The sequence below is a fragment of the Haemorhous mexicanus genome, chromosome 5 (genome assembly GCF_027477595.1).
Source record: "Haemorhous mexicanus isolate bHaeMex1 chromosome 5, bHaeMex1.pri, whole genome shotgun sequence".
NCBI classification, from domain to species: domain Eukaryota; kingdom Metazoa; phylum Chordata; class Aves; order Passeriformes; family Fringillidae; genus Haemorhous; species Haemorhous mexicanus.
The window spans coordinates 16,175,484-16,287,476 of record NC_082345.1 but is presented as its reverse complement, the minus strand read 5'-3'; the positions used below and the strand labels follow the sequence as shown (position 1 = coordinate 16,287,476).

Here is a 111,993-nt window from a genome sequence, read left to right as displayed (position 1 = left end):
GAGAGAGGAGAGAGGAGTATACAGGGATGAGGAATAAGGAAGTGCATTTGGAAGTCTCATGCTGCAAGCTCTCTGCAGAGCTGTGCTGTCAGTGTTCAGCCCACTGTCCTGCCTATTTTTAAAACCAGCCTCTCTAAAACCTCCTTTCTAACTATAGCACAGACCAATAAGGTGGAGCACTTATGAGTCACACTTTTATACCCTTGCCTTTTTTCCTAACTAATTGTTTAGTATGAATTTTTCCTTTTTAACAGGATTTCTTCTCGTGGCAACCACATTTACACAGCAGCAGAACTGCAGCCAGATAAATCACCCTGGAGAATGCTCAGGCTTGGTATATGACACTATCATAATAAATCACTTCAAGACAGTATAAAAAGAAGGGTTGGTTTTAAGGAAGATAGGGATATGGAGTGCTTCCAGTAGGGTTATAGAACAAGTGGTATCTGAGCATGCAAGTCAGGGTAAAACATTCCAGCAGGACTTTTTATTTTCAATCTTGATCATCAGCTCCTGGTGTTTCAGGTCATTAAGCAGTCCAAAGCTCTAGAAATAGTGCAATTTTATTAAGACTGTTTTCAGTAGTTGCCTTTAGTTTGACAATTGATCAAATTTATCTGGGCATATATCAGTTTTGATTCCTTTCCCTTGAAGAAGGAGGGAGGGACTCTGAGGCTAGAAACTGCCTCTTCAAAATAAAGCTGCCTTATGTAGTTGAATAATTTAGAAAAAAAAAAGGAGGCAGGGGGAGGTTTTGTTAAAAATCCTTAACTGGATTGGGAATGGTTTCATCTGGAGCAGATTTCCCTTTTCTCTTCTGTGGATGCCATGGGACAGGGAGGGAGAAACGGCAAGCATTTCTCACAGCGGCTTGTGAGAGATTTTAGGGAGTTGGAAAGATGTGATAACCTGTTGACTATAAACAACTTGCAGGTGCTGTTTTTCTACCTTGTTTTTCCACCTTGTTTTTCCGTTCCTCTCAAGGACAGTGTGTGAGAAAGATGTTTCTGTTTATTAGCCAATAGAATAGAATCTATCGTACCACTCTATAAAAACCACGCTATTCTTTTGAATAAAGCGCTTTTTTGCCTTTGCTACGATCCTGCCTCTCGTCTGTTCCAGCCCTGACCCCGGCACGCGAGCGACACTCTTCCTTCTCTGTCATTTTATAACTCCAGGACAGCAAACTGACTTTCAGGTCAGGCTTTTACTGTGAGGGTGGGGAGGCCCTGGCACAGGTTGCCCAGAGAAGCTGTGGCTGCCCCATCCCTGGTCCAAGGCCGTGTTGGATGGGGCTCAGAGCAACCTGGGCTAGTGGAAGGTGTCCCTGCCCATGACAGGGAGTGAAATGAGATTATTTTAAAGGTCCTTTCCAACGCAAACATTCTGGGAGTCTGTGATTCTGTGTGGGTTTCTATTCCTGCTTTGTCCTCTCAGGTTATTGGAGTTCTAATTCTATGATTATGTATTTTCTACCTCTCTTGAGTATCTTTTGCAGATATTCCATATCAATTGTACAGTGATAAACAGAAGATACATAAGGAATCAGGACCATTGCTGCTAACTACAATAGATCCATCAAGTTGAAAGGTACAGCTTTTATTTTCCCCCAAAACTATTTGACTCTTGCAGTGCTTTATCTCAATGATAATGATACATTTGCCTGCTGCAGCTAATTACAGAGCAATTAATCAGAATCTTTTCTCCTTAACTCTGTCAGCTAACCAACTTTGTAAGCATTTATATGCTGATATTACCATATCAATGGTATACATTTCAGAATTTTTATGTTTTCACAGTATTTGCGCTTTTCTATTTATGCTGGGCCATCAGCCATGTGGATAAGAATTTTTTCTTTCTGCACATGGAAAACTGAATTGTTATAAAATATGTGCACTCCTTGGGCCTGAGCAGCTAAATTTTCTGTGTATTCCCCACTCCATTTGTGGTTATGCCATTCCCACCAAGCAGAACCAGGCCCCATGTTCACAGGAAACAGTATCAGGTTGTGTGAAGACTGATGGACTGAGCAGAGGCCAATTGAAAGCAGTTTAGAAATATTATGTTGTCTTCTGTGGCATTGTTTTGCTTTGCTTTGCTTTTGCCACCAAAAAAGAAAAAGAAAAGAAAAGAAAAAAAAAATAACAAGCAGCAAGAAAATAAATCTGCAGGTTCTCTCTTTTCTTAGTAGGTTTATCTTGCCATCTGGGGATGGCTAGATTGTAAAAGGGAGGAAAATGACACTTTGCCAGATTCTCATCTGAATATTGTCTTGCAGAGCCTTATGCCACCTTCCAAAACTCCCTCCTCTGAAGTCAGAGTCAGTAGCAGGCAGTGTCCACTGCTGGCTCTAGATAAGATTTTCCTCACGTTCCCTACAAAGGAGATGGCGTTGCCAACAGCTGGAGCTGTGCTAATCCAATACAGCTCTCCACACTCCAGTGTCCCACCGGGAAAGGAGGATGCTGAAAGGACAGGAGCCTCTGGCATGGCCACAGGTGAGGTTCCCTTTCCTGGGAAAGTTGCCCTGCTCCATCCCAGCCCACAAAATCTGCTCTAAACAAGGCTCACCCAGATACCAACCCAAACATGAAATGGCATCAAGGTAAAATTACCTTCCTGGAATCCAGGCCAATGGAAACATCAGATCCTGCTCTAAGTATGAGAGGAAGGTTGTCCAGCTTTAGTTTATCCATAATTTTTCATGCAACTATAGAAATATCTGGTGTTCACTCAGTCCATTGTCCATTCCAAATTTCCAGATGAGTTTTCAGCCTTTGTCATCTGAGCCCTTCTTTATCTATTGCTGTCACCTGAAACATTAACAAAAGAAATCCTGTAAAATAATGTAAATTATATGCATCTTACTCTCTTTTGACAGTCATCTTAAAAGCTTTACAAAGAAATGGTTTTGTTTTGTTTGGTTTTTTTTCCCCTTTTTCTTGTTTGCTGAAAATTGCCCAAGCTTTGTTGCCACAAAAATAAATTGTAACAGATGTCTCAGCACCCACATGGAGCTATGTGAACATAATATCCAGGCCCACTCCAGAGGCATGGTGGAGGCTGGGAGCTGAGCAAGGATTTGGGGCTTTTTTTTTGGCAGGTATTTGACTTCAGGTAGCGAGGCAAGAACCCCAGTTCTTGCAGATACAGCTGCTCATTTGTGGTGCCTCTGTCTGGGGACACAGCAGATGTCCAACCCAAACAAATGCAGCACAGCACTGAAAACCAGGCTTCTCCTACTCTGTGTTGGGAAGCTAATTCTGCTGACAGCAACAGCTATTTATTTTCCTTCCTGTTTGTGGCACTGCTTATCTTGTAATAGGTTATATGAAGTGGCTCAGGAGGTGCTGTGATGCACAAATAATGTGTGTTTGTAAAGTACTCCAAGGCACTTGTACTGAAAGCAGGTAGGAAAGTGTCACACCTGGCTACCAGCAGGGTTAGGATCTCCTCAGCAGCCTGGCTCTGGTAGCAGTAGTTTCTGCATGATGATATGCCAGGAGTCATTTATTACATCTCAGGGCTTCTATCTCTGCCAGGCATGTGTCATATCTTTATGTCTTGCTGAGCACAACCCCTGAGAGCAGCAGCATCTTTTGAAAAGTACCACATACCTTGCACCAGAACAACTCTTTGGAAGGAACTCTTCTGTTTATCCCAGCCCTTTGTGCCCCCTCCTCCTGATTTTTTCCCCTCCACAAAGGAGATATCTGAGCAGGCACAAAGCCCACCCAAACTGACATCAAGACTCCTTCAAGAAATCAAACTCACTGCCCCTAGCCTTGCTGTATACAGATCAGAATCAGTCTTTCTTCATATGATAAAACACAGTGGGACTGAGATGAGTTTCTGCATTGGACTAAAAACAGCCTGGAGACAATGTGCTGCATTTCTGTGCATCCACTGTTTCTGTGCTCTTTAAACTTGTTGTATGTGTGTAAACGCTTCACACACACACAAAAATATATACATATATATACATATATGTCTTTTTTATATATATATATATATATATATGTATATGTATGTATATGTATATGTATGGGTGGATGGGTAACCAAACTTGCCATGTCCCAAAATAGTCTTTTTGAGTAAATTAATAAAACCACTCAGAGTTTAGTGGGTTGGTTTTGTAACAGACCAGTTCATCTGAGGTGGGTTAGAACATGCCAATTAAGAAGACAAAAAATTATAGTTCTGCTTCATAAATTGACTAATTACCATGAAAACTTTGTGACTTGGAAGGTCTGGACTGTTCTGCCACAGATAGTATGTAAGTAAATCAACATTCCAGTTTAAATTGAAGCTTCCCATGCCTCAGACAGGAAAATATCTAAGCTCTGCTTTGTGTTTGGTAAAAATGCCAGCTACATATTTACCAAAATATTTAAAGTAGTGAGCACATGTGTTACATTACATGACTTTAAATGAAATTTGTGTCCTGCTGTGTCCCCCAGAATTTCAGAGGAAAAGAGGGGGGAGAGAGGGAAAAGAACCAGGCAGAGCTGAATCCACTCCACAGACTGAAGATATTCATAATGCCTGGAGACACTGCTGGAAATCACCTCCTATGTACACTGAACTCCTTGAGGACCAAGGACAAAGTTCTGAAACATTTCTTCTGTCTTCTCTGCACATGAGAAGAATGCAGGTCCCAGCTCGACAAGTGGGAAAGAACCACTGCAAGGTGCAAGATGTCTCTGCCATCCTGGGATGTACCCAGGGCTACAGCAAATAGCAATAGCAAAATCCATGACTCCTTACAGGAACAGCAGCCATTCCCACCACTGTGACCCAGGATGAACATTTGGGTGGGTTTCTCCATTCTCTGACATGAAAAACAAATCAGTAAGTCTTTGTCTCTTCCTTTTAAGTGCTGAACCGCCTTCCACCTTGTCTTTTTTAGAGCACAGTAGGAACATTTGCTTTTCCAAAACTTTAAGTGAGATTATTTTCCCATACAGTCACACAATCTGAGATGCCATGGGCTTTAAGAAAAATTCTTTCTATCTATCTATCTATCTATCTATCTATCTATCTATCTATCTATCTATCTATCTATCTATCTCTGTGTATATCCCAAAAACTGTGTTGGCATCATTGCCATTTGGAGAACCCGGACTATTTTTCATGCGAGGACAAAACTTTATGGTTTGCTCCAAACACAATTCCTCCTTTGCTGGTCACAGAACTGAATAACTACAGCTCAATAGAGTTCAGCATGTCCTTTTTTTCATTTTCAGGGCAGAGTCAGTTCACAAATGAGATCTTGCCTCTTACAATCAGTTCACCAACATCTTAAATACAGTCTGTGCCATGGGAAAAAGAATTGGAAAGACTGGAGACCTCTGCTCTGGTTATATCTGGATACCAGCTGTCAGATCTCATCATCCTTGGGATAAAAGTGTGCATTTTCCATCACAAATGCCATTAGGAGCATCAGAACAGAGCCTTTGATAACAAGTGAAATAGCTATAGCCTACATGAATCACAAAACAGCTAAAGAGAAAAGCCTATGAGAGTTACCTTGAAAATCACTTGATTAAGAGCTAGAAGTGGCTACTGTTCCCTTAGGAGAATCAAAAAGTTCCTTGTTGGTAGCAGAGTATCAAGGCACATCAAAGATTAGAAGACAGGCAGTTGTTGAGGGCAAAAAGAGCTGTGCCCACACAACTAAGATGTGAATTAGGAGCACAGGCAAAGGAGAGAGAAGCTCTTCTGTGGAACAAATGACAACTCAGATGGGATGAACTCGGTTAAAGTCCTTGCAGTCACACCTGTATAGAGTCCCACCGGTATTCAGCCTTCCATGCACTTTACAGGCTCAGCTACTCAGCAACCTCAGCTCTCCATTTAGAGTTATTTGGAAGAATGTGTCTCCATAAGGAAATCCTGCCAGAGCAATGTCTGATGTATTAGATGGTGATAGAGGGAGACAAAAATTAGTATAAACTGACTGGTTAAAATAACTGTTCCTCTTTTCAAACTTTATAGTTCTTTCCACTTGTCCCATTTTACTTTTGCTGGTGTGGGTAACACCGTGCTGTTATTTTGATGATGACTCTTGATGCAAATCTCTTCTGGAGCTGATTTCATAGCAGGAGCTGATTTCATGTCTGGAGCCAAAGCACTTTATAGAAGGAAAAGTGCTTTGCTGAGTGCTGTTAAAACTCCTGCAGAACTGATTGTCACATCCAAAATTGTTCTCACTGAGCCAGAAAGGCCAAGCTTGCACCTCCCCTGCTCCAGCAGCTCTCAGGAAGAGAGGGAGGAATTCTCCCAGCAAGCAGGGGCAGCCCACAGCTAACACACTTCCTGAATCTGCTTGGAAAGCACTGACAAGGAGGCCTAGTTTTGTCTGGGATGGAGTTAATTTTCTTGTTAGCAGCTGGTACAGTGCTATGTTTTGGATTTAGGATGAGAATAGTGCTGATAACATTCTGATGTTTTAGTTGCTGCTGAGCAGTGCTTACTGTAAATCAAGGAATTTCAGTTTCCCAGGCTCTGTCAGCCATCAGGTGGACAAAAATCTGGGGGTGGAAACAGCCAGAACAGCTGACCAAAGCTGGCCAAAGGGGTATTCCATACCATAGAACATCATGCTCAGTATAAAATCTGGGGGGAGCTGCCTGGGAGCTGCCAGTTCCTGCTCAGGAGCAGGTTGAGCATTGGTCAGCAGGTGTGGAGCAACTGCATTGAGCATCCCTTGTTTTTCTTACCTTCAATTCCTCCGTCTCTTTTTACTACCTCTCTTTTCATTACTATTAATACTATTATTACATTTTAATTTATTTCCATTACTAAACTGCTCTTACATCAACACATTTTACTTCCTTTTTTCCCCAATTCTCCTCCTCATCCTAGTGTTTGGGAGGAATGAGGGAGCTGCTGCATGTTGCTGAACTGCCATCTGGGGTTAAAACACCACATAAGGAAATACACAACACCCTGGCAGGAAGCCTGGGCTGGGCTAACTGTGACAGGCCACTGGAATTACTTCCTTGCAATTTATCTTATCAAGACCAACACATCACAGAGGAGGAAATGCACAGAGAAGCTTCCAAGGACAAGGTCACCATATCTGCCAGTAGCAAAGGCAGAAACAGGAGCAACATCCCCTTCAGTCCCAACAGCATAATTATTCTGATCAATTGTATTTTATAAGTGCCATTAGGACAGTGCTGGGAAAAAAAATACGATGATTAAAAGACAGCAACTACTGGGATATAAAGTGGAGATTATATGGAACAAAGTTTTCAGAAAAATAGAGGGAAACTACAAGTTTAACCACAAGTGAAACAGGAGCCTGGGCAGAACTGATCACACCTCTGAGACCAGCATCAATGAAAAAGAAAAATCTGCAAGAAGGGAAATCTTAGATAAATGACTCCGGTGGTGCTCATTTCAGGCAGGGGAAGTGACAGGCTGCAGTGAGAACCAGTCACTTTTCTGGCTCCATAGCCATAAATACAGCTCAGTGGGAAATCCCAGACATCTGGAGAGACTTGAGGGGCTGTGAATGAAGGTTTTCTGCTTTACCCCATCCATGACAGAGCCCCAAACACTCTGAGCAGTGTGAAGTGAAAGTTGAGAGTGATTTGTGTGTGCACAGCTGTGAACACAACTGAAATAAACCACCCAGCAGCAGTAAATCTGCAGTAAATAAAAGCAGCTGAGCCAAGAGACTGCGAAGGGGTACCTCTGTCCTCCCTTGCCCTCAGGAGGAGGTCAAATGCTGGTGCAAATGCCTTTGAAGTTAAAGGGACCAGCTGTGTGTTGCTAGTGAGCCCCTCTGACTCCTTTGTTTCTAACTCAGCTCCCAGTGACATGGCAGCTGTGCAATTTAAGGCATATGAGGAAATCAGAAGACTTTTCATGGTTTCTCAGATTTTTTTTTCCTTAGGTCAGCTGGAATACTTCAGAGATTGTTCATATTAGTGCAGAAAATAGCAGAAAGGCACCCACTCATGGAGAATGGAAATGTTACAGTTTTAATGAATGCAAATCATTCAGGTGATTGGAAAGCCCTTCAATGTAAAGGGTTAGAAATTACCAGCCAATAGTAATTTGAGGGAAAATGTTCTCTGTGGTCTGGAGTGTTCAGTCCTCTACTTCTACCTCTCCTTCACATAATTAAAACTAAATTGATTGATTGATTGATTGATTGCTATGTCCTCTACTAAGAAACTGGAGGTAAAGGAAGAGGCAAGGTAAGGCACACCCCTACACGTAAATGGAAAATAAACCTGCTGAGGCAAGAGACAACTGTTCTTCACCCCATGCCATACTGCTAACCTGGGATCTGAAGTCTTACAACACATGCTGTCAAATGCAGTCACTTTGCTCTGCATGAACAGGCCCCTAAATGTCCCAGGTGACCCCTCCCCCAGTGTGTCCCAGCACACTTCCCACTTTGGAGCAGCTCCAGGTGACAAACCTCAAACCTCAGATGTGGTTTCCTCCCGTGACACTACTCAAAGTGATGGTGGGGTGGAATTGTCACCAGGATTTTCCTGGCTGCCTGGGGCAAAGGGAAGGCTCAAGGGAGACAAGAATTTGGATGAAAGATTGCTGCTCTAGCCAGTCACCCTCTCCTATCTGTAATTTAGATAATATTCAACAACTGCACAAACAAAGCCATGCGACTGGTAGAGGTTTTTATTTGCTGAGAGAATCATTAGCAAGTGTCTGTCCTTCCAAGGCCTCTCTTACCTGTAAAGCTGCTTTAGGATTAGGAAATGGGTGCATTTGTGCATCTTCCTTAACAAAATGCCTCCCACACCCACCACTTGGCTGGTCCAGGGCACTAAACAGCCCCCAGGTTAGTGGTGCCTTAATTATCAGTTTCTGAAGGGCAAAGCAATCTACCACAAGCAGGTAGGAGAGGCTTTGATAAACAGACTTTCCTCTAACCTTCACAGGAGAACATGCAGAGTGATGGTAGGACTGTGTTTGGGGCATTGCTAGGAAAACAGGCTGGTTTTGCCAAGGCTTCATTCCTTCATGCGCTCCCTGTTGCTTTGCTAATTCCCTTTTTAGTTCCAAAGGCAGGAAAGGGAGCTTCCCCATCAGTGCTTCACAAAAGAGCTGAGGTTACAGCCATTAATGCAAGCCATGACTAACATTGAACTCCTTTGTTTGTGTGGCATCAGACAGTTAATATGAGATAGAGCTCTATTTTCTTTAAAATCCACATTATTTCATATGTGCATAAGATACAATTTAAATTCCAGTTTATAAGTACAAAACCCTTCTTAAACTAGAAACAAAACATAAAGCATTGTCCAAGAGAGTAAAGGACTCCTGGAGTTCTTTATCCACACAGTTCTTAGAGACCAGGATGTCCCATGGATTTTCTCCCAACTCAGCGTTTCTTTTACTTCTAACCAACAAATGTCAAGTACTAAAGCCACCAGAACAATGACTTAGTCCACATTTCATTGCCTGCACTGGAACAAAGATTTCTGTGTAGTCTGTGATCAAAGCAAGCTGTAACCTCTGGCAAATAATTACAATCACAAGGAGAATCTTCAGGATGATTTTATGAGATGTATTAGAAACTATTTATTGATGATAGAAATTAGAGAGTTGCAGCAATAGGAACCAAAACAAAACCCTAGAAACATAAATGATCTCTAGGAAACCTCATCAAGAGGCAGCTCAGACATGTTTGTGCTGTAGGCAAGGACTGCCTTAACTGTTTACTTCCTTTTTGAACGTCTATGATTCCATCCTTTTTCATGCATGAATAGGCAATTGAAGTGCTAAACTAATTCTGCCCAGAGAGAAAAAAAAGAAGCATACTAGCTGAAACAAGACTCTTCTCCTATTAACCATATCTATCACAATTATTTGTAGAATAGGACTTTCACTCTGTTAATTACATGGGAAATAACAATGGTTATTGTTCAGGCACTGCTTTTGCCTCTCAAACAGCCTGTTTTGCTCCCAAATAACAGCACATCTTTTTAGCTCAGATACTTGATACCAGCAGCTGAGAAAATCAACCCTCAGATATCCTACCATAGTGCTGCTCTTTGCACAGCATCAGAGCACAAAAACAGGTGGTGGAATGAGGATCCATGGCTGTTTCAGTGGAACATTTTTTTCAAAGCCACGAATAGAACTTGTGGAGCTGCTGTCATCCCAGCTTCTACTGTGCCATTGCACATCCCTACAAAGAAGAATTATAATTTGAGGTTCATTTCCCAGGTTGGACCTGGGTTAGCTCTGTAATTTGAAATAACCACACCTCATGCAGCAATAAAGCTGAAGAGGAAGCTGCCAAAGGTTAATCTTTCCTCTGGTATTTCCACCCCAGCTTTGCTTGGCTGGAGTGGTCCTTGGGCTGAATTGGACAGAACAATGAGACTATTAAGTAGTTTGGCTTTGTTTTGCATGCTGTGGAAACCCTAATTCCCTCCTGGGAGAGGATCTCTGTAAGAGGAGAAGCTGCTATTGGCATCTGCAAGAGAAAGCAGCCACCTCTCCAGGGATAAGGAGCCTTGCATCCTGAGTTTCACACTGCTCAGCTCAGGCAGCTCCTCACCAGTGATGCTGGAGCAGCTGGAATCTTTAAGTTTGGTTGAGTTAAAATGAGTGAATATTAAATCCTTCATGCCTGACGTGAAATCAAAGGACATTACTTGCAGCGTGTCTAACAAATGTTTTGAAAATTCAGGCTTAGTGGCCAAATGCAAACAAGGTCTGGGCAATACACCCAGCATTGCTTCATCTGGCATTCCAACATCACGCTGTTCCCAGCCCAGCTGGGACTTTAGGCCAATCCACTGCCTGCCAGGGACTAGAAAAAAATATTCCTCTCCAAAATGTCTGGCCTCAGTAATACTGGGTGGTTTCTTTCCTGACTTTTTTTATCCCACTTTGTAATATCAAACATTTTCTGCTCTGGGAGGCTGGACAAGAGCCTGGCTGGAATAACACAATTTAAAGAGTCATATCCTTCTGCAGAAGAGAAGGAGGATTCCTGCACTTCTGCATGAGCACACAGAGCCCATGTGGAAACAGAGATGCTGTGAAGAAGGAGAGCCCTGACAGACAATGCAAAGGTACATTCAAGCCACAGCAACAGGATATCAATCACCTCCTGATCAGGAAACTTTTCATGCATCCCCAGGTACAGTTGCATCTCTGGGGCTTGTCTTGCATCATCTTGTTTAGGATCCCCTTCTTTGGACAAATGCTGGCTCCCAACCTGATACTCCTCCTGTGTTAAAGGTGGGTGTCACACAGATGATGCCAGGATTTTTCCTCTTGGGAAGTTTTCTGGCCCTGGCTCATGAACTGCTGTGCATGTGGGTCAGAGCAGGGGTGTGGCTGTGCCCAGGGCAGCTCAGGAGGTTTGCAGAGCCAGGGCACAAGGGCTTTGCTGAGTTCATCTCCATTCAGCCCAGACTCTGTCAGGTGCAGAGCCCTGCCTCACACAGCACCTGCTCCCAGAACAAGCCCAGTTATCACTGCAGGGCCAACCAGCTTCAGAGGCTGTGGAGAGGGAACTGAGGGAGGACATCAGCACGATCCATACCTCACATGTGTCCTCAGTCCACAGACCAAGGTAAATATGCCTCTGGCTGGCCACACCAGAATCCTACATGTGAAATCCCAGCTCCTCACTTGGCACTGCCCACATCTGAACCTGCAGCTTTGCCACTTATCTCAGCCCACATCTGCCTCTGAAACAGGCTCTCCCTTATTACCTCATTCCCCTGGCAGGGTGCTGCTTCCAGGTCAGTGTCTAAAATCACCTCCCCTCGTGGCAGGATGATTCGTGATGGTGTTAAATGGAAGGCACACCTGTGGCTGCTGTGATGCAAACCAGGTTGCTATGGTGCCAATCCTCCCAATTATTTTTGTACACTTGGCAAGCCTCACCATCCGCCTGCAACTGGCACAGCAACATCAAAATCTAATGGAGTAAAGATAAAGCCTCTAGAGGCAAATATAAATTACTAACAAGCTTTTCACAATGCCAGCGTGTGCCAGCCAGACATATTAAAGAAAAAGCTCAGGTTGCTTCTGCTCCTTCCTCCCCTGTGCCACTTAGGGATTTCCTCCACCACAGGCAATCATGGATATGATTTCACCTCACTAAACCTCACCATGCCCAAGGGCAGCTATTTTCTTTTCAATTTACTTCTGAAAGCCAATCTGTCTTAAAACTGCATGAGGGATAGAAAATCTGCTTATCCAGTGCACACAGACAGATGGCACAGTACAGTGAAAACCTGAGTCAAGGATGCAGGTCAGAATTCACCTTGCTAAATATATGTTCATGCTGGAGGCCCTCACACTCAGGCTCAGGTCCATCAGGCATTCCAGTTGTTCTGGCATCCTGACCTCCTAAACAGGATTGGGGATTTTAAACATTAGAGTGCTCCAAGTGTTTTCTTGTCCATGCAGAAACTCCAGGATACTGCAATCTTGAATTCTCCATACCTGTGCCCAGGGTAACAGCACTGTGTGATCACCTCTGCATCCATACCTGCACATACACGGCCTGCATGGAAAAAACAGCAGCCACAGGAGCCACAGGCTGGGAGAAAGGCTGACATTGCTGTTGTCACCATGCTTGTGCTGCAAGGGACTTGGTCCTGGCTCTATCAGACAGCTCCAGATGTGCACCCCAGCACATCTTTGGCACAGATCTCTCTCACACCCTGACAAAAAAGATGCCTCAGAGGTTCAGTGAAATGCAAATGCAGCTGGTTCAAAAAGAAAATGAAACTCTGAGGGTTTGCACAGGAAACAGCCTGGGGGTGGAGAAAGGGCTGAATGCCTTTCATTGAAATGCAGAGAGGAAATTTTCTTTCTCAGGAAGAGTAAAAGCCCCCCTTGGGGTGATAATTTTGTTAAGGTAGCAGGAGAGTAACTGGTAGCAAAACCTATTCTAAACTGGTCCCGAGAAACCGTGCGAGTTAAATCATCCCCAGTGTTTTCCACTGCAGGCACTTTCCACTTTTTTCATCACTGCTGTCTTGAAATACACGTGAGGAGAAAAATTTATATGCACAGGGGAAGAAAAAGTCTATCAAATCTTAATGAGAGCAGAAATGATGCAAACAGAAATCCCTCAACGTGATCCCAACATGTCCCAAGCACTTTGAGTAAGTTACCATCTGCCCATGCTCCCTCTTAACTGGCGTCATTCATCTCTTCAGTTGCCTGTGCTCTTTCTTGGTGGGTGAACCTCTTGCATACAAAACCATCAGACTGGGGAGCTGCTTCACAGACAACCATTTTGCAATCCTTAGAAGCTTTTTTAGCTTTGCCAGGCTGTGCTTGAGTGGAGTCATCACACCCAGTGCATGAGGGAAAAAATGGGAATGGGTTTGGTAGGCAGAAACTAAAGATTTGGCTTGGTCTGAAAAAGAGAGGCACTGATCCATCCCATGGGGAGCGTGTGCTGGTAGAGGGAGCAGCCCAGAGGAATATGCCTTGGAGGGGGGGCTGAATTCAGCAGGGACCAGTGCCAGGGAGCAATGGGCTGTCCGGGCACACGGGGTGTCCTGGCACGTGTGCCAGCAGTGGAGGCACAGCCCCTGTGCCTGGCTCTATGGCCGTCACTTGGCACAGGGCACTCGTGCTCCTCTCTCAGGCTCCCTCGGTCTCCATGCACCGCTGCTGGTGCGCTAATCGCGACAGATCCTCTCACATCAGCCACACCTCCTGCCCTCATCCTCCAGGTTTCACCCCTAGCCCACCCCCCTGACATTACACATCTGCCTGTTCCTGTGCCACCAGAGCCCTGCCCCGGCTGAAGAACAAGCTGTGTCTGGCTTTTTTACTAATCAACAGACTAGTAAACATTTTTCCCTATGTTTTTTTTCCTCCTTTGTACTTCCCAGACCAGTTTATACCACATGCTTCTGCCTGTGTATGTGTGTGCCAGCCCAAACTTTCCCTGTTCCATCCCTGCAATGTCTCCGTTGCTGTCCTGTGATGACAGGAGTGACAAATTCTGCCTATTCTTTTATTCCGGCTTGTTCTGAGGACCATGCATGCTGAGAAATGCTGCAGAAGGAATGGAGTCTGTTTTATGAAATATCTCTATGGACTATCTCTTTATGAAATATCTCTATATGGACTCTTTGATAGCTATGAAGAAAGCAAACTCATAACTTTAAACACAGGAGGAAAGCATGAAAAATTCCCATCTCTTTTCTGGTGCTTTTTCACTGAGTGTGTAAATAGCCAGTGGTTTTGAGAAACCAACTCTTCCCTCATCTGCTACTGAATGCCCAGGAGTTACTGGTAGTTTTCCAGAGGTAACAGAGTGACAGTCACCCACAGGCAGGGCCTGTAAAAATGGTCATATTTGGAGCTGTGACAAGTTTTAGGAGGCAGGGTAGAAAATAAAACAAGCAGCCTTGGAGAAGGAGATACAAGAACTGGAGCTTTTTCCCTCCCAGCTCTAGTCCAGAGTGCTGAAGGAGGAGATTGGTAGCCTGCTCTGTTTGCTGGAGGAGACAGGGCTTGGGACAAACAACTTCAGGCTGGTTTTCTGTTGACTCCAACAAGCAGAGCAATTACAGCCATCCTCTGAAGTGTGGGAGATAAAGGTTATCTCCAGTAAAAAGAATGCTGATATTTCTGGGTAGCCCTTGTTCACAGAGAGGAGTAGCTAAGCAAACTCCCTATGGACTTTTGGAAACACAAAGGCTCTTCAGAGTTTATGTGCTGAGATAAGGCTCCTGGGAAAATTTTAACCTAACCTTTCTCTAGATCTTTGCTTTCACAGAAAACTCTATGCGAAAAAATCTCAAGAAGAAAATTTAAATTACATAGATATAAAATTTATATATTTTATAAGTCATATAAAATACATATTATTTTTGTGACCCAAGTTTTACTTTCTTCATGGGAAGAAACAGATCCAACTCCACCAGGTCAACACCAGGAGATGATTTGAGTGACTGGAGAAATTAAAATATGATGACACGCCACTTTCTTTTTTTTTCTCTGCTGTATTTCATGTGTACTTTAGGCTCTCGTTCTGCCCTGTAGAAGATGCAGTTACAAAAGACTGAGTCTACTCACAGTTCCCATGTGGCTGTGTATGTGGAACCACCTATTGAAAAGAGAAGTCAGTTGGAAGCACTTAATAATTAGATTTACATATTTCTGGATTACTAATACTTTTGGTTACTCTATTTTACTAACAAAATACATGGATAGACAGTGATGTCTTCTAAGCACTATTGATAATTTCTGTTCCTTTTTGAGATGCTGTTTTGAAATCCTTTTCTGGATTCATCAAATCCTGGCTCTAAAGAGGAAGTGCACTGCTTTCTGCAGTTACTTTTTCCTCTTGAATTTCCTGGTTTAAATTCCTTGGAGCATATTTCTACCTGACTGGCAGAATATCTACATTAATAGCTCCTGGCAAAATGTAAACAGCTGACACATCAGGGGACAAGTTACTTTAACTGTGAAAACTAGCATATATTTGTCTAAACAAAATCTATAACTGTTTTAAGGAAGTAAATACAAGAGTGACTAGCTTTGAAATGCTTTTCATCTGCTCAAGGAATTTCTTGTACTCATTTCAGGCAAAGACTACAGTAAGGATTCCCACTGATGTAAATGACCTAAATAAGGGTAAAGACGTTTACAAGCCAAGGTAAAGAAGTTTACAAGCCCCTGAGAAAACAAGGTTGCAGAAATGGGATCTTTGTCTTTGTGAGGGGTCATGTGAGCCAAGGAACATGGATTTACTTTCCAGAAGGGCTGGAAGTTACGCAGGCACTGGAATTGCTTGTTTGTGTCAGTGAGCAGTTCCAAGTGCCTGGGGGGATCACATCCCTTCAGTTACTGTACTACAGCAGGGCTTTTGGGTTTGCCTAATGGTTACTTCCAAAGGTGTGTTGGTGGAGATGCCTTGCTAAAAAAATTTATAACAAGCTGTTTTATACACCTTTCTTTACCTGTAATACAAAATTACTACAAAGCAGACGTGGACATGAGATGAGATTTTTCCTTCTGAGGAGTAAGATTGAATTGAATGTTCCAGGCACTTTCCATGCTGGGATGCCAGAACTGAAGTGATCCAAATGTATCTGGTTTAGATCTGGAGCTCATTCTGAAACAATTGTGGTCAGATCTTCCCAAGGTTTAACCACTGTCCCATCCTACAGCTGGTGTTGCTTTGGGGACTCCTTGTCAGAGAATCTTTAGGAATTCAGCCCTGTGAATTCCAGCAAATGACAGATTTAGCAGGAAACTCCATCCCTAAGCTACTGACTGCTGGAGGCTTATCTGTGCTCTGATTCTATGATTACCACCCTTCCCTTACTTATCTCTCTTGCTAGACCATGAAATAAATAGTGCAGTGGAAATAAATAGTAACAGAGGCTGTCATGCACAATGCCAATTATGCATTAAATGCTTCAGAGTCCTGAGGGGTTTTTGCTTCATGAAAACAATCTTGTTTTCTTCCTCATTTGGCAGCAAATCCAATTACATATAAATGATCAACCTCTAAACCTTGACACAGCCTTTACAGCCCCTTTTATATTGATCCTTGGTCCTGCTGTCTCACAGATGGCCAAGCCTACCTGGAGCCATTTATTTGCTGTTGGTTTATATGCCTGCTGTAAAATGCTCTATTCCCTTTTTAAGAAACCTCAAGCTCCAACTCTAAGCTTGTGCTTTTGGACCATAGAATCTATAAAACATCCTGGGTGTATGTTCTTCTGCACCTAGTGGATAGAGACAATTAAAGATTAAAAAAAATACACTTTCAGATAAGAAAAATTGTTGGAGTATGAGGGAAAAGAAGAGCAAACAATGCTTAGGTAAGGTTTCTGAAGGTTCTTTCAGTCAGAGAAGTGATGACTTGGAGGGTGAACCAAAGGGAACTTAAATCTGGAGTCTGTAGGAATCATTAAATATAGCAGGCCTTTCATATACATTCCTGACACTGTGAGTGAAATAAAAATCTGCTCCATGGTCAAAAGAGTAACTGGATGACAGAAAAGAAATCATCAGTTGAGTTGTGATCATTACAAATACTTTGGAGCTGGGTATACACAGCACACAAATATTACCCTGACACAGAATTCAGGACAGGGTAGATTTCTCTGAGAACAGGGCAAAACATAGCTTAGGAGGAGGATAAGATAGGCAGGGTGCAGATGGATGTAACATGTGAGAGACCATGATGTAACATTGCTTGTGCCATGATTGTGCCTGGCAACCTGAGTCAGATCCTGTGATCCCACAGCACAAAATGCCATGTCAATTTCTCAGAGGCATTCCCCTTAAAAACTTTAAACCTTCATCAGCAGTAACACTTCCTGTTCCAGTCTGAGTTTCCACTGGCTTTTAGGTTGAAGCTACAAGTAGAGCAAAGAGTAAAAAATACCAGTTGGGAGAATAAACATTACCCTGGCACCCTCTGAGCTGGCCAGCTAAAGAATTTATCATACCAGAGCACAAATATGAGGATGAAAGTTCTCAAAAAACCAGATTCCAAGAAAGCCATCCAACTTTATGGCTCTGATCTTCATTTTCTACCTGAAGGAAACTATAGATAAGTGCAAGCTGGGCATCTCCACTGTTGTTTTCAATCTTCATACCAGCTGGAAAGGGTTAAGAATAATCAGGAGGTTCTGCATGCTCTGAGGAGGAGTGGCAGCAAAGAAGGGCTTCTATGAAACTCAGTTGGAAAGCACCCTTTATTTCCTGACCCAGATACTTGGAAGAGGTGTGGGTTATCCCAGAGCCAGTGAGGGCAGCACAATGTAAACATCAGAGACACACATAATTAGTTATATAACTGAACAGCCTCAGTGGTTCATGTACTTCACAATTACTTTTATAAGGGATGTTGCTGTTATTTCCTGCTTGAGATAGAAATATCTAGAACCTTTTGCAACCCCAAATCACACCTAATAAGACATTTCACCAGTGAAGAAGCACCCTGGCCTAAATAAAATTCCCAGAGCCACTGTCTGAGGCCCTGAAGAGCCAGAAGCACTTAGAATTTCTCTTTTCCTATTTCTGTGGTAGCACTAGTGCCATTTTGCATCCTGAGGTGCCATCAGTTCCTTAGGGACTGGCCAACCCCAGCATTACAGAGCAGTCTTTGCCAGGATCACTGAGTCCCATTCGTATGGTAACCTGACCCGATTCAATTTTTCACATCTGCTAAGGAGATCATGACAGAATTCACAGCTGCAGACCAGCCATGCAGCAGGCAGGCAGCAGAGGGAACCTGAGCTGGAGGTGGCACTCCTCGACTGGCTCCCTTTCCTTTGTTAGCCTGGGATTTGGTGCTGCTATAAATACACAGCAGTCACTTGACCTTGGCAGTTGTTTTGGCTGCAATAATTCTCCTTTGCAGCTGGCAGGGGTTCAAGAGGAGCACATGCCTGCTGCCCCTGCTGCTCAGCTAGAAGGAATGACCTTCCTCTTGCTCTGAAGGTGCAGCTTTGGGGCCACCTTATGCTCAGCTAAGAAGGACTAATCCCAAGACAGTGACCCCACCTTCTTTTTCCCCCTGCTACACATTTCCACTCACTTTTCTCACTGAATCAGACTGAAAATCAATCTGATTTCTTTTCCCTCCAACAATTCAGACCACTTTGAGAGTGAAGGGAAAGAAAATGCACTTTTAGGAATCAATATATTTTTTCTCCGTGGCAGCTGTGGATTAGAACAGGTGACTCGAAATAACTTGTCTTTTTTCTTTCACTTAAGATGACCATACAACTATAAAGGTATGCTTTGTTTATCTAAAGGTAGATGAGAAAAACCCCATCATCAATGTGTATATCCATCTTTTCATAATTCCCCATTGAAAAGTTTCCTAAGCCAGCTGACCAGAACCCTCTAAAATTCTACTGGGAGGTGAGCAAGCACTTTGTCCTCTCAGCCTGTATTTTAGGATTAGTCATATTGCCTTCAGGATCACATGTCAAGTGCTGATATTCTGCCACTGAAAGGCAGATGTCTGTGAGGTGCTGTGTCTTCTCCAGCTAAATTCCTAAATTAACAGTTCACTGCTGAGCAAGCCCTGGATGGCTTCTGTCACATCAGGTTTCAGAATCACAGCCTCATGCCTGGCAGATCCTTCAGCGTTTTCCTTTGCCAAGGATCTATCCATGGGAGCAAAGGCTGTCCAAGGCCAGTGCCCACAGGCATTTTTCATGGCAAAAACAAACAGAAGAGGACAGGGCTCTTTCTGCATTCCTTTAATAGCCAACATCTTATAATGGGTATTTAGATAATATTACAGAACACAAATGCTACAGTAAAAGGCAACTGAGATGTTGCCCAGAAGTCACTGGGCAACCTCAAAAAAACTGTGTTTTTCTGTCATCTACAAAAAAAATTAAGCAGAGCCCTGGCTGATTCTTAGAAGTGCTGCTACTACAGCTAAAATCAATTTGAATTTTGTCAGAATACCACACTGTTACCAGTGGCACTTAATATATGGAGCAATGTAATGATACCATAGTGGAACAGTTCCCTGTCAGGTGTCCAAGGTGGCTGGGCTGATCTCAGCAGGTTTTCTATGCAGAGGTGACATAAACTGTCCCAGAAACAGGAGCTTGCTCTAAAAGACAAGCCTTCCTGGCTGAAACTCTTTTCAAAGTCTGACTGCACTGCCAAATCCTTTCTAGCACTGTGGGAGTTTTAGCATGGGCAGAATTAGAGGGGGAGAGAGAGAGTGCAAAGAGAAGAGGAATAAGCACTTGATGAGGATAAATCATCCATGCTCGTGCAGCTTGTTCAGTTGCTCTCTGGAAGTCAGGAGAGCAAAGACTTGTTTATTTTATTAAATGTTATTAAAATTACCTTCTACAAACAGGGACAGATGTCAAGTTCCTTCATTTCATGAAGGATGTGGGGCTGTAGATGCCCTCTAAGTGTACCTCCTATCATAGGGCAAGACAGTTTAATGATGTTTTGTGCAACAATGGAACAACTGGAGAGAGAGTGGAATGTAATTACTTTGGTGGGTTTATTTGATTTGAAAGGTGAGCACCACGTCCCCAAGCAGTTCCAGCAGCTGCAATGGTATTGAACATCACTTGTGATATAATGTAGGCAGGCACAATATAATTTGAAAGGTATCAAGCAGCATCACACTTCCAACAATTTAATTGAGGAATAGGCTTGCAGAAGTAAATGACTACAGGGTACATCAGGAAAAGTAAACAATACGTTTAGGAAATCTCATCATTTTAAAGGGATTTTAATCTACTCACTGAGGAAGACATACATGAGTGTGATGATCACTGAAGGCAGCGATGAAGGATGACTTGGGAAAAAATGGGGGGTTTGACACATATCCCATAATGTTCATTAATTGTCTTCAGCTCCCTTCAGTTCTCTGAACTTTTCAAAATAGCTCAGATAAGGGCCCCTGTTTTTCAGGCATAGATCCAGCCCAGCCAGGCAGAGCAGTCACAGTGAAGTTATAAAAGAATAAGACAATTAATGATCATACAAAATGCAGTTTTTATCTGCTTACAGGATAGTTTTCATGCAAAATGCTTTACTATTTTTTAGAACCTCTAAAATAAACCACTTCTAGTTGCACTTTTGGAAGCTGGATCTGCAATCTAACATGCATCTTTTTAAATGTAATAATTTTAATTACTAGTCCAAGTACTGATCAATAAAACTAAAATCCAGGCAGGAAAAATTTCTACCTACTTTCCTTAACGTACTAAAAATCAAATCAACAAACTGCAGGAAGCCTGTGACTTTCTGAATGTGTCTCAGCATTAGCCTGCAAGTTTACAATGACATGGAGATTTTGGGAGTACAATTTACACAGTAAATCTCCAGCACATGTCAAGGAAAAAAATTGTGGTGCTTATCTAGCCAGTGCAGCTTATATCAGTGCTGGGGCTAATTCAAGACAATTCACAACAGGTGACGTACATGGGTGACTATTAATAAGAAGTGCTGGAATTACAACATCAGACACAGAAGAGGCATTCACGGGCACTAAATTGAGCTGAGTGAAGCCAATTCACACCCCCAGCTACTTCTGCAGTGTGTGGAAATGTAAGCTTCTCTAGAAGGCAGCTCAGAGCATGAGCTTAATTTAGACTCAAGTTACAGGAGAGGCAGAGAACTGATTTAGCGTTTCCCAGCCATGTCACAGGGAAGGGACTCTCCCTGTGCTTCTTTGTCCTGGACCTTCCTGAGCTGTGTCTGGTATTCGCTGGCACTTCACCAAGCCCAGGCAGTTGGCTAATGAACAAAAAACTGCTTCAAGGAAATAAAAGTGATAGTTTCCTGCTGATTTAATGAGCTGAAATGGCTCAGGAAAAGCTTAGAGAAGCTTGTGGGTCTGAGGGATAAGAAGGGGTGGAGGGCAGCCCTTAGAGGCTTGCCTGATCCTGCAGAGCTCAGCTTTGGACTCAGCTCTGCTGAGAAACATCACCCTTGGCTGCTCTCTTTGTGGAGAGAAATTTTAAGTGGGCACTTGTTAGATCCAAATCAAAGATATTTGTTGCAGTCATCCTAAAGTTCCTGTCTCAGTTGGCTTTGCCTACAGCATTATAAACCAAACTGGAAGTTTGATTGGTTCAATAACTAAGCTATGTTTTATAGTTTGAAGGAGGAGATTCAAAATGTGTCCACAGAGAGATTCCCTGACCTTTTTTGCATCACCTTCTAGGACCACTGCTGGAAAACATAACTCTCATCACTTCACAGGAACTTGCACCTGTCCCCACTTCCAGCAATGATTTCCCCCCTTTAAGTCCCTCTAACCAGAGGAACAGATTGGCAGGGTCAGGTGAAACAAGCTGTGACTGAGGACACTCCAGGAGCCTCCCAGCATTCGGACACTGTGTTTGCCAACAGTTCTCTTCCCCCTCCCCGGGAATCCAACACCATCAAGGGTAGGATGTTCCCTCATACCATCTGATTAAAGGAATTCTCCCAAATTCCATCAAGAAATCCCTGCCACTACGAGTCCCTTCTGTGTACAGTGCAAAGCTTGTCCCTAGACACAGGACTCAGATGCACCAATGGAGACAAACCTCCCTCATTACTGGGAAATGTTAAATAATGCTTTCTGGAAGCTCAGCTGTGTCCACAGCTTTTTCCACAGAGCTTGTGCTCTGTGAACGGCAGTGCTAAGGGTCCAGAGTGCAATAAGGCAAAGGTTCTTCAGATAACACTGGATGCTTCCCAAACAGGAGTGTGGTCAGTCAGCCTTGACCCTTAACTTCAGCAATCTGCTTCAAAGGCAGTGGCTGCAAGGCTGTGACTGCTCTGGAGAGGTTTATGTAAACCACAGAGGGTGGTTTCTGTGTAACAGGCAAAAATGTATTCAGTCTGTCTCCAGAATTACTTTTAACAAGGTAAATTGTGGGATCATCTAAGTAAAAGTCTAGGTGGGATGGGAGTGGTAAATCTGTCCTCCAGCAAAATTCATTGTACACAATATCCAGATATGGGGGTTCAAGTAACATAACTTGGAGTTCCTTCTCCCAGTACAACATACATACAAGGAAACCTGGAATCAGCTCCTAAAGAGGCAGCAAGTCCTACAGCTGTGGAACTACTTGTGAAGTCATTAAAGGCACAAGATGTGTTTCTATGTGAAGCACTACTGAAAAATCTACTGTAACACGATGTATTATTGTATTACAGGAGGCAATTCTTACTTATTACCTCACTGCTATTACACTAGTGCTGTACAGGACTACTACAAAAATCTGTGTACAAAGATCAGTTGAAGTGTTACATACCGGATAAGCTACACTCTGTGTGTGATTACAGGGGGTGATTGCACTGATGGAAAAAACCCTCCAGTATGAACACTACCTTGCATCTATCTGTGTCTGGAGAGGTGTTAGTCTGACAAGGCCATATTCACTCCTTTGGACATACAAAAAAACCCACAAAATCCATACATAAAAATCTTAGGACTACTAAGTTTTCTGAACAGTTAACCAGTTCAGAGGGAAAAAATCCCCATCCTTATTGTATGAAAATTCATCTATTGATAAAAAAATCATTGTCTGTCTGTAATTTCAGTTTCATATATTTTTGCTTGCATATGCACTGTTTGCTCCATTTCTGTCTTGTCACTTTGTTTAGCAGCTGTAGTTTCTCCTGAACTTTTTAATGAGCCAGAGCTCATTAAATCAACACAATTTAGTTCTTACAAACTGAGTGCTATTACTTACCTAATTGTAAAACTTATCACCACTTGTTTCCTCTAGCATCAAAAATATTCATTAAATGAGATAATCACATTTCAGTCCTTTTGCACTATAGCTCCCAAGCTCATGATGTGTTTGTTTTTTTTTTTTTAACTAATTCCATTATAAAGCACTTAACTTATTATGAGTGTGTTATCTGTTTGCACTGTCTAATCTTTAAACAAAAATTAAACAAAAAGTTGGCTCACTGCCAAAAATAAGGAACCGCTCCTTCAAACAAAACCAGGGAAAAAGAAGCTTGCAAATCTGCTGCTCCAAGATAATTTTTCTTTATTGTGTAATGTTTTTTTCCTCCAAATGGCAAATCCAGGTGAAGAAGCACAGAATTAACACAGGTGGACCAAAATTTTAATTCAGCATCTGCCAGCATTGTGTGTGACAGCACTTAACAATTTTCAGCAGATTAGATCAGACCTCTGTATTTGTGAAGCTGAACACCTAATGCTTTTCCTTCCATTACATCCACGTGCAATAATGCTTAGAACACATCCATCCTGTAGGGCAAAGGACCAGATCCACCAGGTCTAACACAGTGAGAAAATCTTTACATTGCCATCAGCCCTACATCCCATCCTGTGGTGTAATGGGTTCCTTCCCTTCCTAGGTTAAACTCTTCATGACTTAGGGCTACAGCCATCATCAGACCATGGCCATCAGAACATCAGCATCCTGCTGTGTGAAACAGTCCCATGAATAGAGTTTTTCAACTGAGATCTCTCTTTTTTTAATCAGGTTTAAGGGTAGTTTTGGGAAAAGAAAAAAAAAAAAACAACAGTAGGGAAATCCTATCTACTTTCATTTTGGGCAGATGATGGGGCAAATGGAAGTAGGGAAGTATCTATACAACCCAAAAACTGAAGTAATTAAAATGTATGCACAAAATACATGTTGTAATTGTATGCAGGTTACCAGGCAAATTTATTTACACTGTGTCCCTTAACATTAGGGCTTGTTTTTCTGGAGAACTGCACTGCATCAAAAATGCCAATGTTGCCAAACTGGAGCTGAACTTTGAAACTGTGACCTGTCACCAGGAGACTTTCCATGTGACCTTGGGGAGATCTTTTCACCTCTCTGTGCCTCAATCCTCCATCAACTGGAACAATAAGTAAGTAAATAATTAAGAGCAGGAAAAGGGAATAAGCTTCTTTCTTCTACCCACTGTCTTGCTCCTACCAATCTATTTAGATTGAAAAGACTTCAGGTAGGGGATTAAATACCCTGTGCCTTTAGCACTGCATGCAAAATGAAGCCTGATCTAAAGAAGAGCTGTTGTAACCTGTAGTAAATGGACTAAGTCTGCCTTTTAAAGCCTTAATACCTTGCAAATAGGAATGTGGCATTTCCCTCTCTAATTCCAAATGCTACTGTGATAACTGATTTTTGAAAAAAATCTTTCTTTTTCCTGATTTTCATAAGGAGAGAGAAGGATCCTGCCCAAAGAAGACACAATGCAGTGGTGAACGTTCCTCACAACAGGCACTGGCAGGACAAGGACCCTTGGTTATGGTTCAGGAATTAAAAAACCTTCCTCTGGTGCTTCCCTAATATCTCCAGAATTTTTTTTTCTCCCTTCCTCCCTATTTTCTTAAATTTCAGCTGTGCATGTTCCTGTTGTGATTACAGAAGACAGATTTTTCTGACCATTACATTTCATTGTGTAATTATTATGTACTCCAGCTCCCATTGCAGCCATAATTTCAAAGTCTTCAACTGATTTCTTACAGCAAGCTGCTACTTGAAGTGTCATGTGGATGGCTTAACCCATCTCTTTCCCTGCAGGGGACCTTTTGCAAAGTCAAAAAAATGTATAGAAGCAAAGTAGGCCACAGTTAGACAGTGATTTAAAGCCAGCATGGATGTGTACTGATCTGCTGCCCAGAAAAGCAGGTTTCATCCTTTGCTCACCACCATGCTCACACCATCATTTGTTTGGCTGCTTGGTGAGCCATGGGGAATTAATCCAGTTATTACTAAACCTGGCAAAATATCTGGCAAAAGAAAAAAAAAAAAAAAAAAGAAAAAAAAATCAATACAACTTCAAACTAGCCGCAACAAGAGAATAAAAAAAAAGACAGCCATGGTCACAGGCAGGCAGAGCTAGGCTCTCTGCCTAGTCCCATTTAACCCAGTGACTTATTTGGGAGGACTCTGGAATCCACTGTTCTGTTTTCCCTCTTGTGAGAGAAACTAAATCAAATGTGATGGGGAACCTAAAGCTTTCTGGTTTCTTCCCCACTGGAACTAATTGCATACCATTCAGTGTCGTGCTTCTACTTTCTTCCTTTACAGTTAGGAAGATGTAATGTTACAGCACTAGATGAAACAAACTCTGTTTGCTGTTATCCTATATTTTGCTTGCTTTGGTCCTGGAGGAATTCTAAGAAATCCCTTTCTTCTCTGCTCAGCAGCAGTGGCCGATCGTACACCCAGATTTTCAGTTTGTGTGTTCTGTGTGTTTGAGGAGAATGAAAATATCATCTGACTCTTATTGCTATTTACAGTGTCGGATTTGCTTACTACTTTAACAAGGCGTTGAACTACATTCACGCTTATTACTATCTTTAAGGGATGCCCTACTGGGATACCGCGAAAGAGTGAGTGTGCTGGGTCTGGCCGAGACCGAGGGAGAGGGAGGAGGCGCGGTGGTGGTGGCTCTGCTCAGGTTACATTCTTTGTTGGCCTGCCTCAGGTTACATCCCTTATTCTTGCAGAGGCATCGCTCCGTGCCTCCAGGAGGGATTCGTCCAACCACCAAAAATCCAACCGGAGTCAGGCCCAGGGCAGAAATCTGCGACCGCAAAAATCAGATACCCCTGACTGAGGAGATACCCCCAACTTGAGCAAGTTCTCCCCGAAAGGTAAAATGCTTTGGTTTTGCCATCTTTTAAATCGATTGAAGCTATTCTGGCCAAGCCTGTGGCTCTGTGACACTAGGGACCGACAGCTCCGTTGTTCCCTGTGAAAGTGAAGCTGCCGAGGCCACCAGCGCCCAGGGTCGCACGGCCACCCCCGGCCCCGGCAGCATCCCTGCTCCCAGCCGCCCACCCAGAGGTGTCCCAGGGACACAGCTCCAGGGACGGGCCGGCAGCGCCGGCCCTGCGCCACTGCGGGACCGGGGCGGAGCAGCGGCATCCTTGAGGCTCCGTCCTTGGCGGGGATTGAGCGCGGCCGCCGCCTCCCCCCAGCCGCGCCGCCGGGCCCGCCCCTTCCGTTGCGGAGCGGTCATTGCCCGAGCCCCGCGCTCCTCCAGGCGCTCCGGCTCCCTTTCCGTTGCGGAGCTCTCACTGCCTGAGCTCCGCGCCCCGCGCTCCTCTCGCCGCTTCCGCGCTGCTCTCGCTGCCCGGTGCGTACGGGGTGACGCCGCTCCGGGACAGTGGGACTGGGTGGCCGCCCATCTGGCCCTTCACTTCTCCCCCGGGCGGCTTGATTCCGCCGGGGTTCGGCCACGGGCCGAGCATCCCTGCGTGTCCAGCGCACCCCAGTGATGCCTGGGGTGGCTGGAGCCGGGCCGGGCTCCCGAGGGTTCAGGTTGGGGTCTGGAATGGCCGGAGCCGAGCTGCGGTTCCCGGAGGTTTGGGTTTGGGGTGCCCGGAGCCGGGCTGCGGGCTCCGAGCGTTGGTGTCTGGGATGGCCCGAGCTGGGCTGTGGCTCCCGAGGGTTTGGGGTGGCCGGAGGCGGGCGGTGGCTCCGGGCTGGTCCCCGGCTGTGCTCAGGGTACTCCGGTGCCGCCGCGGCCCCTGACTGCCCTGGCGCGGCCGTGGGCCTCGGGGAGCCGCGGGGGCCCGCGGCGAGGAGCCGGGGAAGTCCCAGCCCGCTCGCTGCGGCCCGGCTGGCTCGTGGGGTCCCGTCCCGGAGCCCCGGTGTGCCGAGAGGTGAATGCCCAGGGCCCGGCAGCGCTGATGGAATTTCACGTCCGGCGGGCGGCTCTGGGAGCGGCGTTAGCGGGGTGTGCTGGCAGCCCCTGGCTGGGCACAGGGAGGGCGGGCACCTAGAGCCCCGTGGCCGCGGAGGGTGTGTGGCTGGTGTGTGTTTACTCGTGGCTGGGAAGGAGCCCTGCGAGCAAGGGTAGCGTGCCCGGAGCTGCCTTACGTAGACCCGGCTGTGGCAGATGACTCCTCCATTCAGAGCATGCCTTCGGCTCCCTCTGCCCTGCTCTGATCCACATCTTTCTGTCTCTCCTCACAGAACACCATGGCCACTGTCAAGGACCAGCTGATCAGCCCTGTTGCGGAGGGAGCCAAGGTCCCCAACAACAAGATCACGGTTGTGGGGGTTGGCCAGGTTGGGATGGCCGCTGCTATCAGCGTCCTTGGAAAGGTACGGCTCAAGGACAGCGTGCTCCCCAAGCCCCCGTACTGTCGTACTCTGCTCTGCCTGTCTTAGCAAAAGGTGGGACATTTGGGAGGTTGGCACAGGAATGAATCATTAGCAGCTCGGGTAAGCAAGCAGTGACCTCTACAAGCCTGACCTCCACATTCAGCTTCTCTTTGTTCTCTCACCTTTCTCTCTGTGCTTAGCAGTAAATGTCTCCTTAGGCAGAATGATTTTCCAGGCTGCTGGGAAAATGCAGGTAGGAATGACTCCACAGCCCTGCCAAACTTCTCATTCTCTTCTTAATTTTTTATTCTTCCACAACAAAGCTGGAGTTTGCTTGGTGAGGGAGCTCTGCAGGGCAAAGAATGGGGACAGAGGAAAAATCTGGGTGAGATATAGGATAGCAATCAAGAGTGTTTGCTTTTTATTCTTTTAAAGAATATGTGCCCTACTAGCTGAAAATACTGCTATCCCCTTCAGCAGCTTCTTGATTTCTCTTAAGCCCTTTTTGCTTGTTTATATGACTTTATTTTTTTCCAGAGAGGCATTAGCTAGTTTTTAAATAACTAAAAGCAGAGGGCTGAACTTGGAGGTTATTATGACTTTTCCTGCTGCTGATTTGCGGGATATGTTTGTCAAATCTCATGGTGCAGTCTTTGAGCAAAGTAAAGGCTTATTAATCAATGATGTCTTGCACTTTGCTTTTAGAGAATATTGTGAATTCATTAAATTTGAAAAGACCGATAGAAACTTCAGACTGCTTTTTGTTTTTAAAAGAAGGCACCAACAGATATGCCCTGCACCTTGCAGGGACAGATCTTAAATCAGGTCGCTCACAGTTGGATGAAAAATCTTGCTTGTATGAATAAACCAGCTGTAATTTGTTTGTAGATGACCCTCCAATGTATTACCCTGAGGATGCATGTTTAATTTTATATAAAAAAAAAAAAGTAAGGCCTTTCACTTGCTGATATTCATGAACCCTGTGAGCAAATAAGAACTGACAGAAGGAACAGGCCACAGTGAAACTAACTGCAAAACTGATGTGCAAGTGGCAAATAGTTTTAAAGCAAAAAAGTAAAGAAGAAATTTAAAGGAAAAACACTGATAGTTCCTTGTGGGTTTTTATATTTATATTTTTAAGCACATGGTTGCCTCTCATGATCTGAAATCAGTTGTTTTTGATGTAACCTGTGAGGGAGCCAGGTGATGTTACCACAAATTGAACCACAATTCAGCATTCATTTAATGCAGTTCTCTAAGCAGGATCAAACTGTGTTGTCAGATACCTAAGCACAAAGTTTTATTGTTAATGAACAGTATGCACCAAACCCAGAATAAGAACTGGTTTTAAATTCTTAAAGCATGGATGATGACATGGAGTTTATTTCAGTCAGGCTTCTGCTTTTACTCTCTCACAACTATAAGCTGCCGTATAAAATGTTTTCATAATAAAACCATCTGGTTCTTGTCACTGAATTATACTAATGTAATAGAATCATTTGGGCTAGAAAAGATCTTTTATGATCATTGAGCCCAACCATTAACCCAGTCCAGCATGTCTCCAAGTGCCACATCTAAAAGTTTTATAAACACATCAAGGGATTGTGACCCAACAGCTTCTCTGGGCAGCCTGACCACCCTTCTGGTAATGAATTTTTTCCTCCTATCCAGTCTAAACCTCTCCTGGCACAGTGTGTATCCTGTCTCTTGTTCCCTGGGAGCAGAGCCCGACCCCACCTGGCTGCCCCCTCCTGTCGGGGAGTTGGGGAGAGCAGTAGCGCTCCCCTGAGCCTCCTTTTCTCCAGGCTGAGCCCCCCCAGCTCCCTCAGCCCCTTCTGATGCTCCAGCTCCATTCTCCAGCTCCGTTCCCTTCTCTGGATACACTCCAGCCCCTCAATGTGTTTGTAGTGAGGGAACACAGGATTTGAGGTGTGGCCTCACCAGTGCCAAGCCCAGGGGGACAGTCACTGCTCAGGTCCTGCTGGCCACTCTGTTCCTGATACAGCTGGAATGCCTTTGGCCTTTTTGGCCAGCTGGGCTGGCTCATGTTCAGCCTCTGCCAACCAATATAATGTGTGTTTGACTTGTGCAAAATGCTTGGCTCTAATACTGATTTTAGTTTGTTGGTGTGGTATTGAATGTATAAATTTGCATGACTCTGAAACTTCCATGTAGGTTCTTTAGTTCCTGCTCAGTTAGAGACAAGTCATTGATGTTACCACACTGATTTAGAAATGGGAGCTAAATCTGTTCTGCAACATAAATATCACACAGTAGCTTCTGTAGAGAAAAATTGCTAAAGAAACCTTTTTCTCTCAATTTCAGTGTGGAGGAAGTCTGTTCCCATTGTATATTTTTGTGAAATGAATTGACGTCATGTTGAAAGAGAATACTTATTTGATAATTAGACGGTGTGTTCTTTCAGATATTTAAATATTTAAAACAAGCCTGTTTGCTGGGTAGATTTAGAGGGTTTGCCACAACTCTGAAAGATGCAACTTTTTTCCAAACGTAATAACTAAATTAAGAAGTGCTTTCCTAGCAAAGGGTTGGCTGTGCACTCAAATTCTCCACAAATTATACCTTTTTTGGAAAGTCTGAGTGGGTTTGGTGAATCTGTGCTATGGTAGCCTCTGACTTAGTGAGATGCATCAGAACACCAAGATAGTGCTGGTTTATTTGGAGAAGAGATGCTTTCGGATGGGTGAAACGTGTTACTTTAAAATGTAATTTAGCTCTGCTCTGGGTTAACTTTAAAATGCATGTGAACTGCTTCATTGACGCCAAATTTTGTTGGTTTTAGGGTCTTTGTGATGAGCTAGCTCTGGTTGATGTTATGGAAGACAGACTAAAAGGAGAAATGATGGACCTGCAGCATGGGAGTGTGTTCCTTCACACTCATAAGATCGTGGCTGACAAAGGTGCACCTCAGTTTCTTTGATTTAACACTGATATTTTGTGGCTTTGTTTAATAGTGGAGAATTAGGTGTGCAGTCCTAAAGAACTCTTAGGATTTGGCATTGAAGAAGGTGAAGTGTGTGAGTTGGGGTGAGTTCAGACAAACACTATAATGGGAGTGGCTCTTAAGCTGGGCTCTCTTACATCTCTTAACGATTTGGGGGTTGTTTATTAAAATTTATTTTAGTGAAACTGTATGTAGAAGAAATAGTATAATTTTCGTAGTGGAAATGAGAGTCAGAATGGCTGAGTGGACTCTCAACACCCAGGTATTGATATATCAGGTCAATGTTAGGAGATGTTGCTGGCTTTCAAACTGATGTCTTGGGTTTTGGGTTTGAATGCCATCCCCAGTGCAGAAGCTCCCTCTAATTCCTGTATTAACATAATGCTACTAGAATTAGTGGAATTATTTTAAACACACTATATCTTCTCCCCGTGCTCTGGTTAGACTATGCTGTCACTGCCAACTCCAAGATCGTGGTGCTGACTGCAGGAGTGCGTCAGCAGGAGGGAGAGAGTCGACTCAACCTGGTGCAGAGGAATGTGAATGTCTTCAAAAACATCGTTCCTCAGGTCGTCAAGTACAGCCCCAACTGCATCATCCTGGTGGTTTCCAACCCAGGTAATGCAGTCTTCTCCTAATGACTTACAGATTAGGTTTGACAAGATAAAACATTAGTTAGTTCTCAGAAAATCTCTTAAAATACAAATTGTTGAAACTTAATAGCTTTTTGTGGACATCTGAGAGTACAGACAAATACCCTGTACTTTCTGATGCTCTCTTTATTCAGAACTTGCCATGGTGCCCATTTTAAAAGAATGCTTTGTGATAAATACTTAAATTCTTTGCATACTTTGGTTTAAGCAGTAGGAAGTTTAAATTTTTTTATCTCTAATAGATAGCTTTTGTGTCTGGATAGGATAGGGCTGCTTTTCAGCATGAAGAACTTGCCCTGTAGTCATGGCTATATTTTCAGAAAAAAGAATTTGCATGCTGAAGCTTATGATGAAACAAGGGCTGACTGTACTCCAAAGTTCAATTAAAGCAGAAAAGAGTTAATTATGCATATTTATGTGTTGACTTGCAAGTATCTCATTGCACTGAGACAGCTTGGATATTTGTATGTCTAAAGGTGACTGTAAATATTCTGATGTGCTTTGCAGGGTTGTCTTTGCTTAGTTCAACATATGAAACCACTGCTGAAGAACTGTGGTGATGAAGTGATACTGCTTTTAAAGAAAACCTGGCAGAGTGGAACCACTGTGTGCTCTGTTGGGGGTTGAGTAATTATCTGTTGTACCGTCAGCCTAATACAGTGACTTGCAGCAGTTCTAAGCACTTACCTGAAAACCAGACTGAGATAAAGATCAGGCTGTTCTTGTTCTAGCAAAGCTGAATTCAGCCTGTCGACTTCTCTCCAGCAGAGCAGCTGCAGGAGGAGAATTGCATGCTGCTTTTTCAGAATTATTTTTATAATCCTTTGTTTTCTCAGTGTGGGAGGTTTTGTCCACTAATCTTATATAGTGAAGGTCATTGTGAGCCCATGAGAAGGAACCTTGATGCCCTTCCCTGCCCCAGCTGAGGCTGTAGGGAACATGCCACTTGTGAGGTGTGAGCTGTGCTTTGGTGCCTGAGCAGAGCAAATGATGCATTTCAGATCTGTGTACACAAATGTGTTCCCTCCTGAGAACTGGCTTCTCAGAGTTGGTGTCAATTCCTGCAGCCTGGTTATTGCTGTTGCTTTGAGCTGTGAATTAGAGCTCTCTGCTCACATCATTCTGTCTGCCCTACCTAGCTTTGGGTTTTTTCCTAAAACTGTATTTTTAGAAACACATGCAGCTAAAGCACATTGCTCATCTGGCTTTTCATGCTGCAGAGGTGGTAGATGTAGAAAGTGCTTAGTGCACAAATCAAGAAATGAAACTGAAGGAATTACCAGCTACAAAGAGTATGTAAATGTCAGACTTTTGGTTGTAAATTGTTTGACCTGTTGTTGTGATGGTGAACTGGAAGGGAGCATTATTCAGGAAATTGCTGAAATGTTTTAGCCACTTGAGATCAGTCCTAGTTCTGAATGCCCTAGGGCTTTAACTGTGACCAAAAAAAAGTGTGTCCATTTTAGCTGGTGGGAATCTAATCTCTAAAGACCTTCCTCGAATTTTCTTAGGACCCATCAAGCTACTGTTTGAAATTTCAAGCGCTGCATCCATTTAAATTCCCCAAACAGTCAGATCCTTGATCAGTGAGCACAACTGTGTTTTGAGTCCTCCTGATTGCCCTGCTATGCTCAGTAAGGAAATTTTTGGAGCATTCTTGGTCTGAGTGGAGTTTCATTTGCCCTGCATGCTTTTTCTTTCAGTGGATATATTAACCTACATCACATGGAAGCTGAGTGGGCTGCCAAAAAACCGTGTGATTGGAAGTGGCTGCAATCTGGACACGGCCAGATTCCGTTATCTGATGTCTGAGAGACTTGGGATCCATCCAAGCAGCTGCCATGGCTGGATCTTGGGAGAGCACGGTGATTCCAGTGGTAAGGAGCAGTTCTGATCTCCCTGGAATGAGCCATACCATAGCAGAGCTTGAGGCCTGAGGTTTGTTAGGGGATTCTGAAGGAACAGCTGCAGTTGAGCTCAAGTAACTGGTACTTTGCTGTATTTCTATGAAGATTAGAGTTGAGAGAAGTACAGGAAATCTACCTACACATATTTAATAAATGGGATTGTGGCTGTACAATTAAATCCTGAACTGAAAAGGCCAGTTTTGTGAGGCTGTGTTATGAAGGCTACAGCTTGCTTCTTCTCTTTATCCTTCTTTTTAGTTTTTGGAGTACCATTCCATAGCCTTTGGCACAGTTCTCTGAAAGCAGCATCAGCACTTGCTAGGTCAATAGCAGAGCTTGTTACTCTAGCAGTCCATATCCAGGCTAACAAAATTATCCCTTACCTTATTTTGTGACTTTTCTCCGTGCTGTTTAAAGCAAATATAGTTTTAAAATGTGAAATCAAAGAAATTTATCTGTCCTAATTCAGTTTATGTATTCCAAGTCTGAAATGCTGCTGCAGAACATTTACGTACATTGTTACTACTTTATATTTTCAGGCTGTGTATTTGTAAGGTAGCCACCTCTTCATTGTCCCTTTGCATTTGATCAAAGTACAGTGTCTGATCAACAGCAGCAGTTATTGTAGCCAGCCCTATACCAAGGAAAGCAGAGTTTGGCTGAGCACATGCAGAGATTATCCTGTGTCATTGTCACAGCTGCTTTTGATTTGAAGTAACTCCACATTCCTCCTTACTTCCCAGAAACAGAGACTTAAGCTGCCTCTGAGCTTCCAGGATGCAGGGAGAGGTGCAAATTCCTGTCTTGATAGTCTAAGTTTGCATATTGCTGCCCTCTTATTTGTGTAAATAAGAATAGACTTCTTGAAGGCTAATCCTAATACTGATTAGTGAAACTGCAAATGCTGCAGTTTTGAGTAGAATCAGTTCTAAAAGGCCAGGTAGCTAAAATAAGCCTTTTTACTAGAATTTGATGTTTCTGACTTCAGAAACTTCCAGGCTCTGACTGCTGTCACATGTTAGAAGTGACTTGTTAAAGTGTCAGTACTAAAACAGTCTCATGTTTGACTCCCAGAGTTCTGAGATTTAACTGTGGCTAAATAAAAACGTAAAACCTGCCTCAACCATTGCTGTGATTCTGGCTGCTCCTCCTTTGTTTCCAATTATTTTGGCTAGGAAAGGTGGAGGGGGAGTTGCTAAGTGCTGTTGGCACTGATGTCCTGCCTCTGTTGCAGTGGCTGTTTGGAGTGGAATGAACGTGGCAGGGGTTTGCCTCCAGGAGCTGAACCCTGCCATGGGAACTGACAAAGATCCTGAGAACTGGAAGGAGATTCACAAGCAAGTGGTTGCAAGGTATGATCTGAGGGATAATGTGGATGGATGCCATGCTGACAACAGTTTGTCTGCACTCTGTCTCTTCTGGTGCAGCTTTCATGCCCTCTTAGGTAGAGGGTTGCTTGAGTGAGTGTGACTGCTTTTTTAAACACAGAAATTCAGGATTTCAGCTGGTAAGATTTGTTACCCTGCAGGGAGACAGGTTATTGCGTAACAAACCCACTCAAGTGCTGGAGCACTTGAGCTGTGAGTGCTTGTTTTCCCACATGGAGTTTCTTCAGTGGGTAACTTTGTTCAAAGGGCAGAAGCCCAAGAAAAGGTAGCATGTTCCTGGGAGCAGAATGTTGGAATTGGGGCAAATGCTGTTCATGGATGCAGGAGAGTTTGTGTACAGCTGACTACATGTCACTAAGTCTTTTGTGAAATGAGTATACACTCACTGGGCTCAAGTGTGTGCAGATGTTGGCTAAAAACATCAGGATGTAGTGGTGCTTTGACTCAAATGTTTGCCTATTCCATTGTGCCCCTGACTGAAACAGAGCTTGTCAGGTGTAGGTGTGATTTTCTACTTAACACTAGGATCTTCCTAGATGAGAGCTAATTTTGTTTTCAGCTAATCCTATGAGAACAGGATTCTTTATTATGCATAGGGGATAATGTAGATTTTATATTTTATCCTCTAACGTTGAAACACATTACGCACTGTCCAAAACGTACAGTGTGTTTCAGGAGTTTGAAAATTTTTAAATTTTTAAAAATTTTTTAAAATTTTTTTAAAAATTTTAAATTCACTGGTTTTAAGACTTGTAATTTGCAGTGACTTGCTTGAAGACATCTTAATGAAGTTGTATTTCCTGTTTCCTCAGTGCCTACGAGGTGATCAAACTAAAGGGATACACAAACTGGGCTATTGGCTTTAGTGTGGCTGACCTCTGTGAGACCATCCTGAAGAACCTGTACCGGGTTCATTCAGTTGCTACTCTGGTAAAGGTAAGAATTGGGGGCTGTGATTGGACACTGGCTCTTTTTTGTTCTGGACAGGCTAAATAGCCTCTATTAGCAAGGTGCTGAATGAAGGGAGCTTTGTAAAATACTACTTTGAATTTCAAATGGCAGCTTACTATTGCTGTTTCTTCTAGGCTGACCTCTTAGCCTACTCTTGTCACAAGTATGGAGCTGAAAAGGAAATTCTCTGTGCAGAACTACCTTTGTGTGAAGCTTTGTTATATTCCTTGAAAGGAAGTTTTCAGTGTAAAAGTGGAAGACTTCTTGGAGGCCTAGCTGTGATTCCAGGAGCCACTGTGCTTTTAGAGCTGGTGTAACCTGCTGCATGTGGTCTGTACCAGCTCGATAACCTCTGCTGCAGCAAGGGCTCTGAGCACGGGGAACTGCTCCCTCTGTTGGCCCGTCCTAATCCTGTGTCTGAATCTTATCAGCTCCTTGCTGTGTAGAACTGAAGTGAGAGAGAGGTTTGAAGGTGGAGTTTCTACCATCAGCTGTTTGGTATTGCCAGGCATTTGGTCTGAAACAGCTCTATACTATTTATTTTCTTGAATTCGTTGTGGCTGAAATTTTTTCTGCAGGTTGTAAAATGATGGTTTTTGAGAGCTGCAAAATAAACCAACCACAGATCTGTGGTGACTGGCCTATGTCTGATCTCTTCTGTTTGTGACAGGGCATGTATGGCATTCAGAATGAAGTCTTCTTGAGCCTTCCTTCTGTCCTAAGTGCCTCTGGCCTGACAAGTGTCATCAACCAAAAGCTGAAGGACGATGAGGTGAGCCAGCTGAGGAAGAGCGCGGACACACTGTGGGATGTCCAGAAGGATATCAAGGATCTGTAACTTGTGAATGTTAGGTTCCAGCAAAAGAAAAACAGCATGTTGTTTGCAGATGGGGGTTCTACTCACTGTATATCTCAATGGTCAACATGAAATGTTCTTCCAGACTTTTGTCCATGGTAGCTGAGCTTATGCTTGCTGTAACGCACAAACCTTGCAAACAAATAAAGCAATTTTCAGGCATCTTTGGTTGTCTTAGTGACTCTTTCAGTTTGTAAATTATCTGCCTTACTCTGGCATTTTCCTTTAGCGTTTGCCACAGACTGCATGGAAGTGTAGACTTGATGTGTATTTCTAAAAGGTTGGAAACAAAGTATTAAGAGTGAATTGGTGGGATTTCACTAGCACCACCTTGCTGTGAGGCTTTTCTCAGTCCAGGTGCTGAGTAAGTGGAGTTCATTCCCAGACCTGTTTCTGATAGAGAACTTCATAGTTTCACTGATGGGTAGAGGAAATGGAATGAGCATTTGGCTCTGTGCCACCAGCCAAAAATACACCAGCAATAAGGCTCTGTATGCCACAGGCATAGGAAGAGTCCCATAGATCCTTCCCTCTTCTGGGCTAAAGTCTTTGCTTGTTAATGATGCCTAGTTCTTATAATTCAAAAAACAATTATTATTTTCTATTTGATTATCCAAAATTCAAGGGTTTTTTTCTGGACCTAAACCGAAATGTTGTGGTTTTGGTCTTGTTTATTAGACAAGCCAAGTTGGGTCTTAAATCTCTAAATTTCAGCATGATTATTAAAGGCTTTATATACTTTTAGGAGGAGCAGATTAAAAAAAATCGTAGTTTATTTCTTAATCACTTACTGTAATGGAGTAAATATTAACCATAAATAGAACTGCTTAACCTAAATGTCCAGGGGACAGACAGCATCAAATCCATGTGTCTCGTGGGGCCTTTAAGTTTTGTTTCATAACAAAAGGTCTGAGACTGTGCCGGAGCAATTTAAAGTGCTTTTCTATCTGCATTAAAATGCTTTGGATATCAGACTAAAACACTTCATAAGCACATAGCTTAATTTTTGTAGTTCCTTTTAAAAGGGAAGATTATGTAAGTGTTGTTATATTGCAGGTTAACTTCTGTGATTCAGTAAGGATCATGTAGTTACTGAAATGTGCATGGCATGCTGCTGGCAGCATTATTTACAAAGGGTATCCCAGAGACCTCGGGACATGTTTTATTCTTAGTTACAGGCTAAATTCCAGACTTCTTTACCAATAGGAGTGAGACAATTATATTGTCTGCTTTCCTAGCTTGGCGTGGAGATCTTACTGGAAGGCTTTCCACACCTGGATGGATTAAAGTTCCTTCTAAGAACTGTTCATGATCAGCTGGATTTAGGAGGTAAATGGCACAAGGTGCTGCTCTTTTCAGGCCACACCCATTAGGAAAATTCACCCGAGCACTTTTACTACAGGAACCTTGCACAGTTCCTTCCTGGTTTTGTTCTCACACTCTTCTCAGTAATGAAGTAATTCAAAGTTGTGTTGTGGGACCTTGCAGGATTCTTGGGTGATGTGCATGAAGAGGCATCAGCTGTCTCAGGGAACAGGGAGTGGGCCCTTTCCCTTTCTGGTGGTGTTATATATTGATTTCTGAAGGTCACCTGGCTACAGTAAACAGAATTTTTCACTGACTGAATCCTCACCCATTACAATGTAGGTGGTTGGCAAACTGGGACCCAAAGGAACATCTTGAGCATACATGGTCCTGGTGCTTGAGCTGAGGGGTTCTGTCACCTGCTGTCTTGTCAGCTGCTTCAATCCCCTCCAGGTGCACAGGGGAAGCTTTTTTTGTTAGTGGTCACAGACTGAATAAGATCTTTACTGCCTAGACGTTAAGCAAGCAGAGAACTCATGACAAAATCTGTTCTGTTTAAAGACTAAGTGGATACAGGTGAAGGAGGAAACTGAAGGAATGAAGAAAAAATCCGTTTGTGTGGTGAGAACTTTTCCTGCACATCAACAATTTCACTGTAGTACTCTTTTTTTCTTTCTATTTTCTTTTTTCCAACTTCTGCTTTTGGGGATATGACATCATGAAGTAACATTCTAAAAAATTTAGGCAGCAGTGAATAGCCATCCTGAGTGTTATGCAGGATTAGTTCCAAATTGCTAAATAGGAATGAGTATCCTGGGTTAGTGGATTTTAAGCTTTTATAAATAGGGTCTTCAGCTGTTACTTGCATCCACTGATGTTTGTAAGACCTATGCAAGTGCAACAGTGATATTGGGATTATTTTCTCTTAGAAATCTTACCACACACAATCTTTTCTTTTCATTGCAGCTGCATGGCTGTAGAATAGCTTGCTTCCCTCTGTGTGTTTATACAATACCAGCCTATCACCTCCTGTTACTTGGAGTCTATCCACAATTTAGTATTATATCAACCACATAAATTCCTAAATAACAATATTGCTATAGAACATCTGTGGGTTTTTCTCCAAATATAATAGGCTCATGTTTTCTTCTGTATGCTTTGTTTGTTCAGGCCATTGATCCACAAACTTTGCTTGTTTTATCCCAAGAAAGGCAATACAGGTTTTTAGCCACATTCTTGCATCTCGAGAGGTACCTTGGTCACTCCTTGGCCCAACAGAGAACATTGTGGTGCTGTTGGGCAGAGAAGCTCAGCCAGCAAGAAGAAATGCTTCAAAACACTTCAAAAAAGGGAGGACGACCCCCTCTGTTCACTCACACAGGGTAAGATCAGTAATGTTATTTTAATTGCCATTAGGCTCTGGACCCCTTTGCCTTTGCAGGTGCACAAATACTGGAGAGCAGAAAGTCAGTCTGATTACCCTGCAAATTGCATATTGACAAACAACAAGGGACTTTACTGACTCTTAGTGTTAAATCATGTACTTTTTTATTAGTCAAAGGATAAAATTGGGACAGGGAATTGAAGGCACATTTAAACAGTGTGTTAAAGTGAACACATAGCTGCAGAGGGATGAAAATATTTTATAAATGTATTTTGAAGACTTGTAGTGCTGATGTGACTTTCATACCAGCTAACTTAGAGCTCTGGTTTATGGTAATTAGGTGACTTCAGTTGCTCACTGAGTTCCTGTTACCTTGTATTTATACACTTCATGTTAGCCTTGTGCTGCAAAGAAATGCTATTTCCCCTGATTTACAGACCAATTAAGCCACAAACTCAGTGGAATGTGGATGCTGAACTCCTTGCTGTCAGTGTGATGAGTAGCCAGAAACATTTAGGAGTCAGATCCTTATATTGTGCTCCTGTGACCTCCCAGGGCAATGTCTAATTTTGGGCATTTCTTTCTTCTATAAACAATTCTCCTCTAATGCATGTGTGTGAATCCAGCCTTATGCAAGCCTTTCAGACTACAGTAGCCAGGGCCTTCCTAAAATCCACACCAGTCCCTGTGGTGTACCACATTTTTATAAACTGCTCCTGAGATACCATTGCTGTGTGAGTTGTTGTTCTGTGCCAGCAAGGGAGCTGTGCAAATCATTAACTTAGAATGATCTGTTGGAGAGGTCAGGCTCAGGAGGGCTGGATTGTCTGAAATGAATAATTTACCTGCAAACATAAGCAACAAGGACCAGGCAGTGGCTATGCAAAGTAAGATTTCTGAGTAAATACCTTTCTCTATATGTTCTTCTCTTTAATAGCTCTTCAACATTATTAGGTATGTTTACACATTCAATACCTGAGGTAAAAAATCCAGAAAATCTGTCAAAACAGCATGAAGGTGGATTACAACACTGATTTCTGGAAGGAAATACCGATAATTCTTGTTATGTGAGATACTAAAAGAATATACAAAGGGAAGGAAAAAAACCCACAGTTTTGCTTGAGATACAGCTTTCTCTGTGATGCTAATTCTGTATCTTGGGCAATAAGACAGAAATGCAATGATTTCCAAAGTCTCTGTTCACTCAGCAGTCTCCACCAGTACCAGATACTGGAATACTCTCCCAGTATCATTGGGAATCAAAGAACCACATCAAACTTGATTTTCCTACCCACAGTAGTGGAGTCCCTGATACTCTGACTGAAGATCAGTCTAGAAGAGTCTGGAGAACTTCTGTTCTCTGATCTAGAGATCAGTCTAGAGAACTTCTGTTCATTTTTCTGAGTTTGTTTTTCCCATAGTAAATTGCTGTGCAGAAGGAAATAACTTTAATGTTACTTCTGTACTGGTTTGATTCTGTGTGTTGCAGGGTTTTGTTTGTTTGGTTGGGTTTTTTAAAGATAAAAGACAGAAGAATAAGCAGAAATATCTTATTTTTATATATTTCAAGCGCATTCAAGTCAGTAGAGTGGCTCTCAAGGAGGCAGAAGAGATGTTAAGACCACACTGACCTTAGCTCAAATGCCTCTATTGCACAGAGTAGGATTTATGCTTAAGTGGTTTGTTGAATGGGGTTAAATTTCAGTATGTTAAATTTTAATTTTAAGGGCTATCATGGCATAATCTGTTCTTTATAAAGTCCTCACTATACTTCCAAGCTGAATGAATGGAAATGCCTCTTTCAGCACTGCATCTCTGTTTGCAGCATAGTCTTTCAAAGCATAGAAGCCTTGGTTTGCAGCCAGAGAGGTAAAATGATGCAGTGGCCACTTGCTGCCGGCCCTGACAACAATTCCTTCAGGGTCACTCAAGATAATAGATGTAATAAGAATTCATACCTAGTCTGAGCATTTTAACACGAGAAAAAATGCCAACCCAACAAAAATAATAACCCCAAAAATCACAACAAAATACAGACTTGGGAAGAGTTGGCTTTGATGTAACAGAAAGGAAAAAGAACTATTGGAAGCAAAGGAGTCAGGACAAAACCAGGAACTTCCAGAGCATATGTTTACAAGAGCAAATTGTGACAGGACAAGGGGGAATGGCTTCACACTGATAGAGAGCAGGTTTAGATTGGATATTGGGAAGAAATTCTTCCCTGTGAGAGTGCTGAGGCCCTGGCACAGGTTGCCCAGAGCAGCTGTGGCTGCCCCTGGATCCCTGGAAGTGTCCAAGGCTAGGCTGGATGGGGCTCTGAGCACCCTGGGATAGTGGAAGGTGTCCCTGCTCATGGCAGTGGGGTTGGAACTGGGTATTTGTTAAGGTCCCTTCCAACCCAAACCATTTGTGATTTTATGATATTTAGTAAGTGAGGCTTCTGTTTCTCTGTGATTACAACTTTTAGTCAAGGAGAAAATACCACAAGTTACACCAACATACTGACAAATTCCTATGCTAAATATGATACAAACACTGTGCTGACCTCGGGAAACGAATCATTATCAAAGCAAATACATGTGTGCATATCTTTGAAAGTGTTTGTGTCTTTGTACATGAGTCTGAATTATAGGTGGGGGCTTGGCACTGAACAGTAGAAAAGAGGCAAAACAGTGTATTAGTCTTACATAATTTTATTTTTCAAGTTACAGCCATGTCAGACATTACACAGAAAATCTCTGTGTCTCTCAGAAATTGTTTGCATGTGCCTGTGCATTTATTTCCCAGTAGAATTAGTGGGACTTTTTAGGCTCTAATGCCTAGTGCCCACCTGAGATACAGACAGGGACACTGCTCCCTCTCCAAGAATGTGAGCTGAATGTCCTTCCTTTGTAAGGAGATCACTTCAGGTACCTGGGGTGAGGTGAGTTCAGAAGGGAACATTCCCAAATCTCTGCTCACATGGGAAAACGGCACACATGAATTGTAGCATAGATTATGCATTGAGCAGTCCTGTCCCTCAGAGGGATACCTGCTCATCACAGCATTTATTTTAAACTTTAAATAGGATGGTGGTATTCTGATCTATATCCAAGTTGCAGGATCCAGCCGAGTGGCCAAGCTACTCTGGCATAATTTTCTAAAGCAAATTCCAAAAATATTAACCTTAAACTTGCCCATGGCATGCTGATATTTGCAGGATGGCTCTCATTGTCACTCCTGGATGAAAGAGTAGAGGCCAAAATATTCTGCAGAGCTGGGAATGTCAGCCTCTCAGACCAGCTGACAGGAATGGTTTTGGTTTGTTGTGTCCTGAAGTCCATGCACTCCCAAATTCCTAATTTAGGACAACACTTACCAGGTGTCACTGAGAAAAACCCATTGTGTCCCATCAAATGTTTTGTAGCCCCTTCTGCCTCCTGGCTGTTTCACAGGATTATTCTACATGCCTGTCCTCTAACTGGAAGAAAAATTCTCCACTTGTGGGAGATTTGGATCATTACTTGTCCTTGCACAGACAGGTCAGGAGTGAAGGCCATCACTTCTCAGCTGGAATGAGATGGACTTGCTGCCAGACAGGCAATGAGGGCACTTCTGGGCCCCTCCCTGATCTCCCCTAACCTCTGCAATGACAAAACGACAGGGACACTGGAGAACTCATGTGAATACTGTCAGTGCCACCTACTGCTCTGTGACACAAATACAGTGTGAGTGCATCAGTGACTGCTACAAACCCCTGTCCTTCCCTCCTCTCTAATCTGACTCAATGTCTATTCATTTTTAACATTCTTGTCTGATTCTTTCCCCCACAGTTAATTTAGGCAAACCTGGAAACCACAGTTCTGTTCAGAGCAAGCCAGTCCTAGACAATCACCTCCTCTTAAACTTCCACACGTGGAAAGTGTCTCCTCCCCTACAGGCACCTTCTCACATGCAGACAGGGAGACTGAGGCTGATATTCCAAGAAAAAAAGGTTGTCTGGAGTGGTTCTGGTGGAAGGACTGTGGAATGAAGACAACATCCACAACTTACTTCTTGGGGTGATATACTGAGTTAGTTTTTGCAGAAAACTTTGCTCTACCCAAATAGGATTTGGATCAAAGTGTGCAGACTAGACAACAGCCTAGAGGTAACACTTTCAAAATGAGATTTAGGTAGGGCAGAATGTACACCATTGTCCCTGAATTGCCCTCTCCTAGAACTCTAGGAAATTTGGGAAAAAACAATACACTCACTCTGTATAATTCTCTTCAAAGACCTTGCAAACTCAGCCTTCTTATTGTCCAGTATTCTTGCAAACAAAATTATTTCGCTTCTGTGGGCTGAAAAAGAATTTTGTGGGGTAACAACTGGTGTCTGGCAGAATTGCAACACAATGAATAATGTACTACCAAAGGGCAACTGTACAGTTTGTGATAAGAACAATATGAGAAGCTAGGCTGGACTCAAAACCAGTCTCACTGGTTTCCAGATTTCTGGGAAATATTTTAATCAATGTTATATTTTAAAAACTAGTCTTTCTGGTATGTTTCCGTCTCTCCAATTCAGCAGTTGGCCTCTGTTTGGTGAAAAAGGAGCAAACTGGATGATCATAGTCACAACCTTTCCCTGCCTTTGTTACAAAAATGACACATTGTTCTAGCAGCAGCAGCGCATCCCTTTCAGCACTTGCACCTCACTGCACTTCACATGGACAGCTAAAGGTTGCTCTTCTTAATATCAGAATACAACTTTTCTTCTGAAGAGCTTTTATTTTGTCTTACTATATGTGCACAGCAACACAACCTCCTTTATGGCCCTAAACCCAGATAACTCCAGCTGCACCCCAGATATCCCACAGTTAATCCTTGCAGGCCATAAATATAATGAATAGGGCCCTTTGCCCTCTAGCAATTAAGAGCATTTGCAGGGATGAAAGTTTCTGGACTATGTTGGAGCTCGCCTTTTCTGGGCACTTCAAATACTTTTCCCTCACTAACAGAAAAGCAAGAATTTGGGATGGCATGGTGTGAAAAAAACTCCTCCTTCTTTAAGACATGCAGATTGGATAAAATGAATACTCAGAGTACGAAGGAATGCTGATGTTCACTGTGCTACTGAGCACTTTTTATCAGTTGAAAACTCCATTTTCTCCAAACTGCCAAAGGTGAGTTGCTCCCAGGTTCACTCAAGGATGGCATTGCCATTGCTTGTGGAATTATCTCATGGTATCTGAGCACTCTTTCTAACTCCTTTGCCAAGGTTTAAGGAATTATATAATCTATTGTCAAATTCAAACAGTAAAAGAATTATCATCTTCTTACAAACAGAAGCTGGAAAAATGTGACATTCAAGAACCTGAAAACCACAGACTATGTGAGGAGCTTGAAAAATTTGCTGCTAAAGTTTAGTTCATTGTTGTAAAATTATTTGCATGTTTTTCAGGCTTTTGAATGCTTAGGGACATTGGTATGTCAGTGAATCAGTGCCACTGATTATCTGGCATCACTACTAGAGGGTATTTTTAGAGGGATAGAACACTTCTCCTATGAGGAAAGGCTGAGAACTGGGAATGTTCAGCCTGGAGGAGACTCTGGAGTGATTTTATTATGGACTGAAGAGACACTACAAGAGAGCTGCAAAGGGACTTTTTACAATGGCCTGGAGTGACAGGAAAAGGGGTGATGGCTTTCAGCTGAAAGGCCCTGGCACAGGTTGCTCAGAGAAGCTGTGGCTGCCCCTGGATCCCTGGCAGTGTCCAAGGCCAGGCTGGATGGGGATCCAGCTGGGCTAGTGGAAGGTGTCCCTGCCCGTGGCAGGGGCTGGAATGAGATCTTTAAGGTCTTTTCCAACCCATACCACTCTGTGATACTGTGGTCCCTGGAGAGGGAACTGATGGGAACAGTTTTGATTTCAGCACCTTGAGAGCTGTGTGGCACAGCCCCTGCAGAGCACAGTGGCCCAGGCAGCAGTGGGGATGGGCCCCCACAGCCACAAACCCATCAGCTTTCCCTCAGGAAAGGTGCAGCTCCTTGGATTTACTCGCAGTGAGGGGGATCACTCTCGGTGCAGTCAGTGAGGGGTGCCAGGGGCTCTCTGCACCCCTGTCACCTTTAAAATGAGAAGTTTGGCTGTGCATTCATTGACACAGGGTGAGGAGAACCTGTGGGATGGGGATGAACCTGTCAGCTCGTTTGTTCTCTGTTCTCCACTCCTCACCTGAGATGGCCTTTGTGCACCTGGCTGCTTCAGGCCTCACCCTCAGCGTGAATGTCCCAGGAAAGGACTGAAACTGTGACTTGGGCAGATCTGATCTTCATAAACTAAGTGAGCCTTAATGTATTACTGGTTTTTCTTTTAAATAGTGTGGGGTTTTAGGTAGTGGATGATCAGGTTTCCTACCTACTGCAGGTAGTTTAAGCCACAGCTGCTCCAAAAATAATGATTCTCAGCCAGGCCTTTTTTCAGAAACTGGTGAATAGGGCAACTCAAACCATTGAGACAAAATGACAGCCAATAAACCCCTGAATCTTTCCCTGGCCTCTTACCAGGCTCTTTTCTGAGACAGCTCTAGTTTTTAACTCTGCAAAAAATGTTTTCTGCCCCCTTAGGTTTTTTCAGTGAGCTGCATCCACCAGCTCAGGGATGGGTCTGACTGCCGTGAATGCAGAGAGGGCACGGAGTGTGGAAGTGGAAGAGCAAGTCTTTTGGGGGTAGGTATTCTTTAAGGCAGGCTCAGCTGTGCCATGCATTATGTATTTTGTCTAAGAGACTTCTATGCTGATGAGCTGCCTGTCTCCTAAATCAATTGTCTTAGACTTGTTTTGCCTAAGGTGAGCTCAGAGCCTTTCCTCCTATGCCTGCTGGTGCAGTGCTATTGTCCACAGTGCCAGAGATGTCCTGGAGCTCACCTGGAGATTTGCTCCCTGCTGAACCGTGGGTTTTGGGCGGGTTGTGCTCTAAGCTCAGAATCAGATCCAGCTGGCACAGCTGTCCCAGAAGCACTGGCTTCTCAACCAGATGTGTAATATAAGCATCTAACAAGCAGACAACTTCTCTGGAGAGCTGTGAGGATCTCAGGCTATGAGTTAGGGACCAGCATCTCTGTCAATGTGTGTTCAGGGCTTGCAGCATCCCAGCTCTGTGCTGGAGAAGACAGGGACATGCTGTGCCCTGACTTAGTACTCACAAAGCTCCATGGGTTGAGGACATGGGCCCAGAGGCCAGGAAAGACCTGTGGCATAGAAAAAAACCAAACAGGTGGAAAATTAGGACAGGAATTCAAGGAGGGGCAGAGTGCATGCCAAAACAGGGGTAGAGCTTTTGTAGCTCTGTAAAAGCTGGCAGGGCTGCGGAGCTGCTAAAGCAGCCAAAAGCTGATGCAGAGTCCTGGGAGCAGAGCTGGAGAGAATTGTGGAGTTAGGAGATGAGATAAACTCGGGTTTACAGACTGCTCAACTGAAAAAGAAGAGGTAACAGCATTTAACCTGGCAAGGAACCCCAGAGACATCATGTAAAATGAGTCTACTCTAACTCCTGCAGACAGCCAGCGGGTAGGAAAACTCCACGGTGTAAGGGGAGGGTGTGTCTCGAGGGGAGGACTCAGGGGCTGGACTCAAATCAGGTGGTGAACTCAAAGTGTCCTCCCTGTTGGAGCTGGCTCTGGGCGGTGCTGGCTTTACAGCCCTCCAATGTCAACTGTTCCTGAGGTGCTGGTGGAGACTGAATGCTGTGGTTCAGGAGCTCAAAATAATTTTTTACCTCCTTCTGAGAGAAGAAAAAGAAAGAGCTGTGGCCCCAAAACAGAGAGAGACCTTTCTCAGGTCAGTGTTAAATTCTTACCTCTCCCAGCAGCTGCTTCTCAAGCCCTGAGGATTTCACTGAGCCAATTTAATGCTGGTGGTCAGACAGTTTAAACCCATTAGCTCCCAGCTATCTGAATAATTTTCTCCTGGGATCCCAGCACACAGGCAGACTGCTCTAACCAGAACTGCAGAGCACTGCCACGGGACCTGGACCTTTGCTGACTGCTGTGGCCTGTGTGGTGAGCACTCAGGGGCTGAAGAAAATGCCACTGGCGAGATCCCTGTCCATGACATCTCTGAATGGGCTTCTTCAGTGTGAGGATGAAGACCTGCCCGTGGAGGATTTGTTGCTCCTTGAAATTTCTTGGGAAGTTACCAACAAAGGTTTGTACCGCACTTGGGGGTTAGTACTGCTGTTTTCTCAGGAGTGGAGGCAGGGGTGAAGGGCTGGAGAAGAAAGGCATTCACAGGGAGATTGGAGAAGGCTGCAGAGCTGCTGGATTGGAAGAAGTGCAGGTGTGTAATCGTGCATGCTGAGCGTGGGCTGCATCTGCCTGGGCTTGTGTGGGATGGGCAGAGCCAGGATGTCTCTGTGTCTTTCTGTGTTCCACCACCAGGGAGAGGGGGGGTTTGAATGTCTAAGTGATAAGTCTGAGAGTGCGGATATATAAATGGCTTTGTACACACTTAGGTTTTGCCTTCCATGCAAATTCACTTAGGAATGTCATGCATGGAAATGGGCTCTAAAACAGAGATCAGATACACAGCAGTTTAGCAGTCCCCCCCTCAGCCTTCTAGAGCAGTGTGGAGAAGAGGCCAGGCCTGGAAGGGGAATAAATAAATAGAGATGTGTTACAGCCACTGAACAAAACCCAGCAGTCAATGACCAGCGGCCTTTGTGTGCCAGCTAAAACTCTTCTGGACTGCTCTTTGCAAACACAGGTGGTGCCAGACAGGGGCTTCATTTGTTCATTGGTTGCTGCTGGTCAGGCAAAGGGCACGCTGCTTATTAGGCAAAAATCCTCCTGCCTCCATTTGTAATTCATTCATCAAATCACCCCCTTTCAGGTGGTGTAGTTCTGCAAGCTTCCATTTTCACTGCAAAAGTGAGTTAGTGTGAGTAAATGATTGACCTCATGGGTGTTATTATCCTGGCAGATTAAATAGAGTTTAATCAGGAGAGGGGATCTATAAACTGTTAAGAATTTAACTTTAAAGAGGAAATGTGTGTGAGAGGAACAGGCAGTAGTGGGGTTTATCCCCATGGGGAAACTGGAATTGCTGTTCTGTGATGATTTCTGCTGGTTTACATAGCTCTTTTTAGGGTGGTGAGCCTTATCAATACCTAGAGGTGGGACAGAGTAGATTTGGCAGTTTGAATCCCTGTGGGTTTGTTTTCCAGTAGCTTCAGCCAAGCTTTTAGAGTTAAACTACTAAGGCCACAACTTGGAGCATGCAGCATTTGCTTTTGCAGTGTGCATAATAAGTAAGGCTCTGGCAAGCAGATGGCAGCAGAAATCTAGGAAATTCAGGAGTTCTCACTAACTTCTCTGAACTCCACAGCATATATATTTTCTGAGTCATCTGGACCCAGTGGTTGTAGATATCACACAAGATATTTCAGAGAAGATAACCCAATTAGATTTTCCCAGAGCATGTACAAAATATAGTGAATCATTTAATCATCCATAGAGCTCTGTCTGATTTCACTGGAGCCAAATCAACTGATACAGCTAAAATTTACTATTCACACATTTTATGAGAGAATTAATATTAATAAAGTCAGTTTTATTCAGTGTGTTTAAAAATAAGGTGCCTTTGCTTACACTACTTTCCAAGCCCATATATTCAGACAGGGCTGAAGGAACATGGAATGGAAAACAATTTCTTCATTAGAATCTGACCTTCTGCAAAGTTTCCATTAACCAAGTTCATCTAGAAACATCTGTGCAAAACCCCTTTTATAATCCTTTTTCAGCCTATTTTTCTAGTAAATTCCTGATACTGAGGGTTTGGGGTTTTTTTCCTATATCTTCCAGGCAATTGAATGTCTAAGTCACGTGGTGAGAACTGTTCCCTGGTGACCTAACTTTTATAAACAGTTCTGGGAAATGTTATGGCACTGTGAGAGAGAGTAGACAGCAAAATACAGGGAGAGTCATCACAGAAGTTAGATAGGCTTAGGAAATAATGGCTTGTCATATATATTTCCTAGCTCCTTTAGCAGGAGAAATTGTTTATTTGATGAAATAAACTGACCACACAGAGATTTAGTTCTACTGTATGTTTTAGTGTTTGTGCTGCTGTATATGTTCCTAACATAGAGGGCAAGATAAACATTATCTGGATTTATTGCCTGACAAGCTAATTTTGAGCATTTAACGTGAAGGTTTCTTTCTTCCTTTCTGGCAATGCAAAGGTATGTCAGAGGAGCTCAGCCTGAAGTTGGTTTGCATTTCTGAGGTGGTGTAAAGCTGCTGCTGCCCACAGGAGCGAGTCCCAGTCTTTGTGTGACTTTTGGTGCATCACCAGGTGCTTGGGTACGTTTTCTCCTTGGCCAGTGCTGCTTCTTAATAATCCCTCCATTTTTCTTGTGGAGCTGACTTTCAGGCTGAATTGTCCTCTTTCCTGTGAGGAAGGTGATAGCAGAGGTCACAGGTGGATATTCATCCCCACACTGTAACCAATGACCTTTACAGGAGCAGAGCTGAATCTCTTCAGAGCCAGGAATGGTGAGGGGGTCCTGCAAAATGAGAATACCTGATTCTGTAGAGGGGGAGCAAACATTCCATGGCATTTCCCTGGTGGTGCTGGTTGTTACTGAGGCATGACGTGCAGCTGTAGGGACGAAGATGTTTGTATGAATTCAGGGCTCTGAAATCTACAAGTATCCATTATTTCCAGAGTCTCATCTCTTCTTTGTCAGCAGCTGGAGCAGGGGGGAGTTTTCTCTCCTTTTGTTTTAAGAATGGATAATTTAAAATGTGCTCTAAGAAGGCAGAGTTTCTACTTCTCCATGTTTCCTTTTTGTATTTTCTGTCCTGGCTGCAGCCTGTGCTAAGTTAAAACCTGTGACACAAAACATTGGCCTCTCTGTTACAGCTCTCACTCTATCTGAGCAGGCAAAGGTAAGGTAGCTGAAGGAGAAAATGGGAAATAAAAAAGGCTCATCTGCCAATGTCACTCTCCCTCACCCTTCCCCAAGTCATGAGAGGAAACTTGCCCCCTAAACCAAAAACAATATCAAAATCCTCTGGGATTGAAAGTCCTCTGCCAAAGAAATAAGAAATGCATAGGTTTTTTTGTGAGATTTCCCTCTCCTTCGTTGGCTTTTCACTGATGGGCAAAACCCTATGTGAAGTGGATCTACAGTGTTTCTGTAGCAGAAGGGGAAAAATGCAGGCAGGGAAGGATCCCAGTCCACTGCAGTGCCACAAATCTGGTGGTAATCGTGGGAGAGTTCAGTATTTTTAACTCTTTCTTCCTCTCCTGGACATCATCCTCTAGTAGAGCGGGGTCTGGTCATACAGCTGTGGAAAAAAGGAGTGGTTTCTTTCCTCCATAGCATGAAGACCATTAAAATCTTGAAGTACAGGAGCACAAAAGAAGTGGCTACCAAGCTATGAAGATTTTGGGCCTGGGTTGAGTTTGTCTGTAGTGAGATTTCTGACACATTGGTTAGAAGGGCTGAGAATGTTCAAGATCTGCTCTTTTCTCTAGAAAGATGTCTTGAAAATAATTCCAGTGATATTTAGATTAGTATCCCTTGCTGTACCACTCACAGCTTTTAGATAGAAAGTAGAAGAATGCTTAAAAATGCTGGGCAAACAGCCAGCTTTGTGTCATCATTCAGCTGTGAACAGCTTAGCTCAAGAGTCACTGGTAGATGAATCTCAAATATTTTTATTCCATCCCCGTTAGAATGGAGACTGTGCTAAAAACAAAACTTGTTTCAGCTCTCCCTGGAGCAGAGATCTCAGTTCAGTTTCTCCCGTGAAAAACTGGACTTCTGGAAATTAAATCCTGAATCAACTGAAGTCAGTAGGATCAGCATTTTCCCTCCTCTGTGTCTTCCTGTGATGAAAGTTCCTTGGGAGAAGGTGATTACTGTAATTTGTGACACAGCTGAAGTAACACCCTTTGGGGCATGGGCATGTGCTGGCATAAATTTGGCATAAGCACAGCCTCAGAGCTCTGTGCATTTATAGAGTGGGGTGGAATATCAATGTCAAATCAATTCCAAATGAAATCCTGTGCACTGGGGATGATGCACACAGAAATAGCTTCTCAATTGTGGACATCTGTCATAAGTTTCAATGGTTCAGTATTATTTCAGAATATGTTTGGAATGTCAGAATTTCAGAGAATGTGGAGATCTGTCTTCTGAGGAGTCCTGGCCACAAACATAGCCCAAAAACCACAGGAAAAATACCTGCTGGCTGAAGATGCTGGTTGTTTTTCACTTGACACATTTTACAACCTGATTTTATTTAGGGTATCTCAACAGACAATCAATCAATCAGATTCCAATCAAATGTTAGAAACAAGTTCAATCCAAATTTTTATCACACCTGTGCAGATCAAAGGCACATTCTGAGGAGAATGGTGAAACAGTTGATGTGAGAGTGGTTGTGCTGTTTGAGTCCCAAGCCAGGGCTCACGCTGCTCGCATGGATCCTGTGGCTCTCGTGGTTCTCAGGGAAGCTTTAATGCCTTCAGAGTGGCCTGGTCAGGACATGGCAGAGAACCTGCAGAGCCCTGGAATCATCCTGATGCTCTCTCTGTGTAGCAAAGGTGTGTGGGAAAGGATCAGTGACAATCTCCACTTACCTCTGGCTCACTTCCGTAGTTCACTTCCTATTTCTCTCCCTCATTTTTGATTTCTGCTGCTCCTTCATCCTGTCCTTCTGCAGTGTGGGGTGGGTAGGAGGACAAGCTCTGACTGCTGATTGGATTTTAAATATACAAAAGAAATGATGCAGCAGGACTTGAAACAAGGAAAAAAGAAAACACTGGAGTGATGCAGAGAGCTCCTTTAGACAAATTCTAGTAGTGTTAACATAGATTAAAAGGTTTAGACTTTTAAAATAATTCAGTGGAATTTTTTGAGATAGTATTTTGATTTCATTTATTTTTTAAAGTTGTGGGTAAAAAGATGTCATTCTTCCCTTAAATTAACAAAATCCCTCTTTGCCTAATATCTGAGCTCCCCTTTCTGTGCCAGTTTACTTTTTCCTTTAAAAAAATAAAAAGAGGAAGAATGAAAACGAGATAGGTGGGGGAAAGAATTTTTGTTGATTTCCTTTTAAAGATTTCATTTATTGGTGGAAAGGTTAAAAGCGTGTTTTAAAAAGAAACAATAAAAATATATTTATTTCAAGGATGTTTCAAAATGACTAAAACTTAATATATTTGAATAAAAAACTTAATATATTTGAATAAAGCATTTTGTTGAACATCAGAAAATTAAGCTATTCCTGGATCAACATTTTACTGCTAATTCCCCTTGTCTTTGATATTCCAAACCAGTTCTCTTGTTCTGATCTCTCCTGATTCTCTGTCGATTTCTCATTTTGTCATTTCTTGTTTGTTTTAACCCTGTTTCAAAGTACAGAATTTCAGAGGCAGCCTAGAGAAACTTGCAGCATTTTGGTACATCCCTGTTGTTTGGAAAGGTTTTCTGTTTATAGTATGACCTAAAACATAGTATTAGACAAGAAAAAGAAGACTTATTAAATTGTTGACGCAATTTGAGAATTCTGTGAGCTGAACATGTAAACCCCTACTCTGCTACTCAGTTGGATATGTAATGTTTTGCTTACTGGCACAGATATTTCCAGGGAATTCAAAGCAACTGAGCATGTGGAAACTATCTCTTAAAAGATACATAATGTGTTCCTGGAGTTTGCTATGGAGAAGTGTAATTTCAAAAATCAGTGCATTATTCTAGACATTGCTCTGTTCTTCTCAAGAAGTCTTTTTTAAGTTATACCCAACACTTCCCACATACATAGTTTCGCTTGCAGTTTCCCTCCGCTGTCAGTTAAACCTTATGCACAGACATGCTTTGTGAGTCATATTTCCACAGTAACAGGGAAGACAAAAGCAGGTCTGGGGGCCAGGTAGCACTGCTTTTATCAGGAGTTTTAACAGCCTGTAAAATGTACTCCTTGGATTTTATCATAAGTACTTTTTATTGCATTTCAGGCAAATCAGTGCCCTGAAATGTTTTTTACATTGCTGTGCAACAGATTACGACAGCAGAGCAGAGGATAGCACACTCTCCATTCTTTCCCCCATGAGAGGCCTTCCAAACACCTTTGGCCCTTTAGGGCACACAGGGATCCTAAGGATAACCTTGTGCAAAGAAACACTGATGCTGGCTGTGTGAAACAAAGATCCAGGCTCTACCCTGCCCTTGAGCTGCAGCTTCCCCATTTCTCTTCAAATCTGTGGCTGTGGAAACTCGGCTACGTTGCCAATCCCAGTGTTGAGCCCTTTGCAGCATGGAAGAGGCTGATCCACGCTCCTAGGATGGGGGAAGGAGCTTTGCTTCACTCTCAGCATATGCAGCTTTATCATGGTATTTAGTGTCTTTCATCTTGTAAGTCATGTTTTCTCTTTTTCCTGGATCACCAGGCTGCTCTGCACTAAAATCTTTCCTCATTCTAAGCTCTGTATCCCTGCCAATTCAAACCAGCCAGTTTCATGACTAAGATTTCTACCAAGCCTTGTATTTATCTTATTTTGGATTGAGGCCTCTTATGCTCCTGTATTGAATTTACCACCCCATAAAAACAGATGTATCATTGTAACTATTGCTTTTTAGCTTGAATGTCCTGACTTGTCTCATATAACTAAAATTTTATGTTTATCTGAATCCAAGCTATTCAAATAGACTCTCTCAGCTTGAGCAGGGTAACTTGAAGGGAAAATACAGTGTTATTTATCTAAGAGTGCTCTAACTTCCTGTCCAAAGCAGCCATGGAAGAATATGATGACTATAAATTAGTTTCTTAAGCTTTCTGGTCCTGATGAAGGGGAGAATAATAGTCTTTTGCATAGGTTTCCTTCTGCAATTCCATGGCTACATGATGTGAAACTCTTGAACTGACAGCTTGATTTAGGAACAGACGTCTGTAAGATTCTTGTCTTCTTAGGTCTTGAATTATTAAGGGTAATAATTTATTGTACTAATTCTGTTTAGCGAGCTGGTAGATTGGAACTGCATTTTTTTTTCCTCTTTGTAAATACCTAGAATCCTGAGACATGAAAATATTGAGACCAGGGGTCCTTTCAGCATTCAAAACAAATAGGATATTTGTAGAGAAAGGGCATTTAATGAACAATTTCTTTTCTAGGAGCATAATTAAAACTGTAGGTCTGTCATTTGGCTCCCCAGGGCTGCAAGACACCAGGCTTTGCAGAAGGCTTTCTGTGTTTGTCAGGGAATGAAGTTTAATTAATCTGGGAACTAATCTCCCAAAGTGCTGAGCAACTTCAGCTGCCATATTGTACATAGCAGTGGCAGATTTTTAAGGAAAATTAGGTAACTTCTCAAGGTTTTTAATTATATTGAATGTGGTGCACTGGCATCTCTGGATATCCCAACAGCTTTAAAAGGGTGAGCCTAGAGTGCCAGCTCTCAATCCCTGGCAGCTTTCATGCTGGCTCCATAGGTAATTTTGATGTCACTGCTGGAAGCTGTAACACCATCTCCATCCCCGGAGTGCTGCCAAATATTTCCAAAGCTTCAACATTCAGTGGAGGGAAAAAACTTTATGTAGGAGCACCAGTCCCTGCTGTAGTGTTCCTTTTGCTCTTTGTACCTGTTGTGCTCCCTCTCTCCCACCTTGCTGGAGCTATGCTCATTGTCTCTGGTGTGCAGATGCTCCTTGGCTTCAGGTTTTCTTTTCCCTCGCCATCCCACCCCCTTGCTGGATTCAAGCATGCCCTCTTGTTCTTCTGACTTGGTGGTGGTGCAATGTCCACTGCCTGGCACCCTGGGCACTGTGGCAAAGGGAGGTTTGCCCTGCCAATGTGTGAATTCCAGGGCTAGCTATGTCAAACTCTGAGCAAGAGCAGCTAAGGGACTCTTGCACGCTATGTGCAAGACTGGATAGATCTGTATTGACTTGTCAAGGGATGCTGCTGGATTCTCTTACACATTAGAATGCTGCATTTGCTTTTAAAGCAGACAATATTTTGGTGAAAGATGCTACAGACACTTATGTAGTCAGTGTAGGCTACGTTCCCTCCAACTTTAACAACTCTTTAAGACTGATAATGGAACAAGACTCCTTATTCTTTGAGGATATTGGGTTAAGTCCATTTTTATAGGCAGCAGTCAATGAAATCCATACGTTTCTCAACTTCTCTTTGTGGTTTGTGTCAAACAAGCTCAGTTCTTAGGTTTGAAAATTATAACTGAGGCAATAAAACAAAAGCAGAAGGCTATGCTTGGGATGCAGCAGAATCAAGATCAGACATAGGAGAGTGGAAGTATGAAGCCCAGGATTTTAATCCCCCAATTGAACAGTGAAGCTCTGATACCATTTAAGAGACTGAACTTCTATTTATTTGACTGAGGCTGGATTTCACTTAAAACCTACATATGTGAAGGGATTTAACTAGCAGTGTGTCTGATCCACAGATGGGTTGGAGCTTAGTACAGAGATCTGTAGCCTGTGCCCCTTTTTTAATTTTTGTTTTTTGTGATCTTTTGCAGTGGGAGGCATTTACACTGTGATCCAGACAAAAGCCAAAACTACAGCAGATGAATGGGGTGAAAACTATTTCCTGATTGGCCCCTATTTTGAGCAGAATGTGAAGACTCAGGTGGAATTCTCTGAACCTCCAAACCCTGCAGTTAAGAAGGCAATGGACACCATGAAAAGCCAAGGGTGCCAGGTAAATCAGATGTGCTGCTGCTTCCCAGGGCAACAAATCTGACTCTGAGGAGATTAAAGTTTGGGTTAATGCTCTTGTCATTCCACTTGACACAGCAGTCCTGGTCAATGTCACAATGGGAAAGGCTCGGAATCCACTGTTAGAACAGCAGAGTCAATTCATTAAAGGTTATTTTTGAGGAGGAACCAGTTCATCCAATTATGGGTTTTAACAGTCATTTATCTGCAAGGCTGCTTAACTGGATTAATGACTTATTTATCTGGTCTCTAAGTATGGTGAGATTTTAGTACATATAATATGACCTTACTTTGTGCCCTTATTTCACATTCTTGTATGGGAGTGAGAAGAGCGTTCGCGTTCCATTAGCTCTTAGTTTTTCTAATGTTACATAAAAATATTGACCTGAAGCCAGAAAAGAACTTGAGAAAAGAACTGAGGTGACAAAGGATCCACTTCCTCAGTTCAGTGCAACCAGCTGTCAGTTCCCTGAGAAGAGAGGTTAAACCAGAACACAAGAAGTGGATTCATCTTTCTTTCCAACATGATTTTTAACCAATGTTTTCTGTGTGATCTCATAGCCTTTCTGAGGTTCAGTTTCTCCAACAATAAAGTTGGAATAAACTTCTTCCTATAAAGATTATCTGCTAAAAGAAATAGATTTTCTGCTGTGTTGATGGGCAGATACTAAACTGCAAGCAGCTTTGGTTACCTGAAAAGGGGTGGAAGGTAACTCATTCTAAATTTGACCTCTTTTCTTGAAGTCCTTATAAGAGATGTAGAACTCACTTGCACTCTGTCTCAGTGTTGAGTCCCTCAGAGATGCCAGTTTGCAGGAGGAAAAATTGACTGCTCATGCTGTGTGCTGAACAGATGTGGACAGCATCAGAGGCAGAAGCAGGGAAGGATTCTTACTGTTGCTGAGGGGATTGACACACTTCAGTGTAGAAATTCCTGAAGTTCTTGGGTTGCCACTAGCTGTGGCACTGGCAATGCCTTTGTCTCCCTTTGTAAGAGCAGTTGTGCTGTTCTTAGGATCTAATGCCCTGTTGTGCAGATGTCTTTTGTTGGATGAGTATGTGCCACAGCTTGGGAAGGTGTCTGTTGGGGACACTGTCATGATGCTTGAATTGTACAGGCTCAAACTGAAAAGTCCAATCTGCCATTTCTTATCTTCATCAGATTTTCATAGGTGATTGATCAAGTTTTCCATGTTGCCTCTGTAACACTCCTGTGTCTGAAAAACAGCTAAAGACTTCTGGGATAGATTGATTGCAATGCTTTATATTGTTCCAGCAATGCATCCAATTTAATCAGCCACCTCTGCCCGCCCAACATGTGCCTGGTGCTGCTGGAGTATTCATATACAGCAGCAAATCTGTCCCAGGGATGTCAAATATAGCTTTGATCTCCAATAATGACGCTCTCGTTTCCAGGAGCTGCACTTATCCTATTAACATTTATGTCTGGATTTTGCTTATGCATCACTATGGATGGTTTTAAACCAGGGGACCTAGGAATGCTTCCAAACTTCTCAGGTCAGGTGTGTTTCTTGCCACAACCTGACCATGTATTTAGATGAAGTCTGGGTTCCCTGCTTTTTAGCCTCATTTTCCTGAATAGCAAATCTGGACAGTCTGAAATAAATACATGAGGATTGAAAAGGAGCAAACCTGCCTTTGTTATGCCTTGTACTTTTTGTGAAAACAGGCCAAAAGCTTTTATCTTATTTGTTTTCAAGACCTGACTTCTCTTTAGTTCATTGCAGCATCAGGGCTGGGTTCAACCCCTGAGGTCCCAGCCGTTTTGATGGCAGATTTAATGTGAAATTATTTGACTTTGCAGACTGTAGTGTGGGCCCAGCTGGGTTGGGCAGGCCAGTGCAGGCAGTGAAGTTGTGAATACTCTTAGAAATGTTTAACTATACCAATGGAGACAAAGCAGGAAAGCTGCATTTTTAGCCTGATGTGATTTTAGGTATTGAGACTGATTGATCTTCCACTTCTGATTGATCCTTCCACTCTTCCAAATGGAATTGGAATCTTTCCCCTCTGTGCTGCCTGGAAAGAAGGAGGAAATGTCATGGTAGTTTATAGGCACCGAGGATCAGTCCTACAGTAATCTAGGATAGATAGCAAAAGACTGGAGACATATATGAGTGAAAGAAAATAATAATTTTAAAATAAGAACAGAACTGGCACATACTTCAATAAGAAGACCTCCGTATTCAAGCAAGTGCAGTCTTTTTAACCTTTTTTTATTCTTTCATGGAAAAGAAGTTACTATTGCAATGAAAATCTAAAATGAAAGACTTAAAAATAAAATGTTCCTAAACGTTATAGTTTCCTTTGCTTCAGTATTACTTCATGTATTTTGCAAAGAAAACTGTAAGTCCTGGGTTGTAAGACTGTGAATGCACATTCTTTGTGTGAAATACTTCAGATTTGATGGATGAAGATTGTTGTGCTAGCTGGCCTTTACATTCACTTTAACCTTTTCTTTCTATCCTTCCTACCCTTGCCTCTTTTCCATAGGTCTTTTTTGGAAGATGGCTGATAGAGGGCAGCCCTTATGTCTTACTGTTTGATATAGGATCAGCAGCTTGGAACCTGGACAAGTGGAAGGGTGAATTTTGGGAAGTCAGCAACATAGGGATCCCTTTTCATGACCGAGAAGCCAACGATGCTGTGATTTTTGGATCATTAACAGCCTGGTTTTTGAAAGAGGTACAGTTTTTAAATCTAGAGATTTGCAGACCAAAACCACCTTGGGATGTGGTTCCTATTCTCCAGTTTGAAAATCAAGATTTTTTGGAAGTTGATCTCAATGTGAATCAAATTTGTATTTAAAACTTAGATGTTTAGTGGTCATTCAACTATATTTTTCAAGAAGAAGGGCAGTGGGGCTGCCCAGCGTGGAGTCTGAGTGACTGTGCTTGACAGAGCCCTCTGACACTCTAGAAAGAGGTCTGGTCTGAGGCACTAGAGAGGCACACATTTTTCTTGGGCTAAGGATTAGGACTGATGGAAATCAAGGCAAATGTCCTCTTAAAATTGTACTGTTGCGTCACAAGAAGGATAGCAAGCATACAAAAGGCTTCACCAAAAAAAGAAAAAGAAAAGTTCTCTGGGGCTGGGATGATGGACAGGATAATGAATGTTTCATATATTTCTTTCTATTTTCAGCTTTCCTGTCAGTTTGATGACAAGCCCAATATAATTGCCCACTTCCACGAGTGGCAGGCAGGAGTGGGTTTAATCCTGTCTCGATCACAGAAACTTCCCGTCGCCACAATTTTTACTACCCATGCAACTTTGCTTGGGAGATACTTGTGTGCAGCCAGTATTGACTTTTACAACAATCTGGACCAGGTAAGAGACATTTTTCTCATTCTTCTCTGTTTTTTTTTTTTTTTTTTTAGCTAATCATCTCCTGGCTCTCTTTCTGTTTACAGTGTTACACTATTTATTGTATTTTCTGTCTTGTGTTATTGCTTATGACTGACCCATAGCTGGTTGTTGATTCCAGAGCATTATAAATGGTCTTTGTAAAATCATGAAGTGTCTAGGCATGAGTGCATTTGTCTCATCTGACAGGTCTGAAAGCTCAGTGGAAACTAGTAAAACCTATTCAGCTCTAGCCAACATCTGACCCTTCAGGTGCAGCCTCACAACACTTTTTCTTAATGTAACACAGTAAAAAAAATAACCAATAGCCCTCCTCTTGTGAAAAATACCTCAGAATTGCAGTGGATCATGGCTGCTTTGAGGTTTTTCCCCCAGCCTGCTTCTTAATTTTTACAAACCACAGTGAGTCCTAATTTCAAGCATTTCATGTTAGGCCTAATTTGTAACTGGCAAATGTAGTAAGTACTTTCTGACTTCAAAAGACTCATATGTGTTTCTTGGAATGTGTGTAAACTGTCTATTGGTTTTGATTTTCACTGTTCTCTTTCCCCTGAAAGTATAACACAAGCCAATGTTTCAAGGACCCAAATGTTTTTTCCACTGCCCTCACTGGGGTACTTTGTCTGATCTGGGATTTCTCATATGGTCACAGACAAACCTGAATTCAAGAGATTTTTCCATTCCAGAACTTAGTGAAGATAGAGGTACATGAAAAACCACATTGTTCATGCACTTCTTTGGCTAAAACCAGTGAAGGAAATTACATAGTTGGTAATTTTCAGTTGGATGCTTGAAGCTCGACATGCTGGGGAGCTGTGTCTTCCACAGACAAGGCCTAAGCAGTTGTATGTTGCTGGCCTGACTCAGAAACAGAGAATCATGGAATCATGGAGTGGTTTCGGTTTTTTTTTTGGTAAACATCTCATTTTGACCCCTGCTATGGGCAGGGACACCTTCCACTATCCCAGCTTGCTCAGAGCCCCATCCAACCTGGCCTTGGACACTGCCAGGGATCCAGGTGCAGTCACAGCTGCTCTGGGTAGCCTGCGCCAGAGCCTCACCACCCTCACAGGAAGAATTTCTTCCTTATATCCAATCTAAACCTGTGCTCTGTCATTCTGAAGCCATTGCCCCTTGTCCTGTCACTCCAGGCCCTTGTAAATCATCTCTCCTAGACTCCTAAGTTAGTTATGGTTGTTGGGTGCATTAATAAGGCAGCAGGCAGTCTTGCTCTGTAGGAGTCCAGACAGTCCTGCTCACTCATAGTCCCTCTGTGTGTATAATATAGAGTGGTTTGTTTTGGTTCTGGTTAATTGGGGGAGCTGCAAGAAGTCTGGAAAGTAGTCCTTTTTTTCTCAAAGCAACTGGTTTTTTTTCTCTTCATGAATCCTTTTGGGGGCCTCACCCTTGTCTGTATACTCAAAAGGTACTCTCATGATCTCACATCTGACTAAACCTGCAGATTTTAATATATTTATAAACTAGCCACAGTTTTAATATAGTTTTTTCTGTCCACACATGACATGAATATCTTTGTGTGAAAGCACTGTCCATCCTGCAAAGCCTCACAAATCCCTTTGGTAACCATCAGCTATGTCAAAAATACAGAAATGTCTATACAGATTTTGTTCTAAGAATATGTGGAATGAAACATAAGTATCATTTTCAAATATTATTCTAAATGGCTGTAAATAGTATTTAAGGGAAGGAAAGTGTGGATTTCTAGGCTGTAATGCCCTCTGTGGGTTGACATTTAAAGGTACTAATAGAGGAAATGATGTCAAGCTGTTATATCATTGTTTAATATTTCTATAGGATGCTAAAACTCTTCCTGGAAAAGTTAACTATCTTAGTGGGGGCTTCTTTGGCTGTGAAAAGGTCACCTTGGCCCAAAAGTCAGTTGAGACACAAGAGCTTGATCTCAAATACCGTAATTAAATAACAGCTAGATCTTCAGATATATTCTTGTTGTTGCCTTCTAGCAGCAAACTATTTAGGTCAAGCAAGCAATTTTCTTAGTGAAGAAGATTCTTTAGGGCTTCCTAATGTTTAATCTTTGGAGGAAGCAATATTTTTTTTAGAGCATTTTACCCCCTCCCACCCCAAAAATAGCTGGGTTTCCTGTTTCAGTGCTATTTCATAAATGTTTTCCTTTGAAGTGTGATTAAGTTCTCACGTTTGACCAGTGTTTCACAGCTAGAACACAGTTCCCACCAGGCAGCAGCTGAGATGGGGGAAGGATGCAGCTGCCAGGATGTGCTGTGCCAGACGTCACAGAAGAGTGGCTGCAGCGCAGAATGAAAGTGGTGGCCTTACTGTGCCTGATGCAGTCAGGCATATACAGCTCATACAGAGGAAAGAGGAAACCTCATGTCTTTGTTTTGAGCCCTCAACACAGTCCAAAAAATGCTGAGTTAGGATGCCTGGTAGACGGTTCTGCCCAGCCCACACAGTGCAGGACTCTCCCACTGCACTGTCATACCATCCCCATAGATAAGCAGGGCTAGAACATGCAAGATCAGTAGAGTCCTGAGCTGTGGGCTACCAAAACTCCCTGTTCCAAGAGCTGAGGGCACATGTAAGCCTGTAATCTGTAGGAGGACATTTTCTGGGGGGCTGCAAACCCAGTCAGCCAAGTAGAGGAAAGCTGTGGATGGCTGGAAGATGGGAGGGTGCTCTATGGATGTAAAACTGTAATGTTGTGTGAGTCCTGACCTCTTCCTGAGCCATCTGCTCTTTGCCTCAGTCAGAGGTGGGATCCTGGTTCTTAGGCAGCATTACAGCTTAGCAACTGGACATGGCACTCAGGGCTGTGCTTTAATTGACAAGCATTGGTTGGTCAAAGGTTGGACTCAGTGATCTTAGAGGTCTTTTCCAACCTTAATGATTCTGTGGTTAAGGTTTGAGCTTATACTATTCTTATATTCTTACAGTTTTAACTCAGTTCATCTGGGCTGGCTGGAATTTATCTGCCTCTGCTTCAGTGAGAACCTGGGTGTTAAACTCTTAGAAGGTGCTCAGGAGCACTGTGGCCACCAGAAGTAACACTGTTGTGTTACTATTTAGTGCATATAATCACTAGATTCACATTTAATTCACTCTTATCCTGGAGAAAGGAAGGGAGGGAAAACCAAAAGAACAAAAGGGGGTGACATGTACCGTACCTGGCAGTGTCTTTATTTTTATTATCTTTTAATTATTTGAAGAACCCTAGGTAGATGACTGGGCCAGGAACTGCTCACTAAACCTATTGGTTATTGTTTTGAACTCTTCCAAACTCAACACTTCCTAATTTCAATATCAAGCAGAGTTTTTTATGAGTTTAATTCCCAATAGAAGTTTAAGAACTTTTGTATTTCTAAATGGTCCAGCCGATGGGGCATTGTCCCATTGTCTCCATGTCCAGAGAAGCTTTTACATTGGTGTGTGAGATTATGTTTGTTGCCAAGATAAACTGAACCAAAATTGCTAAAACGTAGGAATTTCTGTGAGAAAAATCTCTGAGTCTGTGGGGCCTTTCACTCTTCAGGAGGATTTGGCTTCTCAGCTGAAGATTAACATTCTCAATCTGTTATTGTTTTCCCCATTGTTTGAGGGGACTGATTTAGTTTTTTTTGTTTGGTGTGGGGATTTTTTTTGTATCCTTTCATGCCTCTAGAGTTTTAAATAAACCAGCACCTTTCATAAATTGGCTGAGACACCGATGATCCAAACAAGTTCCTAAGTGAATAGACAGCTCATTTTGGAAAATTATTTAACCTGGAATTTCAGCTGAGAGGCAATCATCTGAAATTATTTTTGGGACCACTGGCCTGGCATCATGAAGAAGTTAGTGTGCTTCAGCCTCTGATGCTTCTTACTAAAAAAATACTTAGAACTTAATGGTAAAGGGAGAAGGAAAAAAAGATCAGTCATAGTCTTTATTGCCTTTTTCCTTAGGTTGCCCTCCTGATGTGTAACACTTCTATTTAGACCTTGGAACATTTTTATTCACCTCTTGCAGGGGCAGCTGAATCCTGTTTGCAAAGTGGTGGAAAATCCTGTCCTAAGAAGTCTAAAAGGAAAAGTACTAAAAATCCCAATGAAAATGAATAGTCAAGAGCTTTTTTTGCTGACAATGTCTCACTCCACTTAGTGCTGTACTGTCCAGTTTGTCACCAAGCTCAGTGTTACACAAAGATAATCCACTTTGTCAGCAGAGCAGCTGATAGAAATCTGATTTAAGCCAGGAAGTGTAAATTTCATGCTCTTTTGGCCTGGCAGAGCTGTACCAGAATGAAAGTTCTCTTTATACAAGGCAACAGTCAACAGGAGGTAAATTTGATGTAAGCTGGATTTTAAGGGAGTGGTTCTTACCTAATTCAGACAGCAGCAGCCAGTGCGATTAGGCATGAAGGAAAAATGTTTCCATTCTACCTTTTAGTCACTTAGGAATTTGAACTTCAAACGAGTCTCTGACTGTTCCTTGGTCCTGCAGAATCACTTTGAACTTGAGGGTACCACTCTTTTAAAAAAGACCAAGAAAGATTATTTCGTTCTCTGTTTAAAATCCTGAGGCATCAAACCTGTACCTTTTATTTGAATTACGAAATATTTAGTTATATTATCCACTCTTGAGGTAAGGTTTAAAGGGTGAGGGTATTAAATAGTGAATCTGTATTATTTCTGCAAAGTTGTCTTAATGTTTTATTTAGAAAAATTATATATATTAATTCCAGTTTGAATTTGTATTGGTTTAACTTCTGTTGGTTTTCACCATCCTTTTTTTTCATTAGGAGAGCATAGCCTAATATCAGTATCTAGAGATTCTTTGTAGACTGTGACAAATAATTTGTCTTTCTTTCAGACAAGAATTTAGATGGCTAACATAGTCCTTCCTCCTTTTCCACTCTCAAATAATTCTTGTGTTTTGGAAATACTTTGCAATTCATCTTTATAATTTTGAAGTAGGAATAGCTGATTCAGGTTTACTACTTCAGTGATTGTTTCCAGAAGAAAAATAACTGCTTAATATTCTCTTATTTTTCACTCAAAGTTCAGAGTGTCATGCTGGGAGGCTCAGTGATTACCTGCTGTGCCCCCTAACATGTTGAATTTTAAGAGATCAATGAGATGTTATGCTCATTACATGGATCCATGGAAAATGAACAAAAGAATCCACAGAAATGAACCAGAATTTTCCTTCAGAATTGCTCTGCAGCAAATGCAAATTTTACTCCAAGGCATTGCACCTGTGGAACATCTTCTTTTGCTTTGAAATTAGAGTGGCCTTATAAAGGAGTAATTTCCCCTTCTAATCCTTGCCATTTTATAAATTCTAATAATCTGCTTGGTTTCTACCAGTCAGGGAAGGAGAGGATCCTCCAATAAATTTACAGGGAAGTGGATATTGAAGCTGTTGGCCTTTAAATATCACTGAAATGGTTGGACTAAATGACCTTTAGAGCCTCTTCTACCCTAAAGGGTTCTGTAAACAGTTCATCTGACTTAGGTTTTTTTCTTTCTCTTGATGCAGCTGTGATCTGTGGCTTGGCTAGTGTTCCCATTTGCTGATAGCAGCAAACAAACAAAAGCAGGCGTGACGCACTTGCCGGGAATATCGCTTTGCTCTGGCTGAACCCAAAGGATATGGAGCAGAGTTCACAGGTGCCTGATCTGGGCTGGACAGAGTGCAGGGCTCAGTGTTGAGCAGGAACATTGGGTTGGGGGTGAGGAGCTGCCCTGGAGTCCTTCTGGTTTCAGCATATTGTCCCATGCCCCACAGTGCCTCTAACTCTGGAGACTGTCAGAGCAGGCTCAGCTTTGCACAGGACTAGGTGGGTTAAATTTGTCATCTGCACTGTCTCATCAATTAATTTTCATTTAACCTGCCCTTCAACTTGGCTAAGGCTCTTTTCTGAAGTCGCTTGTCTAGCCTGCTCAGAAGTGCACAGCCCTTACTCCACCCTGAGGTCAAAAGTCAAGGTCTTGCTTTACTGATTGGTGCTGGAAGCTGCTGGAGAATGAGAGCAAATGAAATGTGAGATCCCCATGACCTCTGTTTGTACTTCCTAATAGATGTGGAACTGTGTACCTTTGCAAAAACATGCCAAAAACCCCACAAGCATACACAAAATAAAATATTTCCTATTTATAAAAGATGGGAAAACGAATAGCAATGAAGAAATAAGTACTGATATGTGTTAAATATGTAAAGTCTTTTCATAAAACCAAAGAAATAAAAGTTAACTAGAAATAAGTCATAGTGCATAACAATCTTTTTATAAACCTTTGTCCCAGCAGTGTTACAGGGAGTCTTTATCAACAGTTGGCGAGCATGTCCCAAATTTAATTTTTAATCACATTTTGTAATTAAAACCCATTATTGCTTAGAAAGGGAAAAGAGAACAAAAGGCCTTTGAAGTTTGACCAGCAATTTGTTTGCTAGCAATTTCAAAAGTATTTTAATAGAAAGACAGATGTGTTTGAAAGTACTTACATAATTCTGACTGTGTAGTTGTGCCCATCCCATTCATGTGTTTGTCTAGCATGCTAAAGAACTGTCCCATTTTGGATCTTTTTTGCACAGAATGTTTAGACAATCAAATATGCAGTTAAGAGCTGTTTGTTATTCAGTTTAGTGTAAGCCAAGGATGATGCTGAGACCTGTGGCACTATAAGGAGACTAATGAATTCGCCTTCATTTTTCTCTTTGTGTTCTTCCTACCACTTGATTTGTGTGGCAAATGAGATGAATGTTCTGGAGAAAATATCCTTTGCATTGCATGCTCTAAAATTCTCATGGGGAATGCAGAAAAGACGATATATGAGGATACAACTGAGAAATGCTATCACAATATTTAGCAGATTATGTGGTAAATTGTATTTGGCAAATGTAGAAAAGCTCTTGCTATAGAGGATCATCAATACCAGAATAAAGCATCTAGTTTCTTTGGAAGTTTTCAGCTGAGACTTTTCAAGAGTGCTTTTTTTTTTTTTTTTTTTTTGGTCACACTAGGGTGGTTAGATTGGCACTTTCAACCAACACAGTGGAAGCCACTTTGCCTCTAGTATTATAGCACTGATGCAGAATTAAAGCAGATAAAAGCAATTAACTTTCTCAGCAAAGCAGTTATAAGATATCGATATCTACATATGTGTCTACACCTATCTAAGTGAAAATAAGAAGGTTTTTGCTTCACTGTAGATCCCTGAAATGGTTCACATTGCATCAACTTTCTCACAGTATGTTCTGTACCAGCATTAAGCTTTGCAGAACAGGTCACAGTCTAAATAGCTTTACTTCTGTCCAAGTTCTGAAGTGCTAAAAGCAGCTGGCCATTGCAGGGGTCACACAGGCCTAACTATAGAAAGTGCTGTCTGCCCTGCCTGTGATAGGGGTTAAATCTATTATGGTCAGTGAAGTTACACAGTCAAATGCAATCAAAATCAGGCTGTGCAGCCAGCATTAGGCAGTGATCACGACAGAGCTCACTGAGAGTCATTGTCACCCTCCATGAAACTCACACAGGCCATAGGGTGTCCATGCTGTTGACCTTGGGAACTCAAGATTTCTGTTTCCAGAAGTGAAGCATCATGAAAGACTAAGAGGATTGTGATTTAATTGAAAGCACCTTTTTTAGACTATCTTGTAGCGATTTTGCAGTGAACACTGTTAATGAGCATTTGAACCTTGAAGCTTGGACTCAAGGGAATTGTGCATTTTCATTGCATCAGGATAATATAAGCTCAGTTTAAAAAAGGGTAGCTGCAAGATTTAAAGGTGATTTAGGAATACTTGGGTGTTTGGAATGTCTTATCTAGCAGTTTAACTTGCATCTGCCTCTAAAAATTAAGGGAGTTCAAACTGAAATATAAGAAGCAGCAAGCAAGTAAGAGTGGCAGAGTTGGAGGAAGAATATCTCTGAGTGTCAGAAAATATCTCATCTTCTGTTTTCTTTTTTCTCTTGGGAATTGTGACTGAATCGTTATATGCTGCCTCTCCACTTCTCTCTTGCCTACCTGTGATTTCCACCATTCTGCTAATTCCCCAGGTTCTCTCCTCATCCACATTCCTTTTTTCTTCTCTTCCCTTCAGCTACCAGCAACCTCCCTGCTCTCCAAAGTTTTCCAACAAGCCCGTTCAAGCTGCAACATGATACATTGCTAGCTAACAGGCTAAATTGCACAGATCCTTACCTTTAATGGGATCATTAATCTAGATTTCCTTCCATGGTAGAGCTGCCATTCTTTGAGGAACAACAGGATCTGAGAGCTCTCTTGCTCTTTCAAACTCCTTGAAGTTGGTAAAATAGTTCAAATGCCAGAATGACAAAACAGCAGCATAATCACACGGTCCTCATTCCCTGGGGAAAAGGAGCCTAGGGAGAAACCTTCCCTGAGGGAGACAGTTTGATGGTCATGTCACACAGGTGTCTTTTTTGTTGGTTTTGTTATTTAACAGTTTGACATTGACAAGGAGGCTGGAGAGAGGCAGATTTACCATCGGTACTGTATGGAACGGGCATCTGTACATTGTGCCCATGTGTTCACCACAGTCTCCCAGATCACAGCTACAGAAGCAGAACATATGCTTAAAAAAAGCCCTGGTAAGACGTGAATTTTTTTTTTTTACTGTTATTTCCTCAGAATGCCCACATTTCCTTAGACTGAATGAACATAATAGAGCAGGTATGCAAACATGAAGAGAAAGAACACATGCACAGGCATGTCTGGCTATGCTACAGGGATTAACCAATTTTCCATGGATGTTAGGCTTTTTTTTGTCAGGACTCCTCAGCCTCAGGAATTTTGTCTATGGCAGGGTTTCCATGCTTTTAGAACTGAACCATGATAAGCTTCATATAGATAAAATATTTTCTATTAGGCCAACAAATAGAGTTTAAAAAATAGTTCTGTGCCCAATAATCTGTCTGGTTTTCCCCCTAATATTAGTCTCATAAAATATGAAGCTTAGCAACCTTGTCCTGTTCCATGCATGGATTTTGAGTAAGGACATGATCCCGGTTTGATGTGTCATCAAATTTCTCTTTAAATCATCTCAGTGCATTATCTAGGGATAAACCCCAATACTCCATCTGCAGGTAAGCAGCATGAGGGGAAAACTGCGCAACAGTTTTGGAGACTATTTAGCAGGTGTGTTGGTATCTTGGTTATTTTAAATAAAACAGTGCTCAAATTATTGTGTTTGTTTGGGCTTGGTTTTTTCTTATGTTTTTGGTTTTTTGTTGAGGTTTTTTTTATTTGTTTGTTTGGGGGATTTTTTGCTTACTCTTTGTAGAGTTACTGGTTGATTTGCAGTGCTGATTATAGTTTGAGATTGTTATCCTGGTTAACTTCAATGCTTCAAGCCACATTGTGGTTCCTGAGCCTGAACAAAAGAGCTGTTCGTGGAATCCGTTGCCTCATTCCTGACTAGCTGTCAATAGGACGGTGGACTTAGATAACCTTTTCATTTTATTTTAAGCACGAAAGCCATGTCTTAAAAGTCACTGAAGTTCAGTCATTTAAACTGGGAGATCCCTGAAATGTCTTGATTTTTACAAAGTGCAGAGCACTCTGAAAACCAGACTTTTAAAGCTTTTTTTATATAGGCATGATGCTTCTCCCCACCACAGCTACAATTGAAAATCATAGTCTATGTTTTGGGATTTTAGGAGACTGAAATGATTCTGAATCCAGTTTAATTTGGGGAAGAAAATCTCCAGACTCCTCACAGATAAAACATCAGTTGAAGCTGAAGAGAATTCCATGCACAGAGATTCACAGGCCTGAGCTTTTTGTGATTATTCTTGCAACTTTGAAGAAACCAAGTAAATATACTTAATGTTTGGGTTAAAAAACTACTGACACATGTTGTGCTTCATATTAACATAGCCAGAAAGAAATTCAGTAGAAATTGTCACCCCAAATCCTAAGAGACAATTCTAAGTGGAAAGAATGTTCTGATGGGAATAAGTACTTTAATAGTTTATCTGAATCGAAGACCACAAATAAACTGTGCAGGACCCTATTCTCACACTATTTATTCTCTCTGAAGTTGTGAAATCTGCATAGACATTGAATTTTTGGAATGCCCATCAATCCTTCTGTAGGTCATTGAGCTTGAATTCTGCAAAGGAACATGACTACTGAAAGCATGTGTGCATTTCTCCATCCGCTTTAAAAATAAACCTTTAAAAGGAGGATGCTGAATTGATACAATTAAATTTTATTTGCATTTATTGAGACAAAAATTTTTCAAATAAATTGTTAGCTAAAAATAACTCAGAAATGTGCTAAATTGAGTTGTCTCTGCTGCTCCTCTTTAACATCAAACTTGGATTATAATTTAAATTATAAATCTCATCACTTGGAGAAGTCCCTTTAAAATGTAATAAACCTGATTACATAGAGAACTTTTGCAGCAGGACAAAGGCCAATCTGCCAATCTAAACCTGGCAGAATGACTGGTTGCATTATGCTGATCCCACTTGCTGCAGTTGTTTTGCGATCAACAGTTTATCAAACCGTATCTGTCAAAAGCTTGAGTATCTTTGACTTATCCAGCAGGATTTTGTCAGTGATCATAAGTTATATTCTTGTGATTTGAAAACTGGTGTTATGGAATTTCTAATGTTTTCCCTCAGATATGGAACATACTTCTCATTAGCAGCAGAGAAGACTTTGAATCCCAAGAGGTTCAGGTATCAATTGAGTTCTAGATCTAGGCTTCCTATCTGTATGTATTTTATCAAAATCATAGATGGAAACCCTGAAAAAAAGTACAAGTCAACTCCAAATGTTAGTGATCTATCAAGAGAAAACTTAATTCTATGCTACTATTACTTAAATAGTTTCTTTCCTATAAATACAGAAGTCAAAACATTCTGATTTGACCTATTTGGGACAATTTTTCAAGCAAAAATATTGTTCTTTCATTAAACAACAAGAACAGCAATAAAAGCAAACAAACAAAAAAAATCCAGCATAGGCACCAAGCTCTCTTTCATCACTTCATCCCTCACACACGTTCAAAATATTCCTGTGTGTTGAGCAGAAATAGTGAACTGGGTTCTTTGGGCCACCATGTCTGTCATGCATCTCAAAGCCTTAAACAAGAGCTGGATTGAGCCCCAATCCTCATGAAAGGATAAATGAAGCTGCAGTTAAACCAAAGTTATACAGAGGCTGCTGCTGGTGGGTGAGACTCTGCAAAACTCCCTGATAAATGAATGTGAGTGTGGAAGGAAGCTGGCCAGAAATACCTGGGGAAGTCTTTGAGATGGTTGGAGTCTCAAAGCTCTGTCCTGCATTAGCCAGTTCTCCCACACAGAATAAGAAACAGGTCAGAGAAAGGAGAGGGTGTGTTGTGGGTAAATGCAGTGGAGGATGGTTCTGCTCTGTTACCTCCCCCAAGAGGTCTTTGTTCAGAGAATTCTTAAGTGCTGGGCAGGAGAAGGTAAAAGCACAAGTTTTCTCATGTCCACCAAGACTGTTTGGTCATTGAAAACCAAATCTTAAGTACCTAACAAGTAAAGATTTCCTGGTCTTTCCTGGTCAAAACTGGTATTCCAGAAACAGATCCATCAAGACTTTTGCTATTTCATGCTTACTACTAAAGGTTATGTTTTTATCTGTTGTAGTTTAACCTAGAGGGTTTCAGGACATTTTACAGGTGAAAGTTTAACCAGAGATCCCTTACATGGCAGGGAAACATATATTGCTGAAGCAGACTGTAATTTTCAAGGAGATAATCAAAAATAGCTGTGCTGTTTGCATAATGTCAGGCAAGTATCATAAAGTAGTGTAAGTCTGTTTCAGTCAGTTGTGTTGCCATGAAATACATCTGCTGAGGAACTGGCCTTCCCTTTCATTTCTATTCAAAACCCAGCCCAAAGAACAGAAAATGGAATTCTTTCCATTTACTTGGGCTGGATTTAGGGCAAGCCTTTGAATAGCTGCTGTGATCTACCAGGAAGGCTAAGAGTGACTGAATTTCAGTGGCTGTCCTCTATGTATATCCTGAAACTCTGTGGTGGTGTTTGTGGGTCCCCAGGACGAGGGAAGAGATGAGAATCTTGACTCCATGTTTCAGAAGACTGATTTATTATTTTATGATAATATTATATTAAAAGAAAATTATATTCTACAACTAGGCTAAAGAAAGAGAAAGGAGACATCAGAAGGCTAGCAAAGAAAGGAATGATAATAAAATCTTGTGCCTGACCAGAGTCCTGGCACAGCTGGACCTGTGATTGGTCATCAAGTAGAAACAATTCACATGAGACCAATCAAAGATGCACCTGCCAGATTCTACAGCAGCAGATAATTATTGATTACATTTTGTTTCTGAGGCCTCTCAGCTTCTCAGGAGAAAAATCCTAGCAAAGGTATTTTTCAGAAAATATGTCAGTGACAAAACTCTACCTTTAAAATGCTGGAAATGGACAAATTTTAATTGTAAGATCCTTTAGAATCTTGGAGAAGAGCAGCAGTAAAAATGTAAAGTGTACTATTCCATGGATGTTTTTAGGGGAAATGCAACTGATTACTGGAAAGAGGCTGTTTTATAAATGTTTCTTATATGCTCCCTTTTTTGATAAATCCTCAGAAGTTTTGATAGAATGGATATCTGTTGTGCCATGCACTAAACAAGGGCATAGCACAATTTCTGCTTCCAAGGGCTCTCAGTCTGTAGTAATCAAGCAGGCAACAGTGATATCAAGGATAAAGAGGTAAAGGGCAAGTTGCACAACAAATGTATGGCTCAGTGGAGACATTACTGGAGTCTTGACAGAACAAGAGGGCAGGGTCTACCCAGTGCTGAGGACAGGTGAATGCTGCTTTCATGCTGCAGACAGTGCAGAGCCACGTGCAAGAGCTTTGTGGAGGCAGTGCTGTTCCCTCCCCCTGAGTAACATAAAGACATAACCTGTTCACATAAACCTGAGACACATTGGTTCTTTCCTTAAAGATTTCTCTGACTCTGAAGATGTCTACCTCTGCCTTTTCTCTGCTTTTCCAGATGTTGTCACCCCAAATGGCTTGAACATTAAGAAATTTTCAGCAATGCATGAGTTTCAGAATTTGCATTCCATGTACAAGGCTAGGATCCAAGAGTTCATTCGAGGTCATTTCTATGGGTATGCTTTTACTTTTCAAAAATTAGCAATGCTTGTCCAACACTATTTAAAGCAAGAACCAAAGCAGAAGGATTTACAAGTACTTCACAGAGGAGTGGAAATGTTGAAACCAGCTTATTCAAATGTCTGTCTGGGATTTCTCAGTCAGAAGCTAAGGGAATTTTAGACACCAAATCTGACTCTACTTAACAGATTGTGATTTCAGACAGCAGATCTTGATCTGTTTGTTATTTACCCAAGATGCAGTTTGTCAGATTAAGGTAGTGAATTTAAAGCACAGCAGAAAAGCCTCACTTTTGTTTTTCTCTGGGAATAATAAATTTCTCCAGAATAGAAAGCTGTTGTGTGTTTTATTTAATTGTATCTCGAGAAATACTTTGCTCTTGTCTGTTTTCTTGCTTTCAGCCACCTTGACTTCGATCTTGACAAGACCTTGTTTTTCTTCATTGCTGGGAGATATGAGTTTTCCAACAAAGGAGCTGATATGTTTCTAGAAGCCTTATCAAGATTAAACTTTTTGCTGAGGGTAAGAAAGCTTACACAGCTGTGGAAAGCATAGAGTTTATGCTCAAACTCACCATACTGTGGAAGACCCCTACAAGAATTCCCTTTCAATACTCTGGTTTATAGGAAAGTAATTGTGGGATATTCAGTTTTCATAGGGCTCTCCTCCTGAACCATCAGAATATATGATACTTTAACACAGTTTTGATTGATTGATTGTATAATTGAAAATAATTGATTGCATAGTTCAAGAAGTTAATCCATGGTTGCCTCCCTGGATTTTAGAGAGAAGTAATGAAAATAGTATTCTAGAGTTTACCCTGATGGCTTACATATTGTGATGGAAATAAAAGCAAGCCTTTAAAGCTTCATTTTAAAAACATCCTTTTAAGCAAATTGCTTAATTTGTTAGGACCTGTTTATGATCTTTTAAATCTCTGCTACCCCACTGGATGGGAATATTGCATTAAAATTCACTGAGCTGTGTGGTGCAAAGAAATGGGAAGCCTCTCAGTTCTCTATGGTGCTGTTTCCTCAGCTACAAAATCGGTGCAATGTTACTAAATGCCTTTATGGAGTATTTCAGTGAAGATAAGAGCAAGGCCTTGTTAAGAATCACGGATCAGAGCCCTTACCAGCTACAATGAGGGCAATGAAAATGTCTCCAGTTGTGTCCCAATGATGAATATATGGAAAATAAAACCCAGAAAAAATTCTGATAATGCTAATTGGTTTTCAGTCATCTAGCAAGGATCTAGCTGTTGTCCTAGTCTCTGTCCTTTGTACTCTGAACAGTTGAATGATACGGAAAATCTGGATAAAAATTATGATACTGCTCTGTCAGCAGGTATGAAAGAATCACTGATGTTCAAAGCCCTAAGTACAATTGTTCTACCACCACCCTCTATTAATATGCAATTTAGAGCCTCTGGATTTTCTGGAAATTCTTAATCCCTTCATTCACACAGATCACCTCACAGAATTGAAGTATTTCTTCCACAACAGAAATCAATTGTTTGGCAGTGCTGTGCAACATCAGCTACCTGTTAATGGCATTTTCATGGCTGTTTCCTGTGAGCGCTGGTAACATGGAAGGTCTTGTGCAATAAGAGGGAAAGAATTGCCTGAGCAATTATTGCAGGAATCTCTTATTGCAGCTAATGATTTATATCATAGAATCATAAAATCTTCAGGGTTGCAGAAGACTTCCAAGATCATTGAGTCCAACCTTTGGCCAATCACCCATTTGTCAATTAGACCGTGGCACTAAGAGCCATGTCCGGTTGTTCATCGGACACTCACAGGGAGGGTGACTCCACCACCTCGCTGGGCAGCCCCTTCCATGCCTGATCACCCTTTCTCGGAAGAAATTCTTCCTGATGACATCCATGGTAAACAAGGCTGATGGAAATTAGAGGAAACGGGCTAGTTTTCCCAGGCTTTATAGAACAGTGTACTGTTGCTTCTCCCAGAAGCTGAGCCTGGATTTATTGCATTAGTCTTCCAGTGTGGATGCCGGCATCTGATTAGCCGTTCTAACAACACTTGCTCTGTAATTAATTCAAGAGGTAATTCCACTGGGAATGGTAGACTACCTGTACTAATTACAAATCTGGAAATGGTGGTACTTCCTAAACAAGTCTCAGTATTGTGCCTGAACCTAAAAAGTACCATTGCATGAAATTGTTTTATTTTATAGAAGCGTTTTCCTCTGCTGCTAGAAAACCTTACTAAAATTTTGCAAATAAAATATGGATGTCGGGAGAGATTGTTAATGCACACTGGGATTGTAGCACGATGGACTTGGAACCCACTTTAAAGAGAGGGAAGAGAAGAACATTAGTTAACATTAACATGGTAGATGACTCCCATAGGTTATTTTATGCTATACATTTCCCTCTGTGTCAGTCTGAGAGAAAGCACACTGTTGAATGGTTTTGTATCTAAAATTTGAAATGGAGGCAATTCAAAGTAATTTAATTTTTACAGCTCTGAAGAGTTCACCCTTCGCTTTTCATTAAACAGTTGCTGAGAGGGGTAAAACCTCATTCATGCAGCAATGAATGGTATTTTGAACCTTGTTCATGCACAGGAGAAATTAGCAAGTGAAACCACCTAGAAATAAAGGGTCAGAATTTACAGCAAGTGCTTTCTGCCTTTGAAATAGCTGGATGGGAGAGATGGGCAATAAGTTACTTGGGGCTTCTTGCATGTCTGGCAGGTTTTTTGCCAGAGTTTCAGGTAGAAAATGGTTGTTCTTTCTCTGCTGTAGGAGATCCCTAATATCATGCCTAGGTATAGCTCAGATAGTAAACCAAGCACTCACTCCTTTGAGCCGGCACAGTTTGTGTCAGGTGAGAAAGTGTGTAGGACTTTTATTTTTCTGCAGTTCAGCCAAAGCCACGTTCTCTAAACCATGAGTGCTCAGAAAGATCTGATTGCCCAAACTGAAACTGTGTGACATCTCTGTCTTGATCTCTGATTTGACAAAACTTCATTTGTAGCAAGAGCTACAAGATCTGAGCTTTCCTGGAAAATCAAAGTGCATTTGGCTTTCCTGTGACTAATTCCTAAAGTTGATACCCTGTATCAGATGTTTTTATTTTAAATTGCTCTCCATTTCTTGTCATGTAGGTTCACAAGACTGATGTTACAGTTATTGTCTTCTTCATCATGCCAGCAAAAACCAACAATTTCAACGTGGAAACCTTGAAAGGACAAGCAGTCCGGAAGCAGCTCTGGTAATTGCCATTCCCATCCTGGTACAGTCTGGTGGGGACTCATGCGAAAGTCTCAGCTGGAGAATAATGCTCCTTCTTTTTGCTACAACTGAGGATTGTGGGTAACTAGAATGTATTGCAGTGATGAAAGAGATGGGAAACATAAATAAGGTCAAATATTTCTTCTTTTAGTTTAGTGTTTTTGTTAGTTTTTTTGTCCACAGTTATTTTTAGTTAACTTGTGTTGTCATTCTGTTAGTGAGTAGTACTTGTTTTATAGCAACAAAGTCAAATACTCAAGAAAATCCAGAGTTCTGGATGTCTTCTGGCTGTTTCTGGTACTCCCTTTGGATGTGCCACAGAGCTCTCACAAAATAAGGACTGTCGGCTCGTTTTTAACAGTGAGCTTCTCTGTGGGAAAAAGAAATTATTACACATCTTCTTTTATTTAGAGATATGGAAATTGCACTGTGTGATTCAGAAGATCAGCAGTGGATAACTATTGTCTATAATTTTCTATACGGACTATAACAAGCAGTGGCCATAACCAAGCAGTGAAACTTACAGCTATAAAAGGAAAATTGTCACAGCCCTACTTATTTTGCAGCTTTTCAAACAAAAAAGCAAAGCCAGGAGCAGGATTAACCTTCACCTCACTTTAACTGCTGTGTGATTCTGTATAGGAAAAGTCTGCTTTCAGCTGTTCTTCTCTGTGAAAAGCAGTGATGCTCTGCATCACTGTATGCAGCATTATCGTGGTAATAATCTGAACTCCAGGATAAACCCACCTGCTAGCAGTATTTCATAATATTATCAAATTATTCTCAGGATGCCACAGAAATTGAAGAAAATATGAGGTTGGCACTTACAAAGGAATACAGCACTTAGAAATTAATATGCGATGGCTGACTTGGGGTATAAAATCCTTCTTTTCCTCTGCTTCTGGAAAAGCAGACTATCCCATTTGGGTTAAATTTTAGATATTGTGCATGGCAATCTGTGAAATTATAGTCACGTGAGAACGATCCTGCTGGGATTTGAATCAGTGTGGCTTAACATTTGGTTGCTTTCCAACTCACCCAAAATTGACTTAGCCACTCTTGTGTCTATGTGACCTGGGAAAGAGCACCTAAAAACGGTAGATGGATTCCCAGCTTGGTAAAGTTTAAGATTTCACTTAACAAGTTTCGTTTTTGCCTAAAGTATAATTAGAAATCAGAAAGGCAGAAAAGGTTCTATGAAGTGGAACTTCACTCACAGTAGACTTACTCAAATTTAGAGTGCACTTGCTGTTTTGACAACAGAACTTTGTGCCACAGGCAGAATAATAAAAATGACTCTTTGCATGCAGAACAGGGGTTCACTGGAGTTCTTCCTTAGCTAAAATATAATATTTGTCTGACACAGGCCTCATTAATGGCTTAAAACTTGGCCTGAGCTTTTCAGGAAGTTTTTTGTTTTGCAAACTAAAATAAGCTACCTTTTAGTCTAACACTTGTTTCGAAAAGTCTGTGAGTTGGGAAATAGGGCAGAAAATGAAGGGGGAAGCTTGTTTTGAAAATCCCTATTTGTTTAATTCTTATATCTTGCATCTCTCTTCCATGTCAAGAGAAGCTGGAGCTCTCTCCGTCCATTATTAATGACCATGTTACAGTACCTAGAGTCATATAGATGCTCTTTTTTTCACAGCTGACATGTGGTCTTCTGGTCAGAGAAGAGGGCTAGAAGGAATCCCTAGTAAAGCCTGCCCCTGGCTTTCCCAGGGCACTCATCTGTAGGTGCAGGTTAAATCCTCAGCTCTGCAGGAATCCATCAGCACAACTGCTGGCTGGAGAAAAGAGCTTTGAGAACCAGACCTCTGTCTGCCTGTGCCTGGTTCCATCAGTATATCAGTTTAATTTCCAGCAGCAGGAATCTCTTTTACACTCTTTGTCCTGGATTCTTCTGTTTTATGTGTATATTTGTTTATCTTTCTAGGGACACTGCACAGTCTGTGAAAGAAAAGTTTGGAAGGAAACTCTACAATGCCTTGCTGAAGTGAGTGAATAAGTTACTTTGCTCTGCCTTGCAGAGCCTCATGTTCAGGTGGCTTTATTTGTGCTGTTTCTGTGCTTCTGCTCTTCGTCTAAGGGATTTTGACATCCATAGGAGGGCATGGTAGGAAGATATGGGACCATAAACAGGATACTAGTTTAACAGGCAAATCACAGAGAAAAAAAATAATGGTTCCAACAGCTTGTAATGGAAAGACTCGTAAGAGACACAGGGATATCTAAGTAACACAAAGGCTTATCCACTGTCAAAAACTAGCTAATTCAGCTTAAAAAAGCACCAGAGACAAAGTAAAATGTGTTAGTGATTCAGTCATATAGTTTCAGAAGACAGTTGGAATTCTTTAGCCTTTTTTCAACAGCTAATTAGCAGATCAGCAAGTATGTGGGAGAATACAATATAGGGAATAAAGAAGGGCCATGAAAACAAAGGAAAGGTTCATGTTGATATCAGCAAACTTCAGATCAGACCTTGTTGGCCATTTCTTCATTTTCTTTACAAAAAGGACCATGAATCATTTGGTAAAATTGGTTGTGTTTCCTCTGCAGAGGAGAAATCCCAGACCTGAACAAGATTCTTGACCGAGATGACATAAGCATTATGAAAAGAGCCATCTTTTCAACTCAGGTTAGAAAATATGTTATTTGTATAAACAGCTAATCTAAAAAATGAATGTGATGATGTAAAAGGATCGAGTATGGCATATAGTGATATGTGTGCATTGGGAAGAAGTTTTCAGCAAATACACTTCTCATCAGTAACATTTAAAATCAGCTCTGATTGTTTTTAATGAGAGTATGACCCAAACTAACCTGTAGGGGAGTCCATGGATATTGCTTCAGTCACATGCATTCCTAATTCTTTTATTCTGGGCTAAGTGTGAACTTTGAGTTGTTCCTGAGCCTGGATTTTTTCAGTTTTATTAAATACATGAAATCAAACGCTAATGAGATACAACATTGACTAACAATCTTCAAAATTAAATGGTGGGCCCTTCTTAAAGTTGGTACAAATTAATTTATTTTGAGGTAAATTAGGCTTATTTACGTCAATGACAAAATCTGCCGCTGTCTTCCAGTAGCCTTAGGAAATGGCAACAGGACTGCTTGCCAAGAGTTTGTCTGATTTATGGATTGTCTTTTCTGTGCTCAGAGACACTCTCTGCCTCCAGTGACCACCCACAACATGATTGATGACAGCAACGACCCAATCCTCAACACCATCCGGCGCATTGGGCTGTTCAACAACCGCACAGACCGCGTGAAGGTGTGTTCTGGCCGCCTCATTTGAGATCCAAAATGGGATTTCTCTGAACATTCTCAGTCTGCATTACTACCATGGTGGGGTGCAGTTAAATTCTTTATAGGTGGTATTATACTGCTAGAGTACTTCTCTCTTTCTCCCTTTCCAGGAATAACAACTTGTCACTGCACAGAGATCCTCAGGTGCTGTTTATCCAAGCTAATTTTGAGTTAGAAATCTGAGGTTAGGGAGCTGTTTCCATTGCTGCCTCCTGCACTGAATGAGGATCTGCTAACTGCTGAAATCAAGAAAGTGCCATGGGTCATTTGCACCCAGATAGAAAACTATATATAGAAAACTATAACATAGATTCACCTGCTTAAAACTGGAGGTCCAAGGTTTGAGCACAGATATTCCTGGAGTTTTGATTCATCTCTTAAGAGCAACACCCTGATACTCAGCATTTTCTGTAAAAGGTTAATCAGGGCTTTAAGCAGAAAGAATTCGTGTTCATGCCATGCTCATGTTTACATCACCTGTTGAAACTAAATTTGTGCAAATAAATCTTTTCCTTATTTTCATGTTTACTTTGTCAAACCACAAAAATTATCAGCTTCTGCTTTCACAGGTCTGCCAAAGTTGTTTTTTTTCTGGCAATCTCTGATATTCTAAGTGTGACTGTCTCAACATCTATCTAGTCAAAGTTGAACCTAAAATTGCAAATTCTTCCTCTTCCAAACCCTTTCTTTAAAGCCAGATCCAGAGTATCTCTAACAATGACATATCACTTATTCTCAGTTTCCTTTTAAACCCATGGCTATACATGAGCAAATATTTTCCTAATGCTTCCTAGTTGCTTCTTCCTGGCTTAACATATGAGCATTAACTCCAATAAATTCTGGGATCATAATATGGTAATAATACAGGAGATGTAACAAAAGTAGGAGGGAATGATGCACTGTGTACAGATGTAGAGAAAAATGCCTCAGAATTAACTGCTTGAAGGCATTACAGAGCAGATAGGATATTACACAGCAGACATGATCTTCTGCTTCTCAGCAGATGTCAAGTTTGTATAAATCTGTCATTACCACTGAAAAATTACCTCCTGCATGAACAGGCTTAATAGTTAATGAGCTGAATACCATTTAAAAAAAAACTCTGTAAACTTCAAATTGAAAGTAGTTTTGAGAGAGATACAACATATCCAGGCAGACACAGCTGTCGTGTGAAAAATACCCTCAGCAATTCCAGTGAAATTACTGGGATCAACTAAGCTTGCAAAATGAATTTACAGTCCATTTACTGGTTGAGTACATTCATTTGTTTACTCAAGTGAGTAGCATAACAATTTTATTAAGAAGGGATAAAGGCATATCCTGGGCATGGAATAATGGCTGTGGTATGTTCCTGCAGGGAGATAAACCCAGAGCAGTTTAAACCATTCCCTCATGTTTCTTCCTCCCGAAGCTGACTGGCCACCACGTACAAGGCACTTCTCAGCTAAGCAGCAGATGTGGGGCAGTAACCCCAAGCCCTGCAGAGTCATTCAGATAAATTAACTTTGGTCCTTAGAGGTGTCTTTCAGCAAGATTAATTAGGCACAGGTTTGTGGTGACAGGGCTATAATGTGTCTGCTTTCAAAATCCCCTCCATTCTTTGGAGATCTGTTGAGTACAGTGAACATTGCTTTAATTCAGGGAATGCTGTGAGGCTCAGAAGTGCTGTGTCTGTCTGAGGCCTCCTCCTAAAGAGACATCCCAGTAAAATCATAGAATGGTTTGGTTTGGAAGGGATGTTAAAGCCCATCTCATTCCAACCCCTGCCACGGGCAGGGACACCTTCCGCTAACCCAGGTTGCTCCAAGCCCCATCCAGCCTGGCCTTGGACACTGCCAGGGATCCAGGGGCAGCCACAGCTTCTCTGGGCAACATCTGCCAGGGCCTCTCCACCCTCACAGGGGAGAAATTCTTCTTCTATCCAGTTTAAACCCGCACTCTGAGAGTGTGAAGCCATTCCCCCTTGTCCTGTCACTCCAGGCCTTTGTAAATCCTCTGTACCTTTGTACAAGAGACCAAATCTTGCTAAAAGCCACAAGCCTTAGGCCTAATCCTCGATGCATGTGGGCCCCCTTGGTGAAGAAGGATAAAGCTAAATATCTGTCCAGTGAAAAAGGGGTTCATCTTCAGTCCTATTTCCAGGACAAGAGTACACACAGGCAGGATGCGTTGTAGTGTGAGCAGTGGGGTAGATAAGAGATGGATGGCCAAAGGAGGTGTTGTCCAGATACTTAGAAAAAGACCAGGGTGAATAAAGGTACCTAAGCTTGTTGATAATTGAAATATATCAGTGATGGTTTTCTTTCACCTCTAATGTAAGTTGTGAATATCCAGGTGATCCTACATCCAGAGTTTCTTTCTTCAACAAGCCCCTTGCTGCCCTTGGACTATGAGGAGTTTGTTAGAGGCTGCCACCTTGGTGTATTCCCATCATACTATGAACCCTGGGGCTACACTCCAGGTAGGAATTTTGTACCCTTAACTAGAGTGGAAAGATGAACACTCATTCTGTTGATGCAGCCAGCTCCTTCTGAAGTGCTGCAAAAACGTTTTAAACTCTGTTTCCTCTGCCATGCAAAGGTCTCACTGCTGGCAAAACTGTCCCTGCAGTGTACTCTTTCCCATACTAATGTGTAATCTTTTGATTTTTTTATGTTTGTATAACAAGAAATAATTTTTAAAACTTAATTCTTAGTTGAAGGATTTTTTTAAAAAGGTGTGCAGAAATGTACATATTAAAAAAAAGCAGGGCAAGAAATCTGATGCTGCCAGCTGACATAGTTCAGTGGATTTAATTCAAGATTACAAGTTTGAGAGAATTTTGTAATACCATAGCTAAGTTATTTAACAGAAATACATGCTGTGGTAGTGAATCTCATTGAATTAACTGGAAATTTCTAAAAATGCAGAGAGCATAAGCATTCTGACTTAAAATATTTTCTTTGCCAATACCCATTTGTGTCTCCCAGGAACAAAGACTGCTTTTTAAAGGTATATTTATAACTATTTTATAGACACCAATTTTATTGTCATATGAGTGAAGGCCGTGTAGATGTCTTTGCACTTTTGTAAGACTAGAGTCTGCATGCTGGTTAAGGTTAGGCTTAGGTTCCTTGGAAAAAACTTTTTAAGGAGGGTAAGGAATTATCCTTACTCATGGCTGTGACAGAAAAAAAACTACAAAAAATCCATTTTCTGATTTTATAAAACTAGCTCCACATCTACTGTGAACGCAGTCCTGAGTTAATGATGGGGTTTGTTGTTTTGGGGTGGGATTTTTTTTTGCAGATTCTTTTTTTTTCCTGCTATAGAGCTGTGTTGGCAAACCATTGAAATCCAAAGTTTGATATGCTCCTGCTCCTAAGAGATTCAGTTTTGTAAAGAGTTGTGAACAACTAATGAACACAGGTGTACATTACACCCCAATTTAAAATCCAAATAGTCCTGACCATGTATTGGGGTTCTGTTTCAAAACTGCACTCCCTGAAAGTTTTCAGTTTACCCACTCTGAAACTCAAACATATGTTTGTGAACACAGGGTGAATTTTGTGTTTAAAATTTGTTTTTATATTTTTCCCCATAATCCTCAACAAAACATTATTATAGTTTTCACTTGACATTTTCAGAGCAGCTTTTTTGTTGTGGGACTTTCTTTCTGCCTGTTTTGGTTTTTTTTTTTTTTTTTCTCTTAAAGGTGAAACCATTGCAGGTGTATTGTCTTGAAACCCTTTTTGCCTGTTTCTTTCTGCAGCTGAGTGTACTGTGATGGGCATTCCCAGTGTAACCACAAACCTCTCTGGATTTGGCTGTTTCATGCAGGAACATGTTGCTGACCCAGAAGCTTATGGTAAAAACTTTAACAGCATATCAAAATATCACCTCTGAGTTAGGAAAGCAAAAAGCACAGCAACCATGCTGTTACTCCTCAAATTTGTATTTCTCTAGGACAAGAAAATGCATTAGGGGAATATATTCAGAGCTCTGAATGTCTTGTTAAGTTGAACAAGTAATTTCAGCTTTCAGATTTATCTAAACCCTTTCCAGGTTATTTTTTTTTTTTGGTCTCCCTTTAACCTTTTGTTTTCCATATTCTTCCAAATTCATCGCTGCTCATATCAGTCTAGAGTCTCCCATCATTTCCCTTTAATGCCTCTGGTTATAACACTCTAAGCCTTCCAAAGCTGGGAAAGTCTGCTTCTCTTAATAGTCTGGGTTTCAAGACCAGTGACATGACCCTCCCCAAACAAACATTAAATTACCGTGTACACTTCAAGAAAAAAAGAAAAAAAGCCATGGAAATGCAAGGAATCTACTTCAAACAGTGATCTGCTCAGGAAGGTTTACTAAGGTTCATTACTGGAGTGCCAATGCCTGGTATGTCAGGATGATTCTGCCTCTTGAGTCTTCCTCTGCCTCAGTAGCTCCTCCTTTGAGGGTTGATTGTCCCTGTTTTCCACCTGGTGCAGTTGTCACTAAAGCCGTGGCCTCCCCGAGGTACAGAGCAATGTCCTTTCCTCCTTGCTTAGCCAAGACTGACTGGATGCCCCATCTCTGGCAGTGTCGAAGGTCAGGCTGGATATAGGTCTGAGCAGCCTGGGATAGTGGCAGGTGCCCCTGCCCATGGCAGGGGTTGGAACTTGATGATCTTTAAGGTCCCTTCCAACCTGAACCATTCTGTAATTCTGTGGTTCTGTGAATAGTGAGTATATTTCCAAACTAGGGCCTCTTTCCAAGTACCTGGGCTTGTTTCCACAATCAGGCAGTGACAGCCCCACACTGGTGCTACCTTTTCCTGACCTAGAGGCAAGGGTTAGAGCCAGGTACAAAATCCAGATACACCTGCCTGGGTGAACATGTCTTTGAGACCCTTCAGAGAGACCACAGAACACAGGTCACTTGCTCTTCTCTGCCAAAACACAGGTGCGAGTTGTCATAAATTACTGTGCTGGTCCTAGGCACTTCGTTAAGGCAGTTTTGCATCTCTCATGTCCATTAAGAGGGCTGCAAGGTCTGGCACCCTCTTCTTCCCAACATTCTGGTTTAAGGAGGGTGGCAGAAATTAATCTTAACAATGTAGAGGCAAAGTTTACCTCTGCCCTCTCTCTGCCAGAATTGTCTGTTGAATGATGTATGTGAGTTAGCTGTCTCTATGGAAACACTTGTATTTCTACAGAAAACACAGCCTCTCTCCTACAGCCTGATTCTGGCCATCCACACTTATGAAATCTACAGCAAGCTAGAAAGCACTAGATTGATTATGTTTTCTTTAAGAAGTCAGTATTTTAAAAATTATGGGAGATAAAAATGATACGTCTTTATCCAGAAACTTGAACCTTTTTGGACATACTTACACATCAACAACAAAGCCTCTTAGTTTTGAAGAATTTGCTGAATTTCAGCCTGAAATGTCAAAAAATTTAAAGTTTTTTAAAAAAATAGCATATTTCTCTGCATTTCTCTATTTCATTAGAATGGTAACAAATGTTCCAGTTGTAGCTGCCTGTTAACATTAAAAAGAATATACCGCGTGTAACATTAGTTACATGACAGAAGGTAGATTGGAGGTGTAGGAGGTCAGATCCCATCCTCAGTCCCACTCACCTCAGCCTCTCTCGTGTCCCTCAGGGATCTACATCGTGGACAGGAGGTTCCGCTCGCCGGACGAGTCGTGCAACCAGCTGACCCAGTTCCTGTACGGCTTCTGCCAGCAGAACCGGCGCCAGAGGATCATCCAGAGGAACCGCACCGAGCGCCTCTCCGACCTCCTGGACTGGAAGTACCTGGGCAGGGTGTGTGAGAAAGAGGCATTAAAAATTCCAGGCTCATAGACCGGTCCAGAGCCTTCAGCACGGTGCTGCAATGCAAGGACACAGCCCCGTGCTGAAATTCCCCTCTCCAATGGGCCAAAGGCAGAGCCTCACATTTCAGTGTAATCCTGCCATGCTCCAGTGGCAAGGAGAGACCGAACAGGTCAGAGCAGAATCCAGTCACACCACCGAGCTCTTGCTGGTGCTAAACACAATGTAAAAATCTGGTGGTGTTAGCAACACCTACACTAAGGAGGATTTGTTTTTCCAAAGTCATCTGGACACTTTCAAAACCCTTCCCATCCTTCATGAAATGTTGCTGGGCTCTGTGGCTCTTTAACACTCCTTAACTACCTCTGTACTTTAAATGCAAAGTAGTGTTTTTAATTTGACACAGAAAGCACTACAGTACCACCTATTCAGAAGACAGTAATGAAGTATTGTTCTCAATTCTGCAGGACTAAAGAAGTGGATGCATGTATATGAGTTTTGTAACTATTATGGACCTTTTCCTGCTCTGATACCTGTGTGTGAACCTTAGTATTTATATGGTTCCAACACTGCATAAGATAAAACGAGCTGTTTTTTCCATGCATGTGCTGCTAACTCAGGAATACAGTGGATCTAAAAATTTTTTTGTCAAATTCTTAAATACCAGGCATCAGAACTCATAAATGTTACTTCTCTGTTGCTGTTACACATGCTTCAGTGCAGTCCAAAGTGACTTTGAATGAGCCTAAAACTTAAGTGTAATACATATGCACACTTAAAAATGTAAATTTTCCTCATTAAAAAAAAACCAAATTCTTTCCTGAGGGATGAAGAATACCTATCACTCAATAGGAACTACACTGACCAAGACAAGTCCTAGTTTCCATTTTAATACATCTTACAGACACCTTATTCAGCTTCTGTTCCAGACTTCTTTGATGTGAATCCATCATGAATCTATCGTTAATCTATCTCTCATCACTTCACAGTACAAGCAGTGATATCAGCTGGATTCTGCTTATCTGAAAACACATTTAGCCTTTGTTCAGCACCATCTTTTAGAAGATAACTCATTTTATGTTCCTTTCCCCCCTTGCTTAAATCTACCCAAGATTTCTATGACTTGTAATGGCTTCTCTGTTTTGTTGCAGTATTACATGCATGCCAGACACTTGGCCCTCAGCAGAACATTCCCAGATAAATTTGAGATGGAACCAAGTGCTCCACCAAAGGTAAAGTCTGCTTTTGGAGATGAGTTCATTTTACCTGCTCTACAAGGAGAGAGAGGAAGAGTGTGAAGGAGAAGAGAGTTAGCAAGCTGGGGTTTAACTAAAGAGAATTAGGAACTCCTAATTAAAAGCTTAGCAAGTTACAGACCAGTCTCCAGTCAGGAGTATGCAGTTTTGGGCTGGGACAGAGTCAGTTTTCCTCACAGTAGCTGGGCTGTGTTTTGGATTTGTGCTGAAAGCACTGCTGATAATACAGGGATGGTTTAGTTCTTGCTGAGCAGGGTTTGCACAGAGCCAAGAACTTTTCTGCTCCTCACTCACCGTGTCAGCGAGGGGCTGGGGGTGCACAGGGAGTTGGGAGGGGACACAGCCAGGACAGCTGACCCCAACTGGCCAAAGGGACACTCCAGACCTTATGGTATCATGCTCAGTATGTAAAGCTGGGGGAAGAAGGAGGAAAGGGGGATGTTCAGAGTGCTGGCATTTGTCTTTTCAAGTCACTGCTACCTGTGATGGGGCCCTGCTCTTCTGGGGATGGCTGAACACCTCCTTGCTCATGGGAATTGGGAAATGAATTCCTGGATTTGCTTTGCTTGTGTGCACAGCTTTTGCTTTCCCTACTAAACTGTCTTAATCTAACCCATGAGCTTTCCCACTTTCCCCTTTTGATTCCCTCCTTGGCCTCTCCAGGAGGGAGCGAGCTGAGGCCATGTGGGCCTGAGTTGCTGACTGGGGTTAAACCACAACCTTCTGGTATCAGATCCAAACACAGGGGTTACCTGGTGTGACCCGGGAACAGATGATTTAGACTGAGCTGGCTGGGACCATGACACTTTGGACCAGCTGAGGAACTGGCCCTTGAAATTCCTCTTGGAAGAGTGGCAGCTTCTCATTTTTGCTTCTGCTAAATGCCATGGGGATGTTCTGCACCAACCAAATAGAGGGGAGTTGGGAAAGGGTGTTCTAGGGAAAGAAGGCAAGGTATTGCCTTCTTCTGAACATGGTATGTTGGCTGGAACTGCAAGGGGTCACTTTAAAGGCACACCTTCAAACAGTTCTTGCCTAGTCCAGATTAGCACCAAGAGAGGCTGCTCAGAACAGAACTTGAAACCCAGCCCCAAAGAGCAACTCTTCTTATTTTTTTAGTAAGGACAGAGGAGGTCCAGACCAAAACCCCTTGCTGGTTTTGCAGATGCTGACATTATAACTAGAAAACTGTTTTGAATGTTCAGATTGAAACCTGAATTTCAGTAAGCATATTCTGACTGCAGAGTACAGAAGGATTTTGTCCTGTGCTGATTGTTTTAAGGCTCAGTAAAGATAGCCATGTTTTGCAAAAAGCAATGCTGGAAGGGGCAGGATGTTGTTTATGGCACAGGGTAAACATCTCTGTCATACAAGTGTGTACTTTCTGGCAGAGGAGGACTGAGGGGATCTGGTTTGAGGGAAGCTTAATTTTAGATTGCAGGGCAGGCCTTGCTTACATCTGACCTCTGGCTTCCTCTGAAGTGATGATAGCCTTGGATTGCTGTATAAAACCAATCAAGGAGCTCAGCTGACACCTTCACCTTGCTTCTGTCCCTGGCAGACGGAGGGTTTCAGGTTCCCCAGGCCTTCATCGGTGCCACCCTCGCCCTCTGCCTCCCAGCATTCCAGTCCTCACCACAGCGAAGCTGAGGATGAAGATGATGATGAGAGATACGACGAGGATGAGGAAGCTGAAAGGGATAGGCAGAATATCAAGTCCCCCTTTTCCCTTGGAGCCTTGCCACAAGGAAAGAAGAAGCAGCATGGAGAATACAGGAACTGAACTCGTTGCTCTCACCCTGGTATTGCTCCCCATCCACTCAACAGTTTCTCCTGTAGGCTTGGCAAGCTTTGTGTTAAGGACGGTGTGATGTAATTAGGGGAACCTTAAATGTTACTTGACCTACACTTTTGGAAAGTCTAATATTATTCACCTTGAAAGTAGTTTAAATGACAAGTTTTCTGTGCGCCTTTGAGGTAGAAGAGATTTTTCAGGCTTAATAAAACTAGAGAATGAGACAATCCCCTCAGGAGCTTATATAAACTGCAGATCATACCTTTGTCTGTGGAATCATCTGTATTAATCATAGTCTAGACAAATAGCTACATTTTGGGTATCCCAAAGGAATTTCTGCTTCATTTATGTTTCCCCATTTCCCCTTCTAAACGAACATGAACTTCCAACCCGAGCTGAAAAAATTAGAAAAAAAAAAGTGTTACAATGGAGAAATATTGGAAGAGTTTAAGAAGATACACTGAAAAGAAAATGGTCTTTCTTTTTCCTGATGCTGTTTATTGTAAGCTTACATAACACTTTTTTGCAACACACAGAAGTGTCTTAATCCCGTGGTAAAACATACTTCCTGTGGAACAATAGAAAGTCTTATGCAGTGGGCATTTGAATTTTAGAGACAAATGAAGTCATCTTTCTGACATCATTTAGACCCACAATAAACAGCAGACCATTTATTTTCTGATTCCTCTGGTATGTCTCTTTTATTTTCATCTTGTTGTAGAGTCTGAGTTTGTTAACAAACTGGTTTGGGAGGAAATTAATGTAGCTTGGCTAAAGGGAATGACAAAATTTCCTTGAGTGGCACCTTCCCCTGCAGACAAGAAGCCACAGACCAATGTGACAACATTCAAGGATCAGTAATTTCCATTAGTCCATGCTCTATTTCACGTCTTCTCGAAGAGACCTAATCCTAAAAAAAAATGCTAAAAAACTTTAGGATGTAATTTTGAAAAGCATGTGAAACTTCAAAGTTCTTGGGGAATAACTGATCCTCACAACAAGAACTAAACATTTCATTTGCCTTACAGAAAACTTTTAGAAGTATTTCAGCTCCTAAAGATGCAGAGTGCCTGAACAGGCTCTTCACAATCACATCTTGTCACGAGGAGGTTAGAGATCAATCTCTTGTTTTTCAAGTTTGTGCATCAAAAATTTCTCGTGCTGCTCAAGAAAAGACATTTCCAGAACTTTATTCAGCCTGTCCTTCAGCAGGTAGGACAATGTAAGCTTTGGAGGTATTTACCTTTCCTGTCAGTCCCAGGGGGAGCCTAGATGTCCAACTTTTGTTAGGCTCCTACCTTTCAAACACTTAACCAATGCTTGATGACATGGTTCTGACTATAGGCCACTTAGAATAAAAGTGACAATGTGCCTATTTGTATTTTTGACCACTTAAAATCAGTTTTAAATCTGCACTTTCATTCTTGAGCTGATTCAGATACTTGAAAGAATATTCTCAGAAGTCAGGTTCTAGCTTTTATGGTAAAAACTTATTTGGAATTAAAAGGAGTCACAGTTTCTTTAGCCATTTAAAAAGGTAATTCTTTAGCCATTTAAAAGGTAATTTAAGGCTTTAGCCTTAAAAGGTAATTCAGCACTGAGTAATTTTTCATATAAAAGTCATGAAAGCAAAGATACTGCAAATCTTTTCCTTCCCGCAGTTTACTATGTGGAGAACTGCATTTTGTGTTTCTTCCACATGGTGCTCCTTCCTAATCAGAGTTCTCTTACAGAGTCAAAAGATGTAATGGCTGAGAGTCCCAAAGAAAGAACTTATAAAGGGCATATTGATTGAAAGTTGATGTTTCATACATAAACTGAGAAATCTCTACTTATTGCTTGTATTCCAAAGCTCTGCTGTAGAGCAGGAAGGCTGTGTCTGTTTCAGCATACTCACATGCTTTGAGCACCCTCCTGGTGTTAGAAAGTGCTCAGCTTTGGGATAGGACTAATCTGAATTTTTAGATTCAGGTCCTGCAGTGGCCAAAGCGACCTCTGCCCCACACCTTGGACTCGTGTTAGCTGTGCCTTGATTCCAGGATTAACCATTAGTAACAAGGCAATTTATCTACAGCAAAACACTTCTTTATGTTGAATTTATAGCATTGGAGGAACAGCTTCTCATTCAGCCACAGCAACAGATTGCCTAAATTAAGTGCCACACATTCCCAACACCTGACAAAGTTGGTAGCAGCTATCTATTACATAAGGGATTGTCTTCCAGATGGAAATCACTGGGGTTTCACAAACAGCTCACCAGCAAGGCAGAAGGTCTGTTCTGTTTCATGATATTTGTGAAGAATTGTTTAAGCTTGAGACCTTAAATCAGGAACACACACAAAAATCAGCTGGGAATAGTGTGGGTACAGTTTTTGTATCACTGGGACAGGCAGAGGCATATAAATTTCAGGACACTGATAAAACAAAGGATGCATAACCCCTCTACTCTTTTCTTGTCGAAGGTGTCCCAGCTCATGTCAGGGCATTTGGAACTGGATGATCTTTTAGGTCCTTTCTAAACTAGGCCATTGTAGGGTTATGTTCTCTGATTCCATGCTACTTTTTGTCTGAGCACTGACTGATGATCCTGTAAAACATGCTGAAAAATCACTTAGATGCACTTGAGATATTCCAAATATGCTGGAAACAAAGGGCAGCTAAATTACTGAAAGGATTCAGGTGGATACCACTGCTCTTGAGGTGAAGTTCATCATGAATGTTCTGTCCTACAACAAACACTGCCATTGGAAGATATATCAGTGCTTAAAAATGAACAAAACAGGACACTTTGCTTTTACCCGTTCCTCATTGAAGTGATACAGATTATAAACAATGACTGAAAGTGCCCCCAACCCCTGAAACAAATTAATTCCTCTGTTCATTCAGCTGTGTTTCTTTGTGTTGAGGTAAAGCAGCATCATAGTTAGTGTGTTAGAGTTACTCAGCAGTATTATGAGAAAGATCAGGGGAATTTAACATTAAAAGATGAAGAGCATGACTAGAAGGTTAAAAAAATAAAACAGTCCTTGGACACAGAAATCATGTGGCTATTCTTTAATTACATCAGAACTACAGAGGGCTTTCCAGTAAGACCACAGAACTACATAAATAATACATCCTTATCAGCACAGAATGATAATTAACAGATTTATGCATAATTCCAATTTGGCAACTCAGAAGAAGAACAAAAAATTACAATCACAATGCAGTCATTAGTGAGGCCCTGATAATGCAAGACCTGTCCCCAAACTGTCTTTATGTGCTGGGACTTGCTCAGTAGGATTATTCAGAGTATTTCTGCAGGAGTGGACTGGGGCAATAAGTGCTGCTGCCTATTCTCTGTGCTGACTGATACCTACCAAATAAAAATTAAAAAAAAAAAAAAAATCTCCATTTTTGCAGTCACAGATAGCTGGAATGTTTTTTTATCTCACTGAATTTATTGACCATCAGCAGCCTACAGGGCCACCAGTGAAGTGGTAATGGAATCTGTCTTTATCAGAGTTCAAAAAGCTTCGCTATTCAGCTGAGTGGAAGGTGGTAAGAAGTTTCCAAATGACAATTGAAAAACTTTTTAATGAAGTTGTCCAAAAAGACAGTTTTAATTATCTTTTCAGGTGAGATGGTGCCATGTATTTAAATTTCAGATGAGACATACAAAGTGCTCTGAAGAAAGCACAAACTTTACAGATGCTTTCCTTATCTGAACTAGTACCTTTTAATCCCTTTGCATTCAGAATTTTGCAATGTGAAAACACCTCACTCTTTGGGAACTTCAGTGAAAATGGATGAAACACTTTACTTACACAAGTTATGCTTTCAGGTTCAAAGCTGTACAAATGTTAAAGACATTTTAAATCATTTCACCAGTTTAATAGACTGTCTGTTAGGTAGCCAGGGTGTTCACTGTTTTCCTCTTCCACTGTAAGACAAGACACAATAGGGAGAAATAAGTTGTAGATGAAGGAAAGTTCAGCCAGCCAAAGTTTTCAGCTTTCAGATGTGCCTTAGGTACAGATTCAGTGCAGTGTGACTGCTCAGCTAAGAGAGGCAGCATTTCTAAGAACAATCATGTCTGCTCTCATTTTTAAATGTAGGAATTTTTCTGTTTGCTGAAGAAGAAAACTACAAACCATGTCCAGAGGGGTAAGTTAGCACATGGCAAAAAAAATTCATGCTGAAGAAAATAATGGATTTGTTCTTCATTTGTGCATTGCTCTCAGTCAGGTCTAAAATCAGCTGATCTGAAAGTGCATGGCTTACCCAGGTTTGACTGAGTATTTCCTACCAGAGATGGAAATGTTATTCCACTTAGCTTTTTTCAAACACGCTGTTAGTTCTGCTTATCTCCATCAGATATCTCACCCTTTTTTCTCTGTTGCTGTCCATCTCCCCTGCTATAGCAACAACAGGCAGGAAAATACCCCTTCAGAGGGAAGGTGGAAAAATCCACCTTCAGAGGATTTTGTGGGCATGCAAAGACACTTTCACTAATTTAACTTTAGAAGTGCTCGTATATTTTGTCCAAAGCACTATGTTCATTTTTTATTCTGCCTTTTTCTCTTTCCAAAATGTCACTGATTTTTTTTTTTTTGTTTTGGTTTGGGTTTTTTTTTTTTTTTGCAGTGGTTGTTTTTGTTTTGGTTTTGATTTTTTGTTTTGTATTTTGGTTTATTTGTTTGGTTTTGGTTTGTTTTTTGTTCAGAGTTCTGCCAGGGCAGGGAAGAGAGGGCTGAGCACAGAGCCCCAGCTTCATTTCCCAAGAAAAAAAAAAAGTCTCTTGTAGCTGAAGAGCTGACAGATTTAAGGGCAGAGGACATGGAGAGCAAAGGTTTAGGGTCTCAGCCTGGTGATGTGAAACCAACAGCTCCTCTCCTGGGGTTCTTACGGATTCTTTTAAACCTTTGCACCAAATCCAGTGGAGGAATAAAATTTTCACAAGAAAACAATATGCTATAGAAAAAGTTACCCCAGAAAAGATTTGGGGTGAAAAAATCAATTGAAAAATAGCCATTCCCTTGAATCCAAACCAGTAAAACATCCAAAGAGAAAATTAAAAGCAGAATATACAAATATTTACCTGCTATCATTATGTGGCTCATGTTGTAATCTGTGTAAATGTGCCCTCCAACACAGGGCTCTCTGCTGAACAATGTCTCAGTTCAAAACAGACCTTCTAGATTAATTTTCTAGTAAATGAAATACTGAAAAGCCACTTTTTAAAAAAGTCAGAGTAAGACAGAGCACACATTTACCTTCTTGTGCTTTCTGTAAGGAAGTAAGGAACAGTGCAGCAGCTTCAGGAAGAGATAAAGGATTTGTGTTATGGCTGCGTGTTTCTAGAACGAAAAAATCAGAGATGCATGGTTTGTTAGTGTCTTATGGCATTTCTTTACTTTGTTCTTTGCTTTTTTTATTATTTCTATAACTAGAGATTCAAAGACAAGAAAATATTGTCTCCTTCATTCTATAACATTGCCTGCTCAAAACCAGCCTGATAATTAACACGAGAGATTAGCAATCTTTTTAAAAGGGAGGTTATTTCAAAGTACCTCAGAAGGTAAAAAGAACATTTTCCTTTTTTCTTAGTTCCTGACATTTTTACAACATCCTATTCCTTCCAGAAACCTTGCCTAGGGTGGATTGATGACGTCTGCTTCTGTTATTTGTCATTTCAGCACAATTCAGAGCTTGATTTGATTTTTTTTTTCCAGTGCAAAAATAAAGTCAAAAGCACTGATGAAAATCCCACTTAGCATCTAGGTCAGTCTGGAAATTATGTAAATGAAATCACACAGGTGCACCAGAGAGGAAGGTCAGTCTTTGTCATGTGCTGGTTGGAATGAAGAGACTAAAAAAAGGGGGTTTGGTTGTTTCCTTGGCTGTGATTCCAGGAAAACAAATCCCCTCCCATTTCCAGGGATTTCTCCCAAAAGCTGGGGAGGTGGATGGGCTCCACAGCCCTGTGCTGATGGACTCACCAAGCTGCACTCTGTCATACAGGTCCTTCCTCTGGCTCTCATCTGCGATGAAGCGACGTCCCTCTACAAAAGCAGTGAGATAAGGGTGAAAACAACAGCCAGACTTGTTGTAATTCCTACTTCCTAATCCCTAAAGGACTCTCTTCAATTTTGTATGTGGTCCAGAGCTTTCAGTGTCTTTGCTGGACTATGATGTATTGCCTTTTAAATTGTATTTTTATTAAATAAAAAAAAAGAAAAAAAAAAAGAAAACCCCATCCTAAATCCCAAACTAACAAAATAAAATCACTCTGCTTCCTGTGCATCAATAAGAATGATAAAAAGCTCAGCAGGAAGGTAATACAATGCATTATTCAGTTGGAAAAATTTTTTTAAAATAACAAAAAGGGTCAAAATCTTCACTTTTATTAATAGAAATAATTGTATTAATGTCACTAGAACCTTCAGTTATATCTACAGTTGTGTGGAGCTTTTATTTGTTTTATGTTGCATTTATTTATATTGTCTTTCTTTTGCATTTCTCTCAGGATTATGACTTTCTTTTTTTTCCCTCTTATTTACAGGGAGCTTTTTTTCCTCCTCTATTAAAACTTGCCCTCCCTGATGTCTTTCAGTTTTAAGTCAACAATTCAGAATACAATTTTTCATATTAATATTTCTGTTATATTTTATAATTTGAAAGAAAGGACAACATCTCTAACTGAGTACAGAATCTGAGAATATCCTGAGTGGCAAGGACCCACAAGGACCATTGAGTCCAACTGAGAAGTGAATGGCCTGTACAGGGAGCAAAGTTGTGACCATGACATAATTAGCACCATGCAATAAGCACATCCTCCCTGCAAGCCTCAAAACTTCTACCCCACAGCATCCTCAGGATTTCCTGCTTGTGTGGAACCAAGGAATAATCTGGGCGGGGGGAGGGGGGGGCGGAATTATCTCCTCAAAATGGAAAGAGCTCAGGACTTACGTGCACCCTTCAAATAGAGCATGGCCTGAGGAGTCCAGTTTCTCCTTTGGAAATGAGCCTTTATGCCAAATAAAAAAAATTAAAAAAAAAAAAAAGAGGGAAAAGAGACATGTCAGCATTCCTTGCCATTGCTAATTGGTGCAAATACTTAATGGCACCAAGCTCTGAGCTTCGTGAGCTCCAGCCTGGGCTCACCTGAGGGGCACTCCAGGAGAAGGCAACGAGGGACGCTGCCAGGAGCAGCACCAGGGCAGACGCTGAGGGTTTATGCAGCCCCTGTGCACAACAGAGAACCACAAGGTGCAGGAAGAGTCTTTCACATCTGCACATCCTCCCAACTTCACATCGAAATGTGAGGGTGTCCCCAGCTGCTGCCTTGTCCCTGTCTTGCTGCCAAACCTCCTCTTGCTCAGGGGGCATTTCAGTGCATGCTGATCTGATTAGAGATCTAAATCCCAAATTCAATTTTATTCTTTTTACTCAAATCCATTCCATCCTGCTGAGAGCTGCCATCAAGGCGAGCACTTTTTGTGGTCCTATTTACAAGGACATCAGATCCTCTAGAAATGAGGATAATGTACAAAGTAATGGGCAAAGATGGTATAAAATCTATCTTGATTTTACCAAACCATAGACAACAAGCAAATGTAGGGGGCTTGTCATTCCAAACAAACAAACAAACAAACCAAGAGACAAAATCTCTACTTCCTCAGGTTAAAAAGAAAGGAAAAAAATGTTTTAAATTTAGCATCCTATTAATATCAACAATGATTAAAACAAGTCACAAAACAGGTTTTTTTGATTCTTGGAGTTTGTTCACGGATGCAGCACATGCAAATGAAAGCATTGAGCATGAATCCTCTGTGCACAAGTTGCACCTCTGCTTGCTCACACAGACCATGTTATCATTCATGTATTGGTAACAGTGATGGGCACAGAGAATCTAACTGTATGTTTCACAGTGGTTCATTTCATCCTGGGTTTGAGAGGTTGTACTATTGGTGTACAATGCAGTTTTAATGCAGTTGTTTAAAATACATAAAATATATCTATGTGTGTATTTCTGTCAAGTTATTTTTAAGGAAAATTTCTTAAGCCCCATGTAGTTCCTAAATATTGCACTCACATGAAAAAGAAAGCATTAATTGCAAACTAAATGTTTGCTACAGACCAAGAAATTCTCACTTACCTTCATACTTATCTCAGTGACAAACCTTCAGTCTTCTTTCCTTGGGATGATGTGTCACAAGATCTCCTTCCTACATGGCCAGGGGTCCCTTTTTAAATCTTCAGAGTGGAGATGCCCTCCCCTTCCGTGGCGGGGCGGAGGAGTCTGAAGGGATCTCTTGTCAGCCCTGTAGATGGAGAAGCAGAAGGTCTGATGACTCCTGAGGGAAACCTGCAGCCTTGCAGGAAGTCCTGACTGAAATGATTGAAAGATGGATGCACTTGGTGATGCACCCCATTAAACAGGTGAACACCTCCTGAATACATCAGCACCAGCCCTGTGTGTTTGCAACGCTCACCTTGCTGCTGGATGATCAATAATCACAGCCAGATGGATGGTGGGAGTTTACCCAGGATAATCTACAATAGATCAGATTAGCATCCATTGTGGGAGCTGGAAAAGCTGGTAAATTACTCGCCAGCATCAAGAAAAAAGTGCCTTACCCAGTGTCACTAGCTTGAAGTTATTCCTTGCATACTTTCAGAGGATGTAGTCTGTGGTTTGATTCTCTAATGATCTTTTGCATCTAGTTTTCTTACACACGAGTAAAACTATAAAGCTCAACAACAGCAACAACAAAAAAGACCAAAAATACCCAATAAATCCTGAACTCCTAATAGTCAGAAACACTTTTCTGTCCCATGGATTGGCTGGAGTAAAAGTCCATGGGCTTGAATAGGTTAAACAGTGGAGCAGTGAACAGAAAAAAAGGCAGGGATCAGGGAAGTAGTTTCCAAGAGCTACTTCTGGGTAATTGTTGGGCTCATTGCAGTCATGGAGAGTTGGTTTGGTCTTAAAGCAAAGAGTTAATCACACTTGATGCCTGGCCTTGCTCACTCTGTAGCCAGGGTTTTCATCTCTCTTCCTGTACTTTTTCCTTTGTAAACTCGATGGAAGCAGAAGGAGAAACAAAGCAAACAGGGAGGTAGAAATTTGCTGATTGGCCAATGGAAAGTTTACTGCAGCAGCCTCACGAACAGGGCCAGCCCATGGTGTGACAAAAATCCAGGTTAGTCCATGCATGTGACAAACACTGGTTCATGGGTGGGAGTTCAAGGAGGAGGGTACAGACAGGCACTGCTGCTGCTCACTGTGAGCTCCTCCCTGCACTGTGTGTCTGTGAACACTGCTCCATAGCACATGAAGCTGCAATTGCTGTCCAGCTTTTGGGGGTATCACTCTGTTCTCTGCTCATGCCACACAGAATTGCTCACTGAATATACAGAATTGCCATCAGCTGCAGAGGCAAGAAACCAGAGGGAAGTTCAGGTTTTGGTCTCAAGCAGCTCCTCTGGTGGCTGGGAGCTGCTGTTACCCTTTCTAAAAGGCCATGCCATGATGCATCCTAGCAGAGGTTATTCCACTTGCATCACTTCACTGTGAAGTTTCTCTTCCCTCCTCTTTTCCCTGTGCTCTGACAGATCAGAGACATTTCTTGATGGTGCTTAACCCTTAGCCTTAGAAGGGGGCTGTGCATTTCATCCAGGAGACATTTAACATACAGAGGCTTGGAAAAGGTAAAGCTACTCCCCTATTGCCTTCTGGAGTGACATCAGATCTTCCTGTTATGCACAGACCGTGGGGCTGGAATCAAAACATTCAGCTGGGCCTGTGAAAATTAACCCCCTGCCTTTGGGATTGGCAGTGTGAAGTATCATTTCTTCTGGATGGTTCTCTTCATGGTAGGAAATGTTTCTGGCACTGAAAAGAAACCCTGCTTTTCCTGCACTGCAATGAGACAAGATAACACAAAAGAAAAAAGGGGGAAAACCAGCTCAGCCCCTCTTGTTGCAGCTAGGGAGAAGAGGAGGAGAAGGGGAAGCATGGAGAAAGATGCTGTAGGAAAACACCTTCAGTTTTTCTTGTGACCATTTGACAAAATCTGAGAGACTCTGACTTAGTGTTGCTGGAGTCTCAGTCTCTCTTCCAAACCTGCCTGTATTCTGAGTCCATGGGAATCCTTGTAGAGATTTGGGCTTGTTTGAAGTTGCCTGGAGGGCAGCAGGGAACTGAACTGGGCAGACCAAAATCTGAACTGCCTTGTTATGGGACAGGTGAGCAGCAGTTCAAGAACAAAAGCAGGATCTTGACAGCATCATCTTAAATTAAATGGCTTTATTGCTGTACCATCAGATGCCTCAATGCCACCATGGTGTCTAAAAGTCAGGAGTTTAGTCACCACCTGTAGCAAGAGACAGTTGACCTTTCCCTTTCACATTAGGTGAAATGAACCCAATCTCAAATTCCATAATGATTTGGGTCTTCGGGATTTTTTTAATTTTCCAATGTTTTCTATTTTTCCCTTAAATTGTCTGTGCCTTTATGACTTATGGTTCTAAACCCATTTATTTTTACTATGACCACTGACTCCAAGTTGCTTCGGCCTTCAAACAAAAGTGTATTTCAGAACCTTCTCCTTGGAAGTCTGTAAGGAGTCTGCTTGCAGAACAAAGAACTCCGGGTTTGTCAATTCTACTTCAGGGATCAAAATTTAAGAGAACTGGCTTCTCCCTTCAAAGCTTTTTCTTACTGTGATTCTATGAAAAGGTGACCATCTTACCCTTCCCAGAAATCCAACCACCTCTAGGATGGTGTATGGCACACACTTTATTTGTAAACAGGGACAGGAGGCAATGTTTTGGGAAGGCAGTGCAGGTATTGAGACTGTTTGCATTCACAAAAGAACTGTGGCTCTGTGTGGGCACATGTGTGCTCTTACTCTTGAAAAATGAAGCAGCCTATAATTGGGTCATGGATCATAACACACCAAAAAGCTGTGGCACTTTGGGATGATGAGCTGTGCACCAAACACTCGTTGTCAGCGCTGCCATTTCTCAGCTGATTCACCTGGAGGAGGAAGTGACTCTGGCATGTAATCAATACCCTGAGAGAGAAAAGTAGAGGGAAGCTTGCTATAGCAGCAGGACTCCTTATTAGAAAGAACATAACCTATTCTTATTTTTTGAGATGATCTAAAGGGCACAGGCTGCGTATCCTGATGCTGTAAGTGATACAAAGCTGATTTCTGGCATTGAAGTTCACTGCAGAGGTGAGGGGAAAATGTTCTCATGTGCTGGAATTTTAACCAATGGGGTCAAACTTACCTCACTGACTTGCATCACGACCATGCACCTTCCCAAATGTTTCCCTGGAAATATTGGATACAGTCACTGTATCCTGGTAAGGGCAGCAGTGATCCATGGCTTGCTCCTGAGGAAAAGGTGCAGCTGGGGTGTGTGTAGGTGGTCACTGGGTACGTCAGCAAACACTGGTGCTGTCAAGGTATAAATCTCCCAGCACTTAAGACCTTTGCTTTGTGCTTATTCTCATTTCCTTTGGGATTTTTTTTCTCTTAGTTTGGTATCTCTCTGAGAAATCCATCCCACTTGTGTCTGGCACCTGAGCCACACCTAGCACAGTGTACTTCTGGCTCCTACATGCTACTGTAGCCTCATAAAAGGCTGTGAAATGTCATGGCAGAGCCTGCAAAGTAGGAAATTACAAAGCATTTTGCATTTCATTTGCAGTAAGTTGCATAGTAAGGCAAGCTTTCTACCAGTAGCAAAGTCAAATGTAGATTGCCTTGGAAGGATGTGGATTTGTTATCACTGAGAAACTCAGAGAATAGATTAGACAATCCTTTTTTAGGACTCATTGCCCAACTGATCCTGCCCAGACACATGGTTATGAACCAGATTACTTCCTTTTTTTGGGCTGGTTTTTTGTGTTTCTTCTCATACAGTCTAGAGAAAAGACAAAAAGCTTCTCCAGCAAATCTGCAGTCCTTGAAATGCACCCACAGACGTTGTGGTGCTGAATGTGCAATAGAATAGTGAAATAAATTCAGGCCAGCAACTGATGGCCTCTCTAATCATGCACCTGGCTTACACCAGAGAGTATCTCTTCCCTTCAGAGCTACACCATGAAAATTCACCTTCCCTGGTGAATTAAAGACTGCTAGAAACTCTTGAGGTGCAGAACAAGGTGTAGAAAATCGAGTCTGTCAGAGATCATGTCAGAGATCATCTCACACAAGAGAGGTAACAGGGACTTTGCTGAGGACTAATGTGTGAGCAACAATGCTGCAGCCAGATCCAGGTTCTACTGTTCTCACAAGTGTGTTTGTGAAAGAGAAGCAGCTTCAAGGGATAATTATAAGTAGAATTTAAACAAGTTATGTGGGGTGAGGGGTGTTTTAAAGCATCAGGAAAGAGTAGAAATTCACAAATTTTTGAAAGGTGCAAGCATCTCAGAAAGAGGTGTTATTTCTAAAGTTCAGTGAACCACAGGGATGGCACAACAACTTTTTTTCCCAAGCAATGGACAAGTCTGAGGCAAACACCAGGTGAAAAGACCAGCTGAAAAAAAGCTCTTCAGACAGGCAGGCTCTACTGCATGTCTTGATAATTTAATACAAAAAAAAATGAATTATTTAAGAGTCCTAATGATTTTTTTTTCACAGAACTAAAGGCAGAGAAGACAGTTAACAGAGAGGCTATTTAATACACTACCAGAGAGAGACTTTAGCACTTTCTTCTTTTCAAAAGTGGTGAGAGTGTTGAAATTTATACAGCTCCCAGATTCCCTGTTGTAACTCTCAGAAATTGGGAGAGATCTGCTCCTGCCTGAAATTTTGCTGTAGGTGAGAAAAGCAGGAAAGAACTGCTAATAGAAGTGAGAAACACCCCAGGAACCAGAGTTTTAACACAGCAATAACCTATATCACAACATTTCTTGCTATTTTAAACAATAATTAGAAGAGCAGGGAGACTTCAAGTTGCATTGAAATTACAGACAATTAATTTAACAGCTGCAGGAGAGATGTGAGTGGAAAAAAAAGTAAAAAGGCCGGGAAGCATAAGCTTGATCCTTGATTAGAACCTGATTGCAGCTGGTGGTCCCTCTCAGCTGAGGGCTGAGCGGCAGCAGCTGTACCTTGTAAAGCTGATTTTCCAGCAGAGTCCTCTGCTCATTTAAACGATGAAGTTCAGGCAGCTCCTACTCCTCAGAGGAATAGCTGAAGTAGCTGTGCTGTCTCCTTCAGGGAAAAAAAGAGAAGCTTTTTTTTTTTTTTTTTTTTTTTTTTTTTTTTTTTTTTTTCCCCCCCCCACCTGCTAGTGTAAGTATAAGGTCTTGGGCTGTGTTGTTTGGGTTTTTTTGTTTGTTTTTTGTTGTTGTTTTTTGTTTGTTTGGGGGTTTTTTACTGGTTTATTACTGAAAAAAAATCCAATACCTTTTAATAGAGTGTTACTTTTATCTGCTTGAGGGCTCTTGTTTGCTTAAAGAACAGTCCTAAACTAATTACAGGGTATTTCAATTTTCATTTAAAGGTAATTCATCCATCTCTTTAGAGATAATACATCTGTAATAATGCCTCTCTGATATAAAAGATTGCTTCCACTTTCTGGCATTTATTTGAGGAGTAAATCTTTTAAGTGAGCATAGTTTAAAAGTAGTCTCTTTAAAATTGCTCTCAGCTTCTTTTAACTATTTTTTTTAAGTATTCCTTTGGCTAAGGAGATATTCATTAGAGTAAATGTTACTACTTGTAGAAATACTAGAAAAATAAATGTAGAGATCTTGCCTCTGTTTATATAAACTAAGTTGCTGCCATGCAGGCAGCCTGTAATAAACTAGCTTAAATTAAACATTTAGTATTTATGCTTATTTCTATGTTAAAAATACTTATATGTAATTTTATTCCTTGCTTCAAAAGATTATATAAGTGTTATTTGCTAGTGAAGCGTGCTGCTGTTTTGGGGGAAAGGAATTAATTTTTCTAAATTAAAAAATCACTTAAAATCTGATTCTTGGGAGCTTCACCCAGCTTCATTGGGTATGTTATTACTATTTAATAATATAGCTCCCAGCTGATCAGTTCAGATGGTTGCAATGTGCAGGGTAGACACGGGAACATCACTGGGAATGAGGGTTAATCTCTGCAAAATGAACCTCCCATGCCTCAGTCACATGCAAACATGCTTATCTTGTAAGAAATACCTTTTAAATGTTTCCTGGGAGACTAGATACTCTGTAGGACATATTTTTTGTGTAATTCCCAGTGTGGCACCATGATAGCTGTGGCTGATTAGTACAAGGAACACTGGATTTTGGAGTTTTTTTGGTCTCGTAGGCTCACAGAAATGCTGAAAGTCTTGTTGGTCTCACTTTTTCTACCTCACCCCTGCCACCCCCACTACAATTAAAGTGCTTCCTTTAACTTAGAAAGCCCTCTGCTAACTTGCAGGGTGTCCTTCAGTTTTTATTTTCATTCCCCCTTACCTCATGGTTATGGTATTTAAGAATAAGCAGTGAGATTTCAGGAAGTATTTCTGTCTTTCTTCCCCAATATTTCCACATCAATTTCTAGTTCCCTGGACAACAAAATGTCCTGGCTGAAGGTTTCTGTCAAAGCTGATAAGTGGAAAAGGGGTTTTCAAACCCCTGGATGCCAGAGCTCCAAGCTGGCTGCTGAATGGAAAAGTTGGCATGAAATGTGTGTGTGTTGATCACCCTGACTCTCATATCTGGTGTCTGTTCTTTCCAGATATTTGGCAAAAGCAGGGAAATGAAGAAGTCTTTTCAATGTGGAGCTAAGAAACGGCACCACAACCCAGTGGACAGCATCTGCAGGAAGATCAAATCCATCCAAATGATGGACCAAGTCTCCAACCCGGCCTTGCAGATACCAAAATTTCAGTCCCAGAACTTTGACAGCCCACAGAGCAATACTAAAAAAAATCTGGAAGAACTACTGAAAGGGAGAAGCTGCAGTAGTGGTGAGAGCTCACCCTTAGTCAGCTCTGGCAGTGACAGTGTTTTCTCTGTGCCCTCGCCCGTTCTCAGGGCCAGCTCTGAGTGCCAGGCTGCAAACAGCACCTATTCCATCCTGGAGGGCACCGAGAGATCCAGCAGCTTGTGGGTGCCTTCCTCTCCCGTGGAGAGCTCTTCTCCATTCCGCTTTGGAGCCGGGGAGGCCAATGCCCAGGGCAAACCCTGTGCTTTAGCAAATGCTGAACCCAAGGATGTGCGGCCCAAGCAGAAGTATCTGACGTCAAGTCCGAACTTGTATTTCTTCCCATCTGAAAAAAAGCCGGGAAGTGCTGTGGTCCAGCCTCCTGTGCCAAAGACATTTCCTTCAGCTGAAAGAGGTAAAAATGCTGAAGAAAAACACCCTCTAATTTGGAATTCTAGACATCTAAACATTCGGTCTATGTAGATGACATTTATTTATCACTTGAACTGGTAAAACGCATTTTAGTAGCACTCAAATCTTATAAGACTGCAAAAAGAGCTGAGGCAAATCTTAATTTTTCTCTAAAAAATATTAGTGTGAGTGTAAAAAGTGAGTAAGTAATAAAGCAAAACTTTTTCAAATTTGCTAATTCATTTTTGGTTCAAGAGATAAAGGTATTTTTAATAGTTTAAGAGATTGAGACTACTAAACTTTTTTTTAATAGCCAAATTTTTTTTGGCTCTTAATTTAGCCTATGATTTGTCTATCAGACTGATTTTTGAATATACAGGAGTTTTGCTCTTAGTTTGGGGTGGTTTTTTTGTAGTTTTGAGGAGTTTTTTGTTTGTTTTAGGGGTTGTTTTAATAATGTTTTAATCATTAACTCTAATGATTTCTCTACAATGTATCTGAAGGGAGAGGGAAGAAATACCTGGCTTCTTAAAATGTCCTGTTTTATATGTTTACTCCATAGAAAGAATAACCAAGTTTTTCCAAAAATACATGTACAAAAGTAGATGCATGGAATACTTCCCAGCTCAGAGGTCTCAGCTATGACCCGTTCCTGTTGTTTAGTGCTAAAATCTCTGGTTTTATTGGTGTGGAAGCTGGTTAGCTGCTTTTGTTGTTTCAGTCATCTGGAATGAAAGTTACCATGAGCAAATAAAGATGGCAATAACAGATTTATTCCTCACAGGAGGGAGGCAGACTATGGGGTACAAAGCTGACAATATGTCTGACGTGAGCTTGATCTGTGAAGAGAACCTGCTGACCACCATCTTCTGTGCATGTGACAGCTACCACACAGGTTTGCCAGGGTTTTTTCATTGCGCTCTCTTTTGTTCTCCTCTTAATGGATTTCCAAGGTTCAGATCTTGTTTTGAGAGGCGCCAGGCTCTGAGATGTGTAGGTGCCTGTGTTGTGGCAGATGTAGAATAAATGTGTAAATGTCTGTGCCTCTTTTGCACGGTGCTTGATCCTTCCCTTGCTGATTTTTGCAGTGCTTTAGCATAGGGGAAAGAGGAGCAACATGTTTCTAGCAGTTACCCTTATTGCGAATGACTGTTTCTTTCTCTCAGCCTTTATCCTGTTAGAAACTTGGCAAACTTCAGAGCAAGAGACAATTCCTCCAGGCTCCACCTCAGACATGACTAAAAGTGGTAGAATCATGGAATGGTTTGGAAGGGACCTTAAAGATCATCCAGTTCCATCCCCCTGCCATGGGCAGGGATACCTTCTCCTATCCCAGGTTGCTCAGAGCCCCATCCAGCCTGGCCCTGAGAGCAAGGATTAGTATCATGTGTCAACTTCTGTTCCTCTTAAACTGAATCCACAAAACTAGTAAAGTGGATTTTTACAGAGAAAAAAAAAAAAAAAACAAAACCCCACCACTAAAAAAAAAAAAAAAAAACTCTCAACCCAACAAAAGAACTCTTAACTACTTTTTTTCTAGATCACATTCTAACTCAGTTCAGGCATCAGTTACTTGTCTGCAGCTCTTGAGGGCAGTTGGATACAATGCAGTTCAGTAGTGTGGCCTTCTCCAGTTTTTTTATGGTGCCTTGCCAGGCTTTGGCATTTGACCTCTGTTTCTGCTTTAGGAAAAGTGGCAGTGTCCAAGATAGTTGATTATTTGAGACATACGACCAGCCGGGACTCGGAGGACAGTGGTCTTGAGGAGCTCTGCAACAAGCTTGACCCAGAGCACAAAGATATCTCCATGGACCTGGAAACCTATCACGCCATCATGGGAGAGTGGATTGAAGACTGTAAGAGAAAATGGTAACTGCATTTTAATAAATAAGTCTTCTGTGGAAAGATGATGTTATAAGCTTCCCCTGTGGCTCTGGAAAGAAAGTGGTATTGGGACATCATGTCCACAACACTGGGTTTGGCTAAAGTTTTGTAAGGGTTACAAAGCTGGTAAGCAGCCTGGTGTCCTGCTGATTTTGTGACCCATGATGCTCTCTTCTTCCAGGGAAGTAGGTGCTGCTGAGAAATCATCATCAAGCACAGAAGACCTGGAATCTCAAGTACCTAAAACCATCTCTGAAGGTGCAGAACATTTTACTCTGTTCCTGTCCAGGAAAGCTCCACTTTCTTGCTCTATAACCAAAACCCACACCTCTTTCAGCCAGCAAGACACATGTCCAGATGAATGTTACATCAGGGAGCCTGGAGGCCTTTGGGGGTGATGTGTCTAAAGGAGACATGTGAGTCCATTTAAGCAATTCTTTCTCAGCATGTGGTACTCCTGGGTTTGAGCCACTTGACAGAAATTTCAAGAGCCTTTATTTTGGAACACTATCCTTGAAGATTTTAACGCTCACCTCAATCTGCAGGAGCTCTTGATGCTGTCACCTTCTTCTGCTCAGACTTGAAATACAAGCAGTATTTTTTCCTGTTTATATCTTGGTGCTTCTGTGTCTGTTTGCCTTTTTAGGTCAGGTGTTTGTCATATCCTTACCTGTTTAAATTGGTTCATCCCTCCACCAGTTTTAGTTGTCTGATGACAAGAAGACATGACCTGAAAGTCTGGTCTTGCATTTTATTTGGGGTTGTTTTTCTTATGATAGGGAGTTTGAAGCGGGGTTTTTTGTTGCTTTGGTTTTTTTTGGGTTTTTTTTTTTTTTTTTGTAGTAGTAGCAATGAAATCTGTGAAAGTCTGTGATTGGGACTGTTAATGGCAAAGCACTTAACAAAGAACAGAAGCTTCATTTGTAGTTTATGCCTAGTCAGAAATTCAACATCTGCTCTCTAAAGCTTCTCTGTAATCTCTGAGTCTCAAAAAAATGATCCTTGTTTAAGTTTCAGTTGAAAGCATAAAGGGGGGGATGTCTTAGGGGAGAAGAAAGGACCCAGAAATTGCAGAGTGAATACAGAAGCATCACTAGTGGCCCAAAAGGTGATTAGCAAAATCTTAAAGCACTCTCATGCATGCATCCAGCTGTGGCACTTTGTGACAGCAAATTCCAGTTGTAGGGAGCAGAAAAATGCTTAAAACCAAAAGTTCTTGATGCCCATAAAACTGGAGAACAGACTTGGAGCTGCTCCATTATCTCTGTGCAGAGCAAATTACTGGACACTGCAGCATCACAAGTCCTCTGTGGGCTCTCCTCTCACCTCTACTCAGTGCAGTAGGATGCTTTAAAAGTCTGAAGTAGATGAAATCACCTTTCTCACTCTTCCTTGGCTTTTTTACTGGGACAGGGAGACCTCTGACTTGATAACCTGCCTTGCGGACCTGCAGTACAACAACCGGAAGCTTCAGGAAGAGAACAACAAACTGAAGCTCACCATGGAAGCTTTGGATGAGACCAACAGCAAGCTCCTGGGAGATAATGAGCATCTACGTCAACAATTAAAAAGGTAGGGGACTCTGATGGCACCAGGCTGCCATGGGCAGAGCTGTGATCTTCCAGCCTTGCTTTCATGCTTTTCTCCTCACCATTGCTTCATCACAGTGGTTTTCTTGCCTTTATGCAATATCTGTAAGGTTTAACCTTCTTGCCTGGTTGTTCTGCTCTGTCCCTCCTGGTTCTTATAAAATCATTCCTCTCAGAGCTAGGTTCCTGCAGCACGTGGTGGTGTGGGGGCACACGGAGAACCTCAGGCTAAAGCAAACAAACAATATAACTATATATATATTAAAAAAAGGCATCCTATTACCAAGATTATAGCCAAGTGCTGGAAGGCTTCCGATCCTAGACCACATTCTTGTTGCCAGAGGGGAAATGAGTGTCTAAAAGCTATTTTGCTGCACGTTTGGTGGACTGGGGTGAATTGTGTCACTTGTTCAGCCTTTCTGTAGCCTGAGGACATACAAGTGCCATGAGTACAAGCCCATTTTTCATTGCGATCACCTGGCCTGATTAATTACCCTGTGATATGGTTTGTTCAGCTGCAAAGCTGTTCCCAGGGTTTTCAGGGGAGATTAAGGCAAGAGGGTAACTGGGGTAGCTGGCAGGGGATGTGTGCCCTTATGTGGGACCACCTGCTCTGGGATGCTCTGCAGGATCAAGTTAGCTTGGGAAAGGGCCTTGCCTGTTGCTTTAATACATGGTTTGGGGCTTATCAGATTAGGGTAAGAAAATGGTGCTGAGCTCATCTTTGAATACTGAATTGAAATTCAGCTGTAAGCCATGAAGTGTTGTAAAGATGAATTTGTTTGGGTAACCTGCGATATTTAACTGTAACATGCTAAATTTATAACATATTTAACATAGCTTTGTTTGCATCACTTGTCTCGGATGGGGCTTCATCCCTCACTTCAAGACTGGAAGAGGGTGATAAAAAGGAAGTAGAACCATGAGATTTGCTTCCTGGACAGAAATGATAGGCTTAAACTTGATTGTTGCTCTTGTTGTTGTTAAGTGTTGTGCCAAAAAATTAAGTCTCTAGTGGCTTCTAAAAATACTGTTTCCAGCCTATCTAAACAACCAACATTAACTGGCTGAAGTTTCTCTGGATTTGCTTCCCCCTGTGCAGTATCCAGCACTATGTGTTGAAAGCCAAATCCCTGGAAGAAGAGCTAGAGGAAGCAAGAAACAACCTGAACGTGTCAGAAGAGGAAAGAGAGCAGATTCTTTGCCACAATAGACAGCTAGTAGGTGCTCTTCCTTCTTGTTTCCCTTGTACAGCACCCCACATCTTGCTGTAACAGTGGTGTGGCTGCTCAGGCTGTTAAAAATGAGAAGAAAGGCCTTTTCTGTGCCTTAGTGAAGGCTCATGAGCTGCACCAGCCTCAGCTCTCCCCTTTTTGTGTGTTCTCTGAAACAAAGGGATTCAACACCACTGCTGTGGATGTTTTTGTGATCTGTTGCTTATATGCTAAAAAAAACTCATCTGTTTTTCTCTCTTTTTTTGTTTGTTTGTTTTTCCCCATAAACTTGATCAGGAAAAAGAAAATCAGTCTCTCAACATCAAAGTTACTTCTCTCCAGGAAGAGGTAAAATAAGTCATGATTTGACATGTTCGTGCCTAGCTAAAATTTGCCATTAAGAAAGAAAATATTTGTCAGACTTTGAAGCCCTGCATGCTAATTAAGTTATCAAAATATCTAACACTTTAAAAGGCTGATTTGTCATAGAACTTTGTATCTTGAGGTTGCACTGTGCTTTTTATTTTCCACTTGCTGGGTGAGTAAGGATATGAGGTTAGGGAAGCATAGGGACAGAGACAAACTACTTCTCCCCCACCACCACCTTTTTTCCAAGATTTATAGGCAAATTCCATGTATTTGTTTCCCACAGCTATAAACAGACAAACTCTATGTTGAAATCATCTCCATCCAACACTTTATCATTTTGTATTCAGTTCTGTTTTCCTCCCTTAAATTCAAAGGAGTAATCTTGTATAGAGCTGTAACACCAAAAATAAGTAACAAATAATTTTAAAAATACGGTAGGTGGGATCTCCCATCCCATTGACACTGGCCAAGGAACTACAGGAGTTTTTTAGGGAATGCAGCTCCATAAGCAGAGAATCCTTAAGCTTGTTTTTTATTCAGAGAAGAGCTGTTCATTCTTTCTCTCTGTTGCTTTTGTTTGGTTTTTTTTACTGCATCAGAGCAACTATTTTATAAACCAGGTGATGTAGATTTTAATGCTTGCTTACAGACTGTATTTCAGACTTTTCAGGGGGAAATGGAGAAACAGGTTAAATCAAAGATAGACTGATCTGAAGGTGCTGATTTTCTTTACTTTCTGCAAAGCTCCTTAGTCCAAATTGCTGTTAAACCCCATCATTCTGAAAACAATTCTCATGCTGCACGGCTGACTTTTCTTTAGCTCTCCAGGTCTGGCAGTGTTATAAATCACATTTTGAGGGGTTTTCTCTTTTACTGGTGCTCTGGGTGGGAAAAGGAGCAGAAGCAGTTTTGGTGGGGCAAACACATGCAATGTATGTGCAAAAATGCTGGCACTGCTTGAGAGTAGGCAGCAGCTTGGGGGTGGAGATGTCATTTTTGCCTGATTTCTTCAAGGAGAAGCTGTCAATCCATTCAGCTGTGCCTAAACACTCTGTGTCTTGTTTAGATTATTAGGAATAGCATGGACACCAATGGGCTGCAAAAGAAGATTTTGGAGCTGTCTAAAAATGCAGCACAGCTTCAAGTAAGCATTTCAAAGCTGAGAGTTATAAAAAGTCAGCCTGGATTTCACTTGGGTCTAATGAAGGGGGAATTTCTGCAGCTGGAAGGCAAACAGTCCTGAACCTCTGTGTTGAAGGACTGCAGTGAAATAGTAGTTTGGAGAGTGTGACAGCTTTCACCAAGGAAGTTGCTGTCTGGAGGAAAAAAAAACTAGGCTGATGGAAACAATCCACAGCTTCATTATTTCCTCCAAGTTAAATATTTTTTTGATACCTTTCCCTCACTATTCAAAAAAATACATTAAGGTCATGCTTTGGGAGATGTTGCTGAAAATATTGACCTGGACAGATGAAACAAAATTGACTGAAAGTTAAGAATATTTTCACTCTTTACTGGGTACAAGATCTGTACTTTGAAACAAACACCACACAAGGTATTCAAAGAAGAATTTGATTTTTTGAAGCAAGGAACATTGATATTCTTTTCCCCTTCCCAGTAGGAAATAGGAACAGACTTTTATTATGGTCTGTAATGATGGCTGAGTTTACTTTTGATCTTTTCATTCTTCAGATCCAAGCCCATCTCTATGAGAGCACTGTGGTGAATAAAGAGGCAAGCCTAATCCAGGTTAGTTGCCTTTACTTCATTACTGACTGAAAACCACACAATCACAGAATAATTTGGGTTGCAGTGGACCTTAATGGTACCTTGTTCCAACCCCCTGCCGTGGGCAGGGGCAGCTTCCACTGGCCCAGGTTTCTGCTCTGTACTGATGGGATGATTTGTAAAAAGGCAAGGCAGTAGTATTCACTGTGGCGCTCTGATTTCTACTCTTCTCCCACTGCAGAACCTGATCCTATAAATGGCTTCAAAGTAGGCGAGCTCTACTTTAGGACCTGCCTATGAGTCAGCATAATTAAAGATTTCAGGATTTTGCTTGCCTTTTTTTTTTTTTAATCACAACCCATTAAAACAAACTTGCAAACTTCAGACAAAATGTCCAGAAACTTCTAAAGGCTGCTTTGTTTGGCAGGGACCTATAGAAGACCTTTCCCTTCATATCTTTTATTGAAATTGTTTGTGTCAAATTAGAAATTGTGACTTGGAGCCCAATAGAAAAGGAAATTTTTCTTTTTATTGCTGAGGTGCAATTATCTAGGCTCTACTGAGGAGTGAACATTTCAGATGTCTTTAAACATGCACTTTATACTAGAAAACAAAGCTAGAAGACCATACAAATGTGCTGGCATTCTCTGGATTCATGAATTATGCAGAGCTTTCTATGCCAGGGGAGTTCCTACTTAGCAGGACATGCTATAAATCTCCTGATAAAATATTTGACTATTGGGCTCCCTTCAAAGTGGCTGCAGCAGAATTGAAATGGTAAAAAAAGAGAGCCAAACTTCAGTGTGATCCAGCTGATAACTTTGTCCTGAGTGTTTTAATAGTTTTGGTTTGGTTGGCTGTTTTTCCAGATGCAGCTTAAGGGCACAAATTTATTAAAATCTTTTTATAAAGAAGTAGCTTTCACTTTCCCTACTTGAATGATTCAAAGCTTATGTGAGCTCTGTAGTATCATTTTATTCCAACAAGATTCTCTTAGTCTATTGACTAAATGGGAATTTTGAAAGTAGACTGCTAGATTACATGTAGATAAATGTGAGTGGTTGGAATAATTTTGAAGAAACTGGTGTGGAAACTTGTTGGCATTAGGATAATCTGGTTCTATAACCTCACTTTTCCTGCCTAGCTTTCTGTGCACTTCATCTCTTTCAAAAACCTCAATGATTTCTAAAGAGAGAGTAGGAAGAACTCATAAAAGTGTGAGAGGACAAGAGCTCCTAGTCTTAATTTCACATTTTCTCTCATAAATTCTCTGCTGTCTGTGCAGTGTCTTTTATTGGAATGGTGTTGTATTGGCATAACCTGACTGGCACTAATTGCTAAGAAAGGTGATTCTTCTACCAATTCCTCAGTCCTACCATGAGGGCTGATTCTTTTTCAGCCTTTCTGTTAGGTTGTGTTTAATCTACAGAGTGCTACACTCTAATCATGAAAAACAAGTAAACTTGAAACATTGCAACTTGTTTGAAGGGTCACTTGGGATTAAAACTCCTCCTGGCATATAATACATCATATTTTAAATTAAAATTGGAGTGCTTCTGTCTAGTTTCATCTGTTGGACTTGAAAACAGGTGAGTAATATATGAAAGTACAACACCTGGAAAAGAGGGTTTGTCTCCTTAATTTCAGAATTTATGTAGGAAAGGTCATCTGAGTGGTCTGTTAGTTAAAATTCAAGGTAACTTGCTGTATTCTTTTAAATTCACAACTATTTTTATGTCATAATCAGGTTGCTGCGGAAGCTAAACCATATATTTTACTGCTGTGATGGAGGATGGAATGTAATGTTTTTGTTGTTCTTTTCTCAACAATCTCTGCAGAAGGAGCAGGATATCAAGGAACTCAAGCTAACCATTGTGGAGTGTTCCTCAATCATAGAGGTATGGGTTGGGTTGGGTTTGGCCTGTGCTGGTTCTGCATGGCAAAGTCAGCCTCTCACCAAACCCCACGGATGTTTCAGACACTGAGGGCTGAAAAAAATAAACTGCTGGAGAACATCCAACACATGCAGCAAGAGCTGATCTCGTGAGTATTGTGGCCAAATCCCAGGAAAGGCAGTTCATCAGTAATCCAAAATAGACTGATATGTATTTTTCTTTCCTGCTTCTTTTAGGAATGGGTTGAGTTTTCCATTGTTGTGTAAATTTAACAGCAATATTCCTGAAGGGACGAGTACCCTGCACTGTGAACTGGAGCTTGCAGAGTCCTCTGAGGTATGGATTTAACCTTAAATTTATCTCTTCCCAGTTGTCTTGCATCAGCAGAG

General features: G+C 41.7%; 3 protein-coding genes across 6 annotated transcripts; 2 read left to right on the top strand and 1 right to left on the bottom strand.

Moving 5' to 3' along the window:
* The first annotated feature begins 25,936 nt into the window (after positions 1-25,936).
* LDHB (lactate dehydrogenase B) lies at positions 25,937-36,426 on the top strand. Of its 2 annotated transcripts, none has more exons than XM_059846097.1 (8): positions 25,937-26,083; positions 27,411-27,542; positions 30,346-30,463; positions 30,952-31,125; positions 32,864-33,037; positions 34,302-34,419; positions 35,268-35,391; positions 36,077-36,426. In XM_059846097.1, the coding sequence occupies exons 2-8, from the start codon at positions 27,417-27,419 to the stop codon at positions 36,242-36,244; spliced, it is 1,002 nt and encodes a 333-aa protein (XP_059702080.1). In that variant the 5' UTR covers positions 25,937-26,083; positions 27,411-27,416; the 3' UTR covers positions 36,245-36,426. The 2 variants fall into 2 exon arrangements, with proteins under 2 accessions (XP_059702080.1, XP_059702079.1); XM_059846096.1 differs by lacking the exon at positions 25,937-26,083 and adding an exon at positions 26,410-26,568.
* A 10,137-nt stretch (positions 36,427-46,563) lies between these two features.
* Positions 46,564-88,281, top strand: GYS2 (glycogen synthase 2). 3 transcript variants are annotated; one of them, XM_059846093.1, is made up of 17 exons: positions 46,564-46,753; positions 46,894-47,119; positions 55,464-55,645; positions 58,177-58,368; positions 58,828-59,013; positions 67,493-67,637; positions 72,056-72,173; positions 72,579-72,699; positions 75,312-75,418; positions 77,375-77,434; positions 77,998-78,076; positions 78,602-78,715; positions 81,085-81,211; positions 82,502-82,597; positions 84,376-84,539; positions 85,700-85,780; positions 87,366-88,281. In XM_059846093.1, exons 2-17 carry the CDS (start codon positions 46,999-47,001, stop codon positions 87,585-87,587), a joined length of 2,115 nt encoding a protein of 704 aa, XP_059702076.1. In that variant the 5' UTR covers positions 46,564-46,753; positions 46,894-46,998; the 3' UTR covers positions 87,588-88,281. The 3 variants fall into 3 exon arrangements, with proteins under 3 accessions (XP_059702076.1, XP_059702077.1, XP_059702078.1); XM_059846094.1 differs by adding an exon at positions 49,155-49,275 and having other exon boundaries at positions 46,564-47,119; XM_059846095.1 differs by lacking the exon at positions 46,894-47,119.
* Positions 88,282-91,297: 3,016 nt separating this feature from the next.
* SPX (spexin hormone) lies at positions 91,298-98,897 on the bottom strand. The gene is made up of 6 exons (XM_059847810.1): positions 98,883-98,897; positions 94,746-94,826; positions 94,551-94,608; positions 93,581-93,643; positions 92,855-92,938; positions 91,298-91,521 (listed from the first exon to the last, which is right to left on the bottom strand). Exons 1-6 carry the CDS (start codon positions 98,895-98,897, stop codon positions 91,463-91,465), a joined length of 360 nt encoding a protein of 119 aa, XP_059703793.1. The 3' UTR covers positions 91,298-91,462.
* Positions 98,898-111,993: the final 13,096 nt, after the last annotated feature.

Coding starts and splice junctions, on each gene's coding strand:
- LDHB (XM_059846097.1), top strand. CDS start 27,417: ATGGCCACTGTCAAGGACCAGCTGATCAGCCCTGTTGCGGAGGGAGCC. Junction 27,543..30,345: donor CTATCAGCGTCCTTGGAAAG/GTACGGCTCAAG, acceptor TGTTGGTTTTAG/GGTCTTTGTGATGAGCTAGC. Junction 30,464..30,951: donor TAAGATCGTGGCTGACAAAG/GTGCACCTCAGT, acceptor TGCTCTGGTTAG/ACTATGCTGTCACTGCCAAC.
- GYS2 (XM_059846093.1), top strand. CDS start 46,999: ATGCCACTGGCGAGATCCCTGTCCATGACATCTCTGAATGGGCTTCTT. Junction 58,369..58,827: donor CAGCCTGGTTTTTGAAAGAG/GTACAGTTTTTA, acceptor TTCTATTTTCAG/CTTTCCTGTCAGTTTGATGA. Junction 67,638..72,055: donor TATGCTTAAAAAAAGCCCTG/GTAAGACGTGAA, acceptor CTGCTTTTCCAG/ATGTTGTCACCCCAAATGGC.
- SPX (XM_059847810.1), bottom strand. Junction 92,939..93,580: donor GTATGACAGAGTGCAGCTTG/GTGAGTCCATCA, acceptor TTTTCGTTCTAG/AAACACGCAGCCATAACACA. Junction 91,522..92,854: donor CTTACAGAAAGCACAAGAAG/GTAAATGTGTGC, acceptor CTTGTCTTACAG/TGGAAGAGGAAAACAGTGAA.